The following is a 144,179-nucleotide window of genomic DNA, read 5'->3' as shown; positions in this document are numbered from 1 at the left end:
CACCATCCCAGTGTTGTCCATGTCTCTGCCCATCACCATCCCAGTGTTGTCCATGTCTCTGCCCAGCACCATCCCAGTGTTGTCCATGTCTCTGCCCAGCACCATCCCAGTGTTGTCCATGTCTCTGCCCAGCACCATCCCAGTGTTGTCCATGTCTCTGCCCAGCACCATCCCAGTGTTGTCCATGTCTCAGCCCAGCACCATCCCAGTGTTGTCCATCTCTCTGCCCAGCACCATCCCAGTGTTGTCCATCTCTCTGCCCAGCACCATCCCAGTGTTGTCCATCTCTCTGCCCAGCACCATCTCCAGTGTTGTCCATGTCTCTGCCCAGCACCATCCCAGTGTTGTCCATGTCTCTGCCCAGCACCATCCCAGTGTTGTCCATGTCTCTGCCCAGCACCATCCCAGTGTTGTCCATGTCTCTGCCAAGCACCATCCCAGTGTTGTCCATGTCTCTGCCCAGTACCATCCCAGTGTTGTCCATGTCTCTGCCCAGCACCATCCCAGTGTCGTCCATGTCTCTGCCCAGCACCATCCCAGTGTTGTCCATCTCTCTGCCCAGCACCATCCCAGTGTTGTCCATCTCTCTGCCCAGCACCATCTCCAGTGTTGTCCATGTCTCTGCCCAGCACCATCCCAGTGTTGTCCATCTCTCTGCCCAGCACCATCCCAGTGTTGTCCATCTCTCTACCCATCACCATCCCAGTGTTGTCCATCTCTCTGCCCAGCACCATCTCCAGTGTTGTCCATCTCTCTGCCCAGCACCATCTCCAGTGTTGTCCATGTCTCTGTCCAGCACCATCCCAGTGTTGTCCATGTCTCTGCCCATCACCATCTCCAGTGTTGTCCATGTCTCTGCCCAGCACCATCCCAGTGTTGTCCATGTCTCTGCCCAGCACCATCCCAGTGTTGTCCATGTCTCTGCCCATGACCATCTCCAGTGTTGTCCATGTCTCTGCCCATGACCATCTCCAGTGTTGTCCATCTCTCTGCCCAGCACCATCTCCAGTGTTGTCCATGTATCTGCCCAGCACCATCCCAGTGTTGTCCATCTCTCTGCCCAGCACCATCCCAGTGTTGTCCATGTCTCTGCCCAGCACCATCCCAGTGTTGTCCATGTCTCTGCCCATCACCATCCCAGTGTTGTCCATGTCTCTGCCCAGCACCATCCCAGTGTTGTCCATGTCTCTGCCCAGCACCATCCCAGTGTTGTCCATGTCTCTGCCCAGCACCATCCCAGTGTTGTCCATGTCTATGCCCAGCACCATCCCAGTGTTGTCCATGTCTCAGCCCAGCACCATCCCAGTGTTGTCCATCTCTCTGCCCAGCACCATCCCAGTGTTGTCCATCTCTCTGCCCAGCACCATCCAAGTGTTGTCCATCTCTCTGCCCAGCACCATCTCCAGTGTTGTCCATGTCTCTGCCCAGCACCATCCCAGTGTTGTCCATGTCTCTGCCCAGCACCATCCCAGTGTTGTCCATGTCTCTGCCCAGCACCATCCCAGTGTTGTCCATGTCTCTGCCAAGCACCATCCCAGTGTTGTCCATGTCTCTGCCCAGTACCATCCCAGTGTTGTCCATGTCTCTGCCCAGCACCATCCCAGTGTCGTCCATGTCTCTGCCCAGCACCATCCCAGTGTTGTCCATCTCTCTGCCCAGCACCATCCCAGTGTTGTCCATCTCTCTGCCCAGCACCATCTCCAGTGTTGTCCATGTCTCTGCCCAGCACCATCCCAGTGTTGTCCATCTCTCTGCCCAGCACCATCCCAGTGTTGTCCATCTCTCTACCCATCACCATCCCAGTGTTGTCCATCTCTCTGCCCAGCACCATCTCCAGTGTTGTCCATGTCTCTGCCCAGCACCATCTCCAGTGTTGTCCATGTCTCTGCCCAGCACCATCTCCAGTGTTGTCCATGTCTCTGCCCAGCAACATCCCAGTGTTGTCCATCTCTCTGCCCAGCACCATCCCAGTGTTGTCCATGTCTCTGCCCAGCACCATCCCAGTGTTGTCCATGTCTCTGCCCATGACCATCTCCAGTTTTGTCCATCTCTCTGCCCAGCACCATCTCCAGTGTTGTCCATCTCTCTGCCCAGCACCATCTCCAGTGTTGTCCATGTCTCTGCCCAGCACCATCCCAGTGTTGTCCATCTCTCTGCCCAGCACCATCCCAGTGTTGTCCATCTCTGCCCATCACTATCCCAGTGTTGTCCATGTCTCTGCCCAGCACCATCTCCAGTGTTGTCCATCTCTCTGCCCAGCACCATCTCCAGTGTTGTCCATGTCTCTGCCCAGCACCATCCCAGTGTTGTCCATGTCTCTGCCCAGCACAATCCCAGTGTTGTCCATGTCTCTGCCAAGCACCATCCCAGTGTTGTCCATGTCTCTGCCCAGTACCATCCCAGTGCTGTCCATGTCTCTGCCCAGCACCATCCCAGTGTCGTCCATGTCTCTGCCCAGCACCATCCCAGTGTTGTCCATGTCTCTGCCCAGCACCATCCCAGTGTTGTCCATCTCTCTGCCCAGCACCATCTCCAGTGTTGTCCATGTCTCTGCCCAGCACCATCCCAGTGTTGTCCATCTCTCTGCCCAGCACCATCCCAGTGTTGTCCATATCTCTACCCATCACCATCCCAGTGTTGTCCATCTCTCTGCCCAGCACCATCTCCAGTGTTGTCCATGTCTCTGCCCAGCAACCATCCCAGCAGTGTTGTCCATGTCTCTGCCCATCACCATCTCCAGTGTTGTCCATCTCTCTGCCCAGCACCATCTCCAGTGTTGTCCATCTCTCTGCCCATCACCATCTCCAGTGTTGTCCATGTCTCCCCCCAGCACCATCCCAGCAGTGTTGTCCATGTCTCTGCCCATCACCATCTCCAGTGTTGTCCATGTCTCTGCCCAGCACCATCCCAGTGTTGTCCATCTCTCTGCCCATCACCATCTCCAGTGTTGTCCATGTCTCTGCCCAGCACCATTCCAGTGTTGTCCATCTCCCATGCCAGTGTTGTCCATGTCTCTGCCCAGCACCATCCCAGTGTTGTCCATCTCTCTGCCCAGCACCATCCCAGTGTTGTCCATCTCTCTGCCCAGCACCATCTCCAGTGTTGTCCATGTCTCTGCCCAGCACCATCCCAGTGTTGTCCATCTCTCTGCCCATGACCATCTCCAGTGTTGTCCATCTCTCTGCCCAGCACCATCCCAGTGTTGTCCATCTCTCTGCCCATCACCATCCCAGTGTTGTCCATCTCTCTGCCCATCACCATCCCAGTGTTGTCCATGTCTCTGCCCAGCACCATCTCCAGTGTTGTCCATCTCTCTGCCCAGCACCATCTCCAGTGTTGTCCATGTCTCTGCCCAGCACCATCCCAGTGTTGTCCATCTCTCTGCCCAGCACCATCCCAGTGTTGTCCATCTCTCTGCCCATCACCATCCCAGTGTTGTCCATCTCTCTGCCCAGCACCATCTCCAGTGTTGTCCATCTCTCTGCCCAGCACCATCCCAGCAGTGTTGTCCATGTCTCTGCCCAGCACCATCTCCAGTGTTGTCCATGTCTCTGCCCAGCACCATCCCAGTGTTGTCCATCTCTCTGCCCAGCACCATCCCAGTGTTGTCCATGTCTCTGCCCAGCACCATCCCAGTGTTGTCCATGTCTCTGCCAAGCACCATCTCCAGTGTTGTCCATGTCTCTGCCCAGTACCATCCCAGTGTTGTCCATGTCTCTGCCCAGCACCATCCCAGTGTCGTCCATGTCTCTGCCCAGCACCATCCCAGTGTTGTCCATCTCTCTGCCCAGCACCATCCCAGTGTTGTCCATCTCTCTGCCCAGCACCATCTCCAGTGTTGTCCATCTCTCTGCCCAGCACCATCCCAGTGTTGTCCATCCCTCTACCCATCACCATCCCAGTGTTGTCCATCTCTCTGCCCAGCACCATCTCCAGTGTTGTCCATGTCTCTGCCCAGCAACCATCCCAGCAGTGTTGTCCATGTCTCTGCCCATCACCATCTCCAGTGTTGTCCATCTCTCTGCCCAGCACCATCTCCAGTGTTGTCCATCTCTCTGCCCATCACCATCTCCAGTGTTGTCCATGTCTCCCCCCAGCACCATCCCAGCAGTGTTGTCCATGTCTCTGCCCATCACCATCTCCAGTGTTGTCCATGTCTCTGCCCAGCACCATCCCAGTGTTGTCCATCTCTCTGCCCATCACCATCTCCAGTATTGTCCATGTCTCTGCCCAGCACCATTCCAGTGTTGTCCATCTCCCATGCCAGTGTTGTCCATGTCTCTGCCCAGCACCATCCCAGTGTTGTCCATCTCTCTGCCCAGCACCATCCCAGTGTTGTCCATCTCTCTGCCCAGCACCATCTCCAGTGTTGTCCATGTCTCTGCCCAGCACCATCCCAGTGTTGTCCATCTCTCTGCCCATGACCATCTCCAGTGTTGTCCATCTCTCTGCCCAGCACCATCCCAGTGTTGTCCATCTCTCTGCCCAGCACCATCCCAGTGTTGTCCATCTCTCTGCCCAGCACCATCCCAGTGTTGTCCATCTCTCTGCCCATCACCATCCCAGTGTTGTCCATGTCTCTGCCCAGCACCATCTCCAGTGTTGTCCATCTCTCTGCCCAGCACCATCTCCAGTGTTGTCCATGTCTCTGCCCAGCACCATCCCAGTGTTGTCCATCTCTCTGCCCAGCACCATCCCAGTGTTGTCCATCTCTCTGCCCATCTTCATCCCAGTGTTGTCCATCTCTCTGCCCAGCACCATCTCCAGTGTTGTCCATGTCTCTGCCCAGCACCATCCCAGCAGTGTTGTCCATGTCTCTGCCCAGCACCATCTCCAGTGTTGTCCATCTCTCTGCCCAGCACCATCTCCAGTGTTGTCCATCTCTCTGCCCAGCACCATCTCCAGTGTTGTCCATGTCTCTGCCCAGCACCATCCCAGTGTTCTCCATGTCTCTGCCCATCACCATCTCCAGTGTTGTCCATGTCTCTGCCCAGCACCATCACAGTGTTGTCCATGTCTCTGCCCAGCACCATCCCAGTGTTGTCCATGTCTCTGCCCAGCACCATCCCAGTGTTGTCCATGTCTCTGCCCATCACCATCCCAGTGTTGTCCATGTCTCTGCCCAGCACCATCCCAGTGTTGTCCATGTCTCTGCCCAGCACCATCCCAGTGTTGTCCATGTCTCTGCCCAGCACCATCCCAGTGTTGTCCATGTCTCTGCCCAGCACCATCCCAGTGTTGTCCATCTCTCTGCCCAGCACCATCCCAGTGTTGTCCATCTCTCTGCCCAGCACCATCTCCAGTGTTGTCCATCTCTCTGCCCAGCACCATCTCCAGTGTTGTCCATGTCTCTGCCCAGCACCATCCCAGTGTTGTCCATGTCTCTGCCCATCATCATCTCCAGTGTTGTCCATGTCTCTGCCCAGCACCATCCCAGTGTTGTCCATGTCTCTGCCCAGCACCATCCCAGTGTTGTCCATGTCTCTGCCCATGACCATCTCCAGTGTTGTCCATCTCTCTGCCCAGCACCATCTCCAGTGTTGTCCATGTCTCTGCCCATGACCATCTCCAGTGTTGTCCATCTCTCTGCCCAGCACCATCTCCAGTGTTGTCCATGTCTCTGCCCAGCACCATCCCAGTGTTGTCCATCTCTCTGCCCAGCACCATCCCAGTGTTGTCCATGTCTCTGCCCAGCACCATCCCAGTGTTGTCCATGTCTCTGCCCATCACCATCCCAGTGTTGTCCATGTCTCTGCCCAGCACCATCCCAGTGTTGTCCATGTCTCTGCCCAGCACCATCCCAGTGTTGTCCATGTCTCTGCCCAGCACCATCCCAGTGTTGTCCATGTCTCTGCCCAGCACAATCCCAGTGTTGTCCATGTCTCAGCCCAGCACCACCCCAGTGTTGTCCATCTCTCTGCCCAGCACCATCCCAGTGTTGTCCATCTCTCTGCCCAGCACCATCCCAGTGTTGTCCATCTCTCTGCCCAGCACCATCTCCAGTGTTGTCCATGTCTCTGCCCAGCACCATCCCAGTGTTGTCCATGTCTTTGCCCAGCACCATCTCCAGTGTTGTTCATGTCTCTGCCCAGCACCATCCCAGTGTTGTCCATGTCTCTGCCCAGCACAATCCCAGTGTTGTCCATGTCTCTGCCCAGCACCATCCCAGTGTTGTCCATGTCTCTGCCCAGTACCATCCCAGTGTTGTCCATGTCTCTGCCCAGCACCATCCCAGTGTTGTCCATGTCTCTGCCCAGCACCATCCCAGTGTTGTCCATCTCTCTGCCCAGCACCATCCCAGTGTTGTCCATCTCTCTGCCCAGCACCATCTTCAGTGTTGTCCATGTCTCTGCCCAGCACCATCCCAGTGTTGTCCATCTCTCTGCCCAGCACCATCTCCAGTGTTGTCCATCTCTCTGCCCAGCACCATCTCCAGTGTTGTCCATGTCTCTGCCCAGCACCATCCCAGTGTTGTCCATCTCTCTGCCCAGCACCATCCCAGTGTTGTCCATCTCTCTGCCCATCACCATCCCAGTGTTGTCCATGTCTCTGCCCAGCACCATCTCCAGTGTTGTCCATCTCTCTGCCCAGCACCATCTCCAGTGTTGTCCATGTCTCTGCCCAGCACCATCCCAGTGTTGTCCATGTCTCTGCCCAGCACCATCCCAGTGTTGTCCATCTCTCTGCCCAGCACCATCCCAGTGTTGTCCATCTCTCTGCCCAGCACCATCTCCAGTGTTGTCCATGTCTCTGCCCAGCACCATCCCAGTGTTGTCCATCTCTCTGCCCAGCACCATCCCAGTGTTGTCCATCTCTCTGCCCATCACCATCCCAGTGTTGTCCATGTCTCTGCCCAGCACCATCCCAGTGTTGTCCATGTCTCTGCCCAGCACCATCCCAGTGTTGTCCATGTCTCTGCCCAGCACCATCCCAGTGTTGTCCATGTCTCTGCCCAGCACCATCCCAGTGTTGTCCATGTCTCAGCCCAGCACCACCCCAGTGTTGTCCATCTCTCTGCCCAGCACCATCCCAGTGTTGTCCATCTCTCTGCCCAGCACCATCCCAGTGTTGTCCATCTCTCTGCCCAGCACCATCTCCAGTGTTGTCCATGTCTCTGCCCAGCACCATCCCAGTGTTGTCCATGTCTTTGCCCAGCACCATCTCCAGTGTTGTTCATGTCTCTGCCCAGCACCATCCCAGTGTTGTCCATGTCTCTGCCCAGCACAATCCCAGTGTTGTCCATGTCTCTGCCCAGCACCATCCCAGTGTTGTCCATGTCTCTGCCCAGTACCATCCCAGTGTTGTCCATGTCTCTGCCCAGCACCATCCCAGTGTTGTCCATGTCTCTGCCCAGCACCATCCCAGTGTTGTCCATCTCTCTGCCCAGCACCATCCCAGTGTTGTCCATCTCTCTGCCCAGCACCATCTTCAGTGTTGTCCATGTCTCTGCCCAGCACCATCCCAGTGTTGTCCATCTCTCTGCCCAGCACCATCTCCAGTGTTGTCCATCTCTCTGCCCAGCACCATCTCCAGTGTTGTCCATGTCTCTGCCCAGCACCATCCCAGTGTTGTCCATCTCTCTGCCCAGCACCATCCCAGTGTTGTCCATCTCTCTGCCCATCACCATCCCAGTGTTGTCCATGTCTCTGCCCAGCACCATCTCCAGTGTTGTCCATCTCTCTGCCCAGCACCATCTCCAGTGTTGTCCATGTCTCTGCCCAGCACCATCCCAGTGTTGTCCATGTCTCTGCCCAGCACCATCCCAGTGTTGTCCATCTCTCTGCCCAGCACCATCCCAGTGTTGTCCATCTCTCTGCCCAGCACCATCTCCAGTGTTGTCCATGTCTCTGCCCAGCACCATCCCAGTGTTGTCCATCTCTCTGCCCAGCACCATCCCAGTGTTGTCCATCTCTCTGCCCATCACCATCCCAGTGTTGTCCATCTCTCTGCCCAGCACCATCTCCAGTGTTGTCCATGTCTCTGCCCAGCACCATCCCAGCAGTGTTGTCCATGTCTCTGCCCATCACCATCTCCAGTGTTGTCTATCTCTCTGCCCAGCACCATCTCCAGTGTTGTCCATCTCTCTGCCCAGCACCATCTCCAGGGTTGTCCATGTCTCTGCCCAGCACCATCCCAGTGTTGTCCATCTCTCTGCCCAGCACCATCCCAGTGTTGTCCATCTCTGCCCATCACTATCCCAGTGTTGTCCATGTCTCTGCCCAGCACCATCTCCAGTGTTGTCCATCTCTCTGCCCAGCACCATCTCCAGTGTTGTCCATGTCTCTGCCCAGCACCATCCCAGTGTTGTCCATGTCTCTGCCCAGCACAATCCCAGTGTTGTCCATGTCTCTGCCAAGCACCATCCCAGTGTTGTCCATGTCTCTGCCCAGTACCATCCCAGTGTTGTCCATGTCTCTGCCCAGCACCATCCCAGTGTCGTCCATGTCTCTGCCCAGCACCATCCCAGTGTTGTCCATGTCTCTGCCCAGCACCATCCCAGTGTTGTCCATCTCTCTGCCCAGCACCATCTCCAGTGTTGTCCATGTCTCTGCCCAGCACCATCCCAGTGTTGTCCATCTCTCTGCCCAGCACCATCCCAGTGTTGTCCATCTCTCTACCCATCACCATCCCAGTGTTGTCCATCTCTCTGCCCAGCACCATCTCCAGTGTTGTCCATGTCTCTGCCCAGCAACCATCCCAGCAGTGTTGTCCATGTCTCTGCCCATCACCATCTCCAGTGTTGTCCATCTCTCTGCCCAGCACCATCTCCAGTGTTGTCCATCTCTCTGCCCATCACCATCTCCAGTGTTGTCCATGTCTCCCCCCAGCACCATCCCAGCAGTGTTGTCCATGTCTCTGCCCATCACCATCTCCAGTGTTGTCCATGTCTCTGCCCAGCACCATCCCAGTGTTGTCCATCTCTCTGCCCATCACCATCTCCAGTGTTGTCCATGTCTCTGCCCAGCACCATTCCAGTGTTGTCCATCTCCCATGCCAGTGTTGTCCATGTCTCTGCCCAGCACCATCCCAGTGTTGTCCATCTCTCTGCCCAGCACCATCCCAGTGTTGTCCATCTCTCTGCCCAGCACCATCTCCAGTGTTGTCCATGTCTCTGCCCAGCACCATCCCAGTGTTGTCCATCTCTCTGCCCATGACCATCTCCAGTGTTGTCCATCTCTCTGCCCAGCACCATCCCAGTGTTGTCCATCTCTCTGCCCAGCACCATCCCAGTGTTGTCCATCTCTCTGCCCAGCACCATCCCAGTGTTGTCCATCTCTCTGCCCATCACCATCCTAGTGTTGTCCATGTCTCTGCCCAGCACCATCTCCAGTGTTGTCCATCTCTCTGCCCAGCACCATCTCCAGTGTTGTCCATGTCTCTGCCCAGCACCATCCCAGTGTTGTCCATCTCTCTGCCCAGCACCATCCCAGTGTTGTCCATCTCTCTGCCCATCACCATCCCAGTGTTGTCCATCTCTCTGCCCAGCACCATCTCCAGTGTTGTCCATGTCTCTGCCCAGCACCATCCCAGCAGTGTTGTCCATGTCTCTGCCCAGCACCATCTCCAGTGTTGTCCATCTCTCTGCCCAGCACCATCTCCAGTGTTGTCCATCTCTCTGCCCAGCACCATCTCCAGTGTTGTCCATGTCTCTGCCCAGCACCATCCCAGTGTTCTCCATGTCTCTGCCCATCACCATCTCCAGTGTTGTCCATGTCTCTGCCCAGCACCATCCCAGTGTTGTCCATGTCTCTGCCCAGCACCATCCCAGTTTTGTCCATGTCTCTGCCCAGCACCATCCCAGTGTTGTCCATCTCTCTGCCCAGCACCATCCCAGTGTTGTCCATCTCTCTGCCCAGCACCATCTCCAGTGTTGTCCATCTCTCTGCCCAGCACCATCTCCAGTGTTGTCCATGTCTCTGCCCAGCACCATCCCAGTGTTGTCCATGTCTCTGCCCATCACCATCTCCAGTGTTGTCCATGTCTCTGCCCAGCACCATCCCAGTGTTGTCCATGTCTCTGCCCAGCACCATCCCAGTGTTGTCCATGTCTCTGCCCATGACCATCTCCAGTGTTGTCCATCTCTCTGCCCAGCACCATCCCAGTGTTGTCCATCTCTCTGCCCATGACCATCTCCAGTGTTGTCCATCTCTCTGCCCAGCACCATCTCCAGTGTTGTCCATGTCTCTGCCCATGACCATCTCCAGTGTTGTCCATCTCTCTGCCCAGCACCATCTCCAGTGTTGTCCATGTCTCTGCCCAGCACCTTCCCAGTGTTGTCCATCTCTCTGCCCAGCACCATCCCAGTGTTGTCCATGTCTCTGCCCAGCACCATCCCAGTGTTGTCCATGTCTCTGCCCATCACCATCCCAGTGTTGTCCATGTCTCTGCCCAGCACCATCCCAGTGTTGTCCATGTCTCTGCCCAGCACCATCCCAGTGTTGTCCATGTCTCTGCCCAGCACCATCCCAGTGTTGTCCATGTCTTTGCCCAGCACCATCCCAGTGTTGTCCATGTCTCAGCCCAGCACCATCCCAGTGTTGTCCATCTCTCTGCCCAGCACCATCCCAGTGTTGTCCATCTCTCTGCCCAGCAAAATCCCAGTGTTGTCCATCTCTCTGCCCAGCACCATCTCCAGTGTTGTCCATGTCTCTGCCCAGCACCATCCCAGTGTTGTCCATGTCTCTGCCCAGCACCATCTCCAGTGTTGTCCATGTCTCTGCCCAGCACCATCCCAGTGTTGTCCATGTCTCTGCCCAGCACAATCCCAGTGTTGTCCATGTCTCTGCCCAGCACCATCCCAGTGTTGTCCATGTCTCTGCCCAGTACCATCCCAGTGTTGTCCATGTCTCTGCCCAGCACCATCCCAGTGTTGTCCATGTCTCTGCCCAGCACCATCCCAGTGTTGTCCATCTCTCTGCCCAGCACCATCCCAGTGTTGTCCATCTCTCTGCCCAGCACCATCTCCAGTGTTGTCCATGTCTCTGCCCAGCACCATCCCAGTGTTGTCCATCTCTCTGCCCAGCACCATCTCCAGTGTTGTCCATCTCTCTGCCCAGCACCATCTCCAGTGTTGTCCATGTCTCTGCCCAGCACCATCCCAGTGTTGTCCATCTCTCTGCCCAGCACCATCCCAGTGTTGTCCATCTCTCTGCCCATCACCATCCCAGTGTTGTCCATGTCTCTGCCCAGCACCATCTCCAGTGTTGTCCATCTCTCTGCCCAGCACCATCTCCAGTGTTGTCCATGTCTCTGCCCAGCACCATCCCAGTGTTGTCCATGTCTCTGCCCAGCACCATCCCAGTGTTGTCCATCTCTCTGCCCAGCACCATCCCAGTGTTGTCCATGTCTCAGCCCAGCACCATCTCCAGTGTTGTCCATGTCTCTGCCCAGCACCATCCCAGTGTTGTCCATCTCTCTGCCCAGCACCATCCCAGTGTTGTCCATCTCTCTGCCCATCACCATCCCAGTGTTGTCCATCTCTCTGCCCAGCACCATCTCCAGTGTTGTCCATGTCTCTGCCCAGCACCATCCCAGCAGTGTTGTCCATGTCTCTGCCCATCACCATCTCCAGTGTTGTCCATCTCTCTGCCCAGCACCATCTCCAGTGTTGTCCATCTCTCTGCCCAGCACCATCTCCAGTGTTGTCCATGTCTCTGCCCAGCACCATCCCAGTGTTGTCCATGTCTCTGCCCATCACCATCTCCAGTGTTGTCCATGTCTCTACCCAGCACCATCTTCAGTGTTGTCCATGTCTCTACCAGCAACATCTCCAGTGTTGTCCATCTCTCTGCCCAGCACCATCTCCACTGTTGTCCATGTCTCAGCCCAGCACCATCCCAGTGTTGTCCATCTCTCTGCCCAGCACCATCCCAGTGTTGTCCATCTCTCTGCCCAGCACCATCCCAGTGTTGTCCATCTCTCTGCCCAGCACCATCTCCAGTGTTGTCCATGTCTCTGCCCAGCACCATCCCAGTGTTGTCCATCTCTCTGCCCAGCACCATCCCAGTGTTGTCCATGTCTCTGCCCAGCACCATCCCATTGTTGTCCATGTCTCTGCCCAGCACCATCCCAGTGTTGTCCATGTCTCTGCCCAGCATCATCCCAGTGTTGTCCATGTCTCTGCCCAGCATCATCCCAGTGTTGTCCATGTCTCTGCCAAGCACCATCCCAGTGTTGTCCATGTCTCTGCCCAGCACCATCCCATTGTTGTCCATGTCTCTGCCCAGCACCATCCCAGTGTTGTCCATCTCTCTGCCCAGCACCATCCCAGTGTTGTCCATCTCTCTGCCCAGCACCATCCTAGTGTTGTCCATCTCTCTGCCCAGCACCATCTCCAGTGTTGTCCATGTCTCTGCCCAGCACCATCCCAGCAGTGTTGTCCATGTCTCTGCCCATCACCATCTCCAGTGTTGTCCATCTCTCTGCCCAGCACCATCTCCAGTGTTGTCCATCTCTCTGCCCAGCACCATCTCCAGTGTTGTCCATGTCTCTGCCCAGCACCATCTCCAGTGTTGTCCATGTCTCTACCCATCACCATCTCCAGTGTTGTCCATGTCTCTACCAGCACCATCTCCAGTGTTGTCCATCTCTCTGCCCAGCACCATCTCCAGTGTTGTCCATGTCTCTGCCCAGCACCATCCCAGTGTTGTCCATCTCTCTGCCCAGCACCATCCCAGTGTTTTCCATGTCTCTGCCCAGCACCATCCCAGTGTTGTCCATCTCTCTGCCCAGCACCATCTCCAGTGTTGTCCATCTCTCTGCCCAGCACCATCTCCAGTGTTGTCCATCTCTCTACCCAGCACCATCCCAGTGTTGTCCATGTCTCTGCCCAGCACCATCCCATTGTTGTCCATGTCTCTGCCCAGCACCATCCCAGTGTTGTCCATGTCTCTGCCCAGCATCATCCCAGTGTTGTCCATGTCTCTGCCCAGCACCATCCCAGTGTTGTCCATGTCTCTGCCCAGCACCATCCCAGTGTTGTCCATGTCTCTGCCCAGCACCATCCCAGCAGTGTTGTCCATGTCTCTGCACAGCACCATCCCATTGTTGTCCATCTCTCTGCCCAGCACCATCCCAGTGTTGTCCATCTCTCTGCCCAGCACCATCTCCAGTGTTGTCCATGTCTCTGCCCAGCACCATCCCAGTGTTGTCCATCTCTCTGCCCAGCACCATCCCAGTGTTGTCCATCTCTCTGCCCATCACCATCCCAGTGTTGTCCATCTCTCTGCCCAGCACCATCTCCAGTGTTGTCCATCTCTCTGCCCAGCACCATCCCAGTGTTGTCCATCTCTCTGCCCATCTCCATCTCCAGTGTTGTCCATGTCTCTACCCAGCACCATCCCAGTGTTGTCCATGTCTCTCCCAGCACCATCTCCAGTGTTGTCCATGTCTCTGCCCAGCACCATCCCAGTGTTGTCCATGTCTCTGCCCAGCACCATCCCAGTGTTGTCCATGTCTCTGCCCAGCACCATCCCAGTGTTGTCCATGTCTCTACCAGCACCATCTCCAGTGTTGTCCATGTCTGTACCCAGCACCATCCCAGTGGTGTCCATGTCTCTACCAGCACCATCTCCAGTGTTGTCCATGTCTCTCTCCAGTGTTGTCCATGTCTCTCTCCATCACCATCTCCAGTGTTAAATTGTTTTCTTTCTCCAACTGCAGTTCCAACTCCCATTCCATCTCCAGCAGTCCCAGTGTTGTCCATGTCTCTACCCAGGCTGCTGTGTAGTCTACTGGTGGGGTCTCCCTACCTGCTGGTGACCATCATACTGCTGGTGAAAGGCTGCAGGAGCAGTGCTCAAGGTGAGATCCTGAGTTTATACAGGATTGCCTCATTTGTAAATCAGAATTATATTATTATGGCCATTGAAATGCTGGCTATTAAAATTAGATCCAACAAGAACAACAAGGGAAATCCAGGGGGAAAAACAAAAGTGTCAATGCATGTTGATGAGTCTAGTCTGGATCCCTGCAGAGTCTCAATGTATGTTGATGAGTCTAGTCTGGATCCCTGCAGAGTCTCAATGTATGTTGATGAGTCTAGGCTGGATCCCTGCAGAGTCTCAATGTATGTTGATGAGTCTAGTCTGGATCCCTGCAGAGTCTCAATGTATGTTGATGACTCTAGTCTGGATCCCTGCAGAGTCTCAATGTATGTTGATGACTCTAGTCTGGATCCCTGCAGAGTCTCAATGTATGTTGATGACTCTAGTCTGGATCCCTGCAGAGTCTCAATGTATGTTGATGAGTCTAGTCCCCAATCTGGATCCCTGCACAGTCTCATTGAAGATCTTGGTCACTTTTCTAGCCTCTCTGGACTAAAACCTAATTATGACAAGTATGTATTGTATTGTGTATTGTATGTATTGGATCGTATTATGTATTGGATCATTAAAATACAGTGTTTACACCACCTTGTAGTTTACCAATAAAATGGGTGGATGGTGAAGTAGACATACTTGGTATTCACACCTACAAAAATTAAATTAACTGACCACAATTCATTTAAATCGATAGTTAACAAAAATAGAAACAATTCTGCAACCATGGAGAGGAAAATACTTGTCTATTTATGGAAAAATCACATTGATTAACTCTTTGGTCCTATCACTGTTGACTGTCTAATGGTCCTATCAATGTTGACTGTCTAATGGTCCTATCACTGTTGACTGACTAATGGTCCTATCACTGTTGACTGACTAATGGTCCTATCAATGTTGACTGACTAATGGTCCTATCAATGTTGACTGACTAATGGTCCTATCAATGTTGACTGACTAATGGTCCTATCAATGTTGACTGTCTAATGGTCCTATCACTGTTGACTGACTAATGGTCCTATCAATGTTGACTGACTAATGGTCCTATCAATGTTGACTGACTAATGGTCCTATCAATGTTGAATGACTAATGGTCCTATCAATGTTGAATGACTAATGGTCCTATCACTGTTGACTGTCTAATGGTCCTATCACTGTTGACTGACTAATGGTCCTATCAATGTTGACTGACTAATGGTCCTATCAATGTTGACTGACTAATGGTCCTATCAATGTTGACTGACTAATGGTCCTATCAATGTTGACTGACTAATGGTCCTATCAATGTTGAATGACTAATGGTCCTATCACTGTTGACTGACTAATGGTCCTATCAATGTTGACTGACTAATGGTCCTATCACTGTTGACTGTCTAATGGTCCTATCAATGTTGACTGACTAATGGTCCTATCAATGTTGACTGACTAATGGTCCTATCAATGTTGAATGACTAATGGTCCTATCACTGTTGACTGACTAATGGTCCTATCAATGTTGACTGACTAATGGTCCTATCAATGTTGACTGACTAATGGTCCTATCAATGTTGACTGACTAATGGTCCTATCAATGTTGACTGACTAATGGTCCTATCAATGTTGACTGACTAATGGTCCAATCAATGTTGACTGACTAATGGTCCTATCAATGTTGACTGACTAATGGTCCTATCAATGTTGAATGACTAATGGTCCTATCAATGTTGACTGACAAATGGTCATATCAATGTTGAATGACTAATGGTCCTATCAATATTGACTGACTAATGGTCCTATCACAGTTGACTGACTAATGGTCCTATCAATGTTGACTGACTAATGGTCCTATCATTGTTGACTGACTAATGGTCCTATCAATGTTGACTGACTAATGGTCATATCAATGTTGACTGACTAATGGTCCTATCAATGTTGAATGACTAATGGTCCTATCAATGTTGACTGTCTAATGGTCCTATCAATGTTGACTGACTAATGGTCCTATCAATGTTGACTTACTCATGGTCCTATCAATGTTGACTGACTAATGGTCCTATCACAGTTGACTGACTAATGGTCCAATCAATGTTGACTGACTAATGGTCCTATCAATGTTGACTTACTCATGGTCCTATCAATGTTGACTGACTAATGGTCATATCAATGCTGACTGACTAATGGTCCTATCAATGTTGAATGACTAATGGTCCTATCAATGTTGACTGACTAATGGTCATATCAATGTTGACTGACTAATGGTCCTATCAATGTTGACTGACTAATGGTCATATCAATGTTGACTGACTAATGGTCCTATCAATGTTGACTGACTAATGGTCCTATCAATGTTGACTGACTAATGGTCCTATCAATGTTGACTGACTAATGGTCCTATCAATGTTGAATGACTAATGGTCCTATCACTGTTGACTGACTAATGGTCCTATCAATGTTGACTGACTAATGGTCCTATCACTGTTGACTGTCTAATGGTCCTATCAATGTTGACTGACTAATGGTCCTATCAATGTTGACTGACTAATGGTCCTATCAATGTTGAATGACTAATGGTCCTATCACTGTTGACTGACTAATGGTCCTATCAATGTTGACTGACTAATGGTCCTATCAATGTTGACTGACTAATGGTCCTATCAATGTTGACTGACTAATGGTCCTATCAATGTTGACTGACTAATGGTCCTATCAATGTTGACTGACTAATGGTCCAATCAATGTTGACTGACTAATGGTCCTATCAATGTTGACTGACTAATGGTCCTATCAATGTTGAATGACTAATGGTCCTATCAATGTTGACTGACAAATGGTCATATCAATGTTGAATGACTAATGGTCCTATCAATATTGACTGACTAATGGTCCTATCACAGTTGACTGACTAATGGTCCTATCAATGTTGACTGACTAATGGTCCTATCATTGTTGACTGACTAATGGTCCTATCAATGTTGACTGACTAATGGTCATATCAATGTTGACTGACTAATGGTCCTATCAATGTTGAATGACTAATGGTCCTATCAATGTTGACTGTCTAATGGTCCTATCAATGTTGACTGACTAATGGTCCTATCAATGTTGACTTACTCATGGTCCTATCAATGTTGACTGACTAATGGTCCTATCACAGTTGACTGACTAATGGTCCAATCAATGTTGACTGACTAATGGTCCTATCAATGTTGACTTACTCATGGTCCTATCAATGTTGACTGACTAATGGTCATATCAATGCTGACTGACTAATGGTCCTATCAATGTTGAATGACTAATGGTCCTATCAATGTTGACTGACTAATGGTCATATCAATGTTGACTGACTAATGGTCCTATCAATGTTGACTGACTAATGGTCATATCAATGTTGACTGACTAATGGTCCTATCAATGTTGAATGACTAATGGTCCTATCAATGTTGACTGACTAATGGTCCTATCAATGTTGACTGACTAATGGTCCTATCAATGTTGACTGTCTAATGGTCCTATCAATGTTGACTGACTAATGGTCCTATCAATGTTGACTTACTCATGGTCCTATCAATGTTGACTGACTAATGGTCCTATCACAGTTGACTGACTAATGGTCCAATCAATGTTGACTGACTAATGGTCCTATCAATGTTGACTTACTCATGGTCCTATCAATGTTGACTGACTAATGGTCCTATCAATGTTGACTGACTAATGGTCCTATCAATGTTGACTGTCTAATGGTCCTATCAATGTTGACTGACTAATGGTCCTATCAATGTTGACTGACTAATGGTCCTATCAATGTTGACTTACTCATGGTCCTATCAATGTTGACTGACTAATGGTCCTATCACAGGTGACTGACTAATGGTCCTATCAATGTTGACTGACTAATGGTCCTATCAATGTTGACTTACTCATGGTCCTATCAATGTTGACTGACTAATGGTCCTATCAATGTTGACTTACTCATGGTCCTATCAATGTTGACTGACTAATGGTCCTATCACAGGTGACTGACTAATGGTCCTATCAATGTTGACTGACTAATGGTCCTATCAATGTTGACTTACTCATGGTCCTATCAATTTTGACTGACTAATGGTCCTATCAATGTTGACTTACTCATGGTCCTATCAATGTTGACTGACTAATGGTCCTATCAATGTTGACTGACTAATGGTCATATCAATGTTGACTTACTCATGGTCCTATCAATTTTGACTGACTAATGGTCATATCAATGTTGACTGACTAATGGTCATATCAATGTTGACTTACTCATGGTCCTATCAATGTTGACTGACTAATGGTCATATCAATGTTGACTGACTAATGGTCATATCAATGTTGACTGACTAATGGCCATATCAATGTTGACTGACTAATGGTCCTATCAATGTTGACTTACTCATGGTCCTATCAATGTTGACTGACTAATGGTCCTATCAATGTTGACTGACTAATGGTCCTATCAATGTTGACTGACTAATGGTCATATCAATGTTGACTGACTAATGGTCATATCAATGTTGACTTACTCATGGTCCTATCAATGTTGACTGACTAATGGTCATATCAATGTTGACTGACTAATGGTCATATCAATGTTGACTGACTAATGGCCATATCAATGTTGACTGACTAATGGTCCTATCAATGTTGACTTACTCATGGTCCTATCAATGTTGACTGACTAATGGTCCTATCAATGTTGACTGACTAATGGTCCTATCAATGTTGACTTACTCATGGTCCTATCACAGTTGACTGACTAATGGTCCTATCAATGTTGACTTACTCATGGTCCTATCACAGTTGACTGACTGGCTCTGCCTACTCCTACTTAAATCATATGGGCAAAAAACATAACATTTTTTTTGGTATTCTAAGCCAAACAAAATTAAACGTACCTATTTATATAATAAATGTGAGTTTATACAGATTACAACGTCTCATTTCTGACTAATTGAAAATTAAATTTTGCTTAAAGTATCGCCCTTCCTTAAACAAGCCGTACAAAGCTGGTTACAATTTCAGTTTTATCCTCCAGAAAATATAGAACAAATATTACATAAAATGTTATGGTTAAACTCAAATATATTGATGAATAAAAACCATTCTTTATGGAAAAAATGAAGAAAAAAAATATTATATTTATTAATGATATTATGAGTTATGTCACATATGCAGTTATTGAAAATATATGTGAATATCTGCTCCATCCAGACTTACAACCGACTGATTGCAGCCCTACCACAGAAATGGAGGAGACAAGAGGAAGAGGGAGAAGGTAGGGAACTTGTTTACCTGGTTTATCAACTGGTACAAAAAGGGAGGAGACAAGAGGAAAAGGGAGAAGGTAGGGAACTTGTTTACCTGGTTTATCAACTGGTACAAAAAGGGAGGAGACAAGAGGAAAAGGGAGAAGGTAGGGAACTTGTTTACCTGGTTTATCAACTGGTACAAAAAGGGAGGAGACAAGAGGAAAAGGGAGTAGGTAGGGAACTTGTTTACCTGGTTTATCAACTGGTACAAAAAGGGAGGAGACAAGAGGTAAAGGGAGTAGGTAGGGAACTTGTTTACCTGGTTTATCAACTGGTACAAAAAGGGAGGAGACAAGAGGAAAAGGGAGTAGGTAGGGAACTTGTTTACCTGGTTTATCAACTGGTACAAAAAGGGAGGAGACAAGAGGTAAAGGGAGTAGGTAGGGAACTTGTTTACCTGGTTTATCAACTGGTACAAAAAGGGAGGAGACAAGAGGAAAAGGGAGTAGGTAGGGAACTTGTTTACCTGGTTTATCAACTGGTACAAAAAGGGAGGAGACAAGAGGAAAAGGGAGTAGGTAGGGAACTTGTTTACCTGGTTTATCAACTGGTACAAAAAGGGAGGAGACAAGAGGAAAAGGGAGTAGGTAGGGAACTTGTTTACCTGGTTTATCAACTGGTACAAAAAGGGAGGAGACAAGAGGTAAAGGGAGAAGGTAGGGAACTTGTTTGCTTGGTTTATCAACTGGTACAAAAAGGGAGGAGACAAGAGGTAAAGGGAGTAGGTAGGGAACTTGTTTGCCTGCCATATATTAAAGATACAAATTGGCTGAAAGGAACTGGCAGAAATAGAACTATATATCAATTTCATCTGAGGATGGAGACAGCTCCACCATACAGGTTGCAAAATAAATGGGAGGAGATGTTCAATGTACCAATTCCATGGCACATGGTTTATCAACTGGTACAAAAAACTACACTTGATTCCACACTCAGAGTTTTTCAATTTAAATTCTTATATAACATTCTAGCCACCAACAGAATGCTACATAATATTATATAATTGAAGAGGGGTTCAAAAATAAAATCAGAATTATATTACAAGGACTGACAATACTGCAGTAGCTCTGACTGAGTCATGTCCTTAAAGTTTTGATAACTGTATCTCTGATTGAGTCATTTTTAAAGTGTTGATAACTGTAGCTCTAATTGAACCATGTTTAAAGTGTTGATAACTGTATCTCTGATTGAACCATGTTGTAAAGTGTTGATAACTGTATCTCTGATTGAACCATGTTGTAAAGTGTTGATAACTGTATCTCTGATTGAACCATGTTGTAAAGTGTTGATAACTGTATCTCTGATTGAACCATGTTGTAAAGTGTTGATAACTGTATCTCTGATTGAACCATGTTGTAAAGTGTTGATAACTGTATCTCTGATTGAACCATGTTGTAAAGTGTTGATAACTGTAGCTCTGATTGAACCATGTTTAAAGTGTTGATAACTGTATCTCTGATTGAACCATGTTGTAAAGTGTTGATAACTGTATCTCTGATTGAACCATGTTGTAAAGTGTTGATAACTGTATCTCTGATTGAACCATGTTGTAAAGTGTTGATAACTGTAGCTCTGATTGAACCATGTTGTAATGTGTTGATAACTGTAGCTCTGATTGAACCATGTTGTAAAGTGTTGATAATTGTATCTCTGATTGAACCATGTTTAAAGTGGTGATAACTGTAGCTCTGATTGAACCATGTTTAGTGTTGATTACTGTACTCCCTGGTATTGATAAATAGTAAATAGTCCTGGTATTCATAAATAGTAAATGGCCCTGGTATTGATAAATGGTAAATAGCCCTGGTATTGATAAATAGTTAATTCCCCTGTTATTGATAAATGTTAAATAGCCCTGCTATTGATAATTCGTAATTTGCCCTGGTATTGATAACGGAGAACTGGACATAAGCAGGAGCCCCATTGGAAGAGATTTTGATTGAATTCTAAGTAACACAGTATTGACTCGTAAATCATCTGATATGATTTAAATATCTAAATGTTACTCTATTGGATAAGTAAATACATGGCCACGCTGATGAACTACTTCTGTGTTGAACAGGTGATCGTGTTGAAGAAGAGTGAGGCTGAGATCACCTGATCACCATAACAACCATCAGAATGGAACTCATGGAATTCTAATATAGAACTGTGAGTCACAATGCTGTATGTTGTTACATTGTAGCTCCACCTGCTGGAACAATAGTGGCATTTGATCAAATGTGATCTATTAACTGATACATGTATTATTCTGATTGGAATGTGTTTTAATATCATGTGTGTTGTATTATTCATTCAGCAGCTGTCCTTTAACATCAGTCATATACTGGTCATATACTCTATAGCCTTATGGTTGATACATTGTAAATGCCTTAACTTTTCAGGTCTATACAGATCAACTGATAGGTGTTGAGGTTCAGGCATTATTGTTACAGGTTCAGTATAATGTTATACCGTTACATGTTACAGAGATAGAAAACATACAGGAGAGGAGAATTCAATTATTACAATTATTTACTTTATTTTGTTTAAACATGACTAATGTAGGCTTTTGTTTTATAGTGCAAAATCATTATTTTTCAATGAATAATCCTGGTAAGATATTGCTTTTGTCTTTGTAGCATATAGAATTAAAAAAATGATTTTCCTCAATCATGTAGTCTGTTTTTTAATCAGTTCTGAATGACATGACAACCACTCTGTTTTTAATTCCACTCACTTCCCTTTATGTATATTCTAAATACTCCATTCCAGGTTTCCCCTACATCCCCCAGGGCCTTGAGTATCTTCTAAATGCTCCATTCCAGGTTTCCCCTACAGCCCCCAGGGCCTTGAGTATCTACTAAATGTTCCATTCCAGGTTTCCCCTACAGCCCCCAGGGCCTTGAGTATCTACTAAATGTTCCATTCCAGGTTTCCCCTACAGCCCCCAGGGCCTTGAGTATCTACTAAATGTTCCATTCCAGGTTTCCCCTACAGCCCCCAGGGCCTTGAGTATCTTCTAAATACTCCATTCCAGGTTTCCCCTACAGCCCCCAGGGCCTTGAGTATCTTCTAAATGCTCCATTCCAGGTTCCCCCTACAGCCCCCAGGGCCTTGAGTATCTTCTAAATGCTCCATTCCAGGTTCCCCCTACAGCCCCCAGGGCCTTGAGTATCTTCTAAATGCTCCATTCCAGGTTCCCCCTACAGCCCCCAGGGCCTTGAGTATCTTCTAAATACTCCATTCCAGGTTTCCCCTACAGCCCCCAGGGCCTTGAGTATCTTCTAAATGCTCCATTCCAGGTTTCCCCTACAGCCCCCAGGGTATTGAGTATCTTCTAAATGCTCCATACCAGGTTTCCCCTACAGCCCCCAGGGCCTTGAGTATCTTCTAAATGCTCCATTCCAGGTTCCCCCTACAGCCCCCAGGGCCTTGAGTATCTTCTAAATGCTCCATTCCAGGTTTCCCCTACAGCCCCCAGGGCCTTGAGTATCTTCTAAATGCTCCATTCCAGGTTTCCCCTACAGCCCCCAGGGCCTTGAGTATCTTCTAAATGCTCCATTCCAGGTTCCCCCTACAGCCCCCAGGGCCTTGAGTATCTTCTAAATGCTCCATTCCAGGTTCCCCCTACAGCCCCCAGGGCCTTGAGTATCTTCTAAATGCTCCATTCCAGGTTTCCCCTACAGCCCCCAGGGCCTTGAGTATCTTCTAAATGCTCCATTCCAGGTTTCCCCTACAGCCCCCAGGGCCTTGAGTATCTTCTAAATGCTCCATTCCAGGTTCCCCCTACAGCCCCCAGGGTCTTGAGTATCTTCTAAATGCTCCATTCCAGGTTTCCCCTACAGCCCCCAGGGCATTCTAAATACTCCATTCCAGGTTTCACCTACAGCCCCCAGTCATTTGTGCCATACTGCTCAACTATCTAGCTAATCCACAACATTTATTTTATATGATCAATTGTTACTTTCCCCAGTTTCTGTGTTTTGGGTTTGTAGTTTTTGTGTATGTGTGCGTTTCAGGAAATGGCTTTCTGGATTCCAAGCAGCTGATTGGTTCACCCCATTGATTGTAGCTCTGACCCCGCCCTCTCGCTAGGAGAGTTTCTATTACAATGAGGACTCCTTCTGCAGCTTGAAAAGCCAGTGTTCCTTTGTTAGGAGAGAGAGCTTCTTGGTACTGGGGGCATACATATATGTCCTGTGTTTTGTTGTTGGTCTGTAAGTGATTTTGTAGCAGGTCCTTCTGAGGTATGTGTGTGCCAATAGGACTGTTTGTTTTTGATTATCGAAATTGTTCACTCTAAGTGTGTATTATTCCGTTTCATTTGTTCCCGAAGGGGAAGGCACCTTGGGAGTGCTTAGGCAAGAGGCCTGCGGGCATACATATACCCGTAGTATGTACTCTGCCACAAGGTAAGACCTGGGCGGACCCTCCTCTGTATTTTGGTTAGCGCGTCAGGTGGTGCTAAGATAGGTAAGTAGTGGGTAGATAGGTAGGACCCTCCCCTGTATTTTGGCTAGCGTGCCAGGTGGTGCTAAGATAGGTCAGTAATGGGTAGATAGGTAGGACCCTCCCCTGTATTTTGGCTAGCGCGCCAGGTGGTGCTAAGATAGGTCAGTAGTGGGTAGATAGGTAGGACCCTCCTCTGTATTTTGGCTAGTGCGCCAGGTGGTGCTAAGATAGGTCAGTAGTGGGTAGATAGGTAGGAGGGGATTCCTTCACTTTTACTCTCTTTGCTTTGGTCCAGCCCCTTTTCCCCCAAATTACTGTGTGAAGGAAATAAATACCGGGTTAACGGTAATATATTCTGCCTCTGTCATCCTTACCCGCACATACAGTCCCATACCTCTATACCTCCACCTCCAACCACAGTCACCTACCTCTACCTACAGTCCCATACCTCTCTACCTCCACCTACAGTCCCATACCTCTATACCTCCACCTACAGTTCCATACCTCTATACCTCCACCTACAGTCCCATAACTCTATACCTCCACCTACAGTCCCATAACTCTATACCTCCACCTACAGTCCCATACCTCTATACCTCCACCTACAGTTCCATACCTAATTACCTTCAACCTACAGTCATATACCTCTTTACCTCCACCTACAGTCACATACCTCTATGTAGGGCGCTCTTACAGTATTCTCCCTAGTCACATACCTCTATGTAGGGCGCTCTTACAGTATTCTCCCTAGTCACACACCTCTATGTAGGCCGCTCTTACAGTATTCTCCCTAGTCACATACCTCTATGTAGGGCGCTCTTACAGTATTCTCCCTAGTCACATACCTCTATGTAGGCCGCTCTTACAGTATTCTCCCTAGTCACATACCTCTATGTAGGCCGCTCTTACAGTATTCTCCCTAGTCACATACCTCTATGTAGGCCGCTCTTACAGTATTCTCCCTAGTCACATACCTCTATGTAGGCCGCTCTTACAGTATTCTCCCTGCACACCAAGTCTTAGAATAAAACGGGGGCATATAAGCAGACAATGAAAGCTCTTACTATATTTGATGATGACATTTCTCTTAAACAGGCTATAGGCTACATGTGCACCACCAAGTCAGAACAGTAGGATAAGAAAAGGGAGCATATAAGCAGACAATGAAAGCTCTTACTATATTTGATGATGACATTTCTCTTAAACAGGCTATAGGCTACATGTGCACCACCAAGTCAGAACAGTAGGCTACATTATGAGGGGGATATAGAACAAATTATTTGGGTGAGGAACAACTTATTACCCAACATACACGTAGGATGACTTTCTTAGCTACAGTATACATATCTAGTACCTGGCATGTTACATCATTTATGCAGCAGCATACAAAACAGTTTTGGAGGTGGCACGGCAGTCCTTCTTGGGGGCAAATTTTCTCATCAAAGTAATAGTGCTTTCAAGACAACTGGGAATTCTGAAAAAAAACAAGGTTGAATCATGACATAAGTTATCTTCAGGTCGGAGCTCTAGAAAGAGGCAGTAGATCCCGACTTGGAATGATCAGTGCAGCCAAAGCTATGGTAGATATAACATGATTTGATGTCATTATATCTGTGGTCAATGACCTTGAGCCTTCTTGGATGGCACTTCTAATGTAACTCTATGGTAGCACCCAAGGGGCTTGAATTTTTGAGCTCTCCCTGTAGATTTTGCTGTGACGTTGTGTCCCTATGAGTGACAGAACACTGAGCCAATCACGGCGCAACTACAGAACATTACCAACCCCTACGCTATGTATTTTCTGCTGGCTGCCTCACCACCACCACAGAAAGCACTGAGCTGAAACACTTGCATTTTGGAGCTGCCTTATAGAAAGAAAAAAATAGATATGTGGTTTTATTGACTGACCTTAATAACCTTTTGTGACTAGGGGGCAGTATTTTCATTTTTGGAAAAATAACGTGCCCGTAGTAAATGGGATATTTTGTCAGGACAAGATGCTAGAATATGCATATAATTGACAGTTTAGGATAGAAAACACTCTAAAGTTTCAAAAACTGTAAAAAAATGTCTGTGAGTATAACAGAACTGATGTTGCAGGCGAAAGCCTGAGAAAAATCCACGTGTTTTGTGCCTCATGTTTTGAAAGCTGCATTCCAATGTGTCCCTATTGAGCAGTGAATGGGCTATCAACCAGATGACTTTTTCTCTGTATTCCCCAAGGTGTCTACAGCATTGTGACGTAGTGTTACGCATTTATGTTGAAGAATACCCGTAAGGGGCGACATTGCGCAAGTGGTCACCTGATGCTCCCAGAGAGATTCTCGCGTAAAATACAGAGGTAGCCATTATTCCAATCGGTCCTACTGAAAAGCTAATTGTCCCGGTGGATATATTATCGAATAGATATTTGAAAAACACCTTGAGGATTGTTATAAACAACGTTTGCCATGTTTCTGTCGATATTATGGAGCTAATTTGAAATATTTTTCGGCGTTTTTGTGACTGCAATTTCCGGTTGATTTCTCAGCCAAACGTGAAGAACAAACAGAGCTATTTCGCCTACAAAAATAATACTTTTGGAAGAAAGGAACATTGGCTATCTAACTGGGAGTCTCGTGAGTGAAAAAATCCGAAGCTCATCAAAGGTAAACGATTTAATTTGATTGCTTTTCTGATATCCGTGACCAAGTTACCTGCTGCTAGCTGGACAAAATGCTATGCTAGGCTATTGATAAACTTACACAAATGCTTGTCTAGCTTTGGCTGTAAAGCATATTTTGAAAATCGGAGATGACGGGGTGATTAACAAAAGGCTAAGCTGTGTCTCAATATATTTCACTTGTGATTTTCATGAATAGGAATATTTTCTAGGAATATGTAAGTCCGTTGCGTTATGCTAATTAGTGTCAGTCGATGATTACGCTCCCTCATGCGTGATGAGGAGTCACTAGAGGTTTTAATGTCGTCAAGTAATGATGGACTGTTGTTTCTTTTTGCTTATTTGAGCTGTTCTTTCCATAATATGGACTTGGTCTTTTACCAGATAGGGATATCTTCTGTATACCACCCCTACCTTGTCACAACACAACAATCAACACTGTTTCCATAAACACTGAGCAGACACTGTTGTCGGTGTCAAGAGAGGAGAGGAGAATGGCTGCCGTTTTACAGTCCCCTAACCAATTGTGCTATTGTGTGTTTTTGTACATCCTCTCCTTGACCATGTCTGTAATACCCACGTTTCAAGCAGACCACCATCGTCCCTGTGCCCAAGAATGCGAAGGTAACCTGCCTAAAAGACTACCGCCCAGTAGCACTCATGTAGCCATGAAGTGCTTTGAAAGGCTCGTCATGGCTCACATCAACACCATCATCCCGGAAACCCTATACCTACCCAAATTGGAATATCGCCCCAACAGATCCACAGATGACGCAATCTCAATCGCACACCACACTGCCCTTTCCCACCTGGACAAAAGGAACACCTGTGTGAGAATGCTATTCATTGACTACAGCTCAGTGTTCAACACCATAGTGCCGCGCGTGGCAGATGTGTTGTTGCCTACCCTTACCACCTGGGTGTGGCCCGTCAGGAAGTCCAGGATCCAGTTTTAGAGGGAAGTGTTTAGTCCCCGGGTCCTTAGCTTAGTGATCCTCAACCCCGGGAACCCACAGCGGTGCATGCTTAGTCCCCTCCTGTACTCCCTGTTCACCCACAACTGATTGTCCAAGCAGGTCTCCAACACCATCATTAAGTTTGCTGACGACACAACGGTGGTAGGCCTGATCACCGACGACGATGAGACAGCCTATAGGGAAGAGGTCAGAGACCTGCAGTATAGTGCCAAGACAACAAGCTCCCCTCAATGTGAGCAAGACAAAGGAGAGGATCGTAGACTACAGGAAAAGTAGGGCAGAACAGGCCCTCATTAACATCGACGGGGCTGTAGTGCAGCGGGTGCATCCTGACTGGTTGCATCATTACCTAGTATGGCAGCTGATCGGCCTGCGACCGCAAGGCACTACAGAGGGTAGTGCGTATGGCGCAGTACATCACTGGGGAAGCAAGCTTCCTGCCATCCAGGACCTATATACCAGCCGTTGTCAGAGGAAAGCCCATAAAATGGGTTGAGACTCCAGTCATCAAGTCTTAGACTGTTCTCCATGTTACCACATGACAAGCAGTACCGGAGCATCAAGTCTGGGTCCAAAAGGCTTCTTTTAACAGCTTTTACCCCCAAGCTATGACTGCTGAAAAATTTATAAAATTGCCACCCGGACATTTACATTTGTTTTGCACTGCTGCTATTCACTGTTTATCATCTATATCATAGTCTCTTTACCCCTACCTACATGTACAAATTACCTGGTCTAACCTGTACTACTGTTTATTATCTATATCATAGTATCTTTACCCCTAGCTACAGTATAAATTACCTGGTCTAACCTGTACTACTGTTTATTATCTATATCATATTATCTTTACCCCTACCTACAGTACAAATTACCTGGTCTAACCTGTACTACTGTTTATTATCTATATATCATAGTCTCTTTACCCCTACCTACAGTATAAATTACCTGGTCTAACCTATACTACTGTTTATTATCTATATCATAGTCTCTTTACCCCTACCTACAGTATAAATTACCTGGTCTAACCTATACTACTGTTTATTATCTATATCATAGTCTCTTTACCCCTACCTACAGTATAAATTACCTGGTCTAACCTGTATCTCCACATATTGACTTGGTACCGGCACCCCCTGCCTGTTATGGTGAGTGAATGAGGACCCAAAAGCGAACTAACTTAAACAGAGCTTCTTTAATAACCAAACATAGGTAGGCTCAGATAGACCGGCAGATTCCGACAGGACAGGACAAGGTTACAGCAAACATGACGATAGTCTGGCTCAGGCATGAAACACAACAAACAAGAATCCGACAAGGACAGGAACAGAAACAGAGAGAGATATAGGGACCTAATCAGAGGGAAAAAGGGAACAGGTGGGAAACGGGGTGAATGGGTAGTCAGAGGAGACAAGGAACAGCTGGGGGAAAGCGGGGGAGAAAAGGTAACCTAACAACGACCAGCAGAGGGAGACAGGGTGAAGGGAAAGGACAGAGACAAGACACAACATGACAGTACATGACAGTACCCCCCCACTCACCGAGCGCCTCCTGGCGCACTCGAGGAGGAAACCTGGCGGCAACGGAGGAAATCCTCGATCAGCGCACGGTCCAGCACGTCCCGAGAGGGAGCCCAACTCCTCTCCTCAGGACCGTACCCCTCCCAATCTACGAGGTACTGGTGACCACGGCCCCGAGGACGCATGTCCAAAATTCTACGGACCCTGTAGATGGGTGCGCCCTCGACAAGGATGGGGGGGGGGGGGGGGAGACGAGCGGGGGCGCGAAGGACGGGCTTGATGCAGGAGACATGGAAGACCGGGTGGACGCGACGAAGGTATCGCGGAAGAAGAAGTCGAACTGCGACAGGATTAATGACCCGAGAAATACGGAACGGACCAATGAACCGCGGGGTCAACTTGCGAGAAGCCGTCTTAAGGGGAAGGTTCTGAGTGGAGAGCCAAACTCTCTGACCGCGACAATATCTAGGACTCTTAATTCTACGCTTATTAGCAGCCCTCACAGTCTGCGTCCTATAACGGCAAAGTGCAGACCTGACCCTCTTCCAGGTGCGCTCGCAACGTTGGACAAAAGCCTGAGCGGAGGGGACGCTGGACTCGGCGAACTGAGATGAGAACAGCGGAGGCTGGTACCCGAGGCTACTCTGAAAAGGAGATAGCCCGGTCGCAGACGAAGGAAGCGAGTTGTGGGCGTATTCTGCCCAGGGGAGCTGTTCTGACCAAGACGCAGGGTTACGAAAAGAAAGACTGCGTAAGATGCGACCAATAGTCTGATTGGCCCGTTCTGCTTGACCGTTAGACTGGGGGTGAAAGCCGGAAGAGAGACTGACGGAAGCCCCAATCAAACGGCAAAACTCCCTCCAAAATTGAGACGTGAATTGCGGACCTCTGTCCGAAACGACGTCTGACGGAAGGCCATGAATTCTGAAAACATTCTCGATGATGATTTGTGCCGTCTCTTTAGCAGAAGGAAGCTTAGCAAGGGGAATGAAATGAGCCGCCTTAGAGAACCTATCGACAACCGTAAGAATAACAGTCTTCCCCGCTGACGAAGGCAGTCCGGTGACAAAATCTAAGGCGATGTGAGACCACGGTCGAGAGGGAATAGGAAGCGGCCTGAGACGGCCGGCAGGAGGAGAGTTACCGGACTTAGTCTGCGCGCAGACCGAACAAGCAGCCACGAAACGACGCGTGTCATGCTCCCGGGTGGGCCACCAAAAACGCTGGCGAATGGAAGCAAGCGTACCCCGAACGCCAGGGTGGCCGGCTAACTTGGCAGAGTGAGCCCACTGAAGAACGGCCAGACGAGTAGGAACGGGAACGAAAAGAAGGTTCCTAGGACAAGCGCGCGGCGACGGAGTGTAAGTGAGCGCTTGTTTTACCTGCCTCTCAATTCCCCAGACAGTCAACCCGACAACACGCCCCTCAGGGAGAATCCCCTCGGGGTCAGTGGAGGCTACTGAAGAACTGAAGAGACGAGACAAAGCATCAGGCTTGGTGTTCTTAGAGCCCGGACGATAAGAAATCACGAACTCGAAACGAGCGAAAAACAGCGCCCAACGCGCCTGACGCGCATTAAGTCGTTTGGCAGAACGGATGTACTCAAGGTTCCTATGGTCAGTCCAAACGACAAAAGGAACGGTCGCCCCCTCCAACCACTGTCGCCATTCGCCTAGGGCTAACCGGATGGCGAGCAGTTCGCGGTTACCCACATCATAGTTACGTTCCGACGGCGACAGGCGATGAGAAAAATACGCGCATGGGTGGACCTTGTCGTCAGAGAGGGAGCGCTGAGAAAGGATGGCTCCCACGCCCACCTCTGACGCGTCAACCTCGACAACGAACTGTCTAGAGACGTCAGGTGTAACAAGGATAGGAGCGGATGTAAAACGATTCTTGAGGAGATCAAAAGCTCCCTGGGTGGAAACGGACCACTTAAAGCACGTCTTGACAGAAGTAAGGGCTGTGGGAGGAGCTGCCACCTGACCGAAATTACGGATGAAACGACGATAGAAGTTCGCGAAGCCGAGAAAGCGCTGCAGCTCGACGCGTGACTTAGGGACGGGCCAATCAATGACAGCTTGGACCTTAGCGGGATCCATCTTAATGCCTTCAGCGGAAATAACAGAACCGAGAAATGTGACGGAGGAGGCATGAAAAGTGCACTTCTCAGCCTTCACAAAAAGACAATTCTCTAAAAGGCGCTGGAGGACACGTCGAACGTGCTGAACATGAATCTGGAGTGACGGTGAAAAAATCAGGATATCGTCAAGGTAAACGAAAACAAAGATGTTCAGCATGTCTCTCAGGACATCATTGACTAATGCCTGAAAGACAGCTGGAGCGTTAGCGAGGCCGAAAGGAAGAACCCGGTATTCAAAGTGCCCTAACGGAGTGTTAAACGCCGTCTTCCACTCGTCCCCCTCCCTGATGCGCACGAGATGGTAAGCGTTACGAAGGTCCAACTTAGTGAAAAACCTGGCTCCCTGCAGGATCTCGAAGGCTGAAGACATAAGAGGAAGCGGATAACGATTCTTCACTGTTATGTCATTCAGCCCTCGATAATCTATGCAGGGGCGCAGAGACCCGTCCTTCTTCTTGACAAAAAAAAACCCCGCTCCGGCGGGAGAGGAGGAGGGGACTATGGTACCGGCGTCAAGAGCTACAGACAAATAATCTTCGAGAGCCTTACGTTCGGGAGCCGACAGAGAGTATAGTCTACCCCGGGGGGGGGGGGTGGTTCCCGGAAGGAGATCAATACTACAATCATATGACCGGTGTGGAGGAAGAGAGGTGGCCCTGGACCGACTGAACACCGTGCGCAGATCGTGATATTCCTCCGGCACCCCTGTCAAATCACCAGGCTCCTCCTGTGAAGAAGAGACAGAGGAAACAGGAGGGATAGCAGACATTAAACATTTCACATGACAAGAGACGTTCCAGGAGAGGATAGAATTACTAGACCAATTAATGGAAGGATTATGACAAACTAGCCAGGGATGGCCCAAAACAACAGGTGTAAAAGGTGAACGAAAAATTAAAAAAGAAATGGTTTCACTATGATTACCAGAAACAGTGAGGGTTAAAGGTAGCGTCTCACGCTGAATCCTGGGGAGAGGACTACCATCCAGGGCGAACAAGGCCGTGGGCTCCTTTAACTGTCTGAGAGGAATGTCATGTTCCCGAGCCCAGGTCTCGTCCATAAAACAGCCCTCCGCCCCAGAGTCTAGGGTTAAGAGTTAAGGCACTGCAGGAAGCTGACGAACCGGTCCAGCGTAGATGGACCGACAAGGTAGTGCAGGATCTTGAAGGAGAGACAGGAGTAGTAGCGCTCACCAGTAGCCCTCCGCTTACTGACGAGCTCTGGCCTTTTACTGGACATGAAGTGACAAAATGACCAGCGGAACCGCAATAGAGACAGAGGCGGTTGGTGATTCTCCGTTCCCTCTCCTTAGTCGAGATGCGGATACCTCCCAGCTGCATGGGCTCAGCACCCAGCCGGCAGAGGAAGATGGTAGTGATGCGGAGAGGAAGGCGACGGAGAGCGCGAGCTCCTTTCCACGAGCTCGGTGACGAAGATCAACCCGTCGCTCAATGCGAATAGCGAGTTCAATCAAGGAATCCACGCTGGAAGGAACCTCCCGGGAGAGAATCTCATCCTTTACCTCTGCGCGGAAACCCTCCAGAAGACGAGCGAGCAAGGCCGGCTCGTTCCAGCCACTGGAGACAGCAAGAGTGCGAAACTCAATAGAGTAGTCTGTTATGGATCGATTGCCTTGACATAGGGAAGACAGGGCCCTGGAAGCCTCCTCCCCAAAAACAGATCGATCAAAAACCCGTATCATCTCCTCCTTAAAGTCCTGATACTGGTTAGTACACTCAGCCCTTGCCTCCCAGATTGCCGTGCCCCACTCACGAGCCCGTCCAATAAGGAGAGATATGACGTAGGCGACACGAGCAGTGCTCCTGGAGTAAGTGTTGGGCTGGAGAGAAAACACAATATCACACTGGGTGAGGAACGAGCGGCATTCAGTGGGCTCCCCAGAGTAACACGGCGGGTTATTGATTCTGGGCTCCGGAGATTCGAAAGCCCTGGAAGTGGCCGGTGGATCGAGGCGGAGATGGTGAACCTGTTCTGTGAGGTTGGAGACTTGGGTGGCCAGGGTCTCAACGGCATGTCGAGCAGCAGACACTTCCTGCTCGTGTCTGCCTAGCATCGCTCCCTGGATCCCGACGGCTGAGTGGAGAGGATCCGAAGTCGCTGGGTCCATTCTTGGTCGGATTCTTCTGTTATGGTGAGTGAATGAGGACCCAAAAGCGAACTAACTTAAACAGAGCTTCTTTAATAACCAAACATAGGTAGGCTCAGATAGACCGGCAGATTCCGACAGGACAGGACAAGGTTACAGCAAACATGACGATAGTCTGGCTCAGGCATGAAACACAACAAACAAGAATCCGACAAGGACAGGATCAGAAACAGAGAGAGATATAGGGACCTAATCAGAGGGAAAAAGGGAACAGGTGGGAAACGGGGTGAATGGGTAGTCAGAGGAGACAAGGAACAGCTGGGGGAAAGCGGGGGAGAAAAGGTAACAACGACCAGCAGAGGGAGACAGGGTGAAGGGAAAGGACAGAGACAAGACACAACATGACAGTACATGACACTGCCTCGTTATTGTTATGTAATTTTATTGTGTTACTTTATATTTTCTTTTTTACTTTAGTTTATTTAGTAAATATTTTCTTAACTCTATTTCTTGAACTACATTGTTGGTTAAGGGCTTGTAAGTAAACTTTTCAGGGTCAAGGTCGACACCTGTTGTATTCGGAGCATGTGACAAATACACTGTTATTTGATTTGATAGCATGGCATCGGGATTGTAGGTAGAGTAATCTGATCCTAGATCTGTGGTTAGGGACAACTTCTATTTAAAGTTTCATTCATGTCTGCAGCCAGGGAATGTAATAGATGCATCACAGTGTTCAGCATCACACCATTACAACACGTGGAATACTGCTATCTAGTGGACACATGGAGCACTGCCAACTAGTGGACATATCAGGATACAACACGTGGAACACTGCCATCTAGTGGACACATGGAGCACTGCCATCTAGTGGACATATCAGGATACAACACATGGAGCACTGCCATCTAGTGGACACATGGAACACTGCCATCTAGTGGACAGATCAGGAAACAACACATGGAGCACTGCCATATAGTGGACATATCAGGATACAACACATGGAGCACTGCCATATAGTGGACATATCAGGATACAACACATGGAGCACTGCCATATAGTGGACATATCAGGATACACCAAATGGAGCACTGCCATCTAGTGGACAAGTCAGGATACAACACATGGAGCACTGCCATCTCGTTTTCGAATCCAAGATGGCGTAGCAGTCAGACGTCTTTTTCCTGTCGTGTCCCTTGTATATTTCGTTTTACATCAATTTTGTCGCATGTCCTTTAAAATATTTCCATAAACCTCCAAATCTAAATACTCTCCTGCAACCCGCCTCACCCAATGTGGTGTGGATCTGCTTTTTTTTCCTAAAGTATTTATATTTACTTTGGATCTGGAATCCCTCAGTACTCACATCCTACCTTACCTTTGTCTGTATACTATGCCTTGAATCTATGCTATCGTGCCCAGAAACCTGCTCCTTTTACTCTCTGTTCTGAACGTGCTAGACGGCCAGTTCGTATAGTCTTTAGCCGTACCCTTATCCTACTTCTCCTTTGTTCCTCTGGTGATGTGGAGGTTAATCCAGGTCCTGCAGTGCCTAGCTCCACTCCCATCCCCCAGGCGCTCTCATTTGTTGACTTCTGTAGACGTAAAAGCCTTGGTTTCATGCATGTTAACATTAGAAGCCTACTCCCTAAGTTTGTTTTACTCACTGCTTTAGCACACTCGGCCAACCCAGATGTCTTAGCCGTGTCTGAAATCTGGCTTAGGAATACCACCAAAAACGTTGAAATATCCATTCCTAACTATCCGCCAAGATAGAACTGCCAAAGGGGGCGGTGTTGCAATCCACTGCAAAGATAGCCTGTAGAGTTCTATATTACTATCTAAGTCTGTACCCAAACAATTTGAGCTTCTACTTCTAAAAATTCACCTTTCCAGAAACAAGTCTCTCACTGTTGCCACTTGCTATAGACCTCCCTCTGCCCCCAGCTGTGCCCTCGATACCATATGTGAATTGTTGCCCCCCATCTATCTTCTGAGCTTGTGCTACTAGGTGACCTAAACTGGGACATGCTTAACACCCCGGCCATCCTACAGACTAAGCTTGATGCCCTCAATCTCACACAAATTGTCAATGAACCTACCAGGTACAACCCCAAATCAGTAAACACGGCACCCTCATAGATGTCATCCTAACTAATTCGCCCTCCAAATACACCTCTGCTGTTTTCAATCAAGATCTCAGCGATCACTGCCTCATTGCCTGCAGTGGGTCTGCGATCAAACGACCACCCCTCGTCACTGTCAAACGCTCCCTGAAACACTTCTGCGAGCAAGCCTTTCTAATCGACCTGGCCGGGGTATCCTGGAATGACATTGACCTCATCCCGTTAGTAGATGACGCCTGGCTATTCTTTAAAAGTGCCTTCTTCACCATCTTAAATCAGCATGCCCCTCTCAAAATGTTTTGAACTAGGAATAGATATATTCCTTGGTTCACTCCAGACCTGTCTGCCCTTGACCAGCACAAAAACATCCTGTGGCGTTCTGCATTAGCATGGAATAGACCCCATGATATGCAACTTTTCAGGGAAGTTAGGAACAAATATACACAGGCAGTTAGGAAAGCTAAGGCAAGCTTTTTCAAACAGAAATTTGCATCCTGTAGTGCTAACTCAAAAAAGTTATGGGACACTGTAAAGTCCATGGAGAATAAGAGCACCTCCTCCCAGCTGCCCACTGCTCTGAGGCTAGGAAACACTGTCACCACCGATAAATAAGCATTTCTTTATGGCTGGCCATGCTTTCCACTTGGCTACCCCTACCCCGGTCCACTGCCCTGCACCCTCCACAACAACCCGCCAAAGCCCCCACCATTTCTCCTTTACCCAAATCCAGATAGCTGATGTTGTGAAAGAGCTGCAAAATCTGGACCCCTACAAATCGGCCGGGCTAGACAATCTGGACCCTCTCTTTCTGAAAATTATCTGCCGAAATTGTTGCAACCCCTATTACTAGCCTGTTCAACCTCTCTTTCGTATCGTCTGAGATTCCCAAAGATTGGAAAGCTGCCGCGGTCATCCCCCTCTTCAAAGGGGGTGACACTCTAGACCCAAACTGCTACAGACCTATATCTATCCTACCCTGTCTTTCTAAGGTCTTCGAAAGCCAAGTTAACCAACAGATTTACTGACCATTTCGAATCCCACCATACCTTCTCCGCTATCCGCTATGCAATCTGGTTTCAGAGCTGGTCATGGGTGCACCTCAGCCACGCTCAAGGTCCTAAACGACATCATAACCACCATCGATGAGACATTACTGAGCAGCCGTATTCATCGACCTGGCCAAGGCTTTCGACTCTGTAAATCACATCATTCTTATTGGCAGACTCGACAGCCTTGGTTTCTCAAATGATTGCCTCGCCTGGTTTACCAACTACTTCTCTGATAGAGTTCATTGTGTCAAATCGGAGGGCCTGTCGTCTGGACCTCTGACAGTCTCTATGGGGGTGCCCCATGGTTCAACCCTTGGGCCGACTCTTTTCTCTGTATACATCAATGACATTGCTCTTGCTGCTGGTGATTCTCTGATCCACCTCTACGCAGATGACACCATTCTGTATACTTCTGGCCCCTCCTTGGACACTGTGTTAACTAACCTCCAGACGAACTTCAATGCCATACAACTCTCCTTCCGTTGCTTCCAACTGCTCTTAAACGCAAGTAAAACTAAATACATGCTATTCAATCGATCATTGCCCGCACCTGCTTGCCCGTCCAGCATCACTACTCTGGACGGCTCTGACTTAGAATACGTGGACAACTACAAATACCTGGGTGTCTGGTTAGACTGTAAACTCTCCTTCCAGACTCACATTAAGCATCTCCAATCCAAAATTAAATCTAGAATCGGCTTCCTATATCGCAACAAAGCATCCTTCACTTATGCTGCCAAACAAACCCTCGTAAAACTGATCATCCTACTGATCTTCGACTTCGGTGATGTCATCTATAAAATAGCCTCCAACACTCTACTCAACAAACTGGATGCAGTCTATCACAGTGCCATCCGTTTTGTCACCAAAGCCCCATACACTATCCACCATTGCGACCTGTACGCTCTCGTTGGTTGGCCCTCGCTTCATACTCGTCGCCAAATCCACTGGCTACAGGTTATCTACAAGTCTCTGCTAGGTAAAGCCCCGCCTTATCTCAGCTCGCTGGTCACCAAAGCCAATTTCCTTCCAGTTCTCTGCTGCCCATGACTGGAACGAATTGCAAAAATCTCTGAAGCTGGAGACTCAAATCTCCCTCACTAGCTTTAAGCACCAGCTGTCAGAGCAGCTTACAGATCATTGCACCTGTACATAGCCCATCTGTAAACAGCCAATCTATCTACCTACCTCATCCCCATACTGGTATTATTTTTTAGCTCCTTTGCACCCCAGTATCTCTACCTGCACATTCATCCTCTGCCGATCTACCATTCCAGTGTTTAATTGCTATATCGTAATTACTTCGCCACCTCTTTGAGGGCATGGCAGATTTACGCCCCCTTTGGAGAAATTGGGTACCCCTAGTAAACTGAAAAAAAAATTGTCAAAAATTGCTAATATATGCATATAATAATTATTATTGGATAGAAAACACTCTAAAGCTTCTAAAACCGTATGTCTGTAAGTATAGCAGAACTCACAGGGCATGCATTCTTCCAAACTAGTTTTTGTGGTCATGAAAGTTGGAGCAACTTTGACGTCATGACCCCACCCTTCCCGACCACTTATGGATCTGGGGACACTTTCCATCTCTTCCACTAGATGTCCTCTTTCTTTAGAGCGTTCAATCGTTCAAATCGCGCGAGAATTGGCCCTATGGGAGTGATTTGAGTAAGTGTCGCGAGAAAAAAACCTGTGCGTTAGGGCGCGAATTGGTCACAGCCATTCCTTTGTTCCAGCACTCCTGGGAAGAGCAAACGATGCCCGGTTGAATTGAAATTTGTTTTGTGTGTTAAAAACATCATAAAGCTTGCTTCTGCACTTAGTTTGACCTGTTTAGTCGACATATAATATGTAATTTTGAAGTTTTGATGCGCAACGTTTCCGGACCAGAGGACGTTTTGGGTGCATTTCAGCTGATGTTATTAGCAGTAGCTAATACAAAGACGCAAGACTTGAAACCAAACGATGTATTGGGTAAGTATGAACCCTTCCAGAACATTCTGAACGAAGACCATCGAAGGTAAGGGAATATTTATGCTTAAATCTGTGTTTCTGTTGACTCCAACATTACGTGGAAATGTAGCTTGGAACTGAGCGCTGTCTCAGCATATGGAATAGTGTGCGATTTCTGTAACGTTAAAAATAAATCTAACACAGCGGTTGCATAAAGAAGCAGTGTATCTTTCTAACTATATGTAGAACATGTATATTTAGCCAAAGTTTATGATGTCTATTTACGTTATCTTGCCGAGCTACCTAGATTTCCTGCGGGCATTTTTTGAGTAATTTCTGAACATGAGCACATTGTAAATGGACATTTATGGATATATATGGCATATTATTGAGAAAAAAAATGTACTGTGTAACATGTCCTATCACTGTCATCTGATGAAGATTTTCAAAAGGTTAGTGAGCGATTTATTTTTTAATCCTGCTTTTATAATTTTATATTTTCTGGGACAAAATGGCTGCCGCTTGTCTTGGTTTCGGTGGTGGTCTAATATAAATGTGTGGTGTGTTTTCGCCGTAAAACATTTAAAAAATCTGACATGCTGGGTAGATGAACAAGGTGTTTATCTTTCATTTGAGCTATTGGACTTGTTAATGTGTGGAGGTTAAATATTTCTAAGAATATTTTTGCGTTCCATGCGCCACGGTTTGAGCTGAACGGGGGGAGGGTGTTCCTCTAGAGGAACTCCTGGCATCAACTAGTTTTAACTTACCTCATTTGCACTCACTGTATATAGCATTTTTGTTTTCTTTTGTTCTACTGTATTATTGACTGTATGTTTTGTTTATTCTATGTGTAACTCTGTGTTGTTGTATGTGTCGAATTGCTAAGCTTTATCTTGGCCAGGTCACAGTTGCAAATGAGAACTTGTTCTCAACTAGCCTACCTGGTTCAATAAAGGTGAAATAAATAAACACATAAAATAGTGGACACATGGAGCACTGCCATCTAGTGGACAAATCAGGATACAACACATGGAACACTGCCATCTAGTGGACAGATCAGGATAAAACACATAGAACCTCCAGGTCTCTGAAGCTTTATTTGGCAAGTTGGCACCCATAAACTGGTGCTGCTAAAGATAATTGGTTCCATAGAAAAATGGTTCCAGTCAGTGGTGTCTATGTTCTCATGATAAACTAACTTGAGGACAAGGCTGCAGCGTCTAGAGAGAATGAAAAAATGCATGAAAAATTAGCTCTGTTGTGGAAATTTCACACCTCTCAGTTGCTGATGCTGTTGATGGCGGCCGCAGAGCCTAAAGATAAGTCCGTTGGTGTGAAAAGGGAAGGAGGGAGAGAGAAGAGAAAGGAGAAGTACAGAGATGGACTGACAGGGTTGTGGTTCGTCTGATTCCAGTGTGGCTCAGTTGGTAGAGAATGGCCCTTGCAATGTAGGATTGTGGGTTTGATTCCCACGGGGGACCAGTACAGGACAAAGTACAATAATGTATAAACTCACTACTGTAAGTTGCTCTGGACAAGAGTTAAATGACCCAAAATGTATGTGAAATGTGTGACAGAGGAACAGAGGTGTTTAACAATGGGTGATGTTGTTCACAAACAGCTATAACCTCAAACAGACACAGATCTACTGCTCTGATACGTCTATGTGTGGGGTGGAGACAGCCTCTATTTTTAGTAATGCTATCAGTAAGGACATTTGGCATGATGGCTTTGGGTATTTTGAGCATCATGTTATACTGTTTAAATGTCAGCCACCAGAGCATCATGTTATACTGTTTAAATGTCAGCCACCAGATCAGAGCATCATGTTATACTGTTTAAATGTCAGCCACCATAACCACAGCCATAATCTGGACCTGGTTATTACCAAGGGGCTTTCTACTGGGCCCACCCATAACCACAGCCATACTCTGGACCTGGTTATTACCAAGGGGCTTTCTACTGGGCCCACCCATAACCACAGCCATACTCTGGACATGGCTATTACCAAGGGGCTTTCTACTGGGCCCACCCATAACCACAGCCATACTCTGGACCTGGTTATTACCAAGGGGCTTTCTACTGGGCCCACCCATAACCACAGCCATACTCTGGACCTGGTTATTACCAAAGGGCTTTCTACTGGGCCCACCCATAACCACAGCCATACTCTGGACCTGGTTATTACCAAGGGGCTTTCTATTGACATATCCTCAATTGTTGATGTTGCTTTATCTGATCACCACTTTTTACTAACTTTTTGCCAGTACAAATGTTAATTAAATAAAAACATTGTAAATCAATGGCAAACATTGGTGCCATAACTCCAGTAAAGTTGAACAAGGTCACATCCAAATGGAGAGTCCCTTAGATGAGTGAGGAAACTAATAAATTAAAGAGAAATTGCAGAAAGGCAGAGGGAAAGTGGAAGTCAAAGTTGCAGGTTCATTTTGATATTCTGAGAGAGCAACTTTGCATATATAACATTGCCATTAGAAATGCCAGATGGGCTCATTTTACTAACATGATCACTAATATTCTGTCACTCCCTGACTGTAGAGAGCTTTTTATGTCTCTATTTTGGTTTGGTCAGGGTGTGATTTGGGTGGGCATTCTATGTTTTGTATTTCTTTGTGTTTGGCCGGGCATGGTTCTCAATCAGAGGCAGCTGTCTATCGTTGTCTCTGATTGAGAACCATACTTAGGTAGCTTTTTCCCACCTGTGGTTTTGTGGGTAGTTGTTTTCTGTTTTGTGTTTGCACCAGACAGAACTGTTTTATTTTGTTCTACTTTGTTATTTTGTTTCAGTGTTTCAGGTTTAATAAATTATTATGAACACGTACCACGCTGCACCTTGGACTCCTTCTTCATCAGACGAGCGTTACAGAACTACCCACCACAAATGGACCAAGCAGCGTGGTAACGAGGAGCAGAGGGTTCAGGACTCCTGGACTTGCGAGGAGATATTGGACGGACAGGGACCCTGGAGACAGGCTGGGGAATATTTCCGCTCGAAGGAAGAACTAGAGGCAGCGAAAGCTGAGGCGACGATAAGAGGTAAGGCAGCGCAGCAGGCACGAGAGGCAGCAGGGAGATTGGCGGAATCAGGCGATAGACCTGAGCCAACTCCCCGTGCTTACCGGTCTCCAGTGTGCGCTCATATCCCGGAGCGCTATATGCCAGCCCCCCGCAAGTGCCATGCGAGAGTGGGCATCCAGCCAGGGCGGAATGTGCCAGCTCAGCGTGTTTGGTCTCCGGTGCGCCGTTTCGGCCTAGGGTATCCTCCACCGGCTCTGCGTACTGTGTCTCCGGGGCGTTGGGAGGGTTCAGTTTGTCCTATGCCTGCGCTCCGCCGGTGCTGGGCGAAAGTGGGCATTGAGCCTAATGGAGAGGTGCGAGTGTTAAGCACCAGATCTCCAGTGCTCTCCCACAGCCCGGTTCGACCTGTGCCTGCACTCTGGAGGGGCCGGGCTAAAGTGGTCATTCAGCCTGGAGGAGTGGTGCCAAGGCTGCGCACCAGAGCTCCAGTGCTCCCCCACAGCCCTGTTCATCCGGTGCCTCCTCTACACACCAGGCCTCCTGTAGTTCTCCCCAGCCTGGTGGGCCCTGTGGCAGCCCCACGCTCCAGGCTGTCTCGACGTCTCCTCCCTCCAGAGTCTTCCTCCAGTCCGGAGCCTCTAGAGGCGCCCTTCAGTCCGGAGCTTCCAGAGGCGCCCTTCAGTCCGGAGCTTCCAGAGGCGCCCTTCAGTCCGGAGCTTCCAGAGGCGCCCTTCAGTCCGGAGCTTCCAGAGGCGCCCTTCAGTCCGGAGCTTCCAGAGGCGCCCTTCAGTCCGGAGCTTCCAGAGGCGCCCTTCAGTCCGGAGCTTCCAGAGGCGCCCTTCAGTCCGGAGCTTCCTGTGGCGCCTTTCAGTCCGGAGCTTCCAGAGGCGCCCTCCAGTCCGGGGCCCACTACAAGGGTCCCCAGTCCGGCCCCCGCAATGAGGGCCCCCAGTCCGATGCCCGCTACGAGGGTCCCAAGTCCGGGGTCGGCGGCGAGGATCCGTGCCACCTAAGTGGGCCGAGCCAGAGGTGGAGCGGGGTCTACGTACCTCACCAGAGCTGCCACCGCTGAGAAATGCCCTATGGGTTCTGGTTGTGCGGCCAGAATTTGACCATGCTGGTCATTTATAAACATTTGAACATCTTGGCCATGTTCTGTTATAATCTCCACCCGGCACAGCCAGAAGAGGACTGGCCACCCTACATAGCCTGGTTGCTCTCTAGGTTTCTTCCTAGGTTTTGGCCTTTCTAGGGAGTTTTTCCTAGCCACCGTGCTTCTACACCTGCATTGCTTGCTGTTTGGGGTTTTAGGCTGGATTTCTGTACTGATGTACGAAGGACTATATAAATATATTTGATTTGATTTGAACATGCTACATCATTCACGACAAACACAACATGCTAAATAATTCATAACAACCTCAACATGCTATATCATTCATAAAACAACATGCGTCATCAATCATAACAAACGTAACATGCTACGTCATTCACAACAAACACAACATGCTTCGTCATTCATAAAAAAACACAACATGCTACATTTCAAAACAAACACAACATTCTATATTATTCATAGCATAACATGATACATCATTCATAACACAACATGCTACATAACTTACAACAAACACAACATGCTACATCATTCATATCAAACACAACATGCTATCATTAATAACAAAATCTATGTGCTACATCATTCAAAACAAACACAAACATGCTACATAATTCATAACAAACAACATTCTACATCATTCATAGAGTAACATGCTACTTCATTCATTACACAACATGTTACATCATTCATAACATAACATGCTACATTGTTCATAACATGCTACATTATTCATAATATAACATACTACATTTCATAACATCTTACATCATAAAACAACATGTTACATCATTCATAACACAACATGCTACATCATTCATAACACAACATGCTACATCATTCATAACACAACATGTTACATCATTCATAACACAACATGTTACATCATTCATAACACAACAAGCTACATCATTCATAACACAACATGTTACATCATTCATAACACAACAAGCTACATCATTCATAACACAACAATCTACATCATTCATAACACAACATGTTACATCATTCATAACATATCATTCATAGTATTACAATATGTTACATCATTCATAACACAACATGCTACATCATTCAAATCAAATCAAACACAACATGCAACATCATTCATAACACAACATGCTACATCATTACTAACAAACAAAACATGTTATATCATTCATAACTAACACAAAATGCTACATCATTCATGAAAAACACAACATGCTACATCATTAATAAAAAACAACATGCTACATATTTCATAACACAACATGCTACATCATTACTAACAAACAAAACATGCTACATCATTCATAACAAACACAACATGCTACATCATTCATAACATACACAAAATGCTACATCAATTGTAGCAAAAACAACATGCTACATCATTCAGAGCATAATATGCTACATCAATAATAAAAAAAACATAACATGCTACATCATTCATAACAAACACAACATGCTACATCAACATAACACAACATGTGACATCATTCATAACACAACATGCTACATCATTCATAACACAACATGCTACATCATTCCTTAAATAACATGCTACATTTTCTTAACATAACTTGCTACATCATTAATATTACAACATGCTACATCATTGATAACAAACAAAACATGCTACATCATTCATATCATACACAACTTGCTTCATCGTTCATAACAAACACAACATGTTACATCAACACAACATGCTACATCATTCATAACACAACATGCTACATCATTCCTTAAATAACATGCTACATCATTCATAACAAACACAACATGCTACATCATTCATAACAAACACAACATGCTACATCATTCACAACACAACATGCTACATCATTCACAACACAACATGCTACATCATTCATAACAAACACAACATGCTACATCATTCATAACACAACATGCTACATCATTCATAACACAACATGTTACATCATTCAGAACACAACATGCTACATCATTCATAACAAACAAAACACACTACATAATTCATAAAACACAACATGCCACATCACTCTTAATTAATTAACATTACAACATGCTACATCATTTATAACATACACAAAATTCTACATCAATTATAACAAACACAACATGCTACATCATTCATAGCAAACAGAACATGCCATATCATTCATAACAACCACAACTTGCTACATCATTAATATTACCACATGTTACATCATTCATAACACAACATGCTACATCATTCATAACAAACACACCTTGCTACATCATTAATGTTAAAACATTTTACATCATGCATAACACACACAACATGCTACATCAACATAACACCACATGCGACATCATTGATAACACAACATGCTACATCAACACAACATGGTACATCAATTCGTAACACAACATTCCACATCATTAATAACAATCACAACATGCTACATCATTCACAACACAACATAATACATCATTCATAAATAAAATTTTACATCATTCAAAACAAACAAAACACACAATTCATAACAAGCACAACTTGCTACATCATTAATATTACAACACGCTACATCATTGATAACAAACGAAACGTGCTAAATCATTCATAACATACACAAAATGCTACATCAATTGTAACAAACACACGTTACATCCTTCATAACAAGCAACATGCTACATAATTCATAAAATAACATGTTAATTCATTCATAGCACAACATGCTACATCATTAAAACAAACAACATGCTGCATCATTCTTAACTTGCTACACAATTAATATTACAACATGTTACATAATTCATAACACAACATGCTACATCATGCATAACAAACACAACATGCTACATCATTCATACCAAACACAGCATGCTATATTTCATAACAAACACAACGTTCTATGTCATTCTTAACATAACATGCTACATCATTCATAGCATAACATGCTACATCGTTCATAGCATAACATGCTACATCATTCATAACAAACACAACTTGCTACAATATTCTTAACCTAACTTGCTACATCATTAATATTACCACATATTACATCATTCATAACACAACATGCTACATCATTCATAGCATAACATGCTACGTCATTCACAACAAACACAACATGCTACATCATTCATAACAAACACAACATGCTACAATATTCTTAACCCAACTTGCTACATCATTAATTACCACGTTACATCATTCATAACACAACATGCTACATCATGCATAACAAACACAACATGCTACATCATTCATAACAAACACAAATGCTACGTCATTCATAGCAAACACAACATGCTACATCATTCATAACACAACATGCTACATCAATGTGTAAGCAGGTTGCCTAAGATTCAAACCTGCTCTGTTGCTGCTAATACCCACCAGAAATTTCTAAACCCAGAGGCACAATATCGCAAGACTTCGGGGAATGCTTGTAAAACAGACCAATCAGACCAGGCCGGGGTTTGGGGTTAGAGAAGTCACAAAGACAAGTGAAACATACTTCCTTAGTCGTTCATTTTCTAGAAATTTAAAGGCACAACCCAGATCTCCAGTAGTGGAACATGTTATTACTCCACTAGATTAGAGACAATGCCTCCAGTAGTGGAACATGTTATTACTCCACTAGATTAGAGACAATGTCTTCAGTAGTAGAACATGTTATTACTCCACTAGATTAGAGACAATGTCTTCAGTAGTGGAACATGTTATTACTCCACTAGATTAGAGACAATGTCTTCAGTAATGGAACATGTTATTACTCCAAACTCATGAAAGTGACAAACTGACACATTTTCTAACACATTTTAGGAACCTTTATTTGACAAGTTGGCAGCCATACAACGGTGTTGCTCAAGATAAACACACACAACGACATTATAGAAAAATACACTTTCCAATTTCACATGAACAAACAGAATATAACAGAGCAGCTCAATATAAAACACAATTAAGCCTTTCCAACAATCATCATGGACATAACACTACAACTTTCCTTCTGTTAGTAGTAATGAAGTCTTTACATCGTTCATCATGGACAAAACACTGCAACTGTCCTTTACAACTGATACTGTCAGCTGGTTCCAGTCATAAACCAACTCTGTTGTTGATAGTTCCAGTCAGTGGTGTCTGTATTTCTCATGATAAACTAACTATTGTTGTTGATAGTTCCAGTTAGTGGTGTCTGTATGTTCTCATGATAAACTAACTCTTGTTGTTGATAGTTCCAGTCAGTGGTGTCTGTATTTCTCATGATAAACTAACTATTGTTGTTGATAGTTCCAGTCAGTGGTGTCTGTATGTTCTCATGATAAACTAACTATTGTTGTTGATAGTTCCAGTTAGTGGTTTATGTATGTTCTCATGATAAACTAACTCCAACTCTGTTGATGGAGGTCAAGGCTGCAGTGTCTAAAGAGAAGTACATGGTAAACTGACTCTCTCTGTTGTGGAAACTTCACACCTCTCTGTTGCTGATACTGTTGGAGGTCAAGGCCGCAGTTGGTTACGAAAAGGGAAGGAGGGAGAGAGAATTTAAGAGAAAGGAGAAGTAAAGAGATGGACTGACAGGGTTGTGGTTATTCACCGCTCATGAAGAGAGCATCTTTTTCCATCCACCATGACGTTCTGATGAACAGTGTCACTAGGTAAAGAGAGAGGAGAGAGAGATGAGTGAGGGACAGAGGAGCTGATCCTGTCTGCTACAGTTAAGACCTCCAACACCACAGGAACAGTTATAGACCCCAACATGTCTCAGTGTTTAATGTGTAGTTAGATACATTTATAGACCCCAACAGGTCTCAGTGTTTAATGTGTAGTTAGATATATTTATACACCCAACAGGTCTCAGTGTTTAATGTGTAGTTAGATGCATTTATACACCCCAACATGTCTCAGTGTTTAATGTGTAGTTAGTTACATTTATACACCCCAATCTGTCTGTGTGTGTTTGTGTGTTTGTCTGTTTCCAGTGTGGCTCAGTTGGTAGAGAATGGCCCTTGCAATGTAGGGTTGTGGGTTTGATTCCCACGGGGGACCAGTACAGGAAAAAGTTCAATAATGTATCAACTCACTGCTGTAAGTTGCTCTGGACAAGAGTTAAATGACCAAAAATATATGTGAAATGTGTGACAGAGGAACAGAGGTGTTTAACATGATGTTGTTCACATACAGCTACAACCTCAAACAGACACAGATCTGCTGCTCTGATAAGTCTATGTGGGGTGGGGACAGCCTCTATTTTTAGTAATGCTATCAGTTGTAAGAATATTTGGCTTGGTGACTTTGGGTATTTTGAGCATCATGTTATACTGTTTAAATGTCAGCCACCAGACCAGAGCATCATGTTATACTGTTTAAATGTCAGCCACCAGACCAGAGCATCATGTTATACTGTTTAAATGTCAGCCACCAGAGCATCAAGTTATACTGTTTAAATGTCAGCCACCAGAGCATCATGTTATACTGTTTAAATGTCAGCCACCAGACCAGAGCATCATGTTATACTGTTTAAATGTCAGCCACCAGACCAGAACATCATGCTATACTGTTTAAATGTCAGCCACCAGACCAGAGCATCATGTTATACTGTTTAAATATCAGCCACCAGACCAGAGCATCATGTTATACTGTTTAAATGTCAGCCACCAGACCAGAGCATCATGTTATACTGTTTAAATGTCAGCCACCAGACCAGAGCATCATGTTATACTGTTTACAGTCCAGCCACCAGACCAGAGCATCATGTTATACTGTTTACAGTCCAGCCACCAGACCAGAGCATCATGTTATGTTTACATTTCAGCCACCGGTGCTGGCCATAACACTGTATAGCCCACTATCTTTACTGATTTCTCTGAACTATTGTCTATTGTCCTTTAGATCTATGATAAAATCATTGTGTTGGGTGATTTTAATATTCATGTTGAAAAAGAGACTGACTGTTGAATTTATGAATCTTTTTAGCTATATGGACTTTATCCAACATGTTACTGGGCCCGCCCATAACCACAGCCATACTATGGACCTGGTTATTACCAAGGGGCTTTCTACAGGGCCCACCCATAACCACTGCCATACTATGGACCTGGTTATTACCAAGGGGCTTTCTACTGGTCCCACCCATAACCACAGCCATACTATGGACCTGGTTATTACCAAGGGGCTTTCTACTGGGCCCACCCATAACCACAGCCATTCCCTGGACCTGGTCATTACCAAGGGGCATTCTACTGGGCCCACCCATAACCACAGCCATACTCTGGACCTGGTTATTACCAAGGGGCTTTCAACTGGGCCCACCCATAACCACAGCCATACTCTGGACCTGGTTATTACCAAGGGGCCTTCTACTGGGCCAACCCATAACCACAGCCATACGCTGGACCTGGTTATTACCAAGGGGCTTTCTACTGGGCCCATCCATAACCACAGCCATACCCTGGACCTGGTTATTACCAAGGGGCTTTCTACCGGGTCCATCCATAACCACAGCCATACTCTGGTCCTGGTTATTACCAAGGGGCTTTCTACTGGACCTGGTTATTACCAAGGGGCTTTCTTCTGGGCCCACCCATAACCACAGCCATACTTTGGACCTGGTTGTTACCAAGGGGTTTTCTATTGACATATCCTCTATTTTTTATGTTGCTTTATCTGATGGATTTATACTACCTTGTTGCCCACAGCTCAGGGTAATACTGAATGAAAATCCTACCCCGCAAACCTATGTGAACTCTACACATCTAAATGCACCATATTTCAGAGATAAGATTCAACATTAGACTGGGTATCAGTCAAGACCTGACTAGAAGTCTGATGATATGTGTAGTAGACTACCACACAAAGGCACTATGGATTTATTTTCCCTGGTCGATACAGACGTGTTCAGGAAAGTGACATCACAACTTAACCTTCTACCTGCCTTCTCCATCCTATCCCCACCACCTTCCTCAAAACAGTTTTTAATTGTATATCAGAAGAAGTACAAGCTATTGTTAATCACTCCCTGTTCACAGACACTTTCCCCACTGCACTAAAATCTGTTATGGTGAAACCCTTTCTGGGGAAAAGGAATCTAGATTCCTCAGCTCTTAGACATTATCGGCCAATCTGCAACCTCTTAAGCAGAGTTCTGGATTAGTTGGTGTTCCAACAGCTACATTGTTTTTTTTAAATTGCCAAATGTTTAAAAAAAATCCTATCTAGTTTTGGTGCCCACCACAGCACAGAAACAGCCTTAGTTAAAGAGTTAAATGGTCTTAGAGCCAACACAGATGCCAAACAGCTCTCTGTCCTTGTACTCTTAAAAATGTTTATATATATAGCCTATCAATGTCTAGGCATGCTGTGTAATAAAATCGATAATTGTGTACTAAAGACGTGAATGTGTTTTTGCAGAGCATACAACCATGCCGACAACCATCCGTGGAGATCAGTGGACAAAGGGCTGGACAACGGGCCTCACCGAAAAAAACGCATGATTCCCAAGAAAGCAGTTAGTTTTGCTAGATTCTTAACATGTTTTTCTGTACTCAGCATTTGTGTGTTGGAGTCACTTTTAATGCTTAATTGATCTACCATTTCTATCATAGGCCACTGTAATCAATGGTGGCTCAGGGCGGTACCATTCTGCTCATATGTGGCGAGATCGTCAGGTTCACCCTGACATTTCCATTCCTCTTCTGACAACAGAACTTGACGAACTGCGAAGCCAGGCACAGCAAGGGCCACTGTTGGGGATTAATCAGAATTAATTGGGTAACATAGATAAGATGTTTTATTTTCATGATATGCTTATGAGTTATTTCTCATAAGAATATATTTTGTTGTACTATAGTGGTGGCCATTTGCAGTTATCTGTTCTCTGTCAGGACTAAGTTGCTTGGGCCGCAGAGAGGGGAGAGGTCAAGGTGTCATCATGTGTAAACATATATTTTAAACATGTGAAGGGATGGTTGATGGGGAACGAATTATCTCTTGGCTCCACTGTGTCTGTGTGCTGTCACGCCCTACTTTTCCCATTGGGGAGAGGAGGATGGCAGTGTCTGGAACCATTCTATGTTCCCTCTCTCGTTGCCCTATCTTGACCTAGAGGCTCACTTTCCTCTCCGTGAGCTTGTCCAGAATTGGTTGTATTTAGGATGGGAGTATCTAAAATGACAATTTGATATATATCATTGGGTGGGGGTAATGTCTTGGTACCATTTTGTACCAAGGACGAGATGAGAGCTTTGTTTAGGAGACCAAACTGAACGATAATTTATAGCCAATTCTGTCTGGCAAGGGGATATTCCTCTCTGAAGTCTTTCTTTGTGTAGTTTGTCATGTCGACTAGGGGGGGTGGATCTTTTCTATAAAGGATCCCAGTTGCCATTATGTTGACCACTCTCAACTTTTCATTAGAGATACTGAACTGTTGAAAGTCAAAATGCTATTACAAAAGCTTAATTATTATTAAAGGTGAAGATTAAGCATAAGATTAAGCATAACTCTGACTGGTGTGTGATTTGCTCTCTCATCATTTGGTAATGAAGGAAATTTCCACGACACCACCCAGACCGTTATGCAGTTCGGCTCTTCCAAGGATGTGTAACCGAAGAGAGATTCCACAAGTGGACACAGAATACCAACTGGGATGGATCCAGAGGAAAACGTGGCTTACCAGTGAACCTCTGGGTGTTCATCATTAATACTGTGTCACGGACTGAAGTTTCTGCCCATGACTTATGCAACCCAGAAAAATCAATGAAGACAGAGTTAATGAGTACTTGAGGTCACAGATAGAGTCTGGACATGGCCTGCTCTCCCTTATGTAAGGAATTAGCCAATTTATTATAAAGGCTATGTTTCCTACAGTATGTACTGTAGGCCGTGTTTACTACAGTATGTACTGTAGGCCGTGTTTACTACAGTATGTACTGTAGGCTGTGTTTACTACAGTATGTACTGTAGGCCATGTTTACTACAGTATGTCCTGTAGGCCATGTTTACTACAGTATGTACTGTAGGCCATGTTTACTACAGTATGTACTGTAGGCCATGTTTACTACAGTATGTACTGTAGGCCATGTTTACTACAGTATGTACTGTAGGCCATGTTTACTACAGTATGTACTGTAGGCCATGTTTACTACAGTATGTACTGTAGGCCATGTCTACTATGTACTGTAGGCCATGTTTACTACAGTATGTACTATAGACTGTTTACTACAGTATGTACTGTAGGCCATGTTTACTATGTACTGTAGGCCATATTTACTACAGTATGTACTGTAGGCCATGTTTACCACAGTATGTACTGTAGGCCATGTTTACTATGTACTGTAGGCCATGTTTACTACAGTATGTACTGTAGGCTATTTTTACTATGTACTGTAGGCCATGTTTACTACAGTATGTACTGTAGGCCATGTTTACTACAGTATGTACTGTAGGCCATGTTTACTACAGTATGTACTGTAGGCCATGTCTACTATGTACTGTAGGCCATGTTTACTACAGTATGTACTATAGACTGTTTACTACAGTATGTACTGTAGGCCATGTTTACTATGTACTGTAGGCCATATTTACTACAGTATGTACTGTAGGCCATGTTTACCACAGTATGTACTGTAGGCCATGTTTACTATGTACTGTAGGCCATGTTTACTACAGTATGTACTGTAGACTATTTTTACTATGTACTGTAGGCCATGTTTACTACAGTATGTACTGTAGGCCATGTGTACTACAGTATGTGCTGTAGGCCATGTTTACTACAGTATGTACTGTAGACTCTGTTTACTACAGTATGTACTGTAGGCCATGTTTACTACAGTATGTACTGTAGGCTATGTACTGTAGACTGTTTACTATGTACTGTAGGCCATGTTTACTACAGTATGTACTGTAGGCCATGTTTACTATGTACTGTAGGCCATGTTTACTACAGTATGTACTGTAGGCCATGTTTACTATGTACTGTAGGCTCTGTTTACTACAGTATGTACTGTAGGCCGTGTTTACTACAGTATGTACTGTAGGCCGTGTTTACTACAGTATGTACTGTAGGCCGTGTTTAATACAGTATGTACTGTAGGCCATGTTTACTACAGTATGTACTGTAGGCCATGTTTACTACAGTATGTACTGTAGGCCATGTTTACTACAGTATGTACTGTAGGCCATGTTTACTACAGTATGTACTGTAGGCCATGTTTACTACAGTATGTACTGTAGGCCATGTCTACTATGTACTGTAGGCCATGTTTACTACAGTATGTACTATAGACTGTTTACTACAGTATGTACTGTAGGCCATGTTTACTATGTACTGTAGGCCATATTTACTACAGTATGTACTGTAGGCCATGTTTACCACAGTATGTACTGTAGGCCATGTTTACTATGTACTGTAGGCCATGTTTACTACAGTATGTACTGTAGGCTATTTTTACTATGTACTGTAGGCCATGTTTACTACACTATGTACTGTCGGCCATGTGTACTACAGTATGTGCTGTAGGCCATGTTTACTACAGTATGTACTGTAGACTCTGTTTACTACAGTATGTACTGTAGGCTATGTTTACTACAGTATGTACTGTAGACTGTTTACTATGTACTGTAGGCCATGTTTACTACAGTATGTACTGTAGGCCATGTTTACTATGTACTGTAGGCCATGTTTACTACAGTATGTACTGTAGGCCATGTTTACTATGTACTGTAGGCCATGTTTACTACCGTATGTACTGAAGACCATGTTTACTACAGTATGTACTGTAGGCCGTGTTTACTACAGTATGTACTGTAGGCCGTGTTTTCTACAGTATGTACTGTAGGCCGTGTTTACTACAGTATGTCCTGTAGGCCGTGTTTACTACAGTATGTCCTGTAGGCCGTGTTTACTACAGTATGTCCTGTAGGCCATGTTTACTACAGTATGTCCTGTAGGCCATGTTTACTACAGTATGTACTGTAGGCCATGTTTACTACAGTATGTACTGTAGGCCATGTTTACTACAGTATGTACTGTAGGCCATGTTTACTACAGTATGTACTGTAGGCCATGTTTACTACAGTATGTACTGTAGGCCATGTTTACTACAGTATGTACTGTAGGCCATGTTTACTACAGTATGTACTGTAGGCCATGTTTACTACAGTATGTACTGTAGGCCATGTTTACTACAGTATGTACTGTAGGCCATGTTTACTACAGTATGTACTGTAGGCCATGTTTACTACAGTATGTACTGTAGGCCATGTCTACTATGTACTGTAGGCCATGTTTACTACAGTATGTACTATAGACTATGTTTACTACAGTATGTACTGTAGGCCATGTTTACTATGTACTGTAGGCCATATTTACTACAGTATGTACTGTAGGCCATGTTTACCACTGTATGTACTGTAGGCCATGTTTACTATGTACTGTAGGCCATGTTTACTACAGTATGTACTGTAGGCTATTTTTACTATGTAATGTAGGCCATGTTTACTACAGTATGTACTGTAGGCCATGTGTACTACAGTATGTGCTGTAGGCCATGTTTACTACAGTATGTAACGTAGACTCTGTTTACTACAGTATGTACTGTAGGCCATGTTTACTACAGTATGTACTGTAGACTGTTTACTATGTACTGTAGGCCATGTTTACTACAGTATGTACTGTAGACCGTGTTTACCATGTATTGTAGGCCATGTTTACTACAGTATGTACTGTAGGACATGTTTACCACAGTATGTACTGTAGACCATGTTTACTATGTACTGTAGGCCATGTTTACTACAGTATGTACTGTAGGCCATGTTTACTACAATATGTAATATAGGCCATGTTTCCTACAGTATGTACTGTAGACCATGTTTACTACAGTATATACTGTAGGCTCTGTTTACTATGTACTGTAGGCCATGCTTACTACAGTATGTACTGTAGGCCATGTTTACTACAGTATGTACTGTAGGCCATATTTACTACAGTATGTACTGTAGGCCATGTTTACTACAGTATGTACTGTAGGCCATGTTTACTATGTACTGTAGGCCATGTTTACTACAGTATGTACTGTAGACTCTGTTTACTACAGTATGTACTGTAGGCTCTGTTTACTATGTACTGTAGGCCATGTTTACTACAGTATGTACTGTAGACCATGTTTACTACAGTATGTACTGTAGGCCATGTTTACTACAGTTTGTAATAAGGCCATGTTTCCTACAGTATGTAATATAGGCCATGTTTACTACAGTATGTACTGTAGACCATGTTTACTACAGTATATACTGTAGGCTCTGTTTACTATGTACTGTAGGCTATGTTTACTACAGTATGTACTGTAGGCCATGTTTACTACAGTATGTACGGTAGGCCATGTCTACTATGTACTGTAGGTCATATTTACTACAGTATGTACTGTAGGCCATGTTTACTATGTACTGTAGGCCATATTTACTACAGTATGTACTGTAGGCCATGTTTACCACAGTATGTACTGTAGGCCATGTTTACTATGTACTGTAGGCCATGTTTACTACAGTATGTACTGTAGGCTATTTTTACTATGTACTGTAGGCCATGTTTACTACAGTATGTACTGTAGGCCATGTGTACTACAGTATGTGCTGTAGGCCATATTTACTACAGTATGTACTGTAGGCCATGTTTACTACAGTATGTACTGTAGGCCATGTTTAGTACAGTATGTACTGTAGGCCATGTTTACTACAGTATGTACTGTAGGCCATGTTTACTATGTACTGTAGGCCATGTTTACTACAGTATGTACTGTAGACCATGTTTACTACAGTATATACTGTAGGCTCTGTTTACTATGTACTGTAGGCCATGCTTACTACAGTATGTACTGTAGGCCATGTTTACTACAGTATGTACTGTAGGCCATATTTACTACAGTATGTACTGTAGGCCATGTTTAGTACAGTATGTACTGTAGGCCATGTTTACTACAGTATGTACTGTAGGCCATGTTTACTATGTACTGTAGGCCATGTTTACTACAGTATGTACTGTAGACTCTGTTTACTACAGTATGTACTGTAGGCTCTGTTTACTATGTACTGTAGGCCATGTTTACTACAGTATGTACTGTAGACCATGTTTACTACAGTATGTACTGTAGGCCATGTTTACTACAGTTTGTAATAAGGCCATGTTTCCTACAGTATGTAATATAGGCCATGTTTACTACAGTATGTACTGTAGACCATGTTTACTACAGTATATACTGTAGGCTCTGTTTACTATGTACTGTAGGCTATGTTTACTACAGTATGTACTGTAGGCCATGTTTACTACAGTATGTACTGTAGGCCATGTTTACTACAGTATGTACTGTAGGCCATGTTTACTACAGTATGTACTGTAGGCCACGTTTACTACAGTATGTACTGTAGGCCACGTGTACTACAGTATGTACTGTAGGCCACGTGTACTACAGTATGTACTGTAGGCCACGTGTACTACAGTATGTACTGTAGGCCACGTGTACTACAGTATGTACTGTAGGCCACGTGTACTACAGTATGTACTGTAGGCCACGTGTACTGCAGTATGTGCCGTAGACTCTGTTTACTACAGTATGTACTGTAGGCTCTGTTTACTACAGTATGTACTGTAGGCCATGTTTACTATGTACTGTAGGCCATGTGTACCACAGTATGTACTGTAGGCCATGTGTACCACAGTATGTACTGTAGTCCATGTTTACCACAGTATGTACTGTAGGCCATGTGTACTACAGTATGTACTGTAGGCCATGTTTACTACAGTATCTACTGTAGACCATGTTTACTACAGTATGTACTGTAGGCCATGTTTACTATGTACTGTAGGCCATGTTTACTATGTACTCTAGGCCATGTTTACTATGTACTGTAGGCCATGTTTACTACAGTATGTACTGTAGGCCATGTGTACTACAGTATGTACTGTAGGCCATGTTTACTACAGTATGTACTGTAGGCCATGTTTACTATGTACTGTAGGCCATGTTTACTATGTACTGTAGGCCATGTTTACTATATACTGTAGGCCATGTTTACTATATACTGTAGGCCATGTTTACTATGTACTGTAGGCCATGTTTACTACAGTATGTACTGTAGGCCATGTTTACTATGTACTGTAGGCCATGTTTACTACCGTATGTACTGTAGACTGTTTACTACAGTATGTACTGTAGACCATGTTTACTACAGTATATACTGTAGGCTCTGTTTACTATGTACTGTAGGCTATGTTTACTACAGTATGTACTGTAGGCCATGTTTACTACAGTATGTACTGTAGGCCATGTTTACTACAGTATGTACTGTAGGCCATGTTTACTATGTACTGTAGGCCATGTTTACTACAGTATGTACTGTAGGCCATGTTTACTACAGTATGTACTGTAGACTCTGTTTACTACAGTATGTACTGTAGGCTCTGTTTACTATGTACTGTAGGCCATGTTTACTACAGTATGTACTGTAGACCATGTTTACTACAGTATGTACTGTAGGCCATGTTTACTACAGTATGTAATATAGGCCATGTTTACTACAGTATGTACTGTAGACCATGTTTACTACAGTATATACTGTAGGCTCTGTTTACTATGTACTGTAGGCCATGCTTACTACAGTATGTACTGTAGGCCATGTTTACTACAGTATGTACTGAAGGCCATGTTTACTGCAGTATGTACTGTAGGCCATGTTTACTACAGTATGTACTGTAGGCCATGTTTAGTACAGTATGTACTGTAGGCCATGTTTACTACAGTATGTACTGTAGGCCATGTTTACTATGTACTGTAGGCCATGTTTACTACAGTATGTACTGTAGACCATGTTTACTACAGTATGTACTGTAGGCCATGTTTACTACAGTTTGTAATATAGGCCATGTTTCCTAAAGTATGTAATATAGGCCATGTTTACTACAGTATGTACTGTAGACCATGTTTACTACAGTATATACTGTAGGCTCTGTTTACTACAGTATGTACTGTAGGCTCTGTTTACTACAGTATGTACTGTAGGCCATGTTTACTATGTACTGTAGGCCATGTGTACCACAGTATGTACTGTAGGCCATGTGTACCACAGTATGTACTGTAGTCCATGTTTACCACAGTATGTACTGTAGGCCATGTGTACTACAGTATGTACTGTAGGCCATGTTTACTACAGTATCTACTGTAGACCATGTTTACTACAGTATGTACTGTAGGCCATGTTTACTATGTACTGTAGGCCATGTTTACTATGTACTCTAGGCCATGTTTACTATGTACTGTAGGCCATGTTTACTACAGTATGTACTGTAGGCCATGTGTACTACAGTATGTACTGTAGGCCATGTTTACTACAGTATGTACTGTAGGCCATGTTTACTATGTACTGTAGGCCATGTTTACTATGTACTGTAGGCCATGTTTACTATATACTGTAGGCCATGTTTACTATATACTGTAGGCCATGTTTACTATGTACTGTAGGCCATGTTTACTACAGTATGTACTGTAGGCCATGTTTACTATGTACTGTAGGCCATGTTTAGTATGTACTGTAGACCATGTTTACTACAGTATACACTGTAGGCTCTGTTTACTATGTACTGTAGGCTATGTTTACTACAGTATGTACTGTAGGCCATGTTTACTACAGTATGTACTGTAGGCCATGTTTACTACAGTATGTACTGTAGGCCATGTTTACTATGTACTGTAGGCCATGTTTACTACAGTATGTACTGTAGGCCATGTTTACTACAGTATGTACTGTAGACTCTGTTTACTACAGTATGTACTGTAGGCTCTGTTTACTATGTACTGTAGGCCATGTTTACTACAGTATGTACTGTAGACCATGTTTACTACAGTATGTACTGTAGGCCATGTTTACTACAGTATGTAATATAGGCCATGTTTACTACAGTATGTACTGTAGACCATGTTTACTACAGTATATACTGTAGGCTCTGTTTACTATGTACTGTAGGCCATGCTTACTACAGTATGTACTGTAGGCCATGTTTACTACAGTATGTACTGAAGGCCATGTTTACTGCAGTATGTACTGTAGGCCATGTTTACTACAGTATGTACTGTAGGCCATGTTTAGTACAGTATGTACTGTAGGCCATGTTTACTACAGTATGTACTGTAGGCCATGTTTACTATGTACTGTAGGCCATGTTTACTACAGTATGTACTGTAGACCATGTTTACTACAGTATGTACTGTAGGCCATGTTTACTACAGTTTGTAATATAGGCCATGTTTCCTAAAGTATGTAATATAGGCCATGTTTACTACAGTATGTACTGTAGACCATGTTTACTACAGTATATACTGTAGGCTCTGTTTACTACAGTATGTGCTGTAGGCCATGTTTACTACAGTATGTACTGTAGGCCATGTTTACTATGTACTGTAGGCCATGTTTACTACCGTATGTACTGTAGACTGTTTACTACAGTATGTACTGTAGACCATGTTTACTACAGTATATACTGTAGGCTCTGTTTACTATGTACTGTAGGCTATGTTTACTACAGTATGTACTGTAGGCCATGTTTACTACAGTATGTACTGTAGGCCATGTTTACTACAGTATGTACTGTAGGCCATGTTTACTATGTACTGTAGGCCATGTTTACTACAGTATGTACTGTAGGCCATGTTTACTACAGTATGTACTGTAGGCTCTGTTTACTATGTACTGTAGGCCATGTTTACTGCAGTATGTACTGTAGACCATGTTTACTACAGTATGTACTGTAGGCCATGTTTACTACAGTATGTAATATAGGCCATGTTTACTACAGTATGTACTGTAGACCATGTTTACTACAGTATATACTGTAGGCTCTGTTTACTATGTACTGTAGGCCATGCTTACTACAGTATGTACTGTAGGCCATGTTTACTACAGTATGTACTGAAGGCCATGTTTACTGCAGTATGTACTGTAGGCCATGTTTACTACAGTATGTACTGTAGGCCATGTTTAGTACAGTATGTACTGTAGGCCATGTTTACTACAGTATGTACTGTAGGCCATGTTTACTATGTACTGTAGGCCATGTTTACTACAGTATGTACTGTAGACTCTTTACTACAGTATGTACTGTAGGCTCTGTTTACTATGTACTGTAGGCCATGTTTACTACAGTATGTACTGTAGACCATGTTTACTACAGTATGTACTGTAGGCCATGTTTACTACAGTTTGTAATATAGGCCATGTTTCCTAAAGTATGTAATATAGGCCATGTTTACTACAGTATGTACTGTAGACCATGTTTACTACAGTATATACTGTAGGCTCTGTTTACTATGTACTGTAGGCTATGTTTACTACAGTATGTACTGTAGGCCATGTTTACTACAGTATGTACTGTAGGCCATGTTTACTACAGTATGTACTGTAGGCCATGTTTACTATGTACTGTAGGCCACGTTTACTACAGTATGTACTGTAGGCCACGTGTACTACAGTATACTGTAGGCCACGTGTACTACAGTATACTGTAGGCCACGTGTACTACAGTATGTACTGTAGGCCACGTGTACTACAGTATGTACTGTAGGCCAAGTTTACTGCAGTATGTGCCGTAGACTCTGTTTACTACAGTATGTACTGTAGGCTCTGTTTACTACAGTATGTACTGTAGGCCATGTTTACTATGTACTGTAGGCCATGTTTACTACCGTATGTACTGTAGACTGTTTACTACAGTATGTACTGTAGACCATGTTTACTACAGTATATACTGTAGGCTCTGTTTACTATGTACTGTAGGCTATGTTTACTACAGTATGTACTGTAGGCCATGTTTACTACAGTATGTACTGTAGGCCATGTTTACTACAGTATGTACTGTAGGCCATGTTTACTATGTACTGTAGGCCATGTTTACTACAGTATGTACTGTAGACCATGTTTACTACAGTATGTACTGTAGGCCATGTTTACTACAGTATGTAATATAGGCCATGTTTACTACAGTATTATACTGTAGACCATGTTTACTACAGTATATACTGTAGGCTCTGTTTACTATGTACTGTAGGCCATGCTTACTACAGTATGTACTGTAGGCCATGTTTACTACAGTATGTACTGAAGGCCATGTTTACTGCAGTATGTACTGTAGGCCATGTTTACTACAGTATGTACTGTAGGCCATGTTTAGTACAGTATGTACTGTAGGCCATGTTTACTACAGTATGTACTGTAGGCCATGTTTACTATGTACTGTAGGCCATGTTTACTACAGTATGTACTGTAGACTCTTTACTACAGTATGTACTGTAGGCTCTGTTTACTATGTACTGTAGGCCATGTTTACTACAGTATGTACTGTAGACCATGTTTACTACAGTATATACTGTAGGCCATGTTTACTACAGTTTGTAATATAGGCCATGTTTCCTAAAGTATGTAATATAGGCCATGTTTACTACAGTATGTACTGTAGGCCATGTTTACTACAGTATGTACTGTAGGCCATGTTTACTACAGTATGTACTGTAGGCCATGTTTACTATGTACTGTAGGCCACGTTTACTACAGTATGTACTGTAGGCCACGTGTACTACAGTATACTGTAGGCCACGTGTACTACAGTATACTGTAGGCCACGTGTACTACAGTATGTACTGTAGGCCACGTGTACTACAGTATGTACTGTAGGCCACGTGTACTACAGTATGTACTGTAGGCCACGTGTACTACAGTATGTACTGTAGGCCAAGTTTACTGCAGTATGTGCCGTAGACTCTGTTTACTACAGTATGTACTGTAGGCTCTGTTTACTACAGTATGTACTGTAGGCCATGTTTACTATGTACTGTAGGCCATGTGTACCACAGTATGTACTGTAGGCCATGTGTACCACAGTATGTACTGTAGGTCATGTTTACCACAGTATGTACTGTAGGCCATGTGTACTACAGTATGTACTGTAGGCCATGTTTACTACAGTATCTACTGTAGGCCATTTTTACTACAGTATGTACTGTAGGCCATGTTTACTATGTACTGTAGGCCATGTTTACTATGTACTGTAGGCCATGTTTACTATGTACTGTAGGCCATGTTTACTACAGTATGTACTGTAGGCCATGTGTACTACAGTATGTACTGTAGGCCATGTGTACTACAGTATGTACTGTAGGCTATTTTTACTATGTACTGTAGGCCATGTTTACTATGTACTGTAGGCCATGTTTACTATATACTGTAGGCCATGTTTACTATGTACTGTAGGCCATGTTTACTATGTACTGTAGGCCATGTTTACTACAGTATGTACTGTAGGCCATGTTTACTATGTACTGTAGGCCATGTTTACTACCGTATGTACTGTAGGCCATGTTTACTACAGTATGTACTGTAGGCCATGTTTACTACAGTATGTACTGTAGGCCATGTTTACTACAGTATGTACTGTAGGCCATGTTTACTACAGTATGTCCTGTAGGCCATGTTTACTATAGTATGTCCTGTAGGCCATGTTTACTACAGTATGTCCTGTGGGCCATGTTTACTGCAGTATGTACTGTAGGCCATGTTTACTACAGTATGTACTGTAGGCCATGTTTACTAGAGTATGTCCTGTAGGCCATGTTTACTAGAGTATGTCCTGTAGGCCATGTTTACTACAGTATGTCCTGTAGGCCATGTTTACTACAGTATGTCCTGTGGGCCATGTTTACTACAGTATGTACTGTAGGCCATGTTTACTACAGTATGTACTGTAGGCCATGTTTACTACAGTATGTACTGTAGGCCATGTTTACTACAGTATGTACTGTAGGCCATGTTTACTACAGAATCTACTGTAGGCCATGTTTACTACAGTATGTACTGTAGGCCATGTTTACTATGTACTGTAGGCCATGTTTACTACAGTATGTACTGTAGGCCATGTTTACTACAGTATGTACTGTAGGCCATGTGTACTACAGTATGTACTGTAGGCCATGTGTACTACAGTATGTACTGTAGGCCATGTTTACTATGTACTGTAGGCCATGTTTACTATGTACTGTAGGCCATGTTTACTATGTACTGTAGGCCATGTTTACTATGTACTGTAGGCCATGTTTACTATGTACTGTAGGCCATGTTTACTATGTACTGTAGGCCATGTTTACTATGTACTGTAGGCCATGTTTACTACAGTATGTACTGTAGGCCATGTTTACTAGAGTATGTCCTGTAGGCCATGTTTACTACAGTATGTCCTGTAGGCCATGTTTACTACAGTATGTCCTGTGGGCCATGTTTACTACAGTATGTACTGTAGGCCATGTTTACTACAGTATGTACTGTAGGCCATGTTTACTACAGTATGTACTGTAGGCCATGTTTACTACAGTATGTACTGTAGGCCATGTTTACTACAGTATCTACTGTAGGCCATGTTTACTACAGTATCTACTGTAGGCCATGTTTACTACAGTATGTACTGTAGGCTATGTTTACTACAGTATGTACTGTAGGCCATGTTTACTATGTACTGTAGGCCATGTTTACTATGTACTGAAGGCCATGTTTACTATGTACTGTAGGCCATGTTTACTACAGTATGTACTGTAGGCCATGTGTACTACAGTATGTACTGTAGGCCATGTTTACTACAGTATGTACTGTAGGCCATGTTTACTATGTACTGTAGGCCATGTTTACTATGTAATGTAGGCCATGTTTACTATGTACTGTAGGCCATGTTTACTATGTACTGTAGGCCATGTTTACTACAGTATGTACTGTAGGCCATGTTTACTATGTACTGTAGGCCATGTTTACTACCGTATGTACTGTAGGCCATGTTTACTACAGTATGTACTGTAGGCCATGTTTACTAGAGTATGTCCTGTAGGCCATGTTTACTAGAGTATGTCCTGTAGGCCATGTTTACTACAGTATATCCTGTAGGCCATGTTTACTATAGTATGTCCTGTAGGCCATGTTTACTACAGTATGTCCTGTGGGCCATGTTTACTACAGTATGTACTGTAGGCCATGTTTACTACAGTATGTACTGTAGGCCATGTTTACTAGAGTATGTCCTGTAGGCCATGTTTACTAGAGTATGTCCTGTAGGCCATGTTTACTACAGTATGTCCTGTAGGCCATGTTTACTACAGTATGTCCTGTAGGCCATGTTTACTACAGTATGTCCTGTGGGCCATGTTTACTACAGTATGTACTGTAGGCCATGTTTACTACAGTATGTACTGTAGGCCATGTTTACTACAGTATGTACTGTAGGCCATGTTTACTACAGTATGTACTGTAGGCCATGTTTACTATGTACTGTAGGCCATGTTTACTATGTACTGTAGGCCATGTTTACTACAGTATGTACTGTAGGCTATGTTTACTACAGTATGTACTGTAGGCCATGTTTACTACAGTATGTACTGTAGGACATGTTTACTACAGTATGTACTGTAGGGCATGTTTACTACAGTATGTACTGTAGGGCATGTTTACTACAGTATGTACTGTAGGGCATGTTTACTACAGTATGTACTGTAGGGCATGTTTACTACAGTATGTACTGTAGGGCATGTTTACTACAGTATGTACTGTAGGCTATGTTTACTATGTACTGTAGACTGTGTGTACTACAGTATGTACTGTAGGCCATGTTTACTACAGTATGTGCTGTAGGCTGTGTTTTGAACCTCTGGGTGTTCATCATTAATACTGTGTCTCAGAAGTTTCTGTCCATGACTGATGGAGCCCAGAAAAATAATTGAAGACAGAGTTAATGAGTACTTGAGGTCAGAGATAAAGTCTGGACATGGCTTGCTCTCCCTTATGTAAGGAATTTAGCATGTCACCATGTTTACTATGTACTGTAGGCTATGTTAACTTGTTTACATGTCAGACGGCACAGTAGCTCAATAAACATACTGCATGCAGGAGGCTTTATCTTCAATATGATTTAAATGCTTTATTATCACAATGTTTAAGGTGCGTGTGGGTGACCTCATGCAACCACTAAATGTTGGATAAAGCACAGTATTTCTTCAACAACATCTTTATGCCTTCATTAATAAAATAATTATAAAAATACTCTTTCAAAATGCAGAATTATTATTTTGCTCTTAGTAACCAACCAGTCACGTACAGCGTCCATATTTTCCTAACAGAAACTCTGAGGGTTTTGTTTTAATTTTTCTTGGAATAGAAACACCATAATATGAATCAAATTAATTAAGCTAAATTTGGTGCAGTGGTCTATAACACTGCACCTCAGTGCTTGAGGCGTCACTGCAGTTCAATTCCAGGCTGTATCACAACCGGCCGTGATTGGGAGCCCCATAGGGTGGCGCACAATTTTTAAAAATCTAATTCAATAATATAGTTGTCCTATTGTAAAGTGTAGCCTAACGGCCAAATGGGCCACTGGCCCTGTATTTGATGCTTAATTAAGTACTCTAAAAAGCAGATTTGCCCCAACAAAAAGATGCATCAACTAATATATTAATGTATTACTAACCCTTACTAACCCTGCATTATAATTGGGTATGAATTTAGAATCCTCTAAATGTAATTTGATCTAGCTGTCCATCACTACTGAAAATAAAAACACAGAATACCTAAGGGGCTTTTATATAATTATAATTCAGGGTTAATAATAATAATAATAATAGTTGGGATGACAGATCACTATGACAATATTACAAACTTTAATAAAATCGCTTTAGTGCGGTTCATCTGATGGAGGAGCACATGGGCCTATTTATATAATGAATATGAGATCGGAGGGCAGAAATTATTTAAATATTATTACATTTTAAACAGCCACCACTAACATTGAGTGGCTGCTGCCAACACACTGACTCAACTCCAGCTAACTTTAATAATGGAAATTGATGTTTAAAAAAAGTATCACTACCTACTTTAAACAATGCCACTTAATATAATGTTTACATACCCTACATTACTCATCTCATATGTATATACTGTACTCGATACCATCTACTGTATCTTGCCTATGCCGTTCTGTACCATCACTCATTCATATATCTTTATGTACATATTCTTTATCCCTTTACACTTGTGTGTATAAGGTAGTAGTTTTGGAATTGTTAGCTAGATTACTCGTTGGTTAATACTGCATTGTCGGAACTAGAAGCACAAGCATTTCGCTACACTCACATTAACATCTGCTAACCATGTGACCATTAACATCTGCTAACCATGTGTATGTGACCAATACATTTGATATGATTTGATTTAAGTGTCAGCCATTGTTACTTTTAGTTAGTGCTAGTGTCACCACAAGAGGGCATCTTTGAGAAGCAGTAGATTTTTTAAAATATTGTCTGTACTAGAGAATTTAAAACCTTTTTTTGTAAGACCATAGTATATGGGAATGATTTTAAGAAATGTAGCTTAATTCATTTGATTAATATTATGGTGATATTCTATTCCAAGAAAACAAAAATGAAACCTGCAGGGTTTCAAAACCCCTATGGCGCTGTACAACGTGACGGTCGGGAGTAGGCTACAGTACTAAGAGTAAAATAATCCTAACATTTCTACACCCTAATTGTGGACTAACCAATACCTAAACAGAGATTTAGTGACAAATAAAAATCTCATTTATTTATCAAGACCAGTCCCCATGCTTGTCTCAGAGCAGAGTGAAACGGTGGTGAAATAGTAGACCACATGCCTTAAATGCCACAATGTCACTAATAATTGAACACAGACCATTCTTTAAACTCTGGGAAGGGTGGTGATCTGCATATTAAACTGCCATTCTTATTGCTACATTCCACACATTAGTGTGTGTTTTGATACTCTCTCAGCTCACATGCAGCTCTCTCTCTTTCACTCACTTGCTGTCTTGACCTCTGAATGCTCGGCTATGAAAAGCCAACTGACATTTACTCCTAAGGTGCTGACCGGTTGCAACCTCTACAACCACTGTTTATATTATTAGACCCTGCTGGTCATCTATAAATGTATGAATGTTTGAACAGCTTGAAAAATGAATCTGGCCTTTATGGCTATGTACTCTTATAATCTCCTTTATGGCCTTGTACTCTTATAATCTCCAACCAGTTCGGATTTAAGTTTACCTTTTGTATGACTGAAGCCTTTAGTGTGAGGTCTAATGCTTTAATAGTCTGATGGCCTTGAGATAGAAGCTGTTTTTCAGTCTCTTGGTCCCTGCTTTGAAGCACCTGTACTGACCTCGCCTTCTGGATGATAGCGGGGTGAACAGGCAGTGGCTCGGGTGGTTGTTGTCCTTGATCTTTATGTCCTTCCTGTGACATCGGGTGCTGTAGGTGTCCTGGAGGGCAGGTAGTTTGCCCCCGGTGATACATTGTGCAGACCTCACTACCCTCTGGAGAGCCTTACGGTTGTGGGCGGAGCAGTTGCCGTGTAACGGCGTTCGTCTGTTGAAAGAGGAGCGGACCAAAATGCAGCGTGGTGGTTACTCATGTTCTTTAATGTAGAAGAACAAACAAACAAATACAAAACAACAAACGTACCGCGAAAACCAGCCTGTCTTGTGACAACAGAGACAGGAACAAGGACACTAAGGACAATCACCCACGAAACACCCAAAGAATATGGCTGCCTAAATATGGTTCCCAATCAGAGACAACGATAAACACCTGCCTCTGATTGAGAACCACTTCAGAAAGCCATAGACTTCACTAGAATACCCCACTAAGCTACAATCCCAACACACCACATACAAAAACCCATGCCACACCCTGGCCTGACCAAAATAAATGAAGATAAACACAAAATACTTTGACCAGGGCGTGACATGCCGTACCAGGCGGTGATACAGCCCGACAGGATGCTCTCGATTGTGCATCTGTAGAAGTTTGTGAGTGCTTTTGGTGACAAGCCGAATTTCTTCAGCCTCCTGAGGTTGAAGAGGCGCTGCTGCGCCTTCTTCACAATGCTGTCTGTGTGGGTGGACCAATTCAGTTTGTCTGTAATGTGTACGCAGAGGAACTTAAAACATACTAAATAATGAAATAACGTGCCATAGAATTCTGAGGCAGCCTGCAAGGTGTGCTGCAGTTCGACACAACGTTTACAGGAAGAACCACTGTAGCAAGCTTGGTAGCTGTCCTAACAAGCTTGGTAGCCTTAACTTGGCATTCAGTCCTTATAAAGTAAAATATATCATAGTAATGTATTTTCTTTAAGATTTAATAGTAGCTTCAGATTAAACATGACTCACTCAGTTCCAGGTTGGACTTCAGACTAAACATGACTCACTCAGTTCCAGGTTGGACTTCAGACTAAACATGACTCACTCAGTTCCAGGATGGACTTCAGACTAAACATGACTCACTCAGTTCCAGGTTGGACTTCAGACTAAACATGACTCACTCAGTTTCAGGTTGGACTTCAGACTAAACATGACTCACTCAGTTCCAGGATGGACTTCAGACTAAACATGACTCACTCAGTTCCAGGATGGACTTCAGACTAAACATGACTCACTCAGTTCCAGGATGGACTTCAGACTAAACATGACTCATTCAGTTCCAGGTTGGACTTCATACTAAACATGACTCACTCAGTTCCAGGATGGACTTCAGACTAAACATGACTCACTCAGTTCCAGGATGGACTTCAGACTAAACATGACTCACTCAGTTCCAGGATGGACTTTAGACTAAACATGACTCACTCAGTTCCAGGATGGACTTCAGACTAAACATGACTCACTCAGTTCCAGGTTGGACTTCACACTAAAGATGACTCACTCAGTTCCAGGTTGGATGGTGTTTCAGGTTTCTGTTGGTTGTTTGCCAGACCATTTGCTTTAAATCTTGGAAATAAGAATCTTTGGTTGTAGGAATACTTCCAGGTAGTTTTGTCCAAAATCAGGTTGTAGATTTGGAGTTTTGATTTGTAGTGAATGTTATATTATGGACGGTAGTATCTTATATATATCCTTGTGGAAAAATTCAAGTTTATCTAACTCTATTTTTTTGTTAAAAACATGCTGAAAATGTGTGAGCTCACATGCAGCTGTGTCTCTTTGTCTGCATCTCTTTCTCTATCTCTCTGTCGCGCTCTCTCTCTCTCTCTCTCTCTCTCCCTCCCCACTCTCTTTCTGTATGTATCTATCTCCCTCACTCTCTCTTTCCCCTCTCTCCCCCCTCTCTCTGTATCTATCTATCAGTTCAATGGGCTTTATTGGCATGGGAAAAACATGTTAACAAAGCAATTGAGGTAGATACAAAAGTGAAATAAACAATAAAGATGAACAGTAAACATTACACTCACAGAAGTTCCAAAAGAATAAAGCCATCTCTCTCTCTCCTTCTCAAGAGGAAGTGTAGATGGGTAGAGAGGAGAGGTGGGTGGGGGGATGGACAGGCTACAAGTCACTAGAGTTTAGATACAGTTAGTGATCGACACATTGAGATGGAACGAGCCTGTCTTCAACTCTGTGAGTTGAATATTATCTAAATGGTTTGATATATATGGGGTTCAATGTCTAGATATAATTTTTATATCTATGTGATTTAATATCTATATGGTTTTGGAGAGTCTATCCTCTCCGAGTTATAAGAAAGCTAAGGAAATATAATAATTTACCTTCAGACGAGTCCCTTGACACTTGTAGTGGTCGCAGAGTCTCCTCTTTCCATAGTGTGGTCATATTAGTATGTAGCTGAGAGTCTCCACTTTCCATAGTGGGGTCATATTAGTTTGTATCTGGGAGTCTCCTCTTTCCATAGTGGGGTCATTGTAGTTTGTAGCTGAGTCTCCTCTTTCCATAGTGGGGTCATATTAGTTTGTATCTGAGAGTCTCTCTGTCAGGTGCGTGAATGAGGACCCAAAAGCGAATTAACAAAACAGAGTTTCTTTAATGACGAAACACACGTAGGCTCAGATGGACAGGCAGATTCCGACAGGACAGGACAAGGTTAGATGAACATGCAGATTCCGACAGGACAGGACAAGGTTGCAGCAAACACGACGATAGTCTGGTTCAGGCATGAGTAACACAAACGAGAATCCGACAAAGACAGAAGCAGAAACAGAGAGAGATATAGAGACCTAATCAGAGGGAAAAAGGGAACAGGTGGGAAAAGGGGTGAACGAGGTAGTTAAAGAAGACAAGGAACAGCTGGGGGAAAGAGGGGAAGAAAAGGTAACCTAATACGACCAGCAGAGGGAGACAGGGTGAAGAGAAAGAACAGGAACAGGACACAACATGACAATACATGACACTCTCCTTTCCATACTGGGGTCATATTAGTTTGTAGCTGAGAGTCTCCTCTTTCCATAGTGGGGTCATTGTAGTTTGTAGCTGAGAGTCTCTCCTTTCCATAGTGGGGTCATATTAGTTTGTAGCTGAGTCTCCTCTTTCCATAGTGGGGTCATATTAGTTTGTAGCTGAGAGTCTCCCCTTTCCATAGTGGGGTCATATTAGTTTGTAGCTGAGAGTCTCCCCTTTCCATAGTGGGGTCATATTAGTTTGTATCTGAGTCTCCCCTTTCCATAGTGGGGTCATATTAGTTTGTAGCTGAGAGTCTCTCCTTTCCATAGTGGGTCATATTAGTTTGTAGCTGAGTCTCCTCTTTCCATAGTGGGGTCATATTAGTTTGTAGCTGAGAGTCTCTCCTTTCCATACTGGGGTCATATTAGTCTGTAGTTGAGAGTCTCCTCTTTCCATAGTGGGGTCATATTAGTTTGTATCTGAGTCTCCCCTTTCCATAGTGGGGTCATATTAGTTTGTTGCCCAATCAGTTCTGACTGAAGAGCTGACTGACTTCAGATGAATCCCTTGACACTTTGGGGGTCGTAGAGCAAAATGCACTTTCCAATGCAGATGGAGTCCAACAGATTCTTACTAACTCTGACTACTAAGGAAATTGATATCTGTGGTCCAGCCCTGTGTTTCAGTGTTTCCATCATGTACCATAGTGATAGTTCTCTCTGTGTTTCAGTGTTTCCATCATGTACCATAGTGATAGTTCTCTCTGTGTTTCAGTGTTTCCATCATGTACCATAGTGATAGTTCTCTCTGTGTGTTTCAGTGTTTCCATCATGTACCATAGTGATAGTTATCTTTGTGTGTTTCAGTGTTTACATCATGTACCATCGTGATAGTTATCTCTGTGTGTTTCAGTGTTTACATCATGTACCATCGTGATAGTTATCTCTGTGTGTTTTAGTGTTTACATCATGTACCATAGTGATAGTTCTCTCAGTGTGTTTCAGTGTTTCCATCATGTACCATAGTGATAGTTCTCTCTGTGTGTTTCAGTGCTGTTGAGTACTCTGGTATACTGTAGCCTCGGACAAGGTGGAGGTGAGTACATTTCTCTATATTCATCACCTGTTCTATAATATTAAAATTTCTCTATATTCATCACCTGTTCTATAATAGTAAAATGTCTCTATATTCATCACCTCTTCTATAAGAGTAACATTTCTCTATATTCATCACCTGTTCTACAATAGTATCATGTCTTCCTGTCTCGTCATTGGCTGTGACTTCATGTCAGTCTCCAGTCCTGATTCTCTTAGTAAAGAAGGTTCCATAATGGATCTCCACCTGTTCTAGCTGCTCTCACCAGCAACTCATCAAAGAAAATGTAACTTTTTGACTATCACTCCAACCCTGTGGGGAGTTTTACTAATCAGGTCTGCAGAATCTTAGATTCCATACTACAATAGGACAGTCTGACACCAACTGGCTCTCCCTCCCTCCCTCTCTCCCTCCCTCCCTCCCTCCCTCCCTCCCTCCCTCCCTCCCTCCCTCCCTCCCTCCCTCCCTCCCTCCCTCCCTGTCTCCCTCCCTCCCTGTCTCCCTCCCTGTCTCCCTCCCTGTCTCTCTGTCTCCCTGTCTCCCTCCCTGTCTCCCTGTCTCCCTCCCTGTCTCTCTGTCTCCCTGTCTCCCTCCCTGTCTCCCTGTCTCCCTCCCTGTCTCCCTCCCTATCTCCCTCCCTATCTCCCTCCCTATCTCCCTCCCTGTCTCTCTGTCTGGAGATGGATCTACTGTCTCTATTATATTATGACAGACCAGCTAGATCTACTGTCTCTATTATATTATGACAGACCAGCTATATCTACTGTCTCTATTATATTATGATAGACCAGGTAGATCTACTGTCTCTATTATATTATGACAGACCAGCTAGACCTACTGTCTCTATTATATTATGACAGACCAGATAGATCTACTGTCTCTATTATATTATGACAGACCAGCTAGATCTACTGTCTCTATTATATTATGACAGACCAGCTAGACCTACTGTCTCTATTATATTATGACAGACCAGCTAGATCTACTGTCTCTATTATATTATGACAGACCAGATAGATCTACTGTTTCTATTATATTATGACAGACCAGCTAGACCTACTGTCTCTATTATATTATGACAGACCAGCTAGACCTACTGTCTCTATTATATTATGACAGACCAGCTAGATCTACTGTCTCTATTATATTATGACAGACCAGCTAGACCTACTGTCTCTATTATATTATGACAGACCAGATAGATCATCTGTCTCTATTATATTATGACAGACCAGCTAGATCATCTGTCTCTATTATATTATGACAGACCAGCTAGCTCTACTGCCTCTATTATATTATGACAGACCAGCTAGATCATCTGTCTCTATTATATTATGACAGACCAGCTAGATCGTCTGTCTCTATTATATTATGACAGACCAGCTAGATCATCTGTCTCTATTATATTATGACAGACCAGCTAGACCTAGTGTCTCTATTATATTATGACAGACCAGCTAGACCGACTGTCTCTATTATATTATGACAGACCAGCTAGATCATCTGTCTCTATTATATTATGACAGACCAGATAGATCATCTGTCTCTATTATATTATGAAAGACCAGCTAGATCATCTGTCTCTATTATATTATGACAGACCAGCTAGATCTACTGTCTCTATTTTATTATGACAGACCAGCTAGACCTACTGTCTCTATTTTATTATGACAGACCAGATAGATCTACTGTCTCTATTATATAATGACAGACCAGCTAGATCTACTGTGTCTCTATTATATTATGACAGACCAGCTAGATCCACTGTCTCTATTATATTATGACAGACCAGATAGATCATCTGTCTCTATTATATTATGACAGACCAGCTAGATCATCTGTCTCTATTATATTATGACAGACCAGCTAGATCATCTGTCTCTATTATATTATGACAGACCAGCTAGATCTACTGTCTCTATTATATTATGACAGACTAGCTAGATCATCTGTCTCTATTATATTATGACAGACCAACTAGACCTACTGTCTCTATTATATTATGACAGACCAGCTAGACCTACTGTCTCTATTATATTATGACAGACCAGATAGATCATCTGTCTCTATTATATTATGACAGACCAGCTAGACCTACTGTCTCTATTATATTATGACAGACCAGCTAGACCTACTGTCCCTATTATATTATGACAGACCAGCTAGACCTACTGTCTCTATTATATTATGACAGACCAGATAGATCATCTGTCTCTATTATATTATGACAGACCAGCTAGACCTACTGTCTCTATTATATTATGACAGACCAGCTAGATCATCTGTCTCTATTATATTATGACAGACCAGATAGATCATCTGTCTCTATTATATTATGACAGACCAGCTAGACCTACTGTCTCTATTATATTATGACAGACCAGCTAGATCATCTGTCTCTATTATATTATGACAGACCAGATAGATCATCTGTCTCTAATATGTTATGACAGACCAGCTAGACCTACTGTCTCTATTTTATTATGACAGACCAGCTAGACCTACTGTCTCTATTATATTATGACAGACCAGCTAGACCTACTGTCTCTATTATATTATGACAGACCAGCTAGACCGTCTGTCTCTATTATATTATGACAGACCAGCTAGATCATCTGTCTCTATTATATTATGACAGACCAGCTAGACCTACTGTCTCTATTATATTATGACAGACCAGCTAGATCATCTGTCTCTATTATATTATGACAGACCAGCTAGACCTACTGTCTCTATTATATTATGACAGACCAGCTAGATCTACTGTCTCTATTATATTATGACAGACCAGCTAGACCTACTGTCTCTATTATATTATGACAGACCAGCTAGATCTACTGTCTCTATTATATTATGACAGACCAGCTAGATCATCTGTCTCTATTATATTATGACAGACCAGCTAGATCTACTGTCTCTATTATATTATGACAGACCAGATAGATCATCTGTCTCTATTATATTATGACAGACCAGCTAGATCATCTGTCTCTATTATATTATGAAAGACCAGCTAGATCTACTGTCTCTATTTTATTATGACAGACCAGCTAGACCTACTGTCTCTATTATATTATGACAGACCAGCTAGACCTACTGTCTCTATTTTATTATGACAGACCAGCTAGACCTACTGTCTCTATTTTATTATGACAGACCAGATAGATCTACTGTCTCTATTATATTATGACAGACCAGCTAGACCTACTGTCTCTATTTTATTATGACAGACCAGATAGATCTACTGTCTCTATTATATAATGACAGACCAGCTAGATCTACTGTCTCTATTATATTATGACAGACCAGCTAGACCTACTGTCTCTATTATATTATGACAGACCAGCTAGATCTACTGTCTCTATTATATTATGACAGACCAACTAGATCAACTGTCTCTATTATATTATGACAGACCAGCTAGACCTACTGTCTCTATTATATTATGACAGACCAGCTAGATCTACTGTCTCTATTATATTATGACAGACCAGATAGATCTACTGTTTCTATTATATTATGACAGACCAGCTAGACCTACTGTCTCTATTATATTATGACAGACCAGCTAGATCTACTGTCTCTATTATATTATGACAGACCAGCTAGACCTACTGTCTCTATTATATTATGACAGACCAGCTAGATCATCTGTCTCTATTATATTATGACAGACCAGCTAGACCTACTGTCTCTATTATATTATGACAGACCAGATAGATCATCTGTCTCTATTATATTATGACAGACCAGATAGATCTACTGTCTCTATTATATTATGACAGACCAGCTAGACCTACTGTCTCTATTATATTATGACAGACCAGATAGATCATCTGTCTCTATTATATTATGACAGACCAGCTAGACCTACTGTCTCTATTTTATTATGACAGACCAGCTAGACCTACTGTCTCTATTATATTATGACAGACCAGCTAGACCTACTGTCTCTATTATATTATGACAGACCAGCTAGACCGTCTGTCTCTATTATATTATGACAGACCAGCTAGATCATCTGTCTCTATTATATAATGACAGACCAGCTAGACCTACTGTCTCTATTATATTATGACAGACCAGCTAGATCATCTGTCTCTATTATATAATGACAGACCAGCTAGACCTACTGTCTCTATTATATTATGACAGACCAGCTAGATCATCTGTCTCTATTATATTATGACAGACCAGCTAGACCTACTGTCTCTATTTTATTATGACAGACCAGCTAGACCTACTGTCTCTATTTTATTATGACAGACCAGATAGATCTACTGTCTCTATTATATTATGACAGACCAGCTAGACCTACTGTCTCTATTTTATTATGACAGATCAGCTAGACCTACTGTCTCTATTTTATTATGACAGACCAGCTAGACCTACTGTCTCTATTATATTATGACAGACCAGATAGATCATCTGTCTCTATTATATTATGACAGACCAGCTAGATCATCTGTCTCTATTATATTATGACAGACCAGCTAGACCTACTGTCTCTATTTTATTATGACAGACCAGCTAGACCTACTGTCTCTATTATATTATGACAGACCAGCTAGACCTACTGTCTCTATTATATTATGACAGACCAGCTAGACCGTCTGTCTCTATTATATTATGACAGACAAGCTAGATCATCTGTCTCTATTATATTATGACAGACCAGCTAGACCTACTGTCTCTATTATATTATGACAGACCAGCTAGACCTACTGTCTCTATTATATTATGACAGACCAGCTAGATCATCTGTCTCTATTATATTATGACAGACCAGCTAGACCTACTGTCTCTATTATATTATGACAGACCAGCTAGACCTACTGTCTCTATTATATTATGACAGACCAGCTAGATCATCTGTCTCTATTATATTATGACAGACCAGCTAGACCTACTGTCTCTATTATATTATGACAGACCAGATAGATCATCTGTCTCTATTATATTATGACAGAACAGCTAGATCTACTGTCTCTATTTTATTATGACAGACCAGCTAGACCTACTGTCTCTATTATATTATGACAGACCAGCTAGACCTACTGTCTCTATTTTATTATGACAGACCAGCTAGACCTACTGTCTCTATTTTATTATGACAGACCAGATAGATCTACTGTCTCTATTATATTATGACAGACCAGCTAGACCTACTGTCTCTATTATATTATGACAGACCAGCTAGATCTACTGTCTCTATTATATTATGACAGACCAACTAGATCAACTGTCTCTATTATATTATGACAGACCAGCTAGACCTACTGTCTCTATTATATTATGACAGACCAGCTAGATCTACTGTCTCTATTATATTATGACAGACCAGATAGATCTACTGTTTCTATTATATTATGACAGACCAGCTAGACCTACTGTCTCTATTATATTATGACAGACCAGCTAGATCTACTGTCTCTATTATATTATGACAGACCAGCTAGACCTACTGTCTCTATTATATTATGACAGACCAGCTAGACCTACTGTCTCTATTTTATTATGACAGACCAGCTAGACCTACTGTCTCTATTATATTATGACAGACCAGCTAGACCTACTGTCTCTATTATATTATGACAGACCAGTTAGACCGTCTGTCTCTATTATATTATGACAGACCAGCTAGATCATCTGTCTCTATTATATTATGACAGACCAGATAGATCATCTGTCTCTATTATATTATGACAGACCAGCTAGATCATCTGTCTCTATTATATTATGACAGACCAGCTAGATCTACTGTCTCTATTTTATTATGACAGACCAGCTAGACCTACTGTCTCTATTATATTATGACAGACCAGCTAGACCTACTGTCTCTATTTTATTATGACAGACCAGCTAGACCTACTGTCTCTATTTTATTATGACAGACCAGATAGATCTACTGTCTCTATTATATTATGACAGACCAGCTAGACCTACTGTCTCTATTTTATTATGACAGATCAGCTAGACCTACTGTCTCTATTTTATTATGACAGACCAGCTAGACCTACTGTCTCTATTATATTATGACAGACCAGCTAGATCATCTGTCTCTATTATATTATGACAGACCAGCTAGATCTACTGTCTCTATTATATTATGACAGACTAGCTAGATCATCTGTCTCTATTATATTATGACAGACCAGCTAGATCATCTGTCTCTATTATATTATGACAGACCAGCTAGACCTACTGTCTCTATTATATTATGACAGACCAGCTAGACCTACTGTCTCTATTATATTATGACAGACCAGCAAGACCTACTGTCTCTATTATATTATGACAGACCAGCTAGATCATCTGTCTCTATTATATTATGACAGACCAGCTAGATCTACTGTCTCTATTATATTATGACAGACCAGCTAGATCTACTGTCTCTAATATGTTATGACAGACCAGCTAGATCTACTGTCTCTATTATATTATGACAGACCAGCTAGACCTACTGTCTCTATTATATTATGACAGACCAGCTAGATCTACTGTCTCTATTATATTATGACAGACCAGCTAGACCTACTGTCTCTATTATATTATGACAGACCAGCTAGATCTACTGTCTCTATTATATTATGACAGACCAGCTAGATCTACTGTCTCTATTATATTATTACAGACCAGCTAGACCTACTGTCTCTATTATATTATGACAGACCAGCTAGACCTACTGTCTCTATTATATTATGACAGACCAGCTAGATCATCTGTCTCTATTATATTATGACAGACCAGCTAGACCTACTGTCTCTATTATATTATGACAGACCAGATAGATCATCTGTCTCTATTATATTATGACAGACCAGATAGATCTACTGTCTCTATTATATTATGACAGACCAGCTAGACCTACTGTCTCTATTATTTTATGACAGACCAGATAGATCATCTGTCTCTATTATATTATGACAGACCAGCTAGACCTACTGTCTCTATTTTATTATGACAGACCAGCTAGACCTACTGTCTCTATTATATTATGACAGACCAGCTAGACCTACTGTCTCTATTATATTATGACAGACCAGCTAGACCGTCTGTCTCTATTATATTATGACAGACCAGCTAGATCATCTGTCTCTATTATATAATGACAGACCAGCTAGACCTACTGTCTCTATTATATTATGACAGACCAGCTAGATCATCTGTCTCTATTATATAATGACAGACCAGCTAGACCTACTGTCTCTATTATATTATGACAGACCAGCTAGATTATCTGTCTCTATTATATTATGACAGACCAGCTAGACCTACTGTCTCTATTTTATTATGACAGACCAGCTAGACCTACTGTCTCTATTTTATTATGACAGACCAGATAGATCTACTGTCTCTATTATATTATGACAGACCAGCTAGACCTACTGTCTCTATTTTATTATGACAGATCAGCTAGACCTACTGTCTCTATTTTATTATGACAGACCAGCTAGACCTACTGTCTCTATTATATTATGACAGACCAGATAGATCATCTGTCTCTATTATATTATGACAGACCAGCTAGATCATCTGTCTCTATTATATTATGACAGACCAGCTAGACCTACTGTCTCTATTTTATTATGACAGACCAGCTAGACCTACTGTCTCTATTATATTATGACAGACCAGCTAGACCGTCTGTCTCTATTATATTATGACAGACCAGCTAGATCATCTGTCTCTATTATATAATGACAGACCAGCTAGACCTACTGTCTCTATTATATTATGACAGACCAGCTAGATCATCTGTCTCTATTATATAATGACAGACCAGCTAGACCTACTGTCTCTATTATATTATGACAGACCAGCTAGATCATCTGTCTCTATTATATTATGACAGACCAGCTAGACCTACTGTCTCTATTTTATTATGACAGACCAGCTAGACCTACTGTCTCTATTTTATTATGACAGACCAGATAGATCTACTGTCTCTATTATATTATGACAGACCAGCTAGACCTACTGTCTCTATTTTATTATGACAGATCAGCTAGACCTACTGTCTCTATTTTATTATGACAGACCAGCTAGACCTACTGTCTCTATTATATTATGACAGACCAGATAGATCATCTGTCTCTATTATATTATGACAGACCAGCTAGATCATCTGTCTCTATTATATTATGACAGACCATCTAGACCTACTGTCTCTATTTTATTATGACAGACCAGCTAGACCTACTGTCTCTATTATATTATGACAGACCAGCTAGACCTACTGTCTCTATTATATTATGACAGACCAGCTAGACCGTCTGTCTCTATTATATTATGACAGACCAGCTAGATCATCTGTCTCTATTATATTATGACAGACCAGCTAGACCTACTGTCTCTATTATATTATGACAGACCAGCTAGACCTACTGTCTCTATTATATTATGACAGACCAGCTAGATCATCTGTCTCTATTATATTATGACAGACCAGCTAGACCTACTGTCTCTATTATATTATGACAGACCAGTTAGACCGTCTGTCTCTATTATATTATGACAGACCAGCTAGATCATCTGTCTCTATTATATTATGACAGACCAGATAGATCATCTGTCTCTATTATATTATGACAGACCAGCTAGATCATCTGTCTCTATTATATTATGACAGACCAGCTAGATCTACTGTCTCTATTTTATTATGACAGACCAGCTAGACCTACTGTCTCTATTATATTATGACAGACCAGCTAGACCTACTGTCTCTATTATATTATGACAGACCAGCAAGACCTACTGTCTCTATTATATTATGACAGACCAGATAGATCTACTGTCTCTATTATATTATGACAGACCAGCTAGACCTACTGTCTCTATTTTATTATGACAGATCAGCTAGACCTACTGTCTCTATTATATTATGACAGACCAGCTAGACCTACTGTCTCTATTTTATTATGACAGATCAGCTAGACCTACTGTCTCTATTTTATTATGACAGACCAGCTAGACCTACTGTCTCTATTATATTATGACAGACCAGCTAGATCATCTGTCTCTATTATATTATGACAGACCAGCTAGATCTACTGTCTCTATTATATTATGACAGACTAGCTAGATCATCTGTCTCTATTATATTATGACAGACCAGCTAGATCATCTGTCTCTATTATATTATGACAGACCAGCTAGACCTACTGTCTCTATTATATTATGACAGACCAGCTAGACCTACTGTCTCTATTATATTATGACAGACCAGCAAGACCTACTGTCTCTATTATATTATGACAGACCAGCTAGATCATCTGTCTCTATTATATTATGACAGACCAGCTAGATCTACTGTCTCTATTATATTATGACAGACCAGCTAGATCTACTGTCTCTAATATGTTATGACAGACCAGCTAGATCTACTGTCTCTATTATATTATGACAGACCAGCTAGACCTACTGTCTCTATTATATTATGACAGACCAGCTAGATCTACTGTCTCTATTATATTATGACAGACCAGCTAGACCTACTGTCTCTATTATATTATGACAGACCAGCTAGATCTACTGTCTCTATTATATTATGACAGACCAGCTAGATCTACTGTCTCTATTATATTATTACAGACCAGCTAGACCTACTGTCTCTATTATATTATGACAGACCAGCTAGATCATCTGTCTCTATTATATAATGACAGACCAGCTAGACCTACTGTCTCTATTATATTATGACAGACCAGCTAGACCTACTGTCTCTATTATATTATGACAGACCAGCTAGACCTACTGTCTCTATTATATTATGACAGACCAGCTAGACCTACTGTCTCTATTTTATTATGACAGACCAGCTAGACCTACTGTCTCTATTTTATTATGACAGACCAGATAGATCTACTGTCTCTATTATATTATGACAGACCAGCTAGACCTACTGTCTCTATTTTATTATGACAGATCAGCTAGACCTACTGTCTCTATTATATTATGACAGACCAGCTAGACCTACTGTCTCTATTTTATTATGACAGATCAGCTAGACCTACTGTCTCTATTTTATTATGACAGACCAGCTAGACCTACTGTCTCTATTATATTATGACAGACCAGCTAGATCATCTGTCTCTATTATATTATGACAGACCAGCTAGATCTACTGTCTCTATTATATTATGACAGACTAGCTAGATCATCTGTCTCTATTATATTATGACAGACCAGCTAGATCATCTGTCTCTATTATATTATGACAGACCAGCTAGACCTACTGTCTCTATTATATTATGACAGACCAGCTAGACCTACTGTCTCTATTATATTATGACAGACCAGCAAGACCTACTGTCTCTATTATATTATGACAGACCAGCTAGATCATCTGTCTCTATTATATTATGACAGACCAGCTAGATCTACTGTCTCTATTATATTATGACAGACCAGCTAGATCTACTGTCTCTAATATGTTATGACAGACCAGCTAGATCTACTGTCTCTATTATATTATGACAGACCAGCTAGACCTACTGTCTCTATTATATTATGACAGACCAGCTAGATCTACTGTCTCTATTATATTATGACAGACCAGCTAGACCTACTGTCTCTATTATATTATGACAGACCAGCTAGATCTACTGTCTCTATTATATTATGACAGACCAGCTAGATCTACTGTCTCTATTATATTATTACAGACCAGCTAGACCTACTGTCTCTATTATATTATGACAGACCAGCTAGACCTACTGTCTCTATTATATTATGACAGACCAGCTAGATCATCTGTCTCTATTATATTATGACAGACCAGCTAGACCTACTGTCTCTATTATATTATGACAGACCAGATAGATCATCTGTCTCTATTATATTATGACAGACCAGATAGATCTACTGTCTCTATTATATTATGACAGACCAGCTAGATCTACTGTCTCTATTATATTATGACAGACCAGCTAGATCTACTGTCTCTATTATATTATTACAGACCAGCTAGACCTACTGTCTCTATTATATTATGACAGACCAGCTAGACCTACTGTCTCTATTATATTATGACAGACCAGCTAGATCATCTGTCTCTATTATATTATGACAGACCAGCTAGACCTACTGTCTCTATTATATTATGACAGACCAGATAGATCATCTGTCTCTATTATATTATGACAGACCAGATAGATCTACTGTCTCTAATATGTTATGACAGACCAGCTAGATCTACTGTCTCTATTATATTATGACAGACCAGCTAGACCTACTGTCTCTATTATATTATGACAGACCAGCTAGATCTACTGTCTCTATTATATTATGACAGACCAGCTAGACCTACTGTCTCTATTATATTATGACAGACCAGCTAGATCTACTGTCTCTATTATATTATGACAGACCAGCTAGATCTACTGTCTCTATTATATTATGACAGACCAGCTAGACCTACTGTCTCTATTATATTATGACAGACCAGCAAGACCTACTGTCTCTATTATATTATGACAGACCAGCTAGATCATCTGTCTCTATTATATTATGACAGACCAGCTAGATCTACTGTCTCTATTATATTATGACAGACCAGCTAGATCTACTGTCTCTAATATGTTATGACAGACCAGCTAGATCTACTGTCTCTATTATATTATGACAGACCAGCTAGACCTACTGTCTCTATTATATTATGACAGACCAGCTAGATCATCTGTCTCTATTATATTATGACAGACCAGCTAGACCTACTGTCTCTATTTTATTATGACAGACCAGCTAGACCTACTGTCTCTATTATTTTATGACAGACCAGCTAGATCTACTGTCTCTATTATATTATTACAGACCAGCTAGACCTACTGTCTCTATTATATTATGACAGACCAGCTAGACCTACTGTCTCTATTATATTATGACAGACCAGCTAGATCATCTGTCTCTATTATATTATGACAGACCAGCTAGACCTACTGTCTCTATTATATTATGACAGACCAGATAGATCATCTGTCTCTATTATATTATGACAGACCAGATAGATCTACTGTCTCTATTATATTATGACAGACCAGCTAGACCTACTGTCTCTATTATATTATGACAGACCAGATAGATCATCTGTCTCTATTATATTATGACAGACCAGCTAGACCTACTGTCTCTATTTTATTATGACAGACCAGCTAGACCTACTGTCTCTATTATATTATGACAGACCAGCTAGACCTACTGTCTCTATTATATTATGACAGACCAGCTAGACCGTCTGTCTCTATTATATTATGACAGACCAGCTAGATCATCTGTCTCTATTATATAATGACAGACCAGCTAGACCTACTGTCTCTATTATATTATGACAGACCAGCTAGATCATCTGTCTCTATTATATAATGACAGACCAGCTAGACCTACTGTCTCTATTATATTATGACAGACCAGCTAGATCATCTGTCTCTATTATATTATGACAGACCAGCTAGACCTACTGTCTCTATTTTATTATGACAGACCAGCTAGACCTACTGTCTCTATTTTATTATGACAGACCAGATAGATCTACTGTCTCTATTATATTATGACAGACCAGCTAGACCTACTGTCTCTATTTTATTATGACAGATCAGCTAGACCTACTGTCTCTATTTTATTATGACAGACCAGCTAGACCTACTGTCTCTATTATATTATGACAGACCAGATAGATCATCTGTCTCTATTATATTATGACAGACCAGCTAGATCATCTGTCTCTATTATATTATGACAGACCAGCTAGACCTACTGTCTCTATTTTATTATGACAGACCAGCTAGACCTACTGTCTCTATTATATTATGACAGACCAGCTAGACCGTCTGTCTCTATTATATTATGACAGACCAGCTAGATCATCTGTCTCTATTATATAATGACAGACCAGCTAGACCTACTGTCTCTATTATATTATGACAGACCAGCTAGATCATCTGTCTCTATTATATCATGACAGACCAGCTAGACCTACTGTCTCTATTATATTATGACAGACCAGCTAGATCATCTGTCTCTATTATATTATGACAGACCAGCTAGACCTACTGTCTCTATTTTATTATGACAGACCAGCTAGACCTACTGTCTCTATTTTATTATGACAGACCAGATAGATCTACTGTCTCTATTATATTATGACAGACCAGCTAGACCTACTGTCTCTATTTTATTATGACAGATCAGCTAGACCTACTGTCTCTATTTTATTATGACAGACCAGCTAGACCTACTGTCTCTATTATATTATGACAGACCAGATAGATCATCTGTCTCTATTATATTATGACAGACCAGCTAGATCATCTGTCTCTATTATATTATGACAGACCAGCTAGACCTACTGTCTCTATTTTATTATGACAGACCAGCTAGACCTACTGTCTCTATTATATTATGACAGACCAGCTAGACCTACTGTCTCTATTATATTATGACAGACCAGCTAGACCGTCTGTCTCTATTATATTATGACAGACCAGCTAGATCATCTGTCTCTATTATATTATGACAGACCAGCTAGACCTACTGTCTCTATTATATTATGACAGACCAGCTAGACCTACTGTCTCTATTATATTATGACAGACCAGCTAGATCATCTGTCTCTATTATATTATGACAGACCAGCTAGACCTACTGTCTCTATTATATTATGACAGACCAGCTAGACCTACTGTCTCTATTATATTATGACAGACCAGCTAGATCATCTGTCTCTATTATATTATGACAGACCAGCTAGACCTACTGTCTCTATTATATTATGACAGACCAGATAGATCATCTGTCTCTATTATATTATGACAGAACAGCTAGATCTACTGTCTCTATTTTATTATGACAGACCAGCTAGACCTACTGTCTCTATTATATTATGACAGACCAGCTAGACCTACTGTCTCTATTTTATTATGACAGACCAGCTAGACCTACTGTCTCTATTTTATTATGACAGACCAGATAGATCTACTGTCTCTATTATATTATGACAGACCAGCTAGACCTACTGTCTCTATTTTATTATGACAGACCAGATAGATCTACTGTCTCTATTATATAATGACAGACCAGCTAGATCTACTGTCTCTATTATATTATGACAGACCAGCTAGACCTACTGTCTCTATTATATTATGACAGACCAGCTAGATCTACTGTCTCTATTATATTATGACAGACCAACTAGATCAACTGTCTCTATTATATTATGACAGACCAGCTAGACCTACTGTCTCTATTATATTATGACAGACCAGCTAGATCTACTGTCTCTATTATATTATGACAGACCAGATAGATCTACTGTTTCTATTATATTATGACAGACCAGCTAGACCTACTGTCTCTATTATATTATGACAGACCAGCTAGATCTACTGTCTCTATTATATTATGACAGACCAGCTAGACCTACTGTCTCTATTATATTATGACAGACCAGCTAGACCTACTGTCTCTATTTTATTATGACAGACCAGCTAGACCTACTGTCTCTATTATATTATGACAGACCAGCTAGACCTACTGTCTCTATTATATTATGACAGACCAGTTAGACCGTCTGTCTCTATTATATTATGACAGACCAGCTAGATCATCTGTCTCTATTATATTATGACAGACCAGATAGATCATCTGTCTCTATTATATTATGACAGACCAGCTAGATCATCTGTCTCTATTATATTATGACAGACCAGCTAGATCTACTGTCTCTATTTTATTACGACAGACCAGCTAGACCTACTGTCTCTATTATATTATGACAGACCAGCTAGACCTACTGTCTCTATTTTATTATGACAGACCAGCTAGACCTACTGTCTCTATTTTATTATGACATACCAGATAGATCTACTGTCTCTATTATATTATGACAGACCAGCTAGACCTACTGTCTCTATTATATTATGACAGACCAGCTAGATCTACTGTCTCTAATATGTTATGACAGACCAGCTAGATCTACTGTCTCTATTATATTATGACAGACCAGCTAGACCTACTGTCTCTATTATATTATGACAGACCAGCTAGATCTACTGTCTCTATTATATTATGACAGACCAGCTAGACCTACTGTCTCTATTATATTATGACAGACCAGCTAGATCTACTGTCTCTATTATATTATGACAGACCAGCTAGATCTACTGTCTCTATTATATTATTACAGACCAGCTAGACCTACTGTCTCTATTATATTATGACAGACCAGCTAGACCTACTGTCTCTATTATATTATGACAGACCAGCTAGATCATCTGTCTCTGTCTCTATTATATTATGACAGACCAGCTAGATCTACTGTCTCTATTATATTATGACAGACCAGCTAGATCTACTGTCTCTAATATGTTATGACAGACCAGCTAGACCTACTGTCTCTATTATGTTATGACAGACCAGCTAGATCTACTGTCTCTATTATATTATGACAGACCAGCTAGATCTACTGTCTCTATTATATTATGACAGACCAGCTAGATCTACTGTCTCTATTATATTATGACAGACCAGCTAGATCTACTGTCTCTATTATATTATGACAGACCAGCTAGATCTACTGTCTCTATTATATTATGACAGACCAGCTAGATCTACTGTCTCTATTATATTATGACAGACCAGCTAGATCTACTGTCTCTATTATATTATTACAGACCAGCTAGACCTACTGTCTCTATTATATTATGACAGACCAGCTAGATCTACTGTCTCTATTATATTATGACAGACCAGCTAGATCTACTGTCTCTAATATGTTATGACAGACCAGCTAGATCTACTGTCTCTATTATATTATGACAGACCAGCTAGACCTACTGTCTCTATTATATTATGACAGACCAGCTAGATCTACTGTCTCTATTATATTATGACAGACCAGCTAGACCTACTGTCTCTATTATATTATGACAGACCAGCTAGATCTACTGTCTCTATTATATTATGACAGACCAGCTAGATCTACTGTCTCTATTATATTATTACAGACCAGCTAGACCTACTGTCTCTATTATATTATGACAGACCAGCTAGACCTACTGTCTCTATTATATTATGACAGACCAGCTAGATCATCTGTCTCTGTCTCTATTATATTATGACAGACCAGCTAGATCTACTGTCTCTATTATATTATGACAGACCAGCTAGATCTACTGTCTCTAATATGTTATGACAGACCAGCTAGACCTACTGTCTCTATTATGTTATGACAGACCAGCTAGATCTACTGTCTCTATTATATTATGACAGACCAGCTAGATCTACTGTCTCTATTATATTATGACAGACCAGCTAGATCTACTGTCTCTATTATATTATGACAGACCAGCTAGATCATCTGTCTCTATTATATTATGACAGACCAGCTAGATCTACTGTCTCTATTATATTATGACAGACCAGCTAGATCTACTGTCTCTAATATGTTATGACAGACCAGCTAGATCTACTGTCTCTATTATATTATGACAGACCAGCTAGACCTACTGTCTCTATTATATTATGACAGACCAGCTAGATCTACTGTCTCTATTATATTATGACAGACCAGCTAGACCTACTGTCTCTATTATATTATGACAGACCAGCTAGATCTACTGTCTCTATTATATTATGACAGACCAGCTAGATCTACTGTCTCTATTATATTATTACAGACCAGCTAGACCTACTGTCTCTATTATATTATGACAGACCAGCTAGACCTACTGTCTCTATTATATTATGACAGACCAGCTAGATCATCTGTCTCTGTCTCTATTATATTATGACAGACCAGCTAGATCTACTGTCTCTATTATATTATGACAGACCAGCTAGATCTACTGTCTCTAATATGTTATGACAGACCAGCTAGACCTACTGTCTCTATTATGTTATGACAGACCAGCTAGATCTACTGTCTCTATTATATTATGACAGACCAGCTAGATCTACTGTCTCTATTATATTATGACAGACCAGCTAGATCTACTGTCTCTATTATATTATGACAGACCAGCTAGATCTACTGTCTCTATTATATTATGACAGACCAGCTAGATCTACTGTCTCTATTATATTATGACAGACCAGCTAGATCTACTGTCTCTATTATATTATGACAGACCAGCTAGATCTACTGTCTCTATTATATTATGACAGACCAGCTAGATCTACTGTCTCTATTATATTATGACAGACCAGCTAGATCTACTGTCTCTATTATATTATGACAGACCAGCTAGATCTACTGTCTCTATTATATTATTACAGACCAGCTAGACCTACTGTCTCTATTATATTATGACAGACCAGCTAGATCTACTGTCTCTATTATATTATGACAGACCAGCTAGATCTACTGTCTCTAATATGTTATGACAGACCAGCTAGATCTACTGTCTCTATTATATTATGACAGACCAGCTAGACCTACTGTCTCTATTATATTATGACAGACCAGCTAGATCTACTGTCTCTATTATATTATGACAGACCAGCTAGACCTACTGTCTCTAATATGTTATGACAGACCAGCTAGATCTACTGTCTCTATTATATTATGACAGACCAGCTAGACCTACTGTCTCTATTATATTATGACAGACCAGCTAGATCTACTGTCTCTATTATATTATGACAGACCAGCTAGACCTACTGTCTCTATTATATTATGACAGACCAGCTAGATCTACTGTCTCTATTATATTATGACAGACCAGCTAGATCTACTGTCTCTATTATATTATTACAGACCAGCTAGACCTACTGTCTCTATTATATTATGACAGACCAGCTAGACCTACTGTCTCTATTATATTATGACAGACCAGCTAGATCATCTGTCTCTGTCTCTATTATATTATGACAGACCAGCTAGATCTACTGTCTCTATTATATTATGACAGACCAGCTAGATCTACTGTCTCTAATATGTTATGACAGACCAGCTAGACCTACTGTCTCTATTATGTTATGACAGACCAGCTAGATCTACTGTCTCTATTATATTATGACAGACCAGCTAGATCTACTGTCTCTATTATATTATGACAGACCAGCTAGATCTACTGTCTCTATTATATTATGACAGACCAGCTAGATCATCTGTCTCTATTATATTATGACAGACCAGCTAGATCTACTGTCTCTATTATATTATGACAGACCAGCTAGATCTACTGTCTCTAATATGTTATGACAGACCAGCTAGATCTACTGTCTCTATTATATTATGACAGACCAGCTAGACCTACTGTCTCTATTATATTATGACAGACCAGCTAGATCTACTGTCTCTATTATATTATGACAGACCAGCTAGACCTACTGTCTCTATTATATTATGACAGACCAGCTAGATCTACTGTCTCTATTATATTATGACAGACCAGCTAGATCTACTGTCTCTATTATATTATTACAGACCAGCTAGACCTACTGTCTCTATTATATTATGACAGACCAGCTAGACCTACTGTCTCTATTATATTATGACAGACCAGCTAGATCATCTGTCTCTGTCTCTATTATATTATGACAGACCAGCTAGATCTACTGTCTCTATTATATTATGACAGACCAGCTAGATCTACTGTCTCTAATATGTTATGACAGACCAGCTAGACCTACTGTCTCTATTATGTTATGACAGACCAGCTAGATCTACTGTCTCTATTATATTATGACAGACCAGCTAGATCTACTGTCTCTATTATATTATGACAGACCAGCTAGATCTACTGTCTCTATTATATTATGACAGACCAGCTAGATCTACTGTCTCTATTATATTATGACAGACCAGCTAGATCTACTGTCTCTATTATATTATGACAGACCAGCTAGATCTACTGTCTCTATTATATTATGACAGACCAGCTAGATCTACTGTCTCTATTATATTATGACAGACCAGCTAGATCTACTGTCTCTATTATATTATTACAGACCAGCTAGACCTACTGTCTCTATTATATTATGACAGACCAGCTAGATCTACTGTCTCTATTATATTATGACAGACCAGCTAGATCTACTGTCTCTAATATGTTATGACAGACCAGCTAGATCTACTGTCTCTATTATATTATGACAGACCAGCTAGACCTACTGTCTCTATTATATTATGACAGACCAGCTAGATCTACTGTCTCTATTATATTATGACAGACCAGCTAGACCTACTGTCTCTATTATATTATGACAGACCAGCTAGATCTACTGTCTCTATTATATTATGACAGACCAGCTAGATCTACTGTCTCTATTATATTATTACAGACCAGCTAGACCTACTGTCTCTATTATATTATGACAGACCAGCTAGACCTACTGTCTCTATTATATTATGACAGACCAGCTAGATCATCTGTCTCTGTCTCTATTATATTATGACAGACCAGCTAGATCTACTGTCTCTATTATATTATGACAGACCAGCTAGATCTACTGTCTCTAATATGTTATGACAGACCAGCTAGACCTACTGTCTCTATTATGTTATGACAGACCAGCTAGATCTACTGTCTCTATTATATTATGACAGACCAGCTAGATCTACTGTCTCTATTATATTATGACAGACCAGCTAGATCTACTGTCTCTATTAAATTATGACAGACCAGCTAGATCTACTGTCTCTATTATATTATGACAGACCAGCTAGATCTACTGTCTCTATTATATTATGACAGACCAGCTAGATCTACTGTCTCTATTATATTATGACAGACCAGCTAGATCTACTGTCTCTATTATATTATGACAGACCAGCTAGATCTACTGTCTCTATTATATTATGACAGACCAGCTAGATCTACTGTCTCTATTATATTATTACAGACCAGCTAGACCTACTGTCTCTATTATATTATGACAGACCAGCTAGACCTACTGTCTCTATTATATTATGACAGACCAGCTAGATCATCTGTCTCTATTATATTATGACAGACCAGCTAGATCTACTGTCTCTATTATATTATGACAGACCAGCTAGATCTACTGTCTCTATTATATTATGAGAGACCAGCTAGATCTACTGTCTCTATTATATTATGAGAGACCAGCTAGACCTACTGTCTCTATTATATTATGACAGACCAGCTAGATCTACTGTCTCTATTATATTATGAGAGACCAGCTAGATCTACTGTCTCTATTATATTATGACAGACCAGCTAGATCTACTGTCTCTATTATATTATGAGAGACCAGCTAGATCTACTGTCTCTATTATATTATGAGAGACCAGTTAGATCTACTGTCTCTATTATATTATGACAGACCAGCTAGATCTACTGTCTCTATTATATTATGACAGACCAGCTATATCTACTGTCTCTATTATATTATGACAGACCAGGTAGATCTACTGTCTCTATTATATTATGACAGACCAGCTGATCTACTGTCTCTATTATATTATGACAGACCAGCTAGATCTACTGTCTCTATTATATTATGACAGACCAGGTAGAACTACTGTCTCTATTATATTATGACAGACCAGCTAGATCTACTGTCTCTATTATATTATGACAGACCAGCTAGATTTACTGTCTCTATTATATTATGACAGACCAGCTAGATCTACTGTCTCTATTATATTATGACAGACCAGCTAGATCTACTGTCTCTATTATATTATGACAGACCAGCTAGATCTACTGTCTCTATTATATTATGAGAGACCAGCTAGACCTACTGTCTCTATTATATTATGACAGACCAGCTAGATCTACTGTCTCTATTATATTATGAGAGACCAGCTAGACCTACTGTCTCTATTATATTATGACAGACCAGCTAGATCTACTGTCTCTATTATATTATGAGAGACCAGCTAGACCTACTGTCTCTATTATATTATGACAGACCAGCTAGATCTACTGTCTCTATTATATTATGACAGACCAGCTAGACCTACTGTCTCTATTATATTATGAGAGACCAGCTAGATCTACTGTCTCTATTATATTATGAGAGACCAGCTAGATCTACTGTCTCTATTATATTATGAGAGACCAGCTAGATCTACTGTCTCTATTATATTATGACAGACCAGCTAGACCGTCTGTCTCTATTATATTATGACAGACCAGCTAGATCTACTGTCTCTATTATATTATGACAGACCAGGTAGATCTACTGTCTCTATTATATTATGACAGACCAGCTGATCTACTGTCTCTATTATATTATGACAGACCAGCTAGATCTACTGTCTCTATTATATTATGACAGACCAGGTAGAACTACTGTCTCTATTGTATTATGACAGACCAGCTAGATCTACTGTCTCTATTATATTATGACAGACCAGCTAGATCGTCTGTCTCTATTATATTTTGACAGACCAGGTAGATCTACTGTCTCTATTATATTATGACAGACCAGCTGATCTACTGTCTCTATTATATTATGACAGACCAGCTAGATCTACTGTCTCTATTATATTATGACAGACCAGCTAGATCTACTGTCTCTATTATATTATGACAGACCAGGTAGATCTACTGTCTCTATTATATTATGACAGACCAGCTAGACCGTCTGTCTCTATTATATTATGACAGAACAGGTAGATCTACTGTCTCTATTATATTATGACAGACCAGCTAGATCTACTGTCTCTATTATATTATGACAGACCAGCTAGATCTACTGTCTCTAATATGTTATGACAGACCAGCTAGATCTACTGTCTCTATTATATTATGACAGACCAGCTAGACTACTGTCTCTATTATATTATGGACAGACCAGCTAGATCTACTGTCTCTATTATATTATGACAGACCAGCTAGACCTACTGTCTCTATTATATTATGACAGACCAGCTAGATCTACTGTCTCTATTATATTATGACAGACCAGCTAGATCTACTGTCTCTATTATATTATGACAGACCAGCTAGATCTACTGTCTCTATTATATTATGACAGACCAGCTAGATCTACTGTCTCTATTATATTATGACAGACCAGCTAGATCTACTGTCTCTATTCTATATTATGACAGACCAGCTAGATCTACTGTCTCTATTATATTATGACAGACCAGCTAGATCTACTGTCTCTATTATATTATGACAGACCAGCTAGATCTACTGTCTCTATTATATTATGACAGACCAGCTAGATCTACTGTCTCTATTATATTATGACAGACCAGCTAGATCTACTGTCTCTATTATATTATGACAGACCAGCTAGATCTACTGTCTCTATTATATTATGACAGACCAGCTAGATCTACTGTCTCTATTATATTATGACAGACCAGCTAGATCTACTGTCTCTATTATATTATGACAGACCAGCTAGATCTACTGTCTCTATTATATTATGACAGACCAGCTAGATCTACTGTCTCTATTATATTATGACAGACCAGCTAGATCTACTGTCTCTATTATATTATGACAGACCAGCTAGATCTACTGTCTCTATTATATTATGACAGACCAGCTAGATCTACTGTCTCTATTATATTATGACAGACCAGCTAGATCTACTGTCTCTATTATATTATGACAGACCAGCTAGATCTACTGTCTCTATTATATTATGACAGACCAGCTAGATCTACTGTCTCTATTATATTATGACAGACCAGCTAGATCTACTGTCTCTATTATATTATGACAGACCAGCTAGATCTACTGTCTCTATTATATTATGACAGACCAGCTAGATCTACTGTCTCTATTATATTATGACAGACCAGCTAGATCTACTGTCTCTATTATATTATGACAGACCAGCTAGATCTACTGTCTCTATTATATTATGACAGACCAGCTAGATCTACTGTCTCTATTATATTATGACAGACCAGCTAGATCTACTGTCTCTATTATATTATGACAGACCAGCTAGATCTACTGTCTCTATTATATTATGACAGACCAGCTAGATCTACTGTCTCTATTATATTATGACAGACCAGCTAGATCTACTGTCTCTATTATATTATGACAGACCAGCTAGATCTACTGTCTCTATTATATTATGACAGACCAGCTAGATCTACTGTCTCTATTATATTATGACAGACCAGCTAGATCTACTGTCTCTATTATATTATGACAGACCAGCTAGATCTACTGTCTCTATTATATTATGACAGACCAGCTAGATCTACTGTCTCTATTATATTATGACAGACCAGCTAGATCTACTGTCTCTATTATATTATGACAGACCAGCTAGATCTACTGTCTCTATTATATTATGACAGACCAGCTAGATCTACTGTCTCTATTATATTATGACAGACCAGCTAGATCTACTGTCTCTATTATATTATGACAGACCAGCTAGATCTACTGTCTCTATTATATTATGACAGACCAGCTAGATCTACTGTCTCTATTATATTATGACAGACCAGCTAGATCTACTGTCTCTATTATATTATGACAGACCAGCTAGATCTACTGTCTCTATTATATTATGACAGACCAGCTAGATCTACTGTCTCTATTATATTATGACAGACCAGCTAGATCTACTGTCTCTATTATATTATGACAGACCAGCTAGATCTACTGTCTCTATTATATTATGACAGACCAGCTAGATCTACTGTCTCTATTATATTATGACAGACCAGCTAGATCTACTGTCTCTATTATATTATGACAGACCAGCTAGATCTACTGTCTCTATTATATTATGACAGACCAGCTAGATCTACTGTCTCTATTATATTATGACAGACCAGCTAGATCTACTGTCTCTATTATATTATGACAGACCAGCTAGATCTACTGTCTCTATTATATTATGACAGACCAGCTAGATCTACTGTCTCTATTATATTATGACAGACCAGCTAGATCTACTGTCTCTATTATATTATGACAGACCAGCTAGATCTACTGTCTCTATTATATTATGACAGACCAGCTAGATCTACTGTCTCTATTATATTATGACAGACCAGCTAGATCTACTGTCTCTATTATATTATGACAGACCAGCTAGATCTACTGTCTCTATTATATTATGACAGACCAGCTAGATCTACTGTCTCTATTATATTATGACAGACCAGCTAGATCTACTGTCTCTATTATATTATGACAGACCAGCTAGATCTACTGTCTCTATTATATTATGACAGACCAGCTAGATCTACTGTCTCTATTATATTATGACAGACCAGCTAGATCTACTGTCTCTATTATATTATGACAGACCAGCTAGATCTACTGTCTCTATTATATTATGACAGACCAGCTAGATCTACTGTCTCTATTATATTATGACAGACCAGCTAGATCTACTGTCTCTATTATATTATGACAGACCAGCTAGATCTACTGTCTCTATTATATTATGACAGACCAGCTAGATCTACTGTCTCTATTATATTATGACAGACCAGCTAGATCTACTGTCTCTATTATATTATGACAGACCAGCTAGATCTACTGTCTCTATTATATTATGACAGACCAGCTAGATCTACTGTCTCTATTATATTATGACAGACCAGCTAGATCTACTGTCTCTATTATATTATGACAGACCAGCTAGATCTACTGTCTCTATTATATTATGACAGACCAGCTAGATCTACTGTCTCTATTATATTATGACAGACCAGCTAGATCTACTGTCTCTATTATATTATGACAGACCAGCTAGATCTACTGTCTCTATTATATTATGACAGACCAGCTAGATCTACTGTCTCTATTATATTATGACAGACCAGCTAGATCTACTGTCTCTATTATATTATGACAGACCAGCTAGATCTACTGTCTCTATTATATTATGACAGACCAGCTAGATCTACTGTCTCTATTATATTATGACAGACCAGCTAGATCTACTGTCTCTATTATATTATGACAGACCAGCTAGATCTACTGTCTCTATTATATTATGACAGACCAGCTAGATCTACTGTCTCTATTATATTATGACAGACCAGCTAGATCTACTGTCTCTATTATATTATGACAGACCAGCTAGATCTACTGTCTCTATTATATTATGACAGACCAGCTAGATCTACTGTCTCTATTATATTATGACAGACCAGCTAGATCTACTGTCTCTATTATATTATGACAGACCAGCTAGATCTACTGTCTCTATTATATTATGACAGACCAGCTAGATCTACTGTCTCTATTATATTATGACAGACCAGCTAGATCTACTGTCTCTATTATATTATGACAGACCAGCTAGATCTACTGTCTCTATTATATTATGACAGACCAGCTAGATCTACTGTCTCTATTATATTATGACAGACCAGCTAGATCTACTGTCTCTATTATATTATGACAGACCAGCTAGATCTACTGTCTCTATTATATTATGACAGACCAGCTAGATCTACTGTCTCTATTATATTATGACAGACCAGCTAGATCTACTGTCTCTATTATATTATGACAGACCAGCTAGATCTACTGTCTCTATTATATTATGACAGACCAGCTAGATCTACTGTCTCTATTATATTATGACAGACCAGCTAGATCTACTGTCTCTATTATATTATGACAGACCAGCTAGATCTACTGTCTCTATTATATTATGACAGACCAGCTAGATCTACTGTCTCTATTATATTATGACAGACCAGCTAGATCTACTGTCTCTATTATATTATGACAGACCAGCTAGATCTACTGTCTCTATTATATTATGACAGACCAGCTAGATCTACTGTCTCTATTATATTATGACAGACCAGCTAGATCTACTGTCTCTATTATATTATGACAGACCAGCTAGATCTACTGTCTCTATTATATTATGACAGACCAGCTAGATCTACTGTCTCTATTATATTATGACAGACCAGCTAGATCTACTGTCTCTATTATATTATGACAGACCAGCTAGATCTACTGTCTCTATTATATTATGACAGACCAGCTAGATCTACTGTCTCTATTATATTATGACAGACCAGCTAGATCTACTGTCTCTATTATATTATGACAGACCAGCTAGATCTACTGTCTCTATTATATTATGACAGACCAGCTAGATCTACTGTCTCTATTATATTATGACAGACCAGCTAGATCTACTGTCTCTATTATATTATGACAGACCAGCTAGATCTACTGTCTCTATTATATTATGACAGACCAGCTAGATCTACTGTCTCTATTATATTATGACAGACCAGCTAGATCTACTGTCTCTATTATATTATGACAGACCAGCTAGATCTACTGTCTCTATTATATTATGACAGACCAGCTAGATCTACTGTCTCTATTATATTATGACAGACCAGCTAGATCTACTGTCTCTATTATATTATGACAGACCAGCTAGATCTACTGTCTCTATTATATTATGACAGACCAGCTAGATCTACTGTCTCTATTATATTATGACAGACCAGCTAGATCTACTGTCTCTATTATATTATGACAGACCAGCTAGATCTACTGTCTCTATTATATTATGACAGACCAGCTAGATCTACTGTCTCTATTATATTATGACAGACCAGCTAGATCTACTGTCTCTATTATATTATGACAGACCAGCTAGATCTACTGTCTCTATTATATTATGACAGACCAGCTAGATCTACTGTCTCTATTATATTATGACAGACCAGCTAGATCTACTGTCTCTATTATATTATGACAGACCAGCTAGATCTACTGTCTCTATTATATTATGACAGACCAGCTAGATCTACTGTCTCTATTATATTATGACAGACCAGCTAGATCTACTGTCTCTATTATATTATGACAGACCAGCTAGATCTACTGTCTCTATTATATTATGACAGACCAGCTAGATCTACTGTCTCTATTATATTATGACAGACCAGCTAGATCTACTGTCTCTATTATATTATGACAGACCAGCTAGATCTACTGTCTCTATTATATTATGACAGACCAGCTAGATCTACTGTCTCTATTATATTATGACAGACCAGCTAGATCTACTGTCTCTATTATATTATGACAGACCAGCTAGATCTACTGTCTCTATTATATTATGACAGACCAGCTAGATCTACTGTCTCTATTATATTATGACAGACCAGCTAGATCTACTGTCTCTATTATATTATGACAGACCAGCTAGATCTACTGTCTCTATTATATTATGACAGACCAGCTAGATCTACTGTCTCTATTATATTATGACAGACCAGCTAGATCTACTGTCTCTATTATATTATGACAGACCAGCTAGATCTACTGTCTCTATTATATTATGACAGACCAGCTAGATCTACTGTCTCTATTATATTATGACAGACCAGCTAGATCTACTGTCTCTATTATATTATGACAGACCAGCTAGATCTACTGTCTCTATTATATTATGACAGACCAGCTAGATCTACTGTCTCTATTATATTATGACAGACCAGCTAGATCTACTGTCTCTATTATATTATGACAGACCAGCTAGATCTACTGTCTCTATTATATTATGACAGACCAGCTAGATCTACTGTCTCTATTATATTATGACAGACCAGCTAGATCTACTGTCTCTATTATATTATGACAGACCAGCTAGATCTACTGTCTCTATTATATTATGACAGACCAGCTAGATCTACTGTCTCTATTATATTATGACAGACCAGCTAGATCTACTGTCTCTATTATATTATGACAGACCAGCTAGATCTACTGTCTCTATTATATTATGACAGACCAGCTAGATCTACTGTCTCTATTATATTATGACAGACCAGCTAGATCTACTGTCTCTATTATATTATGACAGACCAGCTAGATCTACTGTCTCTATTATATTATGACAGACCAGCTAGATCTACTGTCTCTATTATATTATGACAGACCAGCTAGATCTACTGTCTCTATTATATTATGACAGACCAGCTAGATCTACTGTCTCTATTATATTATGACAGACCAGCTAGATCTACTGTCTCTATTATATTATGACAGACCAGCTAGATCTACTGTCTCTATTATATTATGACAGACCAGCTAGATCTACTGTCTCTATTATATTATGACAGACCAGCTAGATCTACTGTCTCTATTATATTATGACAGACCAGCTAGATCTACTGTCTCTATTATATTATGACAGACCAGCTAGATCTACTGTCTCTATTATATTATGACAGACCAGCTAGATCTACTGTCTCTATTATATTATGACAGACCAGCTAGATCTACTGTCTCTATTATATTATGACAGACCAGCTAGATCTACTGTCTCTATTATATTATGACAGACCAGCTAGATCTACTGTCTCTATTATATTATGACAGACCAGCTAGATCTACTGTCTCTATTATATTATGACAGACCAGCTAGATCTACTGTCTCTATTATATTATGACAGACCAGCTAGATCTACTGTCTCTATTATATTATGACAGACCAGCTAGATCTACTGTCTCTATTATATTATGACAGACCAGCTAGATCTACTGTCTCTATTATATTATGACAGACCAGCTAGATCTACTGTCTCTATTATATTATGACAGACCAGCTAGATCTACTGTCTCTATTATATTATGACAGACCAGCTAGATCTACTGTCTCTATTATATTATGACAGACCAGCTAGATCTACTGTCTCTATTATATTATGACAGACCAGCTAGATCTACTGTCTCTATTATATTATGACAGACCAGCTAGATCTACTGTCTCTATTATATTATGACAGACCAGCTAGATCTACTGTCTCTATTATATTATGACAGACCAGCTAGATCTACTGTCTCTATTATATTATGACAGACCAGCTAGATCTACTGTCTCTATTATATTATGACAGACCAGCTAGATCTACTGTCTCTATTATATTATGACAGACCAGCTAGATCTACTGTCTCTATTATATTATGACAGACCAGCTAGATCTACTGTCTCTATTATATTATGACAGACCAGCTAGATCTACTGTCTCTATTATATTATGACAGACCAGCTAGATCTACTGTCTCTATTATATTATGACAGACCAGCTAGATCTACTGTCTCTATTATATTATGACAGACCAGCTAGATCTACTGTCTCTATTATATTATGACAGACCAGCTAGATCTACTGTCTCTATTATATTATGACAGACCAGCTAGATCTACTGTCTCTATTATATTATGACAGACCAGCTAGATCTACTGTCTCTATTATATTATGACAGACCAGCTAGATCTACTGTCTCTATTATATTATGACAGACCAGCTAGATCTACTGTCTCTATTATATTATGACAGACCAGCTAGATCTACTGTCTCTATTATATTATGACAGACCAGCTAGATCTACTGTCTCTATTATATTATGACAGACCAGCTAGATCTACTGTCTCTATTATATTATGACAGACCAGCTAGATCTACTGTCTCTATTATATTATGACAGACCAGCTAGATCTACTGTCTCTATTATATTATGACAGACCAGCTAGATCTACTGTCTCTATTATATTATGACAGACCAGCTAGATCTACTGTCTCTATTATATTATGACAGACCAGCTAGATCTACTGTCTCTATTATATTATGACAGACCAGCTAGATCTACTGTCTCTATTATATTATGACAGACCAGCTAGATCTACTGTCTCTATTATATTATGACAGACCAGCTAGATCTACTGTCTCTATTATATTATGACAGACCAGCTAGATCTACTGTCTCTATTATATTATGACAGACCAGCTAGATCTACTGTCTCTATTATATTATGACAGACCAGCTAGATCTACTGTCTCTATTATATTATGACAGACCAGCTAGATCTACTGTCTCTATTATATTATGACAGACCAGCTAGATCTACTGTCTCTATTATATTATGACAGACCAGCTAGATCTACTGTCTCTATTATATTATGACAGACCAGCTAGATCTACTGTCTCTATTATATTATGACAGACCAGCTAGATCTACTGTCTCTATTATATTATGACAGACCAGCTAGATCTACTGTCTCTATTATATTATGACAGACCAGCTAGATCTACTGTCTCTATTATATTATGACAGACCAGCTAGATCTACTGTCTCTATTATATTATGACAGACCAGCTAGATCTACTGTCTCTATTATATTATGACAGACCAGCTAGATCTACTGTCTCTATTATATTATGACAGACCAGCTAGATCTACTGTCTCTATTATATTATGACAGACCAGCTAGATCTACTGTCTCTATTATATTATGACAGACCAGCTAGATCTACTGTCTCTATTATATTATGACAGACCAGCTAGATCTACTGTCTCTATTATATTATGACAGACCAGCTAGATCTACTGTCTCTATTATATTATGACAGACCAGCTAGATCTACTGTCTCTATTATATTATGACAGACCAGCTAGATCTACTGTCTCTATTATATTATGACAGACCAGCTAGATCTACTGTCTCTATTATATTATGACAGACCAGCTAGATCTACTGTCTCTATTATATTATGACAGACCAGCTAGATCTACTGTCTCTATTATATTATGACAGACCAGCTAGATCTACTGTCTCTATTATATTATGACAGACCAGCTAGATCTACTGTCTCTATTATATTATGACAGACCAGCTAGATCTACTGTCTCTATTATATTATGACAGACCAGCTAGATCTACTGTCTCTATTATATTATGACAGACCAGGTAGATCTACTGTCTCTATTATATTATGACAGACCAGCTGATCTACTGTCTCTATTATATTATGACAGACCAGCTAGATCTACTGTCTCTATTATATTATGACCAGACCAGGTAGAACTACTGTCTCTATTGTATTATGACAGACCAGCTAGATCTACTGTCTCTATTATATTATGACAGACCAGCTAGATCGTCTGTATCTATTATATTATGGACAGACCAGGTAGATCTACTGTCTCTATTATATTATGACAGACCAGCTGATCTACTGTCTCTATTATATTATGACAGACCAGCTAGATCTACTGTCTCTATTATATTATGACAGACCAGCTAGATCTACTGTCTCTATTATATTATGACAGACCAGGTAGATCTACTGTCTCTATTATATTATGACAGACCAGCTAGACCGTCTGTCTCTATTATATTATGACAGAACAGGTAGATCTACTGTCTCTATTATATTATGACAGACCAGCTAGATCTACTGTCTCTATTATATTATGACAGACCAGCTAGATCTACTGTCTCTATTATATTATGACAGACCAGCTAGATCTACTGTCTCTATTATATTATGAGAGACCAGTTAGATCTACTGTCTCTATTATATTATGACAGACCAGCTAGACCGTCTGTCTCTATTATATTATGACAGACCAGCTAGATCTACTGTCTCTATTATATTATGACAGACCAGGTAGATCTACTGTCTCTATTATATTATGACAGACCAGCTGATCTACTGTCTCTATTATATTATGACAGACCAGCTAGATCTACTGTCTCTATTATATTATGACAGACCAGGTAGAACTACTGTCTCTATTATATTATGACAGACCAGCTAGATCTACTGTCTCTATTATATTATGACAGACCAGCTAGATCGTCTGTCTCTATTATATTATGACAGACCAGGTAGATCTACTGTCTCTATTATATTATGACAGACCAGCTGATCTACTGTCTCTATTATATTATGACAGACCAGCTAGATCTACTGTCTCTATTATATTATGACAGACCAGCTAGATCTACTGTCTCTATTATATTATGACAGACCAGGTAGATCTACTGTCTCTATTATATTATGACAGACCAGCTAGACCGTCTGTCTCTATTATATTATGACAGAACAGGTAGATCTACTGTCTCTATTATATTATGACAGACCAGCTAGATCTACTGTCTCTATTATATTATGACAGACCAGCTAGATCTACTGTCTCTATTATATTATGACAGACCAGCTAGATCTACTGTCTCTATTATATTATGACAGACCAGCTAGATCTACTGTCTCTATTATATTATGACAGACCAGCTAGATCTACTGTCTCTATTATATTATGACAGACCAGCTAGATCTACTGTCTCTATTATATTATGACAGACCAGCTAGATCTACTGTCTCTATTATATTATGACATACCAGCTAGATCTACTGTCTCTATTATATTATGACAGACCAGCTAGACCTACTGTCTCTATTATATTATGACAGACCAGCTAGATCTACTGTCTCTATTATATTATGACAGACCAGCTAGATCTACTGTCTCTATTATATTATGACAGACCAGCTAGATCTACTGTCTCTATTATATTATGACAGACCAGCTAGATCTACTGTGTCTCTATTATATTATGACAGACCAGGTAGATCTACTGTCTCTATTATATTATGACAGACCAGATAGATCATCTGTCTCTATTATATTATGACAGACCAGCTAGATCTACTGTCTCTATTATATTATGACAGACCAGATAGATCTACTGTCTCTATTATATTATGACAGACCAGCTAGACCGTCTGTCTCTATTATATTATGACAGACCAGCTAGATCTACTGTCTCTATTATATTATGACAGACCAGGTAGATCTACTGTCTCTATTATATTATGACAGACCAGCTGATCTACTGTCTCTATTATATTATGACAGACCAGCTAGATCTACTGTCTCTATTATATTATGACAGACCAGGTAGAACTACTGTCTCTATTATATTATGACAGACCAGCTAGATCTACTGTCTCTATTATATTATGACAGACCAGCTAGATCGTCTGTCTCTATTATATTATGACAGACCAGGTAGATCTACTGTCTCTATTATATTATGACAGACCAGCTGATCTACTGTCTCTATTATATTATGACAGACCAGCTAGATCTACTGTCTCTATTATATTATGACAGACCAGCTAGATCTACTGTCTCTATTATATTATGACAGACCAGGTAGATCTACTGTCTCTATTATATTATGACAGACCAGCTAGACCGTCTGTCTCTATTATATTATGACAGAACAGGTAGATCTACTGTCTCTATTATATTATGACAGACCAGCTAGATCTACTGTCTCTATTATATTATGACAGACCAGCTAGATCTACTGTCTCTATTATATTATGACAGACCAGCTAGATCTACTGTCTCTATTATATTATGACAGACCAGCTAGATCTACTGTCTCTATTATATTATGACAGACCAGCTAGATCTACTGTCTCTATTATATTATGACAGACCAGCTAGATCTACTGTCTCTATTATATTATGACAGACCAGCTAGATCTACTGTCTCTATTATATTATGACAGACCAGCTGATCTACTGTCTCTATTATATTATGACAGACCAGCTAGATCTACTGTCTCTATTATATTATGACAGACCAGCTAGATCTACTGTCTCTATTATATTATGACAGACCAGGTAGATCTACTGTCTCTATTATATTATGACAGACCAGCTAGACCGTCTGTCTCTATTATATTATGACAGAACAGGTAGATCTACTGTCTCTATTATATTATGACAGACCAGCTAGATCTACTGTCTCTATTATATTATGACAGACCAGCTAGATCTACTGTCTCTATTATATTATGACAGACCAGCTAGATCTACTGTCTCTATTATATTATGACAGACCAGCTAGATCTACTGTCTCTATTATATTATGACAGACCAGCTAGATCTACTGTCTCTATTATATTATGACAGACCAGCTAGATCTACTGTCTCTATTATATTATGACAGACCAGCTAGATCTACTGTCTCTATTATATTATGACAGACCAGCTAGATCTACTGTGTCTCTATTATATTATGACAGACCAGGTAGATCTACTGTCTCTATTATATTATGACAGACCAGATAGATCATCTGTCTCTATTATATTATGACAGACCAGCTAGATCTACTGTCTCTATTATATTATGACAGACCAGATAGATCTACTGTCTCTATTATATTATGACAGACCAGCTCAATATACTGTCTCTATTATATTATGACAGACCAGCTAGATCTACTGTCTCTATTATATTATGACAGACCAGCTAGATCTACTGTCTCTATTATATTATGACAGACCAGCTAGATCTACTGGCTCTATTATATCATGACAGACCAGATAGATCATCTGTCTCTATTATATTATTACAGACCAGCTAGATCTACTGTGTCTCTATTATAAATTTGACAGACCAGCTAGATGTACTGTCTCTATTATATTATGACAGACCAGATAGATCATCTGTCTCTATTATATTATGACAGACCAGCTAGATCTACTGTCTCTATTATATTATGACAGACCAGATAGATCTACTGTCTCTATTATATTATGACAGACCAGCTCAATATACTGTCTCTATTATATTATGACAGACCAGCTAGATCTACTGTCTCTATTATATTATGACAGACCAGATATATCTACTGTCTCTATTATATTATGACAGACCAGCTCAATATACTGTCTCTATTATATTATGACAGACCAGCTAGATCTACTGTCTCTATTATATTATGACAGACCAGCTAGATCTACTGTCTCTATTATATTATGACAGACCAGCTAGATCTACTGGCTCTATTATATTATGACAGACAAGCTAGATCTACTGTCTCTATTATATTATGACAGACCAGCTAGATCTACTGTCTCTATTATATTATGACAGACCAGCTAGATCTACTGTCTCTATTATATTATGACAGACCAGCTATATCTACTGTCTCTATTATATTATGATAGACCAGGTAGATCTACTGTCTCTATTATATTATGATAGACCATGTAGATCTACTGTCTCTATTATATTATGACAGACCAGCTAGATCTACTGTCTCTATTATATTATGACAGACCAGCTAGACCTACTGTCTCTATTATATTATGATAGACCAGGTAGATCTACTGTCTCTATTATATTATGACAGACCAGCTAGATCTACTGTCTCTATTATATTATGACAGACCAGCTATATCTACTGTCTCTATTATATTATGATAGACCAGGTAGATCTACTGTCTCTATTATATTATGATAGACCAGGTAGATCTACTGTCTCTATTATATTATGACAGACCAGCTAGATCTACTGTCTCTATTATATTATGACAGACCAGCTAGACCTACTGTCTCTATTATATTATGACAGACCAGCTAGACCTACTGTCTCTATTATATTATGACAGACCAGCTAGATCTACTGTCTCTATTATATTATGACAGACCAGCTAGATCTACTGTCTCTATTATATTATGCCAGACCAGCTAGATCTACTGTCTCTATTATATTATGACAGACCAGCTAGACCTACTGTCTCTATTATATTATGACAGACCAGCTAGATCTACTGTCTCTATTATATTATGACAGACCAGCTAGATCTACTGTCTCCATTATATTATGACAGACCAGCTAGATCTACTGTCTCTATTATATTATGACAGAGCAGCTAGATCTACTGTCTCTATTATATTATGACAGACCAGCTAGATCTACTGTCTCTATTATATTATGACAGTCCAGCTAGATCTACTGTCTCTATTATATTATGACAGACCAGCTAGACCTACTGTCTCTATTATATTATGACAGACCATCTAGATCTACTGTCTCTATTATATTATGACAGACCAGCTAGATCTACTGTCTCTATTATATTATGACAGACCAGCTAGATCTACTGTCTCTATTATATTATGACAGACCAGGTAGATCTACTGTCTCTATTATATTATGACAGACCAGCTAGATCTACTGTCTCTATTATATTATGACAGACCAGCTAGACCTACTGTCTCTATTATAATATGACAGACCAGCTAGATCTACTGTCTCTATTATATTATGACAGACCAGCTAGATCTACTGTCTCTATTATATTATGACAGACCAGCCAGATCTACTGTATCTATTATATTATGACAGACCAGCTAGATCTACTGTCTCTATTATATTATGACAGACCAGCTAGATCTACTGTCTCTATTATATTATGACAGACCAGCTAGATCTACTGTCTCTATTATATTATGACAGACCAGCTAGACCTACTGTCTCTATTATATTATGACAGACCATCTAGATCTACTGTCTCTATTATATTATGACAGACCAGCTAGGTCTACTGTCTCTATTATATTATGACAGACCAGCTAGATCTACTGTCTCTATTATATTATGACAGACCAGCTAGATCTACTGTCTCCATTATATTATGACAGACCAGCTAGATCTACTGTCTCTATTATATTATGACAGACCAGCTAGATCTACTGTCTCTATTATAATATGACAGACCAGCTAGATCTACTGTCTCTATTATATTATGACAGACCAGCTAGATCTACTGTCTCTATTATATTATGACAGACCAGCTAGATCTACTGGCTCTATTATATTATGACAGACCAGATAGATCATCTGTCTCTATTATATTATGACAGACCAGCTAGATCTACTGTGTCTCTATTATATTATGACAGACCAGGTAGATCTACTGTCTCTATTATATTATGACAGACCAGATAGATCATCTGTCTCTATTATATTATGACAGACCAGCTAGATCTACTGTCTCTATTATATTATGACAGACCAGATAGATCTACTGTCTCTATTATATTATGACAGACCAGCTCAATATACTGTCTCTATTATATTATGACAGACCAGCTAGATCTACTGTCTCTATTATATTATGACAGACCAGCTAGATCTACTGTCTCTATTATATTATGACAGACCAGCTAGATCTACTGGCTCTATTATATCATGACAGACCAGATAGATCATCTGTCTCTATTATATTATGACAGACCAGCTAGATCTACTGTGTCTCTATTATAAATTTGACAGACCAGCTAGATGTACTGTCTCTATTATATTATGACAGACCAGATAGATCATCTGTCTCTATTATATTATGACAGACCAGCTAGATCTACTGTCTCTATTATATTATGACAGACCAGATAGATCTACTGTCTCTATTATATTATGACAGACCAGCTCAATATACTGTCTCTATTATATTATGACAGACCAGCTAGATCTACTGTCTCTATTATATTATGACAGACCAGATATATCTACTGTCTCTATTATATTATGACAGACCAGCTCAATATACTGTCTCTATTATATTATGACAGACCAGCTAGATCTACTGTCTCTATTATATTATGCCAGACCAGCTAGATCTACTGTCTCTATTATATTATGACAGACCAGCTAGATCTACTGGCTCTATTATATTATGACAGACAAGCTAGATCTACTGTCTCTATTATATTATGACAGACCAGCTAGATCTACTGTCTCTATTATATTATGACAGACCAGCTAGATCTACTGTCTCTATTATATTATGACAGACCAGCTATATCTACTGTCTCTATTATATTATGATAGACCAGGTAGATCTACTGTCTCTATTATATTATGATAGACCATGTAGATCTACTGTCTCTATTATATTATGACAGACCAGCTAGATCTACTGTCTCTATTATATTATGACAGACCAGCTAGACCTACTGTCTCTATTATATTATGATAGACCAGGTAGATCTACTGTCTCTATTATATTATGACAGACCAGCTAGATCTACTGTCTCTATTATATTATGACAGACCAGCTATATCTACTGTCTCTATTATATTATGATAGACCAGGTAGATCTACTGTCTCTATTATATTATGATAGACCAGGTAGATCTACTGTCTCTATTATATTATGACAGACCAGCTAGATCTACTGTCTCTATTATATTATGACAGACCAGCTAGACCTACTGTCTCTATTATATTATGACAGACCAGCTAGATCTACTGTCTCTATTATATTATGACAGACCAGCTAGATCTACTATCTCTATTATATTATGCCAGACCAGCTAGATCTACTGTCTCTATTATATTATGACAGACCAGCTCAATATACTGTCTCTATTATATTATGACAGACCAGCTAGATCTACTGTCTCTATTATATTATGACAGACCAGCTAGATCTACTGTCTCTATTATATTATGACAGACCAGCTAGATCTACTGGCTCTATTATATCATGACAGACCAGATAGATCATCTGTCTCTATTATATTATGACAGACCAGCTAGATCTACTGTGTCTCTATTATAAATTTGACAGACCAGCTAGATGTACTGTCTCTATTATATTAAGACAGACCAGATAGATCATCTGTCTCTATTATATTATGACAGACCAGCTAGATCTACTGTCTCTATTATATTATGACAGACCAGATAGATCTACTGTCTCTATTATATTATGACAGACCAGCTCAATATACTGTCTCTATTATATTATGACAGACCAGCTAGATCTACTGTCTCTATTATATTATGACAGACCAGATATATCTACTGTCTCTATTATATTATGACAGACCAGCTCAATATACTGTCTCTATTATATTATGACAGACCAGCTAGATCTACTGTCTCTATTATATTATGACAGACCAGCTAGATCTACTGTCTCTATTATATTATGACAGACCAGCTAGATCTACTGGCTCTATTATATTATGACAGACAAGCTAGATCTACTGTCTCTGTTATATTATGACAGACCAGCTAGATCTACTGTCTCTATTATATTATGACAGACCAGCTAGATCTACTGTCTCTATTATATTATGACAGACCAGCTATATCTACTGTCTCTATTATATTATGATAGACCAGGTAGATCTACTGTCTCTATTATATTATGATAGACCATGTAGATCTACTGTCTCTATTATATTATGACAGACCAGCTAGATCTACTGTCTCTATTATATTATGACAGACCAGCTAGACCTACTGTCTCTATTATATTATGATAGACCAGGTAGATCTACTGTCTCTATTATATTATGACAGACCAGCTAGATCTACTGTCTCTATTATATTATGACAGACCAGCTATATCTACTGTCTCTATTATATTATGATAGACCAGGTAGATCTACTGTCTCTATTATATTATGATAGACCAGGTAGATCTACTGTCTCTATTATATTATGACAGACCAGCTAGATCTACTGTCTCTATTATATTATGACAGACCAGCTAGACCTACTGTCTCTATTATATTATGACAGACCAGCTAGATCTACTGTCTCTATTATATTATGACAGACCAGCTAGATCTACTGTCTCTATTATATTATGCCAGACCAGCTAGATCTACTGTCTCTATTATATTATGACAGACCAGCTAGACCTACTGTCTCTATTATATTATGACAGACCAGCTAGATCTACTGTCTCTATTATATTATGACAGACCAGCTAGATCTACTGTCTCCATTATATTATGACAGACCAGCTAGATCTACTGTCTCTATTATATTATGACAGAGCAGCTAGATCTACTGTCTCTATTATATTATGACAGACCAGCTAGATCTACTGTCTCTATTATATTATGACAGTCCAGCTAGATCTACTGTCTCTATTATATTATGACAGACCAGCTAGACCTACTGTCTCTATTATATTATGACAGACCATCTAGATCTACTGTCTCTATTATATTATGACAGACCAGCTAGATCTACTGTCTCTATTATATTATGACAGACCAGCTAGATCTACTGTCTCTATTATATTATGACAGACCAGCTAGATCTACTGTCTCTATTATATTATGACAGACCAGCTAGATCTACTGTCTCTATTATATTATGACAGACCAGCTAGACCTACTGTCTCTATTATAATATGACAGACCAGCTAGATCTACTGTCTCTATTATATTATGACAGACCAGCTAGATCTACTGTCTCTATTATATTATGACAGACCAGCCAGATCTACTGTCTCTATTATATTATGACAGACCAGCTAGATCTACTGTCTCTATTATATTATGACAGACCAGCTAGATCTACTGTCTCTATTATATTATGACAGACCAGCTAGATCTACTGTCTCTATTATATTATGACAGACCAGCTAGACCTACTGTCTCTATTATATTATGACAGACCATCTAGATCTACTGTCTCTATTATATTATGACAGACCAGCTAGGTCTACTGTCTCTATTATATTATGACAGACCAGCTAGATCTACTGTCTCTATTATATTATGACAGACCAGCTAGATCTACTGTCTCCATTATATTATGACAGACCAGCTAGATCTACTGTCTCTATTATATTATGACAGACCAGCTAGATCTACTGTCTCTATTATAATATGACAGACCAGCTAGATCTACTGTCTCTATTATATTATGACAGACCAGCTAGATCTACTGTCTCTATTATATTATGACAGACCAGCTAGATCTACTGGCTCTATTATATTATGACAGACCAGATAGATCATCTGTCTCTATTATATTATGACAGACCAGCTAGATCTACTGTGTCTCTATTATATTATGACAGACCAGGTAGATCTACTGTCTCTATTATATTATGACAGACCAGATAGATCATCTGTCTCTATTATATTATGACAGACCAGCTAGATCTACTGTCTCTATTATATTATGACAGACCAGATAGATCTACTGTCTCTATTATATTATGACAGACCAGCTCAATATACTGTCTCTATTATATTATGACAGACCAGCTAGATCTACTGTCTCTATTATATTATGACAGACCAGCTAGATCTACTGTCTCTATTATATTATGACAGACCAGCTAGATCTACTGGCTCTATTATATCATGACAGACCAGATAGATCATCTGTCTCTATTATATTATGACAGACCAGCTAGATCTACTGTGTCTCTATTATAAATTTGACAGACCAGCTAGATGTACTGTCTCTATTATATTATGACAGACCAGATAGATCATCTGTCTCTATTATATTATGACAGACCAGCTAGATCTACTGTCTCTATTATATTATGACAGACCAGATAGATCTACTGTCTCTATTATATTATGACAGACCAGCTCAATATACTGTCTCTATTATATTATGACAGACCAGCTAGATCTACTGTCTCTATTATATTATGACAGACCAGATATATCTACTGTCTCTATTATATTATGACAGACCAGCTCAATATACTGTCTCTATTATATTATGACAGACCAGCTAGATCTACTGTCTCTATTATATTATGACAGACCAGCTAGATCTACTGTCTCTATTATATTATGACAGACCAGCTAGATCTACTGGCTCTATTATATTATGACAGACAAGCTAGATCTACTGTCTCTATTATATTATGACAGACCAGCTAGATCTACTGTCTCTATTATATTATGACAGACCAGATAGATCATCTGTCTCTACATTTTCATCAAACAGATTTAACGAACAGATTTAATTAATTAAGATTTGCTTAAAATGATATATATTTTTACATCTTTATTATATTTCAAGAGATAAATTCCTCTGAGTCATATTTGGAGAAGGAAGTCCTGCTCAGTCTCTAGTCAAGCATTTCTCTGACCCTCCATGTTGTTCTATGATGTCCTGCACACTTATATAAAACGGTCCAAAAGGTTTCTCGTCTGTCTGGTTTGGTTCCAGGTAGAACCCTTTTTGGTTCCAGGTAGAACCCTTTTTGGTTCCAGGTAGAACCCTCTGTGGAAATGGAAATTGTCCCAATAGTTACAGAGAACACCACATATACCATAATATCTACCCTAAACTACCTCCTATCTACCCCACACTAACCTTACCTACCCCACACTAACCCTACCAACCCCACACTAACCCGACCTACCCCAAACTAACCTTAAAGAGCCCACACTAACCCTACCTACCCCACACTAACCCTACCTACCCCACACTAACCCTACCTACCCCACACTAACCCTACCTACCCTAAACTAACCCTACCTACCCTACACTAACCCTACCTACCCCTACACTAACAATACCTACCCTACACTAACCCTACCTACCCTACACTAACCCTACCTACCCTACACTAACCCTACCTACCCCTACACTAACCCTACCTACCCCTACACTAACCCTACCTACCCTACACTAACCCTACCTACCCTACACTAAACCTACCTACCCTACACTAAACCTACCTACCCCTACACTAACACTACCTAAACTTAGTTATTACTGACAGAGATGTCAGTCCTTATTCTGTATATTGGGGTGGCAGGTATCCTACCTTCATCACTAAGTTAAACAGCTAGAGAATAGCCTCTCTGCTGTGTTTCAGTATCTCTGTTAGAGTATTTAATAATTTACTTTAGACAACGAAACTCTCTCTCTCTCTCCCTCTCTTTCTTTGATCTCTCTCTTCCAGCCTCTCTGAGTGTCAGTCCTGACAGATCTCAGTTCTTTGAATTTGAGTCTGTCTCTCTGAGCTGTGAGGTTCAGGGGAAATCTGCTGGATGGAGAGTGAAGAGATACACAGTCTCTGGGGAGAGTTCAGATTGTGGAAGAAAATGGGGAAAACCAGAAGGATCTTCATGCAACGTGTCACTAATAAAATCATACAGTGGAGTGTACTGGTGTGAGTCTGGATCTGGAGAACACAGCAACTCTGTCAACATCACAGTACCTGGTATGTCCACAAACACCATCTACTAACATTGTTGTGTTTAGTGGTTCATCTGGTTTCAGATAGCTGATGTTATGTTTATATATGATGTTTATATATTATATACAGCTGGAGCTGTGATCCTGGAGAGACCTGTTTATATATTATATACAGCTGGAGCTGTGATCCTGGAGAGACCTGTTTATATATTATATACAGCTGGAGCTGTGATCCAGGAGAGACCTGTTTATATATAATATACAGATGGAGCTGTGATCCTGGAGAGACCTGTTTATATATGATGTTTATATATTATATACAGCTGGAGCTGTTATCCTGGAGAGACCTGTTTATATATGATGTTTATATATTATATACATGTCACGCCCTGACCATAGTTTACTTTGTATTTTCTATGTTTTGATTGGTCAGGGTGTGATCTGAGTGGGCATTCTATGTTTCATGTCTTGTTTGTCTATTTCTATGTTCAGCCTGATATGGTTCTCAGTCAGAGGCAGGTGTTCGTCATTGTCTCTGATTGGGAACCATATTTAGGTAGCCTGGGTTTCACTGTGTGTTTGTGGGTGATTGTTCCTGTCTATGTGTTTTCACCAGATAGGCTGTTTAGGTTTTCGTTACGTTTATTGTTTTTGTAGTGTTTGTGTTTAGTGTGGTTTTTTCATTAAACATGAATCGCAATCTACACGCTGCATTTTGGTCCGACTCTCCTTCTCACGAAGAAAACCGTTACAGAATCACCCACCACCAACGGACCAAGCAGCGTGTCAACAGGCAGGAGCAGCGCGAGGAGACGGGCAATAAGGACTTCTGGACATGGGAGGAAATCCTCGACGGGAGAGGACCCTGGGCTAAACCAGGGGAGTGTAGCCGCCCAAAGGTGCAGCAGGAGAAGAAGCAGCAGGAGCAGCTGCAGTGGGAGAGGCTGCACCACCTGGAGAAATGGACATGGGAGGAAGAACTGGACGGTAAAGGACCCTGGGCTCAGCCTGGAGAATATCGCCGCCCCAAGGAGGAACTGGAGGCGGCGAAAGCTGAGAGGCGCAGATATGAGGAGGCAGCACGACGTAGCGGATGGAAGCCTGAGAGGCAGCCCCAAAAATTTCTTGGGGGGGGGCTAACAGGGAGTATGGCTACGCCAGGTAGGAGACCTGGGCAGACTCCCTGTGCTTACCGGGGGGCTAGAGAGACCGGACAGGCACCGTCTTATGCAGTGGTGCGCACGGTGTCTCCAGTGCGGGTGCATAGCCCGGTGCGGTATATTCCAGCTCCGCGTGTCTGCCGGGCTAGATTGAGCGTCGAGCCTAATGCCATGAAGCCGGCTCTACGCAGCTGGTCCCCAGTGCGTCTCCTTGGGCCGGTTTACATGGCACCAGCCTTGCGCTCGGTTTCTCCGGTTCGCCTGCATAGTCCAGTGCGGGCTATTCCACCTCGCCGCACTGGCAGGGCGACCGTGAGCATTCAACCAGGTAAGGTTGGGCAGGCTCGGTGCTCAAGAGCTCCAGTGCGCCTGCACGGTCCGGTTTTTCCAGTACCACCTCCACACCCCAGCCCTCCGGTAGCAGCTCCCCGCACCAGGCTTCCTGTGCGTGTCCTCGGCCCAGTACCACCAGTGCCAGCACCACGCATCAGGCCTACAGTGCGCCTCGCCTGTCCAGCGCTGCCAGAGCCTCCCTTCTCTTCAGCGCTGTCGGAGTCTCCTGCCTGTTTAGCGCTGTTAGAGCCTGCCTTCTCTACAGCGCTGCCGGAGTCTCCCGCCTGTTCAGAACTGCCAGTTAGCATAGAGCTGCCAGTTAGCATAGAGCTGCCAGTTAGCATAGAGCTGCCAGTTAGCATAGAGCTGCCAGTTAGCTTAGAGCTGCCAGTTAGCAAGGAGCTGCCAGTCTGCAAGGAGCTGCCAGTCTGCATAGAGCTGCCAGTCTGCATGGAGCTGCCAGTCTGCAAGGAGCCGCCAGAGCTGCCAGTCTGCAGGATGCCGCCAAAGCTGCCAGTCTGCAAGGAGCCGCCAGAGCTGCCAGTCTGCAAGGAGCCGCCAGAGCTGCCAGTTAGCATGGAGCAGCCAGGGCCGCCAGTCAGCATGGAGCAGTCAGGGCCGCCAGTCAGCATGGAGCAGCCAGGGCCGCCAGTCAGCATGGAGCAGCCAGTCAGCATGGAGCAGCCAGTCAGCATGGAGCAGCCAGAGCAGCCAGTCAGCATGGAGCAGCCAGAGCTGCCAGTCAGCATGGAGCAGCCAGTCAGCATGGAGCAGCCAGAGCTACCAGTCATCATGGAGCAGCCAGAGCAGTCTGCCAGCATGGAGCAGCCAGAGCTGTCAGTCAGCATGGAGCAGCCAGAGCAGCCAGTCTGTGTCGACCAGTCTCTTCCAGATCTGCCAGTCGTCCAGACTCTTCCAGATCTGCCAGTCGTCCAGACTCTTCCAGATCTGCCCGTCGTCCAGACTCTTCCAGATCTGCCAGTCGACCAGACTCTTCCAGATCTGCCAGTCGACCAGACTCTTCCAGATCTGCCAGTCGACCAGACTCTTCCAGATCTGCCAGTCGACCAGACTCTTCCAGATCTGCCAGTCGACCAGACTCTTCCAGATCTGCCAGTCGACCAGACTCTTCCAGATCTGCCAGTCGACCAGACTCTTCCAGATCTGCCAGTCGACCAGATTCTCCCAGATCTGCCAGTCGTCCAGATTCTCCCAGATCTGCCAGTCGTCCAGATTCTCCCAGAACCGCCAGCCAGCCAGGATCTGCCGGATCTAACCACCTGCCTGAGCTTCTTCTCAGTGCTGAGCTTCTTCTCAATGCTGAGCTTCCTCTCAGGGCTGAGCTACCCATCTGTCCCGAGTTACCTCTGTCCCGAGCTGTCCCTCTGTCCCATGTTATCATTGTGGTGGGTAACCTATTTAGGGACGTTTAGGAGGGGGATTAAAACTGTCATGGAGTGGGGTCCACGTCCAGCGCCAGAGCCGCCACCGCGGACAGATGCCCACCCAGACCCTCCCCTATAGGTTCAGGTTTTGCGGCCGGAGTCCGCACCTTGGGGGGGGGGTACTGTCACGCCCTGACCATAGTTTACTTTGTATTTTCTATGTTTTGATTGGTCAGGGTGTGATCTGAGTGGGCATTCTATGTTTCATGTCTTGTTTGTCTATTTCTATGTTCAGCCTGATATGGTTCTCAGTCAGAGGCAGGTGTTTGTCATTGTCTCTGATTGGGAACCATATTTAGGTAGCCTGGGTTTCACTGTGTGTTTGTGGGTGATTGTTCCTGTCTATGTGTTTTCACCAGATAGGCTGTTTAGGTTTTCGTTACGTTTATTGTTTTTGTAGTGTTTGTGTTTAGTGTGGTTTTTTCATTAAACATGAATCGCAATCTACACGCTGCATTTTGGTCCGACTCTCCTTCTCACGAAGAAAACCGTTACAATACAGCTGGAGCTGTGATCCTGGAGAGACCTGTTTATATATGATGTTTATATATTATATACAGCTGGAGCTGTGATCCTGGAGAGACCTGTTTATATATTATATACAGCTGGTGCTGTGATCCTGGAGGGACCTGTTTATATATAATGTTTATATATTATATACAGCTGGTGCTGTGATCCTGGAGAGACCTGTTTATATATGATGTTTATATATTATATACAGCTGGAGCTGTGATCCTGGAGAGACCTGTTTATATATGATGTTTATATATTATATACAGCTGGAGCTGTGATCCTGGAGAGACCTGTTTATATATGATGTTTATATATTATATACAGCTGGAGCTGTGATCCTGGAGAGCCCTGTTTATATATGATGTTTATATATTATATACAGCTGGAGCTGTGATCCTGGAGAGACCTGTTTATATATTATATACAGCTGGAGCTGTGATCCTGTAGAGACCTGTTTATATATGATGTTTATATATTATATACAGCTGGTGCTGTGATCCTGGAGAGCCCTGCCCTTCCTGTGACTGAGGGAGTTTCTGTGACTCTGCGCTGCAGATATCAGGGAACTCTCTCTAACCACACAGCTGATTTCTACAAAGATGGATCCCTGATCAGGACTGAGACTACAGGAGAGATGACCATCCCTGCAGTATCCGAGTCAGATGAAGGACTCTACAAGTGTACCAACTCTGAAGGAGAATCACCAGAGAGCTGGATGACAGTGACAGGTGAGAATATGAGAAACCTTGACATTCAGATCTTCTGGTTCTTCTTTACACTGTTAAGAGGTGCTGAAACCTGCATTATAAACTGGGTGGTTCCAGCCCTGAATGCTGATTGGCTGGAAGCAATGGTATATGAGAAACGTATAGCACGGGTATGACAAAGCATTTATTTTTATGCTAAACGGAGCTCTTCTTCTCATGATCTCTTTCTCTCTCTCCTCCTTCCAACTTCCTCTCTCTTTCTTCCTCTCTACCTTCCTCTCTCTCTCTCTCTCTCTCTCTCTCTCGCTCCCTCTCTCCTCCAGCCTCTCTCTCTCCTCCAGCTTCTCTCTCTCCTCCAGCCTCTCTCTCTCCTCCAGCCTCTCTCTCTCCTCCAGTATCTCTGAGTGTCAGTCCTGACAGATCTCAGTTCTTTGAATTTGAGCGTGTCTCTCTGAGCTGTGAGGTTCAGGGGAACTCTGCTGGATGGAGAGTGGTGAGGAACACAGAGAGAGGGAATGTTTCAGAGTGTAATATTGACTGGGGAAAACAACAAGGGTCTTCATGCATCGTGTCACTAAAACCATCAGACAGTGGAGAGTACTGGTGTGAGTCTGGGTCTGGAGAACACAGCAATGCTGTCAACATCACAGTATCTGGTATGTCCACAAACACCATCTACTAACATTATAGTATTTAGTGGTTCATCTGGTTTCAGGTAGATGATATTATGTTTATATATGATGTTTATATATTATATACAGCTGGAGCTGTGATCCTGGAGAGACCTGTTTATATATTATATACAGCTGGAGCTGTGATCCTGGAGAGACCTGTTTATATATTATATACAGCTGGTGCTGTGATCCTGGAGAGACCTGTTTATATATGATGTTTATATATTATATACAGCTGGTGCTGTGATCCTGGAGAGACCTGTTTATATATTACATACAGATGGAGCTGTGATCCTGGAGAGACCTGTTTATATATGATGTTTATATATTATATACAGCTGGTGCTGTGATCCTGGAGAGACCTGTTTATATATGATGTTTATATATTATATACAGCTGGTGCTGTGATCCTGGAGAGACCTGTTTATATATTATATACAGCTGGTGCTGTGATCCTGGAGAGACCTGTTTATATATGATGTTTATATATTATATACAGCTGGTGCTGTGATCCTGGAGAGACCTGTTTATATATGATGTTTATATATTATATACAGATGGGGCTGTGATCCTGGAGAGACCTGTTTATATATTATATACAGCTGGAGCTGTGATCCTGGAGAGACCTGTTTATATATGATGTTTATATATTATATACAGCTGGAGCTGTGATCCTGGAGAGACCTGTTTATATATTATATACAGCTGGTGCTGTGATCCTGGAGAGACCTGTTTATATATGATGTTTATATATTATATACAGCTGGAGCTGTGATCCTGGAGAGACCTGTTTATATATTATATACAGCTGGAGCTGTGATCCTGGAGAGACCTGTTTATATATGATGTTTATATATTATATACAGCTGGAGCTGTGATCCTGGAGAGCCCTGCCCTTCCTGTGACTGAGGGAGATTATGTGACTCTGCGCTGCAGATATCAGGGAACTCCCTCTGACCTCACAGCTGATTTCTACAAAGATGGATCCCTCATCAGGACTGAGACTACAGGAGAGATGACCATCCCTGCAGTATCCAAGTCAGATGAAGGACTCTACAAGTGTAACACCTCTGAAGGAGAATCACCAGAGAGCTGGATGACAGTGACAGGTGAGAATATGAGAAACCTTGACATTCAGATTATCTGGTTCTTCTTTACACTGTTAAGAGGTGCTGAAACCTGCATTATAAACTGGGTGGTTCTTCTTTACACTGTTAAGAGGTGCTGAAACCTGCATTATAAACTGGGTGGTTCTTCTTTACACTGTTAAGAGATGCTGAAACCTGCATTATAAACTGGGTGGTTCTTTACACTGTTAAGAGGTGCTGAAACCTTCATTATAAACTGGGTGGTTCTTCTTTACACTGTTAAGAGGTGCTGAAACCTGCATTATAAACTGGGTGGTTCTTCTTTACACTGTTAAGAGGTGCTGAAACCTGCATTATAAACTGGGTGGTTCTTCTTTACACTGTTAAGAGGTGCTGAAACCTGCATTATAAACTGGGTGGTTCTTCTTTACACTGTTAAGAGGTGCTGAAACCTGCATTATAAACTGGGGGGTTCTTCTTTACACTGTTAAGAGATGCTGAAACCTGCATTACAGTCTCATTGAAGATCTTCTTCCCAAGATGGCATAGCAGTTCAGACTTATTTTTGTCCTCGTCTTGTCGTGTATATAAATATATAGATATATTTACAACTTTTTTTTTTTCACATACATTTTTAATTTTCCAAAAACCTTTCCAAAAACTCATCTTCAGAACACTCTCCTGCAATCCGTTTCACCAATTTATATTTATATAAAAAAGTATTATTTACCTCAGATCTGTAATCCTCCGAGAGGCTAGCCAGAAATTAGCCAGAAGCTAGCCGGGAGCTAGCCAGAAGCTGGTCCAGAAGCTACTCTGAAGCTGGTTCAGAAGCTAGTTAGCTTATTTACTGGCTAATCGTTAGTACTCAGCTAACCACGGTTTGTGGTCATCGGCTGTCCTTTGGCTCGAGAATCTATCGCCAGTTTTGTACGGCGCGGTGCAGCGCAGCGCGGCTCGGAACGGAACATACCGGATTTCGGCCGCTGGCTCTGGACATCCATACCTGGATCTCACAGCTAGCTAGCTGCTATCCGTGTGACTATCGGCTTTCGTCGATTCCGGAGCTAACATCAATTGTTCCGGAGCTAGCCAGCTGAAGAGTTCCATCAATCACTCCTGGGCTGCAGTCACCTATCCGGACCCGTTTGCTGCCTACGCGGAGCCCCACCGGGCCTTCACAGTTGGACTGTCGACGTTGTCTACCCGAGGGAATTGTCCGGCTGACTCCTCCGGCGCAACGTTGCCTGGGCGTCCATCTGCGGCCTGCTAGCCGACCCAAAAAAACGACTCCGAAAGAGAGGGAAACGAGGCGGTCTTCTGGTCAGACTCCGGAGACGGGCACAGCGCGCACCACTCCCTAGCATTCTTCTTGCCAATGTCCAGTCTCTTGACAACAAGGTTGATGAAATCCGAGCAAGGGTAGCATTCCAGAGGGACATCAGAGACTGTAACGTCCTTTGCTTCACTGAAACATGGCTCACTGGAGAGACTCTATCCGAAGCGGTGCAGCCAACTGGTTTCTCCACGCATCGCGCTGACAGAAACAAACATCTTTCTGGTAAGAAGAGGGGCGGGGGCGTATGCCTCATGGCCAACGTGACATGGTGTGATGAAAGAAACATACAGGAACTCAAATCCTTCTGTTCACCTGATTTAGAATTCCTCACAATCAAATGTAGACCGCATTATCTACCAAGAGAATTCTCTTCGATTATAATCACAGCCGTATGTATCCCCCCCCAAGCAGACACATCGATGGCTCTGAACAAACTTTATTTAACTCTCTGCAAACTGGAAACGATTTATCCGGAGGCTGCATTCATTGTAGCTGGGGATTTTAACAAGGCTAATCTGAAAACAAGACTCCCCAAATTTTATCAGCATATCGATTGCGCAACCAGGGGAGGAAAGACCTTGGATCATTGTTACTCTAACTTCCGCGACGCATATAAGGCCCTGCCCCGCCCCCCTTTCGGAAAAGCTGACCACGACTCCATTTTGTTGATCCCTGCCTACAGACAGAAACTAAAACAAGAGGCTTCCACGCTGAGGTCTGTCCAACGCTGGTCCGACCAAGCTGACTCCACACTCCAAGACTGCTTCCATCACGTGGACTGGGAGATGTTTCGTATTGCGTCAGATAACAACATTGACGAATACGCTGATTCGGTGTGCGAGTTCATTAGAACGTGGGTTGAAGATGTCGTTCCCATAGCAACGATTAAAACATTCCCTAACCAGAAACCGTGGATTGATGGCAGCATTCATGTGAAACTGAAAGCGCGAACCACTGCTTTTAATCAGGGCAAGGTGTCTGGTAACATGACCGAATACAAACAGTGCAGCTATTCCATCCGCAAGGCTATCAAACAAGCTAAGCGCCAGTACAGAGACAAAGTAGAATCTCAATTCAACGGCTCAGACACAAGAGGCATGTGGCAGGGTCTACAGTCAATCACGGACTACAGGAAGAAATCCAGCCCAGTCACGGACCAGGATGTCCTGCTCCCAGGCAGACTAAATAACTTTTTTGCCCGCTTTGAGGACAATACATTGCCACTGACACGGCCTGCAACGAAAACATGCGGTCTCTCCTTCACTGCAGCCGAGGTGAGTAAGACATTTAAACGTGTTAACCCTCGCAAGGCTGCAGGCCCAGACGGCATCCCCAGCCGCGCCCTCAGAGCATGCGCAGACCAGCTGGCCGGTGTGTTTACGGACATATTCAATCAATCCCTATACCAGTCTGCTGTTCCCACATGCTTCAAGAGGGCCACCATTGTTCCTGTTCCCAAGAAAGCTAAGGTAACTGAGCTAAACGACTACCGCCCCGTAGCACTCACATCCGTCATCATGAAGTGCTTTGAGAGACTAGTCAAGGACCATATCACCTCCACCCTACCTGACACCCTAGACCCACTCCAATTTGCTTACCGCCCAAATAGGTCCACAGACGATGCAATCTCAACCACACTGCACACTGCCCTAACCCATCTGGACAAGAGGAATACCTATGTGAGAATGCTGTTCATCGACTACAGCTCGGCATTCAACACCATAGTACCCTCCAAGCTCGTCATCAAGCTCGAGACCCTGGGTCTCGACCCCGCCCTGTGCAACTGGGTACTGGACTTCCTGACGGGCCGCCCCCAGGTGGTGAGGGTAGGCAACAACATCTCCTCCCCGCTGATCCTCAACACTGGGGCCCCACAAGGGTGCGTTCTGAGCCCTCTCCTGTACTCCCTGTTCACCCACGACTGCGTGGCCACGCACGCCTCCAACTCAATCATCAAGTTTGCGGACGACACAACAGTGGTAGGCTTGATTACCAACAACGACGAGACGGCCTACAGGGAGGAGGTGAGGGCCCTCGGAGTGTGGTGTCAGGAAAATAACCTCACACTCAACGTCAACAAAACTAAGGAGATGATTGTGGAATTCAGGAAACAGCAGAGGGAACACCCCCCTATCCACATCGATGGAACAGTAGTGGAGAGGGTAGCAAGTTTTAAGTTCCTCGGGATACACATCACAGACAATCTGAATTGGTCCACTCACACAGACAGCATCGTGAAGAAGGCGCAGCAGCGCCTCTTCAACCTCAGGAGGCTGAAGAAATTTGGCTTGTCACCAAAAGCACTCACAAACTTCTACAGATGCACAATCGAGAGCATCCTGGCGGGCTGTATCACCGCCTGGTATGGCAACTGCACCGCCCTCAACCGTAAGGCTCTCCAGAGGGTAGTGAGGTCTGCACAACGCATCACCGGGGGCAAACTACCTGCCCTCCAGGACACCTACACCACCCGATGTCACAGGAAGGCCATAAAGATCATCAAGGACATCAACCACCCAAGCCACTGCCTGTTCACCCCGCTATCATCCAGAAGGCGAGGTCAGTACAGGTGCATCAAAGCTGGGACCGAGAGACTGAAAAACAGCTTCTATCTCAAGGCCATCAGACTGTTAAACAGCCACCACTAACACTGAGTGGCTGCTGCCAACACACTGACACTGACTCAACTCCAGCCACTTTAATAATGGGAATTGATGGGAAATGATGTAAATATATCACTAGCCACTTTAAACAATGCTACCTTATATAATGTTACTTACCCTACATTATTCATCTCATATGCATACGTATATACTGTACTCTATATCATCGACTGTATCCTTATGTAATACATGTATCACTAGCCACTTTAAACTATGCCACTTTGTTTACATACTCATCTCATTTGTACATACTGTACTCGATACCATCTACTGTATCTTGCCTATGCTGCTCTGTACCATCACTCATTCATATATCCTTATGTACATATTCTTTATCCCCTTACACTGTGTACAAGACAGTAGTTTTGGAATTGTTAGTTAGATTACTTGTTATTACTGCATTGTCGGAACTAGAAGCACAAGCATTTCGCTACACTCGCATTAACATCTGCTAACCATGTGTATGTGACAAATAAAATTTGATTGATTTGATTTGAACGCAAGAGTTGGCTAATAACAGACCTCCATTCTTTGCTAGCTTGCTCCTATGCTAGCTTGCTACCGATTTAGCTGTCTAAATCGCCGTGACCCCCAACCAACCTCTCCACTCACTGGACCCTTTTGATCACTCGACTGAGCATGCCTCTCCTTAATGTCAATATGCCTTGTCCATTGCTGTTCTGGTTAGTGTTTATTGGCTTATTTCACTGTAGAGCCTCTAGTCCTGCTCATTATACCTTATCCAACCTATTAGTTCCACCACCCACACATGCAATGACATCTCCTGGTTTCAATGATGTTTCTAGAGACAATATCTCTCTCTTCATCACTCAATACCTAGGTTTACCTCCACTGTATTCACATCCTACCTTACCTTTGTCTGTACATTATACCTTGATGCTATTTTATCGCCCCCAGAAACCTCCTTTTACTCTCTGTTCCAGACGTTCTAAACGACCAATTCTTATTGCTTTTAGCCGCACCCTTATTCTACTCCTACTCTGTTCCTCTGGCGATGTAGAGGTGAATCCAGGCCCTGCAGTGCCTAGCTCCACTCCTATTCCTCAGGCGCTCTCTTTTGACGACTTCTGTAACCGTAATAGCCTTGGTTTCATGGATGTTAACATTAGAAGCCTCCTCCCTAAGTCTGTTCTATTCACTGCTTTAGCACACTCTGCCAACCCGGATGTTCTAGCTGTGTCTGAATCCTGGCTTAGGAAGACCACCAAAAATTCAGACATTTTAATTCCAAACTACAACATTTTCAGACAAGATAGAACTGCCAAAGGGGGCGGTGTTGCAATCTACTGCAAAGATAGCCTGCAGAGTTCTGTCCTACTATCCAGGTCTGTACCCAAACAATTTGAACTTCTACTTTTAAAAATCCACCTCTCTAAAAACAAGTCTCTCACCGTTGCCGCCTGCTATGGACCACCCTCTGCCCCCAGCTGTGCTCTGGACACCATATGTGAACTGATTGCCCCCCATCTATCTTCAGGGCTTGTGCTGCTAGGCGACCTAAACTGGAACATGCTTAACACCCCAGCCATCCTACAATCTAAACTTGATGCCCTCAACCTCACACAAATTATCAATGAACCTACCAGGTACCTCCCCAAAGCCTTAAACACGGGCACCCTCATAGATATCATCCTAACCAACTTGCCCTCTAAATACACCTCTGCTGTTTTCAACCAGGATCTCAGCGATCACTGCCTCATTACCTGCATCCGTAATGGGTCAGCGGTCAAACGACCTCCACTCATCACTGTAAAACGCTCCCTGAAACACTTCAGCGAGCAGGCCTTTCTAATCGACCTGGCTGGGGTATCCTGGAAGGATATTGATCTCATCCCGTCAGAAGAGGATGCCTGGATATTTTTTTTAAAATGCCTTCCTAACCATCTTAAATAAACATGCCCCATTCAAGAAATGTAGAACCAGGAACAGATATAGCCCTTGGTTCTTCTCCCCAGACCTGACTGCCCTTAACCAACACAAAAACATCCTATGGCGTTCTGCATTAGCATCGAACAGCCCCCGTGATATGCAGCTGTTCAGGGAAGCTAGAAACCATTATACACAGGCAGTTAGAATAGCCAAGGCTAGCTTTTTCAAGCAGAAATTTGCTTCCTGCAACACTAACTCAAAAAAGTTCTGGGACACTGTAAAGTCCATGGAGAATAAGAACACCTCCTCCCAGCTGCCCACTGCACTGAAGATAGGAAACACTGTCACCACTGATAAATCCACCATAATTGAGAATTTCAATAAGCATTTTTCTACGGCTGGCCATGCTTTCCACCTGGCTAATCCTACCCCGGTCAACAGCACTGCACCCCCCACAACAACTCGCCCAAGCCTTCCCCATTTCTCCTTCTCCCAAATCTGCTCAGCTGATGTTCTGAATGAGCTGCAAAATCTGGACCCCTACAAATCAGCCGGGCTAGACAATCTGGACCCTTTCTTTCTAAAGTTATCTGCCAAAATTGTTGCCACCCCTATTACTAGCCTGTTCAACCTCTCTTTCGTGTCGTCTGAGATTCCCAAAGATTGGAAAGCAGCTGCGGTCATCCCCCTCTTCAAAGGGGGTGACACTCTTGACCCAAACTGCTACAGACCTATATCTATCCTACCATGCCTTTCTAAGGTCTTCGAAAGCCAAGTCAACAAACAGATTACCGACCATTTAGAATCTCACCATACCTTCTCTGCTATGCAATCTGGTTTCAGAGCTGGTCATGGGTGCACCTCAGCCATGCTCAAGGTCCTAAATGATATCTTAACCGCCATCGATAAGAAACATTACTGTGCAGCCGTATTCATTGATCTGGCCAAGGCTTTCGACTCTGTCAATCACCACATCCTCATCGGCAGACTCGACAGCCTTGGTTTCTCAAATGATTGCCTCGCCTGGTTCACCAACTACTTCTCTGATAGAGTTCAGTGTGTCAAATCGGAGGGTCTGCTGTCCGGTCCTCTGGCAGTCTCTATGGGGGTGCCACAGGGTTCAATTCTTGGACCGATTATCTTCTCTGTATACATCAATGACGTCGCTCTTGCTGCTGGTGAGTCTCTGATCCACCTCTACGCAGACGACACCATTCTGTATACTTCTGGCCCTTCTTTGGACACTGTGTTAACAACCCTCCAGGCAAGCTTCAATGCCATACAACTCTCCTTCCGTGGCCTCCAATTGCTCTTAAATACAAGTAAAACTAAATGCATGCTCTTCAACCGATCGCTACCTGTACCTACCCGCCTGTCCAACATTACTACTCTGGACGGCTCTGACTTAGAATACGTGGACAACTACAAATACTTAGGTGTCTGGTTAGACTGTAAACTCTCCTTCCAGACCCATATCAAACATCTCCAATCCAAAGTTAAATCTAGAATTGGCTTCCTATTTCGCAACTAAGCATCCTTCACTCATGCTGCCAAACATACCCTTGTAAAACTGACCATCCTACCAATCCTCGACTTTGGCGATGTCATTTACAAAATAGCCTCCAATATCCTACTCAACAAATTGGATGCAGTCTATCACAGTGCAATCCGTTTTGTCACCAAAGCCCCATATACTACCCACCATTGCGACCTGTACGCTCTCGTTGGCTGGCCCTCGCTTCATACTCGTCGCCAAACCCACTGGCTCCATGTCATCTACAAGACCCTGCTAGGTAAAGTCCCCCCTTATCTCAGCTCGCTGGTCACCATTGCATCTCCCACTTGTAGCACACGCTCCAGCAGGTATATCTCTCTAGTCACCCCCAAAACCAATTCTTTCTTTGGCCGCCTCTCCTTCCAGTTCTCTGCTGCCAATGACTGGAACGAACTACAAAAATCTCTGAAACTGGAAACACTTATCTCCCTCACTAGCTTTAAGCACCAACTGTCAGAGCAGCTCACAGATTACTGCACCTGTACATAGCCCACCTATAATCTAGCCCAAACAACTACCTCTTTCCCTACTCTATTTTATTTATTTATTTATTTTGCTCCTTTGCACCCCATTATTTTTATTTCTACTTTGCACATTCTCCCACTGCAAATTTACCATTCCAGTGTTTTACTTGCTATATTGTATTTACTTTGCCACCATGGCCTTTTTTGCCTTTACCTCCCTTATCTCACCTCATTTGCTCACATCGTATATAGACTTGTTTATACTGTATTATTGACTGTATGTTTGTTTTACTCCATGTGTAACTCTGTGTCGTTGTATTTGTCGAACTGCTTTGCTTTATCTTGGCCAGGTCGCAATTGTAAATGAGAACTTGTTCTCAACTTGCCTCCCTGGTTAAATAAAGGTGAAATAAATAAAATAAAAAAAGTAAACTGGGGGGTTCCTGAAAAGCTGATTGGCTGGAAGCCGTGGTATATCACAAGTATGACAAAGCATGTATTTTTAATTAAAATATATTAAAATAAAATGTTATTAGTCACATGATGCTGCCACCACCATGCTTCAAGACAAATCAAACTGTATTTTTCATTTTTTTTTTATGAATACAGTAGTAGACCTCCCAGTGAAATACTGACTGACCAGCCCTTAACCAACAGGTGTAGACCTCACATTGAAATGCTGACTGACCAGCCCTTAACCAACAGGTGTAGACCTCACAGTGAAATGCTGACTGACCAGCCCTTAACCAACAGGTGTAGACCTCACAGTGAAATGCTGACTGACCAGCCCTTAACCAACAGGTTTAGACCTCACAGTGAAATGCTGACTGACCAGCCCTTAACCAGCAATGCATTTAAATAAATTACTCAAAATAATAAGAAATAAAACGAACAATTAAAGAGCAGCAGTAAAATAACAATAACGGGACTATATACAGGGTATTACGATACAAAGTCAATGTGGAGGCTATATACAGGGTATTACGGTACAAAGTCAATGTGGAGGCTATATACAGGGTATTACGGTACAGAGTCAATGTGGAGGCTATATACAGGGGGTACCAGTACAGAGTCAATGTGGAGGCTAAATACAGGGTATTACGGTACAGAGTCAATGTGGAGGCTATATACAGGGGGTACCAGTACAGAGTCAATGTGGAGGCTATATACAGGGTATTACGGTACAGAGTCAATGTGGAGGCTATATACAGGGGGTACTGGTACAAAGTCAATGTGGAGGCTATGTACAGGGGGTACCGGTACAGAGTCAATGTGGAGGCAATATACATCGGGTACTGGTACAGAGTCAATGTGGAGGCTATATACAGGGGTTACTGGTACAGAGTCAATGTGGAGGCTATATACATCGGGTACTGGTACAGAGTCAATGTGGAGGCTATATACAGGGGGTACCGGTACAGAGTCAATGTGGAGGCTATATACAGGGGGTACCGGTACAGAGTCAATGTGGAGGCTTTATACAGGGGTACCGGTACAGAGTCAATGTGGAGGCTATATACAGGATATTACGGTAGAGAGTCAATGTGGAGGCTATATACAGGGGTAGTACGGTACAGAGTCAATGTGGAGGCTATATACAGGGGGTACCGGTACAGAGTCAATAAGGAGGCTATATACATGGGGTACCGGTACAGAGTCAATGTGGAGGCTATATACAGGTTAATATGGTACAGAGTCAATGTGGAGGCTATATACAGGGGGTACCAGTACAGAGTCAATAAGGAGGCTATATACAGGGGATACCGGTACAGAGTCAATGTGGAGGCTATATACAGGGGGTACCGGTACAGAGTCAATGTGGAGGCTATATACAGGGGGTACTGGTACAGAGTCAATGTGGAGACTATATACAGGGGGTACTGGTACAGAGTAAATGTGGAGACTATATATAGGTTGGTACTGGTACAGAGTCAATGTGGAGGCTATATACAGGGGGTACCGGTACAGAGGCAATGTGGAGGCTATATACAGGGGGTACCGGTACAGAGTCAATGTGGAGGCTATATACAGGGGGTACCGGTACAGAGTCAATGTGGAAGCTATATACAGGGGGTACCGGTACAGAGTCAATGTGGAGGCTATATACAGGTTGGTACTGGTACAGAGTCAATGTGGAGGCTATATACATATATATATCGGTCTATGCTGGCACGTCTGTGCTGATATGTAGACAGATACAGATGTAAACTCCCCCAGGTAGATAGTGTGGTCTACAGCTTATCATGAGATACTCTACCTCAGGCGAGCAAAACCTTGAGACTTCCTTAGATATCGTACACCAGCTGTTGTTTACAAATATACATAGTCCGACCCCTCCCCCCTTGTCTTACCAGACTCTGCTGTTCTATCCTGCTGATACAGCGTATAACGATCCCGCTGTATGTTGGTCATGTCGTCGTTCAGCCACGACTCAATGAAGGATGAGATATTACAGTTTTAATGTCCCCTTGGTAGTTTCATCTTCCTCGTAGGTCGTCAATTTTATTTTCCATTGATTGCATGTTAGCTGATTGCACTGGGGGTTTATTCAATCTTCCTCCAACTGCAGTTCCAACTCTCATTCCATCTCCAGCAGTCCCAGTGTTGTCCATGTCTCTACCATCACCATCCCAGTGTTGTCCATGTCTCTCTCCAGCACCATCTCCAGTGTTGTCCATGTCTCTACCCAGCACCATCTCCAGTGTTGTCCATGTCTCTCTGCCCAGCACCATCTCCAGCAGTCCCAGTGTTGTCCATGTCTCTCTCCAGCACCATCCCAGTGTTGTCCATGTCTCTCTCCAGCACCATCCCAGTGTTGTCCATGTCTCTCTCCAGCACCATCTCCAGTGTTGTCCATGTCTCTACCCAGCACCATCTCAGTGTTGTCCATCTATCTGCCCAGCACCATCTCCACTGTTGTCCATGTCTCTCTCCAGCACCATCCCAGTGTTGTCCATCTATCTGCCCAGCACCATCTCCAGTGTTGTCCATGTCTCTACCCAGCACCATCCCAGTGTTGTCCATCTCTCTGCCCAGCACCATCCCAGTGTTGTCCATCTATCTGCCCAGCACCATCCCAGTGTTGTCCATGTCTCCCCCCAGCACCATCCCAGTGTTGTCCATCTCTCTGCCCAGCACCATCCCAGTGTTGTCCATCTCTCTGCCCAGCACCATCCCAGTGTTGTCCATCTCTCTGCCCAGCACCATCCCAGTGTTGTCCATCTCTCTGCCCAGCACCATCTCCAGTGTTGTCCATGTCTCTGCCCAGCACCATCTCCAGTGTTGTCCATCTCTCTGCCCAGCACCATCCCAGTGTTGTCCATCTCTCTGCCCAGCACCATCCCAGTGTTGTCCATGTCTCTGCCCAGCACCATCCCAGTGTTGTCCATCTCTCTGCCCAGCACCATCTCCAGTGTTGTCCATGTCTCTACCCAGCACCATCTCCAGTGTTGTCCATCTCTCTGCCCAGCACCATCCCAGTGTTGTCCATGTCTCTCTCCATCACCATCTCCAGTGTTGTCCATGTCTCTCTCCAGCACCATCTCCAGTGTTGTCCATCTCTCTGCCCAGCACCATCCCAGTGTTGTCCATGTCTCTCTCCATCACCATCTCCAGTGTTGTCCATGTCTCTCTCCAGCACCATCTCCAGTGTTGTCCATCTCTCTGCCCAGCACCATCTCCAGTGTTGTCCATGTCTCTCTCCATCACCATCTCCAGTGTTGTCCATGTCTCTCTCCAGCACCATCTCCAGTGTTGTCCATGTCTCTCTCCAGCACCATCTCCAGTGTTGTCCATGTCTCTCTCCAGGACCATCTCCAGTGTTGTCCATGTCTCTGCCCAGCACCATCTCCAGTGTTGTCCATGTCTCTGCCCAGCACCATCTCCAGTGTTGTCCATCTCTCTGCCCAGCACCATCTCCAGTGTTGTCCATGTCTCTACCCATCACCATCTCCAGTGTTGTCCATGTCTCTGCCCAGCACCATCTCCAGTGTTGTCCATCTCTCTGCCCAGCACCATCTCCAGTGTTGTCCATGTCTCTACCCAGCACCATCTCCAGTGTTGTCCATGTCTCTCTACAGTGTTGTCCATCTCTCTACCCAGCACCATCTCCAGTGTTGTCCATGTCTCTACCCAGCACCATCTCCAGTGTTGTCCATGTCTCTACCCAGCACCATCTCCAGTGTTGTCCATGTCTCTCTCCAGTGTTGTCCATCTCTCTACCCAGCACCATCTCCAGTGTTGTCCATGTCTCTACCAGCACCATCTCCAGTGTTGTCCATCTCTCTGCCCTGCACCATCTCCAGTGTTGTCCATGTCTCTACCCAGCACCATCTCCAGTGTTGTCCATGTCTCTACCCAGCACCATCTCCAGTGTTGTCCATGTCTCTCTCCAGCACCATCTCCAGTGTTGTCCATCTCTCTGCCCAGCACCATCTCCAGTGTTGCCCATGTCTCTACCCAGCACCATCTCCAGTGTTGTCCATGTCTCTCTACAGTGTTGTCCATGTCTATCTCCAGTGTTGTCCATGTCTCTACCCAGCACCATCCCAGTGGTGTCCATGTCTCTACCAGCACCATCTCCAGTGTTGTCCATGTCTCTCTCCAGTGTTGTCCATGTCTCTCTCCATCACCATCTCCAGTGTTAAATTGTTTTCTTTCTCCAACTGCAGTTCCAACTTCCATTCCATCTCCAGCAGTCCCAGTGTTGTCCATGTCTCTACCCAGGCTGCTGTGTAGTCTACTGGTGGGGTCTCCCTACCTGCTGGTGACCATCATACTGCTGGTGAAAGGCTGCAGGAGCAGGGCTCAAGGTGAGATCCTGAGTTTATACAGGATCGCCTCATTTGTAAATCATAATTATATTATAATGGCCATTGAAATGCTGGCTATTAAAATTAGATCCAACAAGAACATCAAGGGAAATCCAGGGGATAAAAACAAAAGTGTCAATTTATGTTGATGACTCTAGTCTGGATCCCTGCAGAGTCTCAATGTATGTTGATGAGTCTAGTCCCCAATCTGGATCCCTGCACAGTCTCATTGAAGATCTTGGTCACTTTTCTAGCCTCTCTGGACTAAAACCTAATTATGACAAGTATGTATTGTATTGTGTATTGTATGTATTGGATCATATTATGTATTGGATCATTAAAATACAGTGTTTACACCACCTTGTAGTTTACCAATAAAATGGGTGGATGGTGAAGTAGACATACTTGGTATTCACACCTACAAAAATATAAATTAACTGACCACAATTCATTTAAATTAATAGTTTGCAAAATTAGATACAATTCTGCAACCATGGAGACGTAAATACTTGTCTATTTATGGAAAAATCACATTGATTAACTCTTTGGTCCTATCAATGTTGACTGACTAATGGTCCTATCAATGTTGACTGACTAATGGTCCTATCAATGTTGACTGACTAATGGTCCTATCAATGTTGACTGACTAATGGTCCTATCACAGATTACTGACTAATGGCCCTATCAATGTTGACTGACTAATGGTCCTATCATTGTTGACTGACTAATGGTCCTATCACTGTTGACTGACTAATGGTCCTATCAATGTTGACTTTCTAATAGGCCTACCAATGTTGACTGACTAATGGTCCTATCAATGTTGACTGACTAATGGTCCTATCAATGTTGACTGACTAATGGTCCTATGAATGTTGACTGACTAATGGTCCTATTACAGTTGACTGACTGACTAATGGTCCTATCACAGTTAACTGACTGACTAATGGTCCTATCACAGTTGACTGACTAATGGTCCTATCACAGTTGACTGACCAATGGTCCTATTACAGTTGACTGACTTACTAATGGTCCTATCACAGTTGACTGACTAATGGTCCTATTACAGTTGACTGACTAATGGTCCTATCACAGTTGACTGACTTACTAATGATCTTATTACAGCTGACTGACTAATGGTCCTATCACAGTTGACTGACTTACTAATGGTCCTATCACATTTGACTGACTTACTAACGGTCCTATCACAGTTGACTGACTTACTAACGGTCCTATCACAGCTGACTGACTTACTAATGGTCCTATCACAGCTGACTGACTTACTAATGGTCATATCACAGCTGACTGACTGACTAATGGTCCTATCACAGTTGACTGATTTATTAATGGTCCTATCACAGTTGACTGACTTACTAATGGTCCTATCACATTTGACTGACTGACTAATGGTCCTATCACAGTTGACTGACTAATGGTCCTATCACAGTTGACTGACTGACTAATGGTCCTATCACAGTTGACTGACTGACTAATGGTCCTATCACAGTTGACCTACTTACTAATGGTCCTATCACAGTTGACCTACTTACTAATGGTCCTATCACAGTTGACCTACTTACTAATGGTCCTATCACAGTTGACCTACTTACTAATGGTCCTATCACAGTTGACTGACTGGCTCTGCCTACTCCTACTTAAATCATATGGGCAAAAAACATTTAAAAAAAATTGGTATGCTAAGCCAAACAAAATGAAACGTACCTATTTATATAATGAATATGAGTTTATACAGATTACAACGTCTCATTTCTGACTAATTGAAAATGAAATGTTGCTTAAAGTATCGCCCTTCCTTAAACAAGCCGTACAAAGCTGGTTACAACTTCAGTTTTATCCTCCAGAAAAGAACAAATATTACATAAAATGTTATGGTTAAACTAAAATATATTGATGAATAAAAAACATTCTTTATGGAAAAAATGAAGAAAAATATATATAATATTTAGTAATGATGTGAGTTATGTCACATATGCAGTTATTGAAAATATATGTGAATATCTGCTCCATCCAAACTTACAACCAACTGATTGCAGCCCTACCACAGAAATGGAGGAGGCAAGAGGAAGAGGGAGAAGGTAGGGAACTTGTTTACCTGGTTTATCAACTGGTACAAAAAGGGAGGAGACAAGAGGAAGAGGGAGTAGGTAGGGAACTTGTTTACCTGGTTTATCAACTGGTACAAAAAGGGAGGAGACAAGAGGAAGAGGGAGTAGGTAGGGAACTTGTTTACCTGGTTTATCAACTGGTACAAAAAGGGAGGAGACAAGAGGAAGAGGGAGTAGGTAGGGAACTTGTTTACCTGGTTTATCAACTGGTACAAAAAGGGAGGAGACAAGAGGAAGAGGGAGTAGGTAGGGAACTTGTTTACCTGGTTTATCAACTGGTACAAAAAGGGAGGAGACAAGAGGAAAAGGGAGTAGGTAGGGAACTTGTCTGCTTGGTTTATCAACTGGTACAAAAAGGGAGGAGACAAGAGGAAAAGGGAGGAGACAAGAGGAAAAGGGAGGAGACAAGAGGAAGAGGGAGTAGGTAGGGAACTTGTTTACCTGGTTTATCAACTGGTACAAAAAGGGAGGAGACAAGAGGAAAAGGGAGAAGGTAGGGAACTTGTTTACCTGGTTTATCAACTGGTACAAAAAGGGAGGAGACAAGAGGAAGAGGGAGTAGGTAGGGAACTTGTTTACCTGGTTTATCAACTGGTACAAAAAGGGAGGAGACAAGAGGAAAAGGGAGTAGGTAGGGAACTTGTTTACCTGGTTTATCAACTGGTACAAAAAGGGAGGAGACAAGAGGAAGAGGGAGTAGGTAGGGAACTTGTTTACCTGGTTTATCAACTGGTACAAAAAGGGAGGAGACAAGAGGAAGAGGGAGTAGGTAGGGAACTTGTTTACCTGGTTTATCAACTGGTACAAAAAGGGAGGAGACAAGAGGAAGAGGGAGTAGGTAGGGAACTTGTTTACCTGGTTTATCAACTGGTACAAAAAGGGAGGAGACAAGAGGTAAAGGGAGTAGGTAGGGAACTTGTTTACCTGGTTTATCAACTGGTACAAAAAGGGAGGAGACAAGAGGAAGAGGGAGTAGGTAGGGAACTTGTTTACCTGCCATATATTAAAGATACTAATTGGCTGAAAGGAACTGGCAGAAATAGAACTATATATCAGTTTCATCTGAGGACAACATGGAGACAGCTCCACCATACAGGTTGCAAAATAAATGGGAGGAGATGTTCAATGTACCAATTCCATGGCACATGGTTTATCAACTGGTACAAAAAACTACACTTGATTCCACACTTAGAGTTTTTCAATTTAAATTCTTATATAAAATTCTAGCCACCAACAGAATGCTACATAATATTATATAATTGAAGAGGGGTTCAAAAATAAAATCAGAATTATATTACAAGGACTGACAATACTGCAGTAGCTCTGACTGAGTCATGTCCTTAAAGTTTTGATAACTGTATCTCTGACTGAGTCATTTTTAAAGTGTTGATAACTGTAGCTCTAATTGAACCATGTTTAAAGTGTTGATAACTGTATCTCTGATTGAACCATGTTGTAAAGTGTTGATAACTGTATCTCTGATTGAACCATGTTGTAAAGTGTTGATAACTGTATCTCTGATTGAACCATGTTGTAAAGTGTTGATAACTGTATCTCTGATTGAACCATGTTGTAAAGTGTTGATAACTGTATCTCTGATTGAACCATGTTGTAAAGTGTTGATAACTGTATCTCTGATTGAACCATGTTTAAAGTGTTGATAACTGTATCTCTGATTGAACCATGTTGTAAAGTGTTGATAACTGTCTCTCTGATTGAACCATGTTGTAGAGTGTTGATAACTGTATCTCTGATTGAACCATGTTGTAAAGTGTTGATAACTGTAGCTCTGATTGAACCATGTTGTAAAGTGTTGATAACTGTATCTCTGATTGAACCATGTTGTAGAGTGTTGATAACTGTAGCTCTGATTGAACCATGTTGTAATGTGTTGATAACTGTATCTCTGATTGAACCATGTTGTAAAGTGTTGATAACTGTATCTCTGATTGAACCATGTTGTAAAGTGTTGATAACTGTAGCTCTGATTGAACCATGTTGTAATGTGTTGATAACTGTATCTCTGATTGAACCATGTTGTAAAGTGTTGATAACTGTATCTCTGATTGAACCATGTTGTAAAGTGTTGATAACTGTATCTCTGATTGAACCATGTTTAGTGTTGATTACTGTACTCCCTGGTATTGATAAATAGTAAATAGTCCTGGTATTCATAAATAGTAAATGGCCCTGGTATTGATAAATGGTAAATAGCCCTGGTATTGATAAATAGTTAATTCCCCTGTTATTGATAAATGTTAAATAGCCCTGCTATTGATAATTCGTAATTTGCCCTGGTATTGATAACGGAGAACTAGACATAAGCAGGAGCCCCATTGGAAGAGATTTTGATTGAATTCTAAGTAACACAGTATTGACTCGTAAATCATCTGATATGATTTAAATATCTAAATGTTACTGTATTGGATAAGTAAATACATGGCCACACTGATGAACTACTTCTGTGTTGAACAGGTGATCGTGTTGAAGAAGAGTGAGGCTGAGATCACCTGATCACCATAACAACCATCAGAATGGAACTCATGGAATTCTAATATAGAACTGTGAGTCACAATGCTGTATGTTGTTACATTGTAGCTCCACCTGCTGGAACAATAGTGGCATTTGATCAAATGTGATCTATTAACTGATACATGTATTATTCTGATTGGAATGTGTTTTAATATAATGTGTGTTGTATTATTCATTCAGCAGCTGTCCTTTAACATCAGTCATATACTGGTCATATACTCTATAGCCTTATGGTTGATACATTGTAAATGCCTTAACTTTTCATGTCTATACAGATCAACTGATAGGTGTTGAGGTTCAGGCATTATTGTTACAGGTTCAGTATAATGTTATACCGTTACATGTTACAGAGATAGAAAACATACAGGAGAGGAGAATTCAATTATTACAATTATTTACTTTATTTTGTTTAAACATGACTAATGTAGGGCTTTTGTTTTGTGGTTGTTTTGTGCAAAATCATTATTTTTCAATGAATAATCCTGGTAAGATATTGCTTTTGTCTTTGTAGCATATAGAATTAAAATAATGATTTTCCTCAATCATGTAGTCTGTTTTTTAATCAGTTCTGAATGACATCACAACCACTCTGTTTTTAATTCCACTCACTTCCCTTTATTTATCTTCTAAATACTCCATTCCAGGTTTCCCCTACAGCCCCCAGGGCCTTGAGTATCTTCTAAATACTCCATTCCAGGTTCCCCCTACAGCCCCCAGGGCCTTGAGTATCTTCTAAATGCTCCATTCCAGGTTTCCCCTACAGCCCCCAGGGCCTTGAGTATCTTCTAAATGCTCCATTCCAGGTTTCCCCTACAGCCCCCAGGGCATTCTAAATACTCCATTCCAGGTTTCACCTACAGCCCCCAGTCATTTGTGCCATACTGCTCAACTATCTAGCTAATCCACAACATTTATTTTATATGATCAATTGTTACTTTCCCCAGTTTCTGTGTTTTGGGTTTGTAGTTTTTGTGTATGTGTGCGTTTCAGGAAATGGCTTTCTGGATTCCAAGCAGCTGATTGGTTCACCCCATTGATTGTAGCTCTGACTCCGCCCTCTCGCTAGGAGAGTTTCTATTACAATGAGGACTCCTTCTGCAGCTTGAAAAGCCAGTGTTCCTTTGTTAGGAGAGAGAGCTTCTTGGTACTGGGGGCATACATATATGTCCTGTGTTTTGTTGTTGGTCTGTAAATTATTTTGTAGCAGGTCCTTCTGAGGTATGTGTGTGCCAATAGGACTCTTTGTTTTTGATTATCGAAATTGTTCACTCTAAGTGTGTATTATTCTGTTTCATTTGTTCCCGAAGGGGGAAGGCACCTTGGGAGTGCTTAGGCAAGAGGCCTACGGGCATACATATACCCGTAGTATGTACTCTGTCACAAGGTAAGACCTGGGCGGACCCTCCTCTGTATTTTGGTTAGCGCGCCAGGTGGTGCTAAGATAGGTCAGTAGTGGGTAGATAGGTAGGAGGGGATTCCTTCACTTTTACTCTCTTTGCTTTGGTCCGGCCCCTTTTCCCCCAAATTACTGTGTGAAGGAAATAAATACCGGGTTAACGGTAATATATTCTGCCTCTGTCATCCTTACCCGCACCTACAGTCCCATATTCTATACCTCCACCTACAGTCCCATACCTCTATACCTCCACCTACAGTCCCATACCTCTATACCTCCACCTGTAGTCCCATACCTCTTTACCTCCACCTACAGTCCCATACCTCTATACCTCCACCTACAGTCCCATACCTCTATACCTCCACCTACAGGCCCATACCTCTATACCTCCACCTACAGTCCCATACCTCTATACCTCCACCTACAGTCCCATACCTCTATACCTCCACCTACAGTCAGATACCTCCACCTGCAGTCACATACCTCTTTACCTCCACCTACAGTCTCATACCTCTATACCTCCACCTGCAGTCACATACCTCTATACATCCACCTACAGTCAGATACCTCTATACCTCCACCTACAGTCACATACCTCCACCTACAGTCCCATACCTCTTTACCTCCACCTACAGTCCCATACCTCCACCTACAGTCACATACCTCTTTACCTCCACCTAGAGTCACATACCTCTTTACCTCCACCTACAGTCCCATACCTCTATACCTCCACCTGCAGTCACATACCTCTATACCTCCACCTACAGTCAGATACCTCCACCTACAGTCCCATACCTCTTTACCTCCACCTACAGTCCCATACCTCCACCTACAGTCACATACCTCTTTACCTCCACCTACAGTCCCATACCTCTATACCTCCACCTGCAGTCACATACCTCTATACCTCCACCTACAGTCAGATACCTCCACCTACAGTCCCATACCTCTTTACCTCCACCTACAGTCCCATACCTCCACCTACAGTCACATACCTCCACCTACAGTCACATACCTCTTTACCTCCACCTACAGTCACATACCTCTTTACCTCCACCTACAGTCACATACCTCTATACCTCCACCTCCAGTCACATACCTCTTTACCTCCACCTACAGTCACATACCTCTCTGCCTCCACCTACAGTCCCATACCTCTATACCTCCACCTACAGTCCCATACCTCTATACCTCCACCTACAGTCCCATACCTCTATACCTCCACCTACAGTCACATACCTCTATGTAGACCGCTCTTACAGTATTCTCCCTAGTCACATACCTCTATGTAGGCCGCTCTTACAGTATTCTCCCTAGTCACATACCTCTATGTAGACCGCTCTTACAGTATTCTCCCTAGTCAAATACCTCTATGTAGGCCGCTCTTACAGTATTCTCCCTAGTCAAATACCTCTATGTAGGCCGCTCTTACACTATTCTCCCTAGTCACATACCTCTATGTAGGCCGCTCTTACAGTATTCTCCCTAGTCACATACCTCTATGTAGGCCGCTCTTACACTATTCTCCCTGAACACCAAGTCGTAGAATAAAACGGAGCATATAAGCAGACAATGAAAGCTCTTACTATATTTGATGATGACATTTCTCTTAATCAGGCTATAGGCTACATGTGCACCACCAAGTCAGAACAGTAGGATAAGAAAAGGGAGCATATAAGCAGACAATGAAAGCTCTTACTATATTTGATGATGACATTCCTCTTAAACAGGCTATAGGCTACATGTGCACCACCAAGTCAGAACAGTAGGCTACATTATGAGGGGGATATAGACCAAATTATTTGGGTGAGGAACAACTTATTACCCAACATACACGTAGGATGACTTTCTTAGCTACAGTATACATATCTAGTACCTGGCATGTTATATCATTTATGCAGCAGCATACAAAACAGTTTTGGAGGTGGCACGGCAGTCCTTCTTGGGGGCAAATTTTCTCATCAAAGTAATGGTGCTTTCAAGACAACTGGGAATTCTGAAAAAAAACAAGGTTGAATCATGACATAAGTTATCTTCAGGTCGGAGCTCTAGAAAGAGGCAGTAGATCCCGACTTGGAATGATCAGTGCAGCCAAAGCTATGGTAGATGTAACATGATTTGATGTCATTATATCTGTGGTCAATGACCTTGAGCCTTCTTGGATGGCACTTCTAATGTAACTCTATGGTAGCACCCAAGGGGCTTGAATTTTTGAGCTCTCCCTGTAGATTTTGCTGTGACGTTGTGTCCCTATGAGTGACAGAACACTGAGCCAATCACGGCGCAACTACAGAACATTACCAACCCCTACGCTATGTATTTTCTGCTGGCTGCCTCACCACCACCACAGAAAGCACTGAGCTGAAACACTTGCATTTTGGAGCTGCCTTATAGAAAGAAAAAAATAGATATGTGGTTTTATTGACTGACCTTAATAACCTTTTGTGACTAGGGGGCAGTATTTTCATTTTTGGAAAAATAACGTGCCCGTAGTAAATGGGATATTTTGTCAGGACAAGATGCTAGAATATGCATATAATTGACAGTTTAGGATAGAAAACACTCTAAAGTTTCAAAAACTGTAAAAAAATGTCTGTGAGTATAACAGAACTGATGTTGCAGGCGAAAGCCTGAGAAAAATCCACGTGTTTTGTGCCTCATGTTTTGAAAGCTGCATTCCAATGTGTCCCTATTGAGCAGTGAATGGGCTATCAACCAGATTACTTTTTCTCTGTATTCCCCAAGGTGTCTACAGCATTGTGACGTAGTGTTACGCATTTATGTTGAAGAATACCCGTAAGGGGCGACATTGCGCAAGTGGTCACCTGATGCTCCCAGAGAGATTCTCGCGTAAAATACAGAGGTAGCCATTATTCCAATCGGTCCTACTGAAAAGCTAATTGTCCCGGTGGATATATTATCGAATAGATATTTGAAAAATACCTTGAGGATTGTTATAAACAACGTTTGCCATGTTTCTGTCGATATTATGGAGCTAATTTGAAATATTTTTCGGCGTTTTTGTGACTGCAATTTCCGGTTGATTTCTCAGCCAAACGTGAAGAACAAACAGAGCTATTTCGCCTACAAAAATAATATTTTTGGAAGAAAGGAACATTGGCTGTCTAACTGGGAGTCTCGTGAGTGAAAAAATCCGAAGCTCATCAAAGGTAAACGATTTAATTTGATTGCTTTTCTGATATCCGTGACCAAGTTACCTGCTGCTAGCTGGACAAAATGCTATGCTAGGCTATTGATAAACTTACACAAATGCTTGTCTAGCTTTGGCTGTAAAGCATATTTTGAAAATCGGAGATGACGGGGTGATTAACAAAAGGCTAAGCTGTGTCTCAATATATTTCACTTGTGATTTTCATGAATAGGAATATTTTCTAGGAATATGTAAGTCCGTTGCGTTATGCTAATTAGTGTCAGTCGATGATTACGCTCCCTCATGCGTGATGAGGAGTCACTAGAGGTTTTAATGTCGTCAAGTAATGATGGACTGTTGTTTCTTTTTGCTTATTTGAGCTGTTCTTTCCATAATATGGACTTGGTCTTTTACCAGATAGGGATATCTTCTGTATACCACCCCTACCTTGTCACAACACAACAATCAACACTGTTTCCATAAACACTGAGCAGACACTGTTGTCGGTGTCAAGAGAGGAGAGGAGAATGGCTGCCGTTTTACAGTCCCCTAACCAATTGTGCTATTGTGTGTTTTTGTACATCCTCTCCTTGACCATGTCTGTAATACCCACGTTTCAAGCAGACCACCATCGTCCCTGTGCCCAAGAATGCGAAGGTAACCTGCCTAAAAGACTACCGCCCAGTAGCACTCATGTAGCCATGAAGTGCTTTGAAAGGCTCGTCATGGCTCACATCAACACCATCATCCCGGAAACCCTATACCTACCCAAATTGGAATATCGCCCCAACAGATCCACAGATGACGCAATCTCAATCGCACACCACACTGCCCTTTCCCACCTGGACAAAATGAACACCTATGTGAGAATGCTGTTCATTGACTACAGCTCAGTGTTCAACACCATAGTGCCGCGCGTGGCAGATGTGTTGTTGCCTACCCTTACCACCTGGGTGTGGCCCGTCAGGAAGTCCAGGATCCAGTTTTAGAGGGAAGTGTTTAGTCCCCGGGTCCTTAGCTTAGTGATCCTCAACCCCGGGAACCCACAGCGGTGCATGCTTAGTCCCCTCCTGTACTCCCTGTTCACCCACAACTGATTGTCCATGCAGGTCTCCAACACCATCATTAAGTGTGCTGACGACACAACGGTGGTAGGCCTGATCACCGACGATGATGAGACAGCCTATAGGGAAGAGGTAAGAGACTGGGGGGGCAAGCTTCTTGCCATCCAGGACCTATATACTGTACCAGCCGTTGTCAGAGGAAAGCCCATAAAATGGTCAGAGACTCCAGTCATCAAGTATTAGACTGTTCTCCATGTTACCACATGACAAGCAGTACCGGAGCACCAAGTCTGGGTCCAAAAGGCTTCTTTTTTAACAGCTTTTACCCCCAAGCTATAAGACTGCTGAAAAATGTATAAAATTGCCACCCGGACATTTACATTTGTTTTTGCACTGCTGCTATTCACTGTTTATCATCTATTTCATAGTATCTTTACCCCTACCTACAGTATAAATTACCTGGTCTAACCTGTACTACTGTATATTATCTATATCATAGTCTCTTTACCCCTACCTACAGTACAAATTACCTGGTCTAACCTGTACTACTGTTTATTATCTATATATCATAGTCTCTTTATCCCTACCTACAGTATAAATTACCTGGTCTAACCTGTACTACTGTTTATTATCTATATCTTAGTCTCTTTACCCCTACCTACAGTACAAATTACCTGGTCTAACCTGTACTACTGTTTATTATCTATATCATAGTATCTTTACCCCTACCTACAGTACAAATTACCTGGTCTAACCTGTACTACTGTTTATTATCTATATATCATAGTCTCTTTATCCCTACCTACAGTATAAATTACCTGGTCTAACCTGTATCCCCACATATTGACTTGGTACCGGCACCCCCTGTATTTAGCCTCCTTATTGTTATGTAATTTTATTGTGTTACTTTATATTTTCTTTTTTACTTTAGTTTATTTAGTAAATATTTTCTTAACTCTATTTCTTGAACTACATTGTTGGTTAGGGGCTTGTAAGTAAACTTTTCACGGTAAAGGTCGACACCTGTTGTATTCGGAGCATGTGACAAATACAGTGTTATTTGATTTGATAGCATGGCATTGGGATTGGAGGTAGAGGAATCTGATCCTAGATCTGTGGTTAGGCACAACTTCGATTTAAAATATCATTCATGTCTGCAGCCAGGGAATGTAATAGATGTATCACAGTGTTCAGCATATTACACCATTACAACACATGGAGCACTGCCATCCAGTGGACAGAACAGGATGCAACACCTGGAGCACTGCCATCTAGTGGACAGATCAGGATGCAGCATATGAAACACTGCCATCTCGTTTTCGAATCCAAGATGGCGTAGCAGTCAGACGTCTTTTTCCTGTCGTGTCCCTTGTATATATCGTTTTGCATCAATTTTGTCGCATGTCCTTTAAAATCTAAATACTCTCCTGCAACCCAATGTGGATCTGCTTTTTTTCCTAAAGTATTTATATTTACTTCGGATCTGGAATCCCTCAACTGAAGCTAGCCAGCTAACTACCAGCTATCAATCAGCAACCATTGCTAGCGGTCAGCACCTTCAGCTCGGAAAGCTCTCGTCAGTTCGAACAACGTGACTCTAACCAGAGCATAACGGACCTGTTATTTTAATCCCCGGATTCCTACCGCAAATTGACCATTTTCATCTGGGTCTTCACAACTAGCTAACCGCAATACCGGATGACGACTCCTGGCTAGCGTTTCCAGGGCTCCTGTGCCAGGGCTCCTGTGCTACCACCGAAGTATACTCCTGGGCTACCACCGAAGTATACTCCTGTATCCGGGCCCCTTCTACAGCCGGTACGGGGCATGGAACCCCGCAGGTCCCCTACGACTGGAATACCGACATAATCTGCCCGAGGACTCCCAACAGGCCCCTCAGGCGCGACGCCCGCTGAAGGCCCGTTATGCTAACCTGCTAGGCCTGCTAGCTACCTAGAGCTACTTGGAACCCTACTAATGCCACGACTGGTCTATCGACGTCACCGCATGAAGAGGCAAGAACAGACTTTTCCCCATCGCGATGTCCCCCAAAGGCTAACTTTCTAGCCCCTGCTATCTGCTTGCTTGCTAACCCGGTTGGCTAACTGCTAGCTTGCCGGGCCCGGTCTGCTAACTGCTAACTTGCCTCCCCGGTCTGCTAACTGCCAGCCCTTGCTAACTGCTTGCTTGCTAAACCGGTCTGCTAACTGCTAGCCCTTGCTAACTGCTTGCCCCT

General features: G+C 42.2%; 2 protein-coding genes across 4 annotated transcripts in view; both read left to right on the top strand.

The window, feature by feature from the left end:
• The window catches only part of LOC110518027 (Fc receptor-like protein 2), a gene marked incomplete at its 5' end in the record, with an annotated part of 60,973 nt that extends 39,195 nt beyond the window's left edge, over nucleotides 1-21,778 (top strand). Inside the window, 3 exon segments of the mRNA XM_036987040.1 lie at nucleotides 13,663-13,803; nucleotides 19,029-19,092; nucleotides 21,189-21,778. Of these exon segments, the coding sequence (XP_036842935.1) occupies nucleotides 13,663-13,803; nucleotides 19,029-19,092; nucleotides 21,189-21,192 (209 nt within the window).
• Nucleotides 21,779-68,607: 46,829 nt separating this feature from the next.
• On the top strand, nucleotides 68,608-136,776 carry LOC110519362 (Fc receptor-like protein 2). Of its 3 annotated transcripts, XM_036987037.1 has the most exons (8): nucleotides 68,608-68,679; nucleotides 70,507-70,551; nucleotides 112,800-113,060; nucleotides 116,972-117,214; nucleotides 117,517-117,849; nucleotides 118,734-118,976; nucleotides 131,537-131,677; nucleotides 136,276-136,776. In XM_036987037.1, exons 1-8 carry the CDS (start codon nucleotides 68,655-68,657, stop codon nucleotides 136,296-136,298), a joined length of 1,314 nt encoding a protein of 437 aa, XP_036842932.1. In that variant the 5' UTR covers nucleotides 68,608-68,654; the 3' UTR covers nucleotides 136,299-136,776. The 3 variants fall into 3 exon arrangements, with proteins under 3 accessions (XP_036842932.1, XP_036842934.1, XP_036842933.1); XM_036987039.1 differs by lacking the exons at nucleotides 117,517-117,849; nucleotides 118,734-118,976; XM_036987038.1 differs by lacking the exons at nucleotides 116,972-117,214; nucleotides 117,517-117,849 and having other exon boundaries at nucleotides 136,276-136,775.
• Nucleotides 136,777-144,179: the final 7,403 nt, after the last annotated feature.

Source organism: Oncorhynchus mykiss, chromosome 9, assembly GCF_013265735.2.
Source record: "Oncorhynchus mykiss isolate Arlee chromosome 9, USDA_OmykA_1.1, whole genome shotgun sequence".
Classification (NCBI taxonomy): domain Eukaryota; kingdom Metazoa; phylum Chordata; class Actinopteri; order Salmoniformes; family Salmonidae; genus Oncorhynchus; species Oncorhynchus mykiss.
The sequence above is the reverse complement of the archived record's forward strand: the minus strand, read 5'-3'. Positions and strand labels throughout refer to the sequence as shown.

Bases quoted from the DNA above. Each gene is read 5' to 3' on its own strand.
- LOC110519362 (XM_036987037.1), top strand. From the start codon at position 68,655: ATGGAACGAGCCTGTCTTCAACTCT. The intron at 70,552-112,799 runs GTGAGTACATTT...TCTCTCTTCCAG, and splicing joins TAGCCTCGGACAAGGTGGAG to CCTCTCTGAGTGTCAGTCCT. The intron at 131,678-136,275 runs GTGAGATCCTGA...TGTGTTGAACAG, and splicing joins CTGCAGGAGCAGGGCTCAAG to GTGATCGTGTTGAAGAAGAG.